Raw genomic sequence first — 130,159 nt, 5'->3', positions numbered from 1 at the left:
GATGCCTGGGCATCGGGGTGGGACGAAAGGACCCTGCGGAGAATTCACAGCCGCCTCTGTCTTCCCCAGCCCTTCTCGAAAAGCGCCACTGAGCACGTCCAGGGCCACCTGGTGAAGAAACAGGTGCCTCCGGATCTCTTCCAGGTGTGTACTGGGTCCCTGCCCCGCCGCCTCCCAGCCCAGCCAGGGTCGCCCTTGGGCAGCTGAGGTCACGGAGCCTGGTCAGCTCCTGGTCTGGCTCCGTCACCAACTCCAGCTTCCTCCCTTAGCCGTACATCGAAGAGATCCGTCAGAACCTCCGAGGGGACGTGTTCCAGAAATTCATCGAGAGGTGAGACGGCGTGCGGTGGGGGGGCAGGGGGAAGAGGCTGTTCTGAGAAGGTGTGGCTGGTGTGCGGGAGAGCAGGCGGCCTGCTTCGGCCTCGGGGCCCTGGGCAGACACCCTCAGAGGTCAGACAGGCTCCTAGCCGTCACGTCCTGCGTGCTCCCGCCCTGGCCTTCTTGGCAGCAGGTATCTCCGAGCCTGTCCCAGGCGACTCCCCAGGGAGCGAGGGACCTCCTAAATGTCTTTCCCTCTCAAGGACTGTTTAGCACCTTGCTGGGCCCATCTAGGCTGAGAAGTACCAGGGTGACAGTAGGGGTGGGCGCAAAAAGACACAGTGTCGTCCACTGTGACCCTCATGGCCGGAGCCGGCCTGGGGGGCAGGAGCTGTAAGCCGACTTCAGCCTGATGCAAAGAACAGTTTTCTGAGGTCCCGGCTGCCCAGCTGTGGAGTGGGAGCCTCGGGGGGAGTGAGTGCTGCATCGCCGGAGGCGTGCAAGCTGGGATAAGCTGAGCACCGTCAGAGCTATGGCAGCAGGAGATCTGGATCAGACGGGAGGACCTCTTCTCCAGGCTTACCTGAAACCTGACAGCAGGTGGCCAGGCCCCACCTGGGCCAGCACTATGCCTAGGCAGTCCGGGAGGGGACACTGAGGCTCGGGACTGCAGGCAGTGGCCATGATATGGGGCAGGCTTGCACCTGGCACCATTTTGCCCACTTTCTGAATCTCATCGGAGCCCTGGGTCTTTTCTTACAGTGATAAATTCACACGGTTTTGTCAGTGGAAGAACGTGGAGCTCAACATCCATGTGAGTGGGGTGGTGGCCGTGGAGGACTGTGCTCCCTCCCTCCCCGCTGTCCTCCCCAGGCCTACGGGATGCAGGGGAGTCTGTCCCTCAGCCCGCAGGGTGGTGGCTGGGGGGGTCCATGCTGGGGTCCCGGTGGGGGTGGCTCAGGGTAGGTAAGTGCATGGTGAACGGGGGGGCCCCTGCATATGCCCCCACAGCATGGGACTGGCCCCCTGCTGCCTGGGTGTCTTCGCCCCGAGGCGGGGCCCGGGCAGCCCGCAGTGACCCTTCTGTCACCACCCCCACAGCTGACCATGAACGACTTCAGTGTCCACCGCATCATCGGGCGGGGCGGCTTCGGCGAGGTGTACGGGTGCCGGAAGGCCGACACGGGCAAGATGTGAGTGCTGGCTCGAGGGCGGGCCCCTGGGGATGTCCGTGGGGCTCTCTGCAGAGGCTCCTGTCCCTCTCCATCCCGGGTGTGCTCCTCGCTGCACAGGCTCCCAGAGCCCTGACTCTCCAGCACTTTCTCCTGCCGTCGCTCTGTCTTGACTCCGATGGGTCTTAGGCTTGTCGCAGTGTCTAATCTTCACTGCGAGAGCCCCGAGGACTGCCCCCTGCCCCTGCTGACTCCCAGAGGCAGCCCTGGGCTCTGCACCGAAGGAGCGAAGGAGCATGTGGACTGACTGACTGACCGGCGCCCCCCCCTGCCCCTCCCCCCACCCCCCTCCTCCCCCACCAGGTACGCCATGAAGTGTCTGGATAAGAAGCGTATCAAGATGAAGCAGGGGGAGACCCTGGCCCTGAACGAGCGCATCATGCTGTCCCTTGTCAGCACTGGGGTGAGCCAGGAGGGCCCGGGCCTGTCACCGCAGCAGCCTTCGGTTCCGAGCCAGGCGCGGCTCCGCTCACTCCCCTCCCGTGCCCTCCTAGGACTGCCCGTTCATCGTCTGCATGTCGTACGCCTTTCACACGCCGGACAAGCTCAGCTTCATCCTCGACCTCATGAACGGTGAGTGCACGGCCTGGGCCAAGGTTCACCCGCCCCCGCCTGGGGCTGGGGGCCGGCCAGGGAGCTGAGCGCAGCCCCTGCGCCCCACGGGGCTGCCTCCCTCAGGCGGGGACCTGCACTACCACCTGTCCCAGCACGGAGTCTTCTCCGAGGCCGACATGCGCTTCTACGCAGCCGAGATCATCCTGGGCCTGGAGCACATGCACAACCGCTTCGTCGTCTACCGGGACCTGAAGGTGAGGCTTCGGCCCCCACCCCGGCCCCGCAGCGCGACTGGCACAGGGCCTGCGGGGACAGGCCCGCCGGCCGCTCCCTTCCCATCCCTGCTGCCGAGCCATTTTCCGGATTCGGGTGGTCACGGGGGGCGGAAGGAGAAGGCCTCGCCCGGGGCCTCATCCCTGGACGCCCGGATCCCTCTAGAGTGACCTGACCCTCGCGGGCGTCTTGCCTGGCCGCACTCGGTCCCGGGCCGCCCCGGAGGCTGCTCACTAGACTTCCTCCACAGCCGGCCAACATCCTTCTGGACGAGCATGGCCATGTGCGCATCTCAGACCTGGGCCTGGCCTGCGACTTCTCCAAGAAGAAGCCCCATGCCAGCGTGTGAGTGCCCGGCTCCCCACTCTCCCTCCCTGCGCCCTTGGCCCGACCCACTTACGGTCCCCTTGCTTCCACAGGGGCACCCACGGGTACATGGCCCCCGAGGTCCTGCAGAAGGGTGTGGCCTACGATAGCAGTGCTGACTGGTTCTCCCTGGGCTGCATGCTTTTCAAGTTGCTGCGGGGGTGAGTGGGCTCCTCCAGGCGGGCGGTGGGAGAGGACCTCTTCCCTAGTCCAGGTGGCGGCCTAGGGGAGGGGTGCCTCCACTGCTTGGGGGTTAGGGTGGCACCATCCCTGACGTTAGATGAGAATCATTCCTGCTGCCTGCCTCAGTTTCCCCTTTCCTGCCCTCTGACCTTGTGTCTCTTGTCCAGGCACAGTCCTTTCCGGCAGCACAAGACCAAAGATAAGCATGAGATTGACCGCATGACATTGACAATGGTGAGTACAGGGAGGCTGGGTGGAGTCCACGGGGGGCCACGGTGGGACTGGGCTCTCCTGTGCGTGTCTGGGCCGTGGACTCTCGGTTCTCACCAAACTCGGGCCACTCATCCTTCCTCTGGCCTCCTGCCCCAGAGGCTCCCCATCCCTGTGTTGTCAGAACAGACACGCCTTCTGGGGTGAGTGAGGAAGCTGGGCGCTCTCTCTCTGTGCCGGGGGCCAGGACTCTTCTTCGGCCCCTGCCAACGTCCGCTCCTCCCTGCAGGCCGTGGAGCTGCCCGACTCCTTCTCCCCCGAGCTCCGTTCCCTGCTGGAGGGGCTGCTGCAGAGGGATGTCAACCGGAGACTGGGCTGCCTGGGCCGAGGGTGCGTGTCTGGGGCCGGGGCCCCTGTCCCAGGCCTGTCTTCCCTGCCAGGGGTGTGTGGGCATGCCACTAGGCTGGCTTGAGGATGACGCCTGTGTCCCACCACCGGGGCCCCCTCCTGGGGCCAGCATCCTCTGAGTTGCTCACAGGGTCGGGGTGTGACCAGCCCCGTCCTGTGTTCTCAGGGGGCGGGGCTGTCTGGGGTCGCAGCTGCTGGAGCTGGCTGGGGCCGGCTTCCAGAAGGGGCCCCTGGAACAAAGATGGTGACAGTAATGATGATGACGAGAGCTTCTGGTGTTTATTAGACATTCACGGGACGCCTGGGTGGTTCAGTCGGTTAAGCCGTTGCCTTCGGCTTGGGTCATGATCCCAGGGTCCTGGGATCGGGTCCCACATCAGGCTCCCTGCTCAGCGGGGGCGCCGGCTTCTCTCTCTGCCTCTGCCTGCCACTCTGCCTGCTTGTGCACACTCGCTCGCTCTATCTGACAAATAAATAAATAAAATCTTAAAAAAAAAAAAAACCCATTTACTAATTGCTGGGCGTGATGTTTCAAAGTTTACAAACGTGAAAACTCCCAGCAGCCCTGTGGTGTGGGAACTGTTGCTCTCCCCATTTTAGAGTTGAGGGAACAGGCTAGAGTTTAAGGAACTTCCCCAAGGGGACAGAGCCGAAGAACAGCTGGCCGCTGGCCTGGGAGTTCACCGGGGCTACCTGCTCCAGTGCCCAGACGTGACCCCTGGCCTGATGCCCCGCATCTCTCTGCAGGGCCCAGGAGGTGAAGGAGAGCCCCTTCTTCCGCTCCCTAGACTGGCAGATGGTCTTCTTGCAGAAGGTACCGGCCTGGGTTGGGGCCGGGCGGGTCCCCAGGAGCCCCTGCCTGGTGCTGACGCCCAGTCCGTGTTCTGCTGCAGTACCCTCCCCCGCTGATCCCTCCTCGAGGGGAGGTGAATGCTGCTGACGCCTTTGACATTGGCTCCTTTGATGAGGAGGACACAAAAGGAATCAAGGTACCTGGGTCGCCCCTGCCTGGGGAGGCTGTTGGGCCCCTCCCCGCCCGCCTCCACCACCACCCCCCCGCCCGGACCTGGGAGCCTTGGGGCTGGGCAGGCCTGTGGCTGACAGCTGTCCCTGCCCTGTCTGCTCACTGAAGTTGCTGGACAGCGACCAGGAGCTCTACCGCAACTTTCCCCTCACCATCTCCGAGCGGTGGCAGCAGGAGGTGGCGGAGACGGTCTTTGACACCATCAACGCCGAGACGGACCGAATGGAGGCCCGCAAGAAAACCAAAAACAAGCAGTTGGGCCACGAGGAAGGTGAGGGTTCAGGGCCGCGGGGGGTGGGGTAGGCACCCCCTGCTCGTTGTAGAGACCAGGCGAGGCCCAGGTCGTGGTCGCAGGAAGCCACCTGCGGTGGCGGTGCCCAGCGGGGATCCCGCCCACGGCCAGCCTGGCTGAGTCCGCCTCTCGCTGTCCCGTGTCAGACTATGCCCTGGGCAAGGACTGCATCATGCACGGCTACATGTCCAAGATGGGCAACCCCTTCCTGACCCAGTGGCAACGGCGGTACTTCTACCTGTTCCCCAACCGGCTGGAGTGGCGGGGCGAGGGCGAGGCCCCGGTAAGCGGCGGGCTGGGGGGCGCCCCCCGAGAGCGCGGCGGCTGGCCCAGCCACCGGCCGCCCCCCTCACCGCCCGCCCCGCCCGGCCTGCAGCAGAGCCTGCTGACCATGGAGGAGATCCAGTCGGTGGAGGAGACGCAGATCAAGGAGCGGAAGTGCCTCCTTCTCAAGATCCGCGGTGGCAAACAGTTCGTGCTGCAGTGTGACGTGAGTGCGGCCGGGGCGGGGGGGGGGGATGCTGGGATGGGGGGAAACGGGCGGAAGGGGGGACCTGCACCCCCCACCCCTCCCCCCCGCCTGACACCCCCTCGGGCGCCCGCAGAGCGACCCCGAGCTAGTGCAGTGGAAGAAGGAGCTGCGCGACGCGTACCGCGAGGCGCAGCAGCTGGTGCAGCGCGTGCCCAAGATGAAGAACAAGCCGCGCTCGCCCGTCGTGGAGCTGAGCAAGGTGCCGCTGGTCCAGCGCGGCAGCGCCAACGGCCTCTGACCCGCCCGCCTTTTATAAACCTCTAATTTATTTTGTCGGATTTTTATTATTTGTTTTCCCGCCAAGCGGAAAAGGTTTTATTTTGTAATTATTGTGATTTCCTGTGGCCCCAGCCTGGCCCAGCCCCCGGGGGGGGCTCCCCCCCCCCGCTTGCCTTGGCTCCTGCTGCCACCAACCCAGCCACTGTCCAGCCGCCCTCAGCCCTGACCCTCCAGGGGCCTCCCCTCCCAGTGTCTTCCTGCGGGGGGGAGGGGGGGGAGAGCGGCAGCCCTGGCGGCCCTCCCAGCCCTTCCCCGGGGACGACGCCACACCAGGTTGTGCCCCCTCAGGCTCTGGGCTGTGCTCTGAGGGTGGCCCCGTGTCCCCCCACCCCGGGGGAGGCCGCAGCACAGGGGTACTACTTGAATTTTCCCACCGCAGCCCCTCCTGCGCCAGGGGCACAGTCCTGCACTGTCCTGTCCTCCACCCGGTTGGTGGAGGAGGGCCCGCGATCTCCCTGACCCCGGGGCCTCACCACAGCGACTTGAGCTCATGTGCCCTTGCCCGGGAAGAACCCCGGTGTCACTGGCTGCCTCCATCCCCACAGTCCGCGGATGCCGAGGGGCTCGGTCAGGAGGGTGGGCATTGGCAGCAGGTTCCGCTGCCCTCCCTGCGGTCCCCCCTTCCTCCCACCCCCAGCGCCCGGGCTCAGGAACCACAGAAAGGCAGCTGTGGGCTGTGGTACACTGGCCTCGCTTGGCCCCGAGGTCCCCTGCCTGCCCCCTCCTGGGTTGGGCCGGGCCTCCTCTGCCCAGGACCAGAGGGGAGCAGCATGGACGGGCCGGGCAGCACAGTGAGAGGGGCCGGGTGGGGCCAGCCCTCGCCACCCCTGGCCGGTCAGTGTGCTCCCCCCGGGCTGTCTAGCCCCATAGCCCCATGTCCCGTCAGTGCCACTGCCCACGGGGCGCCACCCCGCCCGCCGCATGCCCCCTTGTGCCAGTCGCGCTGCCGTGTGTGGTGTCGCGCCTTCTCCCCCTGGGGCTGGGTTGGCGCGCCCTCCCCTCCCATCTACTCACTCCCCGGGGCGTTCCTTTGCCGATTTTTGAATGTGATTTTAAAGAGTGGAAAATGAGACTATGCGTTTTTATAAAAAATGGTGCCTGACTTGGCTGTGTCTGATTCTTTTGTGCCTGATGACCGTTTCCAGCTACCACTGGGCCGGGGTCTGAAGGGAGAGGGTGTTGGTGGCACCGGGTCCCTTCCACGGCGGCGGCAGGCATCCGGGGCCAGTCTGCCTGGGCCCAGCCCTTTGCTCCACTGCTCTCCCACCCTAGAGGAGCAGAAGGGGTCTTCTGCCTTCTGTCCAGGGAAGCAGGAGGGTGTGCCTACGGCTCGGTCCTCGGTGTCCCCGTGTGGGCTGGTTGACTGGGCGCCCCGGCTTGCCAGGCACTGTGCTGAGGACACCTTTGGAGCAGTCAGACAAGTGCCTCTGCTCTTGGGGTCACACGGCGGCCTCTGGGCCCTTGGACCTGCCTGGCTTCCGCCTCCTCTCTTGCCTTGCTGCGCTGCCCTCTCTCGGGGTCCCTGGGGCCCAAGGGATGCCTCAGCATTGGGCCTTTACCTGGAGGTTCTGCTCAAGTTCGGTTCCCCCGTATCCTGGCCCTCCAGGCCCCTCGGGATGTCTGTTGCTGTCCACTCCATGCAGCGCTCTGCTGGGCAGGGGTGAGCGGCCTACATGCAGAGCGCAACGTGGCAGGTGGAGAAGGAAGGCTGCTGGGGGTGGGATGCTCTGGAGGTAGAGGCTGAGTCTTGGGAGGGAAAGGCCCTTGAGCTGGGCCTGCAGGTGGCATTGGGGTGGGGAGTGAGGAAGGAGCTTCCTGGTGCACGGAATGGCCAGGCAGTCAGGAGTGGCTTGGGTTAGGAGCACTGTAGAAAGGAGCTGCCTGGGAGGCCCTGAAAAGCAGGCTAAACCTCGCCCGGAGCCCGGGGCGCACATAGGGATGAAGATACAAATGGACGTGGGGTCTGAACTTGGATAGGTTCTGGGAAGTCCCTAGAGGCTCTGGACAGGCCCAGTGATGAGGACGGGCTGTAGAACAAGTGCCGACGGACACCCATGATGCAGGGAGGGAGGCACAGGATAGGAGGCAGGGAGACAGGCTAGGGGCCACTGCTTGTCCAGGGAAGAAATACAAAGAGAGGAAGAACACGGCCCACCAGGAATGGGCCCCACTTGGGGACAAGAGAGGTAGGAGTCCACAGGGAGGTCTATGGCATGTTCAGAGGACAGCCAGGGAGTGTTGCCTGGGAAAAAGAGGGCGGAGAGTTGTGTTCAAGACTGCACAAGGTAGGAGGGGCCTGACGAGAGAACGGGCTCCTAGATTTGGGTTGAAGAAACTGGGGGAGGGGAGAGCCCTTTACAAGGAAGGTAGAGGCTGGAGTGGGCTGCCGTAGGGTAGGGTGGCCTAGTGTTCAGTTCTGGACATTCAGAGGCCTTCGAGCTGCTCTAGAGCCAAGGACTTAACAGTGACCTGATGACACCACGGGGCAGAGTGGCAAAGGAATCCCAGACAGCGCGAGAGCCGCTGGCTCACAGTGAGAGGGCAGGCGGAAAATGGCAGCCAGGACCTCCCCGCACAGACGCGGCTCAAACTTCTAGATCAAAATACGTAGTTAGTTATTTTACCAATAGGGAGCCTGAGACCAGAGGGTCAGCCGTGGCTCAGCCCGGCAGCTGCCCTGCCACCCACCAACACCAGACTCCAGGCTGAGGCTGGGGCTAAGGACAGAGCTCAGGCAGCTGAGGTCTGCACCCTAGTTCCGGTGTGGGTGGAAGGCTGGCCTGATGTCGAAACTCTCCTTCCTTTCCTGACACTGGCAGCCAAGTGCAGCCTCTGCAGAAGGGATCTGTGCAGTGAGTGAAGGCAACCATTCACGGTGGGCAGTGCCCTGGGAGAGGTCTGCCTCCAGCCAGGCCCACTGCCCCCATTCCCCAGTGCTCCCATCCCTGACTCCAGTGACCTGGCGGGGCCGTCTCTCCGCACGGCTCTCCGCCCGGCTGGGCCCAGCCCGTCATGCCACCACTAGACACCGGCCCAGGGCCCTGGGGAAGGTGCTTTCTGCGAAGCTAGCCAGCATTTAGGGACATCTCGGAGGTGATGGGAAGGGGAGCCAGGGTCTCCCGCCTCAGCCGCCCTCACAAGCACAGTCGGTACCCGCGGCGCCCAGGGTTTGAAGGCCGGGGCAGGAAGGCCGGGGCATGGGCGGGTGGCCGCTGGGGAAACGCGGATAACCCAGGGACAGCAGGATCGCGGGCCGCGGCGCACGCACGCGCACACGCGCGCGCCCGCGTCCCAAGGGCCCGGGCCCCGCCCCTGGCCGAACCGCCCCGCCCCCGGACTCCCTCCCTCCTTCCTTTTTCCGGACCCGCAAACAGGGGTCTGCGCTGGGCCTGGGGCGCCCCCTGCAGGCTGCGGGGGGAGCCGTAGCCAGGCCCCGCCCGCCAGGAACTTCCCCACCCCCACCCCCGCAGACCCGGGCCCGGCTGAGACCGGGGTCCTCAAGACGCGGCCCCTGGCTGCTTCCCCGGCGCGCGTGGTTGCCAAGGCGACTGGGCAGCGCCCCCCGCCTGCCCCCGGCGGGCGCGGGCCGGGCTGCGGTTGCCATGGCTGCGGGAGGCAAGGGGGCGCGCGGCCCGACGCCCCGCCCCGCCCCGGCGAGCCCCGCCCGCCCGGCCCGCCCTCCACGCCGCCTGCGCCGCCGCCGCCACCGCCGCCCAGCGCGGGGGCTGCGGGGCGCACCTCTGCGCGGACGGAGGCGAGGGGGCCGCATCAGGCCTGGAGCCGAGGCGGGGCCGGGTCGCCCCCGCCGCGCCCGCCCTCCCTCCCGCGATGCGGCGCTGAATCCCAGCATGGCCGGCCCGGGCCCCACCTTCCCGCTGCACCGGCTCGTCTGGGCGAACCGGCACCGCGAACTGGAGGCCGCGCTGCACAGCCGCCAGGTGAGACCCACCGGGCCCCCGGGCTGTCCTCTGCGCAGCCCGCTCAAAGCCGCGGTCTCCACCCTGGAGGCCGAAGCCCGGGTCGCTGCCCCTCTCGCTTGAGCCTCTGGCCTGGGCTTCCAGCGCCGGGCCTTGCCCCGCCCGTCTTGCCCGCTTCACACTGCATCCAACCCCCGAATTCGCGCCACACCACCCCTGAGCCAGGGTGAGCACGGCCAGCCTGGTTCTGGTCCCCAGGCCTCTCCACACTCTTGACATCTGCGGCTGCACCTCTCTCTGACCAGGCTGCTTGACCAGGGCCCACCGCCTGACCCCCGGCTCTCTTCCTGGGAAGGCAGGAGAGGTGGGCAGGCCTTCCCACCTGCTCCCTCCCCGCCCCCTCCACGAGGACGGAGGCTCCCCCCAGCCATTTCCATGGCCTGTTTGCTGTCTTAATTTCCCACCATGACCCCAGCCATGTTCAGCCCGGTGGCCTCCTTGCTTCTCTTGACTTGCCCTGTGCTGAGTGTCCCGTCTTCCCCAGCACGACATCGAACAGGAGGACCCCCGGGGGCGCACTCCCCTGGAGCTGGCTGTGTCCCTGGGGAACCTGGAGTCCGTGAGAGTCCTCCTTCGACACAATGCCAATGTGGGCAAAGAGAGCTGCCAGGGCTGGGCAGGTACTGCAGAGGGCAGAGGGGCCCCCCTGAGGCTGGCAGTGGGGTTGGTGCGTGGCAGTGAGTTGCCAGGCCTGGGGCCTTCCACGGAGCTGCCCTCAGCGGCCTGGTGCCCCCAGTCCTGCAGGAGGCAGTCAGCACTGGGGACCCCGAGATGGTACAGCTGGTGCTCCAGTATCGGGACTACCAGAGGGCCACACAGAGGCTGGCTGGCATTCCAGAACTACTCAACAAACTCCGCCAGGTACGGTTGGGCACGGGGGTGTGGCCGGACAGGAGGGGCGGGGAGCCCCGTCAAGGGTCAAGGGGCTGTGACAGACTGCATGGCAGTCCGGTCCCTCTGGTCACCCGCCACTCGCCACTCGCTTGGTCTGCGCAATAGGCTTTCCCATCACTGCCGACGACGTCCCTCTCTCTCTCAACCCCAGTCCAGGGTCATGTAGGAAAGAGGAGTCCCAGCCCACACGGGTGAGATGGGTGAGATGGGGGCCCTTAAGGAGGAAAGCCGTTGCCCACGTCAGGGGTCCCTGGTGCCAGAAATCTCCACGGAGCTTTAGATGTGGGCCTCCTGGTGAATGCCTGTTTCCTGGGGGGAGAGTTTCATCTGACGCAGTGGCTGCAGCCAGGTGCCCCGGAGTGCCTGTCGGTCCTCCTCAAGCGTGGGGGGGGGGCAGGCCCAGAGAGGGTCATTGTGCCCTCTTTACAGATGCGGACTCTGGGACCCAGGGGGGAGCGAGAACATCCCCCAGGGTCCCTCCGCAGGCCAGTGGCCAGGCGGAGACTGACCTCCAGGCTCCAGATACTAATAGTCTGTTTCTTCCGAGACCTTTTTAGGGCCCCGCTTCGCCCGTTTCCTGGGTGGGGTGTGGTTGTAGCGGGGGCGTAGCTGGGACACAGCACTTTGCGACTTGCCCACGGGCTGGACTCCCAGAGCGGGGCTGCAGATCAGGGGCTGCCTGGGCCCGCGGGTCCTCCGCGCCGGGCCCCCTCAGCCGCTCTTGGTCTATCTCAGGCTCCCGATTTCTACGTGGAGATGAAGTGGGAGTTCACCAGCTGGGGTGAGTGAGGACCTCTTGGCTTCCAGGGGCCTGAGGGGCAGGTGGAAATCTACGGGAGAGAACCACGGTGATCCCCGTCCTCCCGACAGTGCCCCTCGTGTCCAAGATGTGCCCGAGTGACGTGTACCGAGTGTGGAAGCGGGGGGAGAGCCTGCGGGTGGACACCAGTCTGCTGGGCTTCGAGCACATGACCTGGCAGCGCGGCAGGAGGAGCTTTATCTTCAAGGGCCGGGGTGAGCTCCGGGGGACTCCGGGGGACTCGCTGCGGGCGTGAGGCGGGCCACCGCCCTCCTGCTCCCGGACTCTCTCGTGGCCTGTGAGGACGGTGCTGTTCTTTCCCTCTGCTCTGTGGAAACGGAGGTTGAGGGGGGGCGGGGACCCCCCGGGGGGCGGGGGCCTGGCCCACTTAGCAGCCGGTGGCCACGGGCACCACGGTGGCCCTTTCCCCGCCGTCTGGGGCCTGGCACTGACTTGCGCCCCTCACGCACCCGTGCCGGTGGGCAGAGGCAGGAGCCTTGGTGATGGAAGTGGACCACGACCGGCAGGTGGTGCACACCGAGACGCTGGGGCTCGCCCTGCACGAGCCGGAAGCGCTGCTGGCCGCCATGCGACCCAGTGAGGAGCACGTGGCCAGCCGGCTCACCTCTCCTATCGTCTCCACGCACCTGGACACGCGCAATGTGGCCTTCGAGAGGTCAGTTGGGGCCCGGCCGCACCGTGGGCCCTGGCTCAGGCCTCTGGGTGGGTGAGCCGCCCACAGAGGCTGCTCAGGTTGGGGCAGGGGTCCCTGCAGGCCCCGCGTCCCACCCAGACCGCCTGCATGTCCCTTCGGGGCCCTGCACGTCTGTCCAGGGGCAGCTGTCTTCCTGGGGAGGAGGCCAGGTCAGGGAGCCCCAGCGTCTTGACTTCTGTCCTCGTGTGTCTTCCCATCACAAGGATTTTAGGCAGCTCTTTGCCCCAATGTGGGTTTCTCAGTAGTCTGGCAGTTTCTGGGCCAGAGTCCTTTGTGGGTAGCCTAGGAATCTGACCCTACCGGCCAGGCTGTTCTCTCCCTGACAACATATGTCCCAGTTCCTGGAACAGACTTCAGAAATACCTTTTTGAAAAACAAACAAACGAAACAAGCAAACAGCTCTATCGGAATATCATTTCATATCGTCAACAGTTCACCTACTGAAAGCGCGATTCAGTGGTCTTTAGTGTTTGCAGAAATGCCCCATCGCCACAGTCAGTTTCAAAACATTGTCGTCACCCCAAAAAGAAATCCTGTAGCTACCAGCTCCCTCGCCCTCACCCCCTTCCCCAGCCCTAGGCAACCACTGACTCACTTTCTCTGGAGATTTCCTGATTCTGGACCCTCCCCCGAGCGGAATCCTGTGCTAGTGGTCTCGTGTGACTTCTTTCCCTGAGAACGTTTTCAGACTTCACCTGTACTGTGCACCTGCTTCACTCCTTGGATTGCTGTCCATTGTGTGCCTCGCTCACATTTTAATTATTCACTCACCTACTGACGGACATCAGGATCGTTTCCACGTTTCGCCTTTATGAATGTTTCTGTAAATGTTCGTATACGAGGCTTTGTGTAGACGTGGTTTTCATTTCTCTCAGGTGTATACCGGGCAGTAGAATTGCTAGGTCATCTGGAAACCAGATGTTTAATTGCTTGAAGAACTGTCAGACTGTTTACCAAGGGGGCTGCAGCATTTTCCGTCCCCTCCCCGCCAGGGGACAAGGGTTCCATTTCCTTCGTGTCCTTACTGGCACTGGTGTCCATTTACTTATTTTTGGATTATAACCACCCTAGTGGGTGTGAGAAGGGGTATTTCGTCACACTGTGATTTGCATTTCCTTCATGATGAATAATGTGGAGAACCTTTTCATGTGCTCATTGGCCAATTATAGCTGGTTTTTGGGGGATGTGTCTATTCAGATCCTTTGCGCGTTTAAAAAATTGGGTTCTCTTTTTACCGTTGAGTTGCCAGAGTTCCTTGCATGTTCTAGATCCAAGTCCCTTCTCAGGTATATGATTCGCAAGTATTTTCTCCCGTTCTGTGGGCTGACTTTTCACTCTCTTGACTGTGTCCTTTGAACACTTTTAATTTTCGTGAAATACAATTTATGCATTTTTTTTTCCTCTCGTCGCCTGTTCCTCCGGCATCCTATCTAATAATATTTTGTCAAATCTAGAGTCACAAAGATTTCTCCTATGTTTTTTTCTGAGAGCTTTATAGGTTTAGCTCTTACATTTTGGTCTTTGACCCACTTTGAATTAACGTGTGTGTATGGTGTGACGAAAGGGTCCGACTTCATTGTTTTGCGGGTGGACCCGCTTGTCCCAGCACCGTGTGTGCAAAAGACTGCTCCCTCTCATTGAATGGGCTTGGCACACTTATGGCAGATCAGGCGACCGTAGATGTGCGGGTTTATTTCTGGTCTCTAAGTTCTAGTCCGTCAACCTATATGTCGGTCCTTGTGCTAGTACCACACCATCTTAGTAAGTGTTCCTTATGGTAAGTTTGGAAATCGGAAAGTGTGAGCATTTTGACTTTGTTCTTCTTGCTCAGGATTATTTTGGGTATTCCGGGTCCCTTGCAATTTCATAGGAATTCCAGATCCATTTTGTCAGTTTCTACCAAGAAGTTGCCACGTGGGATTTTTTTTTTTTTTTAAGATTTTATTTATTTATTTGAGAGACAGAGATCACAAGTCGGTGCGGGGTTCGGGGGGCGGGAAGCAGGCTCCCTGCTGAGCAGAGACCCCCCGATGCGGGGCTCGATCCCAGGACCCTGGGATCATGACCTGAGCTGAAGGCAGAGGCTTTAACTCACTGAGCCACCCAGGCGCCCCACCAGGTGGGATCAAACCAGGGTTTGCGTTGAATCTGTGACTCAGTTTGGGGCGTGCTGTCCTCTTGGCAATGTTGAGTGTCCTCTCCCAAGACCGTGTGATCATTTCCCACTTACTTAGGTCTTTCATTTTTTTCTCAATGTTGTCATTTAGAGTTCTAAATTTCCCTCTAACCACTGCTTTCGCTGCATCCCACAAGTTTTGAGTATTGTATCTTTACTTCCACTTCTCTCAAAGCATTTTCTGATTTCTCTTTTGGTTTATTCATTGACCCTTGGGGTTTTTTTTTAGGAGTGCGTTTACTTTCTACACATTTGTGAGTTTCCCAGATCTTTATTCTTTTATTGGTTTCTTATTTCATTCTCTCGCATTTGGAGAACATACTTTGTATGACTTTTCTCCTTTCAGTTTTGTCGAGGCTTCTTTTATGGCCTAGCACGTGGTCCATCCCGAAGAACGTTCCACGTGCCCCTGAGAAGAATGTGTGTTCTGTTCTTCTTGGGTGGAGTGTTCTAAGAAAGTCTGTTAAGTCTGGTTTACAGGGTTGTTCAAGTCTTCTGTTTCCTTGTTGATCTTTTGTCTCCTTGTCCTAACCATGATCAAAAGTGGGGTATTGATGTCTCGCAACCAGTATCGTTGATTCAGACAGATTTTTATTTTTCACTTTTTATTCTGGGAAACTTCAAACACGTGTGAAAGAAGAGAGAATAGGATGTCCTCATCGCCCAACTTTAACACTTACAGATGTTCTGTCAATCTTGTTGAATCTGTCCTTCCTTGCTTTTTTCCTTTTTTTCTCTGGACTACTTTTATTTTTAGAGAGGGAGTGAGAGGTGGGGGAAGGGCAGAGAGCGAGAGAATCTTAAGCAGGCTTCGTGCCCACTGTGGAGCCCAATATGGGACTCAGTCTCATGACCCTGAGATCATGACTGCAGCCAAAATCAAGAGTTGGACGCTCAGCTGACGGAACCCCCCAGGTGCCCCTTTCCTGGACTTTTTTTTTTTTTAAGATTTTATTTATTTATTTGACAGAGATCACAAGAAGCCAGAGAGGCAGGCAGAGAGAGAGAGGAAGAAGCAGGCTCCCCACCGAGCAGAGAGCCCGATGGGGGGCTCAATCCCAGGACCCTGAGATCATGACCTGAGCTGAAGGCAGAGGCTTAACCCACTGAGCCACCCAGGCGCCCCTGGACTTTTTTTCTTTTTAAGATTTTATTTCCTTGAGAGAGAGAATGAGAGAGAGCACAGGTTGGGGGGAGGGGCAGAGGGAGAAGGACAGGCAGACCCCCAGTGAGCAGGGCTCGATCCCAGGACCTCAGGACCTTGACCTGAGCCAAAATCAGATGCTTAACCCACGGAGGCACCCCGGCGCCCCTTCCCTGGACTATTTTTAAAGCACCTCCCAGATGTCCCGTCACTTTAACAGTAAATGCTTCTGCACATGACTCTAACCGATCAGGAGGTTTATAAAGCCAGCCCCAACGCCATTATCACGCCTACCGAAGTTACTGATAATTCCTCAGTACCATTTAGTGCCCAGTCCCTGTTCGAGTGTCCCCACTGTCCAGGCATCCTCTGCAAGGCCCTTGCGTTTCACAGTGGGAAGGCGAATTGGAAGGGGTCTCTGGAAGGGAAGATGCTGGCTAGGGTCGAGGGGCACCGGCCCTCACGAGCTCCTGTTTGGTCTGTTGCAGGAACAAATGTGGTATCTGGGGCTGGCGGTCTGAGAAGATGGAAACCGTTAGCGGCTACGAGGCCAAGGCAGGAGAGGCTAGTGGTGGGGGCTGGGGTAGGAGACGAGGCCCAGGAGCTCCCCCGCTTCTCCACATCCACCCACGTGGAGGAGAGACAGCGCAGCCCGTGGGCTCTGGGAGCCCGGTGCAGCCGTGGGAACTCAGGGGGGCCCGAGTGCCCAGGCCCCACCGAGCACGTTAGGGATCACCCCAGCACGGGCCCTGACCCCGGTTTCCGAGATGACACGAGGAGTGCTTTCCCCTCACGACTGAGTCCCCACGGTTCAGAGCTGCCGCCTCCTCCGTAGTGGGGGGCGAGAGCCTGTCTGTCCCTGCAGAGAGGAGGACGTGGGTCCTGCACTGGTGAGGCTGAGTGTGGGGAACAGGCTCTGAGCCCTCAGCTTCCGCCGTGTCCCCCCTGCTCCCCAGGTATACAGTGCCACCAACGTGGAGCTGGTGACACGCACCCGCACGGAGCACCTCTCGGACCAGGACAAGTCGAGGAGCAAAGGTAAACCCAGGTGCGCCTGCCTGCTGCCTCACGCCGCATGCTGGGGTCCCTGGTCTGGGGTCGGGGCCGCAACCTCTGGGACAAGCTGGGAGGCCTCCCCGTTCCCATGTGTTCTGTCTCCCACCCGACAGGAGGCTCCCAGAGTGGATGGGGGGGTGGGGGAGGGGACAGTCTGGGGGCAGTGGCCCAAAGTCTCCTCATGGGCTCCCACCCTTTCTCCTTAGGAGGGAAGACTCCATTCCAGTCCTTCCTCGGGATGGCCCAGCAGCACTCCTCCCACAGTGGGGTGAGCCAGGCCCGGGGTGGGGGGGACACCACGGGCAGGGCGCCACTGGGCGGGGCCAGGCAGGCACCCTCCTGAACACTGAGTGTGGTCGTGGGGCCCTCCCAGGCTTCTGTGCAACAGGCCGCCAGCCCCACCAACCCCACAGCCATTTCCCCCAGTGAATACTTCGATCCCAACTTCAGCCTGGAGTCGAGAAACATCGGCCGCCCCATTGAGATGTCCAGCAAAGTGCAGAGGTGAGGCCTTGCAGCTGGCTTGGGGACTTCCCTCAGGGATGGGGACCCTGGCATGGTCCCCCTGAGCCCTTACAGACTCCTGTCACACATGGGGCCCACCAGAGTGGGGGGACCCACTCACCCAGCCGGCTTCCTGCTAGGTTCTCCTCCTTGGGGACAGGGGTCAAGTCTGCTTATCTACGGTTGTTGGCACCCAGCTCAGGGCTGGGCCCAGAGGACTGGTTACACTTCTTCGGCGAATGAATGAATGAATGGGCAGGCAGCACCACCCCCCATTTATGGTTCTCTGTTCAGTGCCAGCTTGGGGCGGAGGGAAGGGGCTCACAGCTGTACCGTCTCCTGACTCTGTGGCCCCAGGAAATGTCTTCCCCTCCAAGAGTCTGTTCGCCTCCTCAGTAGAATAACAGTCACACTTGGCCGCCACCTGCTCACCAGGGCACTGGGAGGATCTGAGGAGCCATGACGTAGAGCTTACGATGGGCCCAGCACTGTCCCAGGGGCTACGGGTGGACTCAGCCACTGAGTGGCAGAGTGGAGCTTCAGACCCTGTAGTCCTGGCCTCTGGGCTTTGCTGGACCCCAAATACGGCAGATGTGAGGTGCTGGGTGTCTGTGGGCCGAGGAGGAGGAGGATGGGGCTTTGGAGGAGGCCCTGACTGAAGCCAGTAGCCCGGCCCTGCCCGCCTCATCCAGACGAGCTGAGGCTCCCATAGGCCCCAGCCTGGGCTCAGGGTCGCACCCTGGGGGGACGGCTTGGTCAGTAGGACCAGAAGGACATAAGCTCCCGGGGGAGGCAGGTGGGGACAGCTGAGCAGACAGGAGGCCAGCTCAGGCTTGGCAGAGGTCGTGAGCAAAGCAGGTGTCCAGGGTGAGTGAGTCTTAGCAGACCGGCCACCAGAGGTTCCTTGACATCCTGTACAGGTTCAAGGCCACGCTGTGGCTGAGTGAGGAGCACCCGCTCTCCCTGGGTGACCAGGTGACACCCATCATTGACCTGATGGCCATCAGCAACGCCCACTTTGCCAAGCTGCGTGACTTCATCACCCTGCGCCTCCCCCCTGGCTTCCCGGTCAAGATTGGTGAGGCCCGGCCTGCAGCCCCAGGGGCAGGGGGCGGCCGCTGGCCCCGGTGGCTCAGTAGCTCAGGCTCACTGCCTCCTCACAGAGATTCCCCTCTTCCACGTGCTCAACGCCCGCATCACCTTCAGCAACCTGTGTGGCTGCGACGAGCCCCTGAGCTCCGTGTGGGTGCCGTCCTCCGGCTCCGGCGGCCCGGGATCAGGTACCTGCGCGGCAGGGAGGCCGCCCCGCTCCCCTGGGCCCCGAGCCCCGGGGCTGAGTGCAGCCCTCCTCCTGCACAGGGAGCCCTTTCCCGTGCGAGGTGGACCCCGCCGTGTTTGAGGTGCCCGAGGGGTACAGCGTGCTGGGCGCGGAGCGCAGCGAGCCCCTCCGCGACGAGGACGACGACCTGCTGCAGTTTGCCATCCGGCAGAGCCTGCTGGAGGCGGGCGCAGAGGCCGAGCAGGTGGGACGCGGGCAGGCCCAGCCCGCCTGGGTGCTGGCAGGGGCGGCCGGCGTGACAGCTCCGGGCTTCGTCTGCCGTAGGTGACCGTCTGGGAAGCGCTGACCAACACCCGGCCCGGTGCTCCTGCCCACGCCGCCGCTTACGAGGAGCAGCTTCAGCTGGAGCGGTGAGGCCCTCCAGGACCTACCAGGACGATGTCTCGGCCTGTCCTTCCCCGAGGAGCCTGCCATCGGGGGCGCTCCTTGGCTGGTGGCGGTGGGGAGTGGGGAGGCTCGGGTCCCGGGACCCCATGCCCTCTTCAGGGCCGCCCTCCGTGAGCAGTGCTGCCTACCACCGAAGGGAGCATGATGATGGGGGAGACCGGGCCCCTCACCCCGCGTCCCAGCCACCCTGTCCTTGCCCTTGTACAACCTCCACAGCCGTGACCCTGCCCTTAGCCTTTTTCCCCAGCCCCAGTGCTCACTCGTCTGCCCTCCCTCTCACGCCTTGTCTGGCAGGGCCCTCCAGGAAAGCCTGCGGATGTCCACAGAGCCCAGTGGCCCAGAATCCCCTCACAGGACACCCCCGGCCCCCGCCCCCCCAAGCTTTGAGGAACAGCTTCGCCTGGCCCTGGAGTTGTCCTCGAGGGAGCAGGAGGAGCGGGAACGACGGGGCCAGCAGGAGGAGGAGGACTTAGAGAGGATCCTGCAGCTCTCGCTCACCGAGCACTGAGCACTGAACACCGAGCCCCTGGGAGGGCTGTCTGGGCTGCTCCCCACCTGCTTTTGTAACTTATTTATTTATAAACTCTCTGCTGCTGAGCTTGGGGCCTGGAGCCCTGGAGGTGGGCCTGCAGTGGAGACCTAGGTGGCAATAAAGAGACTTTCAGCAGCAGACTTACTCTGCTCCACGGGGAGGCGGGGGTGGGGGGGTGGGGGGGTCACACTGAGGGGAGATGCTGTGGGCAATGGCCGCAGACCTGGGTTTGAATCCTGGCTGTGGCTCCTTTAGTGTCTCTGAGCCTCAGTTTCCTCAGCTGTAAAATGAGGCCCTACCCACTCCCCAGGGCTGTTGCGAGGGTGAAATGAACCCATGTAGGTTAAGTCCCTCCCAGAGTCGGTGCTCGATAAACCTCAATTCCCTGGAACCTGTTGCACCCCCCCCACCCCCCGTCAGAGACCCAGGTTCCTCCTCTGACTCCCCGGGTCTTTCCCAGAATCCACCTGTGCTCCTGTCCAAGATGGGGAGGGGCGGGGCCTCCAGACTAGCCCCAGCCAGCTGGGAGGAGCCCCTGCGCCCCAGGCCTGGGTTCCTGCACTGACCCCAGCATTTTCTATCCGATTGATTTCGGACAAGTCACTTCCCTCTGCTGCAGCTCAGCCCCGCTTACCTCCGAGGTGGCCCTGGGGGTCCCCCGTGAGCTGCGAGGGTTATAGCTCTCCACGCCGCCTGATTCCCCCTGAAGCTCTGCATGTCTTCCAATGATTCGTGCACAGAGTGGAAGCAGGAGGGCCAATCAGCAAGGAGAAATAATTTTGGGGTGCCCCCCCAACTTAAGACTCACTGTGTTTGATCCTCTCCAAGACCTGTGTCCCCAGCCCCGCCTCCCTGGGACCCATCTCTTCTAGGTAATAGCGCGGTTGAGGTCCAAAGCAGAACTCAGGTGACCTAAGTGGGCGGAGCCGGGAGGGCAGGGGCTGGGGCGCCTCCCGGGAGGAGGGACCAGCCCCAGAACGAAGCCGGCAAGTTGCGGGACCTCTGGACACTTCCCTCCGGCAGCCCTCCGCACCTGCGCCCCGCCCCGGGTCCGCCCCCAATGTCTCCGGGGGCGGGGGCGAGGCGACCCAACCGGAGGAGTCGGGAAGGGAGGGGCGGCGGCCGCTCCGTGCTGGCTCCGCAGGCCGGGCTGGACGAGTGTCTGGCCCTTTAAGGGCCGCCCCCGAGGAGGTGCCAGGCCCTGGTGGCTCCGGTCTCTCCTTCCTGGTCCTGCGGGGCAGGGACTGTCGGTAGAGCTGTGGGAGGGCAAAGTGCCCGGACCGGCCCAGGTGTCCCCCCACCAGGCCCCATGGCCCTGGTCACCGTGAGCCGCTCACCCCCGGCCAGCGGCCACTCCACGCCTGTGGGGCCCACGGTAAGTCTGGCTTTGCCGTGGTCCGGCCCACGCAGTTGACTGCCAGCTGGGCCTGGGGGAGCATGTCCTGCCCACTGCCAGTCTCCCCTTGAACCTGGGGCTGCAGGGAGGGGGACCCCAAGGTTCATGCTGGAGGGGACTGGGAGGGGGTCTTGAGGCTCCCAGGAACTCAGACCAAAGATCTGGAGCCCCAGAGCGCGAGCCCAGACAGCAGAGGCCCTGCCCACTGCCAGGCCCAGATCTGGGCCAACCCCTTGGACACCTCCAACACCCCCACCCACTCTCACCCCACGCTGCCCTACCTGGACCTGGGCCCAGGCTCCCCCAGTGCCTCCTGGTGGGGAGTGGACTGGAGTGGACTGGAATGGGAAGGGATCTGACACCTTCCCTGGTTCCAGTCCTTAGTTGTGGGGGGAGGTGATCCCACCCCTCCCCCCAGTAGCCCTGAGAGCAGAGAGGAGAGTCCTTGCCACTGCCTGCCTCACTCTGCCCTGGGGGCCGCTTTCTCAGCAGGACCAGGCATCCAGGCGGAGAAGCCGGCTCCAGAGAAGGTGAGCTCTTCTCCCCGACACAGACACCCACGTCCAGCTGCCAGGCTTGGCCACGGCCACCTTGGAGGACTTACAGCCAAAGCCAACTACTGACTGTGTGGGGCAGTGTTGTCAGCGGGCACGGCTGGTGGGCGCAGTCGGCTTGCAGCCCTCACCTGGCTGCTTTTGCTTCCATCTCCCCCCTGGTCACCACCATCCTGGACCCCAGCTCAGGCCTAGTCACAAACCAAAGGTCAGGTTGAGACAGCAGGGCTCGAGGACTCCTGGGTCACCACCAAGTGTGCAGCATCTCCCGAGTTAGGCAGGTGTGAAGAGAAAGGGAGCAACCCTTGCCCCGCCCCCCACCTTAGTCAAGTGGGTTGAGAGCCTCCAAGACAGTAGTTCCCCAAACGGGGTGGCCTTGGCAGTTGGGAACTAGTTAGAAATGTACGTTCTCAGGCCTCCGCTCCAGACCTACTGACTCTCCAGGGATGGGCCCCAACTCCTGTTTTAAGAAGCCTGGTGGGTGATTCGGATGCACCTGTCCTGGGGGGTACGAGGGACCCTAATGGCTTACCTGGACCCTGCCAGGCAGAGCTTTGCCGTGCTCCGCGGGGCTGTCCTGAGACTCCAGGATGGAGAGGATGAGGGAGAAGCAGCTGAGGGTGGTCCCGAGGCGGTGGAGAGACCCCCAGGCGAAGAACACCCCCACGGGGACCAGACGGACGACGGGCACGGGCCCCAGAGCCCCAGGAAGCAGGAGCAGAGCCAGCACCTACATCTCATGGTGGAGCTGCTGAGGCCGCAGGACGACATCCGCCTGGTGAGGGGCGGCCCAGAGCCCCCTGAGAAGGGAGGAGAGCCTGCCCTTGGGTGGGAGGGCGAGGAGGGTGGAAGGGAGCTCGCCCGTGTGTCTGAGTGGGGAGCAGTAACAGGAGCCCCCAAACGCTGGCGAGCCTACCATCTCAGCTGGTCGGCTTGACGGGGCACAGTCAAGTCTTGGGGTCTCTGGCAGGGTGGGAATCGGTGGGGGGAGGTCTGTCCTGCTTGAGCCCGGTAGGGCCAGATTAGGGCCAAGAGCTGGGAATCACACAGACGGGGAACCCTCGCCAGCCCTTCCTGACCCCAGGATTTGTCCGAGTACCGAAGGCCTGGCCTGGCGCTCAGGAGGGCCTGCTGAGCCAGAGGGGGGCCAGGCACCGGGGGCCCCAGATGCGAGCCCGAGGACCAGCTCCCAGATGCCTGTGGGGCACCTCACTGTCTACTGCAAGGTGGGAAAAACGAAACTGGGAAAACAAAAGCAGACAGACTTTCTACAGGTGAATTTATTCCCCGGACACACCATCCTTTGTTGGGGATTGTGTCCTCAGTATTTCTGGGGTGAGAAACCTTTCTTGAATTGAATGACAGTGATGGCAAGTGAAGAGGTTTTTTTCCCTAAGCCTCCTTCCTAGGCAGAAATTGAAAATGGACAATGTCAGGCCCTTTTCCCCCCTTTTTCCATGCATATGCCCTTTAAGAAAAAAATCTTCTTAAACGTTTTGTGGGACTGTGAAATCCAAAAGGGGGGAATCGTCAGGTTCTAGCTACCAATCTGGTATCTGAGAAGAGGGGGGCCTGTTCTAGGTCCAGGTGTATGTCAGGCAGGGGTCGGGGGGGTGCAGGGTCTCCTTGGGCCCCTGTGACCCTGGGCTTCTCGTTCCCCATCTTCCCCAGGCAGCCCAGCTGGAGGCAGCCCGGCCCCCCCGGCTCCGCTACCTGCTGGTAGTTTCCACAAGAGAACACCTGCGCCGGGATGAGACCGTCCTCCTAGGGGTGGACTTCCCAGATAGCAGGTGGGAGCAGGGAGAGGATGGGAGGGGGGCGAGGAAGTGAGATGCTGGAGGACAATGGCTTTTCTTCTGTCCCCTGCCAGTTCTCCCAGCTGCACCCTGGGCCTGGTCTTGCCTCTCTGGAGTGACACCCAGGTGTACCTAGATGGAGATGGGTAAGAGGTGGCAACTGGGGGAGGAGAAGGGGGAGGAGAAGGGGGAGGGGTGGGGCCCTCAGGGTGACATGTGTGATGGGGCAGCTGGGCACTGGGGAGCAGAGGACGAACTCCGGGCTGGACATCTGGGATCTGGGTCTACTCATCCTTACCTTGGATTTGCTGTGTGATCCTAGGCTAGTTGCCTAGCTTCTCTGGGCCTTGGCTATCCCATATCTGGCAAATGGGGCTTATCTTGAAGCCTGGTGACTTGTACAGACCCTGAGGACCAGCCTCGGGGGTGGCTCATGGGCTGGCCTCTCAGGGCTCTGTCCCAGAGCCTGGGGTTCGGTCTCACCCCACCCCCATCTCCCTCAGGGGCTTCAGTGTGACGTCCGGTGGGCAAAGTCGAATCTTCAAGCCGATCTCCATCCAGACTATGTGGTGAGGGTTAGGATGGCCCCACTCTCACGCCGGCCTCCTCTTCTCAGAGATGGCCGAGGGTCTGGGGAGGGGTGGCAGGGAGGACGGCGTGACCCCGCCTCTCCCCGGTCCCAGGGCCACCCTCCAGGTGCTGCACCAGGCATGTGAGGCGGCTCTCGGCAGCGGCCTTGTGCCGGGGGGCAGCGCCCTGACCTGGGCTGGACACTACCAGGAGAGACTGAGCTCTGACCAAAGCTGCCTCAACGAGTGGATGGCTATGGCCGACCTGGAGTCCCTGCGGCCTCCCATCGCTGAGCCCGGCCGGTCAGTGCAGGGAGGGGAGGACAGGGAGGGTGCCGTGGCGGCGGGGGGCAGGGGGCCCTGGACTGACGGGCTCGGGCCCCCAGGCCCTCAGAGCAGGAGCAGATGGAGCGGGCGATCCGGGCTGAGCTGTGGGAGGTGCTGGACGCCAGCGACCTGGAGAGTGTCACTTCCAAAGAGGTGGGCTCCGTCGGGAGAGCGTGCGACTTGAGCTCGCTCGGGGTCATGAGTTCAAGCCCCATTTTGGGCGTAGAGCTTACTTCAAGAACAAACAAACAAACAAAACCACCAAAAAACCCAAAGAAGTGGGCTGGTGCCGGGGAAGGGGGAGGAACGGGGTGAGGAGGGAGCGCCCCCCCCCCCACCGCAGGGCAGGGGGAGGAGGCGTCTGATGCAGGCGGGTGTCCTCCAACTGGGGCAGAGCTTTCCTCTCTTCCTTCCCATCTTGCTTTCCTCCTGTCCCGAGCCAGTCCCCCATACCTGGCCTAGGCTCCTCTGCCTAGACGGGAGGTCAGGCTCTCTGAGGCCCCAGAGGGCAGGGTGGGGCGTCAGGGCACTTGCAAGGGACCCCCTGAGCCTCGGTGGCGCGCTGTGGCTCTGCCCGCAGATCCGCCAGGCCCTGGAGCTGCGCCTGGGCCAGCCGCTGCAGCAGTACCGCGACTTCATCGACAACCAGATGCTGCTGCTCATGGCCCAGCAAGACCGCGCCTCCCGCATCTTCCCGCACCTCTACCTGGTGAGCAGCAGCGGGAGGGGTGAGGCGTGAGGGTGGGCACGAGGGTGCTGCAAGCTGGGGGTATGGAGGACGACGCTGCCCTCCCTCCGCAGGGCTCTGAGTGGAATGCCGCGAACCTGGAGGAGCTGCAGAGAAACAGGTAGGGCTCTGAGCCCCTCGGGACGGTCCGCCTCCCTCGGGGGCTGCTGCCCCTGCAAGGCCTCCAGCCTGGGCCCACTCGCCCTCTGCACACTGTGAAGCCAGCCCCGGCCCCGGGGCCGCAGTCCCACAGGGAAGAGGGGCAGCCGGGCGTCCTGACAGCTTTTCCCAGGCAGGAAAGCGCCTCTCCATGGACCACGTCTCAGGGGAGGAGCGCCTGCCCCTCTCCTGGGGGACCTGGCCGCCTGCTCTCCTGGGTTCCTGCCATCTGCCCTCCGATTTCCCCGGAAGGTCCATGCGGTCTCAGCTTTACTCAAAGCTGTTCTCTGACCCCCTGACACCAGAGAGCTTAGCGCTGCGGTCAGCCCGGCCGCTGGCAGGACCAGAGGGGGCAACTCCAGCCCAGCAGGGCGACGGGATTCACTCGGGGTCACGGCCACCTCCTCTCCACCTGACCCTCCCAACCAGCCAGGCTACACCGGGTCTGCGGGCCGAAGGGCCTCGCGTGCCCCCACCCCCAGCCCGGCCCCGTCGGCCCGGCCCCGTCGGCCCGGCCTCACACCCTCCACCGGCCACCGCAGGGTCAGCCACATCTTGAACATGGCCCGCGAGATCGACAACTTCTACCCTGAGCGCTTCGTCTACCACAACGTGCGCCTCTGGGACGAGGAGTCAGCCCAGCTGCTGCCCCACTGGAAGGAGACCCACCGCTTCGTGGAGGCCGCCAGGTGGGGGCTCCCCCGGCCTCCTGCGGCTCCCCCCAGCCCAGCTCCAAGTGGTCCCCAGTGCCCTCAACTCCGTCTGGCCTTGCCGCCCCCCCACCCCCCGCCCTTCCCCGACACCGACTATGCCCGCCCCCACAGAGCGCAGGGCACCCGGGTGCTCGTCCACTGCAAGATGGGGGTCAGCCGCTCGGCCGCCACGGTGGTCGCTTACGCCATGAAGCAGTACGGCTGGAGCCTGGAGCAGGCCCTGCGCCACGTGCAGGAGCTCCGGCCCATCGCTCGCCCGAACCCCGGCTTTCTGCGCCAGCTGCAGACCTACCAGGGCATCCTGACCGCCAGGTTCGAGGGGGAGGCGGAGGGTGGGGGAGAGCGAGTAGTTGGGTGTCGAGGTTGGCCTTGAGGCTCAGGTGGCCACTGGGTCACTTACGGCTGACTCAGGGCCCGCTCCTTGCAGCCGGCAGAGCCACCTCTGGGAGCAGAAAGCAGGTGGGGCCTCCCCAGAGGAGCCCCTCGGCCCCGATGTCTCTACACCGTTCCCGCCTCTTCCGCCAGAGCCGGGGGGCGGTGGGGAGGTGAAGACTATGGGCCCGGAGGAGAGCCAGGCAGCCCCGAAAGAAGAGCCTGGGCCACGGCCCCGTATCAACCTCCGAGGGGTCATGAGGTCCATCAGCCTCCTGGAGCCTTCCTCGGAGCCGGAAAGCGCCTCAGGGGCCACTGACCTGCCCGAGGTGAGGCTGGGGGCAGGGAGGGGACAAAAGTAGGGGCAGGTGGGGGGAGGAAAGAGAGAGACCAGGACTGGGGCTCGGCTTCCCATGGGGTGCGCTCCCCCCCCGGCGGCTCTGTTCCGTCCCCTCGAAGCGGCCAAGGAGACCCAGAGGGGGCCAGTGAGCACGCTGCCCTCCACGGGAGCCGGAGAGCAGTGCTGGGGCCGGGGGCATCCGCGGCGGCTTCTGGGCCGAGCCAGCCCGGGGCTGGAGGCTGTGGGCGCTCTCGGCCTGATGAAAGGCTTCGTAAGGGCAGCGCTGCCCGGCCACCCTCCGCAGGCCGGGAGCGGGACGACAACTGCTGACCCCAGACAAGGGGGACGAGGCGATCTCGGCAGCCCCTCTCTAATCTGAGGGGCAGCCGACCCATCAGAGGGTGGGGTGCGGGGGGTCATGGCACCCACACAGCCAAGTGCTAGCCTCGGCAGTGGAGCTTCACAAGTAGAACAAGTAGAAGAGCAGAGGCTGGCTTTGACCGTAGGAAGCCAGACGCTGCCCTGCCACACACACACACACACACACACACAAGCATACACACAAGCACAAGCGCACACACACACACACAAGACCAGAGGCCAAGATGGCCCACCTGGAGGAAGGAGAGCTCGTCACAGAAGGTGGGAACATTTGGGAGAGGCTTCCTGGAGGAGGTGGCACTGGGTATGGATGGTTGATGGGTGAGGGTATGTGTTCCTAAAGGCAGAGTGTCTTCACCCGGCGCCTGGCTCAGAGCCCAGCACCTGAAGACCCTCAGGACTGGCTGGACAGAGGCAGAGGGGGCAGGGGGAGGAGGAGGAGGGCGCCTCAAGGATATGGCAGGAGTGGGGACACTCAGGAAGGCTTGTGCGGCCAGGAGGTTGTAGACAGGTGAAGGCCAAGAAGCAGGGACCGTGGGGCGGGCGTGCTGGCCTCTTGCTCATGGAAATGTGACCCGCGAGTAGCCCAGTCTCTGCGTTCACTTACCGTTCCACACCTGCCCCTTTCCGGGCTCTGTGCTCAATGCCCCCGCGCTGGAAAGACTTCTCAGTGGTCCTTCTTCTACTCTGACCCTCGCAGGTGTTTTCTTCAAATGAGTCTTCAGAGGAAGACCCTCCAGAGCGCTGCCCTCAGCTCTCAAAGGCCAAGGGAGGCAGGCGGGGCCACAAGGGGCCTTGGCCGGCCCTGAAGTCCCGCCAGTCTGTGGTCGCCCTCAACAGCGCCGCCCTGGTGGCCACCCGGACCCAGGCCTTCCAGGAGCAGGGGGAGGCTGCCAGTGCCTCAGCGCCCAGGCTCCGCGGGAAGGTGGTGAGGCAGGCCAGCGTGGATGGCAGTGGGGAGGAGGGCGAGGCCTGAGGCCTCACATATGCCCATGGCCCCCATGGCCCCCAAATCAAGGGGCCCACACACAGCTCCTGGGATGAGCATCCTTCACGCCTGCCAACCTGTCCACATTCCTTTTAGCCCCCCACCCAGGTGGCGCCAAGACCCCATCGTCACTACAGTCTCGGCGGCTACGGCCTTAAGTCTCAGACATATCCTCCTCTCCAAGGGCTCAAGACCTTCTTTGTCTATAATGGGGATGTGACAGAGAGACCCAAGATATCTTTGGGGGCAAGAACACCTTGCTTCATTCTCAGTCGCTGCCTGAAACATTCACTTGCAGCCACGATATGAAAACTGAGCTCCCCAGTGCCGAAAAGCCCCTGCTTCCTCCCTCACCCACTCCCATCTGCCTCACCACTGCCCCTTTCATTCCTGGGGCCCGCTAGGCCAGAGAACCAGTGGCCCTTAAAGGCAGAGAGTCGCCTCAGTCCCCAGGCCCGGAGGCTCTGAGGAGCGGGGAGCTGGCCCGCAGGTGGGGCTGGCGGGCCGGCCTCCCTCGCACAGGCCACAACCGGGGGGGGGGTCTTTTGCTGCTGCCCCCCACCCCCCAACTCCCCCACGGCACTGCGCTGGGTCACAGGACACCAGGCCAAAGAGAGTCTTCTTTTTGTCCTTTATGGCCTCTGGCCAGTTTTTCACAGTCTTAATGGTATCTGGCTTTGTACTTAGAAATAATAAACATTTTCATATTATTTTCACTTTTATGATAAAGCTGTCTGCCCGCGAGTCTGATCCTTCTCTGGTTACACGAGGAGTCTGGTCTCTCCTAGCTCATCGGGTCTCCTCCCAGCTCCCAGGTATCTTGTGACAGGCCTGTCTGCGGGAGCGGTAGGTTTGGGACGGAGTGGGAGGAGGAATGGGAGGAGAGGGGAGACCAGGGCTATCTCCCGCCTCTCCCAGGGCAGGACCTGGGTAAATGGTAGCTGCCCACGTGCTCCTCAGGCACGTTGGTAGGGGTGGGGTGGAGGGGACAAGCCTACACTGGGCAGCAGGTGCTTGGCTCTGTTGGGACAGCTGAAGGGAGTTACCCGTGAGAAAGCGGGAGCTGCCGACGCCTATCTGGACAGGACCAAGCCTGTTCCAGAAGCTACGGCTCCTTTTGGACACTTGATTATAGTTCTTTTTTTTTTTTTTTTTTAAGTTTTAATTTACTTAGGGGCTCCTGGGTGGCTCAATGGGTTAAAACCTCTGCCTTCGGCTTGGGTCATGAACTCAGGGTCCTGGGATCGAGCCCTGCATGGGGCTCTCTGCTCAGCAGGGAGCCTGCTTCCCTTCCTCTCTCTCTGCCTGCCTCTCTGCCTACTTGTGATCTCTGTCTGTCAAATAAATAAATAAAATCTTTAAAAAAATTTTTTTTAAATAAATAAATAAATAAATAAATAAATATTTTATTTATTTATTTGGTAGAGAGCACAAGTAGGCAGAGCGGCAGACAGAGGGGTAGGCAGAGGGAGAGAAACAGGCTCCCCGCTGAGCAGGGAGACCAGTGCAGGGCTTGATCTCAGGACCCCAGGACCATGACCTGAGCCGAGGGCAGAGCCTGACCGACTAAGCCACTGAGGAGCCCTTGGTGACAGTTCTTGAGCACATTTAGGGTCCCAAGAATCTTCCTCCTGCCACAATGCAACAGAGCCCGTCACTGCCAAGGGAGAAGTCCCCTCAACCGGCCCTCCCCTTCTAGGTACAGATTCCTTTTGGTCAGGTTTAGTGTTCAAGAAGAGTAAGTGGTCCTGTCTTTGTCACTTCTGTCCCCTCTTCCCAAGCTCATATTCTCTGTCCTATAACACACTACTTTGTTTGGGGTTGGGGTGGGCATGCAACTCCTTCTTTCAGAGCCGACTCGGAGGGAGGAGGTGGCACCAAATGTTCTCATTGATGGAGAACTCATGGCCCATTTTAAGGGTATTTCTCATCCAGATCCTGGAGGGACCCCAGCACTGCTCTAGCCCCGGAGCACCAAGGGGCAGGGAACCTGGGTTCTAGCCCTGGCTTTGCCACTGAGGTCACTCCACCTCCAGTCCCTGTTTCTTTTTGTAAAACAATGGGATTAGACCAGGAAATCCCTAAGTGCCCTGTCCCCCTTCCCACTCTGATATTTTAACAATATATGTCCTCTCTCTCTCTCTCGATATATATATTTTGTCCTCTATATATTGACAGAATTCACCCTCAACCTGTTCTGTAGAAGAGGAAGCATTTGCATCTATCTGTGGGTGACATGCCTAGTGACACAGGTGGGGTCCGGAGAAGCCAGTCTGATTCTTGGTCTGCTTGGCTGGTCAACCCTTCCGAGCGAGCTGCCTGCCATCCCATGGCCAGCCACGGGTCCCACGCAGACTGCCCTTTCAGTGGTCCTAAACCAGGCTAGGGTCAGGTAGGGTGACAGTGTCAAGAGGGAAGTCAAGGCCAGGCCCTGTCCTTCTGCAGCCTCTGCAGCTGGGAACGACGGTCCTACCATGAACTCTGAGCTCCGGAGCTGACCAGAATCTATGGAGGACTCCAAGAAGTAAGAATTCAGCACCCCAGAAAGCAAAAACTGCAGGGGAAACTGCGTCAGAAATGGAGACAGGGGCACCTGGCTGGCCGAGTCAGTAGAGTATCTGACTCTTGATCTCAGGGTGGCAAGTTCAAGCCCCACACTGGGTGTAGAAATTAGTTGGAAAAAAAAGCAGACAAATGATTAAGAAATACATATGCACACACACACACACACACACACACACACAGCTCACGCACATTGCTAAAGGGGCAAAAAAAAAAAAAAAAAAGTGTGTCCCTTTGATCTTATTTTCCAGTCCATCATAGACAACCCCTGTTACAGCTTCTTCCGAGTCCCTCCAAAGACATTCCATGCTTATGTCACCAAATATATTTATCTATTCTTTTAGAAACAAATTACAGCCTATCAACATTCCGCACTTTGAAAATTTTTTGCATATCAGTTCAGGAAGCTCTGCCTAATTTCTAGAATAATCATACGTATTCTTTTTCTTTTTTTTAAGATTTTATTTATTTATTTGGCAGGGGGTGGAGGGGAGAGCACAGAGGGAGAGTGGGAGGGAGACGCAGACTCCCCATTGAGCAGAGAGCTTGACCTGGAGCCCTCACTCAGGACCCTGAGATCATGACCTGAGCCAAAGGCAGACGCTTACCAGACTAGAGCCCCAGAAGCCCCAGAACATATTCTATTCAATGGACTCCACTATTTACTTAAGCGGTCATCTACTGAAGACCATTTAGGTTGTTCATGAATTTTCATTCCAAGTAATGCTTAGATTACTCCTGTATATACTTTCTGGTGCACACAAGAACGAAACCTGTAGGGCATATTTCTAGAGCTGCTGAAGCAAAGCCTATTTGTATTTAATTTTGAAAGGAGTTGCCTCATTTCCTTCCAAGAAGTTGCACCAGTGTACAGCGAATGGGAATGTCTGTCTGTGTCCTTAAAGGACTGTCCAGCCTACAACACTCCAATGCTATTTCCATTGAACCTAGCCACGCTCCCAGGAGACAGAGCAGGCATGATTATTACCACCTTTTTGGAAACAGTTAAGTGAGGCCCAGAGAAGTCACTAAGACTCTGATAAGGCCTGCAACAGAGCCTAAGTTTCTAGATCTCGGACCGGAGGCCCAACTCAGACGCGCAGGGCGGCTCCCGGGGACGCTCACCCAGGTTCACCGATTCACCTAGATTCACCCGTTCTGACAGAGGCCAGCAGGAGGGAGGGGCGGGAGGACCCCCACCCAGGGAATCCCAAGTCGGTCCCCAGCCGGGGCAGGAGTCCCCGGCAGGCGCCGGACCGGTCGCCCAGCCCAGGCGTGAACCCTCGGGCGGACAGCAGGTGCCTCCTAGGCCAGCTCCCACCTCCATGGAGTCCTCCCTCCGCCCGGCCCGCATCGGCCCGCCTAGGACCCGCCCGAGCCGGGGCGGCCCCTCCTCAGCACCAGATTTCAAAAGGGCAAAACGGTACGCGCCGAAGAGAGCGTGCCCTCGCCGCTTCACCCTGCGCCCCAGACGCCTCAGAGCCGCGGGTGCCAAGAGAAACTACCTTTCAGGCCTCCGCGGCCTCTCCTACGCCGGCAGCGCCCGCGCCGGGATTTGGGGATCGGGTCGGGGAGAAGGACCCAGAAGCTCAGAACCCACCGCGACGCTCCGGCGCCATCTGGCGTCCGTTCTGTTGGCCGCCGGGGGTAGCAGCCCGGAAACTACATTTCCCACCGTGCCTAGCGCGTCCGCGCAGGCGTGAAGAGCCTCTCTCGTTTCCATGGGAACCTCGCCCCGAGGGTCCCAGCTGCTTGACTCTGAGGACCGCGTGGCCGTTGCTCCCCCTCAGGTGCCCTCGAGCTAGGGGTCTGCAGAGGGGCAGAGCAGGGGGCTTGAGGGGAGGAAGCCAGGCGGCTCTGCCTCCCGGGACCAGCGCTCCCGAATTCTCGGCGTCCGGCCGGCCGCGCGCTCCCGGGGCCTCGACGTCCTGAGGCGAGGTGGCCCGGGGAGGCCTGGCTCGGCGAGGCCAGTGTCCGCCTCCGGCCCGCGCGGCCCCGCTCGCCTCGTGCCAGCGCCCGGTCCCCGGCCGAGAGCCCGCGCGCCGCCGACAGGTACTCCCGGGGCGCGGGCCGGGCGCGGCAGCCCGCGGGATGGTTGGCGCCGCCGCCGGGCGAGGAGGAGCGCCAGCCGGGCAGGACAGCGAGCGCGCCCGGGGCTGGATCCGGCTCTGCCCCTCACGGATCCGGACCCGGGGCCACCGCTCGGGGCTTCGGTGCCCCCCACCCCCCCCGTCCGTGCGGCCAGGGCTGGAATTCCGGGGCACCCTGCGATCGCGTCGCCGAGCAGCCTCCGGCTCTGCGCGACCCGGGGAACGAGCCCCTTCCTCTCTCCGAGCGCGTTTCCTCCGCTGTCACGGAGGGAGGTCGGGGCGGGTGATCCTTACGGTCTCTTCCTTAGGAGGTGGGGTCTTACCCGCTCGTGCAAGAAGAGGGAAAGGGAACTGGATGGTTTGAGCGACAATCTCAGCTCACGACCTGGAGTCAGAGAAGCTTGGGTGTGTGACTCTGGGCAAAGTCACTGCATCTCTCGAGCCTCGGTTTTTTCACTTGCAAAACGGCGGGTGATGATCGTGCCCCCTCAGGTGTCCAAGACTAAATGAGATAAAGTGTGTACGTTTTTGACCCCAGGCCCTCCCCTAGTGAAATCCCAGCCGTCATTTCTGAGACTCTGTAAACATTCCTTCACTACCATGAGACCTTTCCTAAATTTTGGAGTCACTTCCTCCGTTGATGGGCAAACCCATTCTCCTAGGAGGGATGGTTAAAGGCTGATTCCGATGGGGAATCAGCTGTGGATTTCCTCCCTCCAGCTGTGGTCTGGGTTCTATCCTTACCACGCAGCCTCTAGGGAGGGGGCAAAGCCCACACCACGCAGTGCAGAAGATGCTTTCCCTTCCCGAAGATTCCTAGAGGATGTGAGCACTCGCATGCTGCCATGCAGAGACAGCTGAATATTGAATTATATTTATGTAACATTTACATAGGACTGGATACACACGCAGAAGGAATACATCAGAGTCCTATGCCACTGGCTTTGAGTCGAAACTTTGTATTAATTGGGAAAACCCTAACAAGGAATTTTAAATTAGTGATAAAATGTATCATTTATTAAGTCTGGGAATTCCCAGTGGCTTCACAAACAAGGCTTCACTCATCCAACAGGCATCTTGATGTGGAAGCTAGGTGTTCCGCACGTTGTTTTTGACCGCCTGTTATGTACCTGGTTCGGTGTAGGGTCGTCCGAAGGATACAAAGATGTATAAAATGATCTTTGCCCTCAAGAAAAGTCTGTAGGGGTGCCTGGATGGCTTAGTGGTTAGGGGTCTGAGTCTTGATCTCAGGGTGGTGAGTTCGAGTCCCTCGTTGGGCTGCACACTGGGCATGGAGCCTACTTTAAAAAAAAAATTCTATAGAGAAGATCATTTGTGCCTACCAAACACAGACTGCAGGAGGGAAGTGATGTGTCATGAGACAGTACAGGTGTCTGCTGTGCACATTCAGAGGCAGGAGACCCCACTGCTAAGTGGCTGTGTTATGAGAGCAGCAGGGAGCAGACAGCATTTCAGCCGGGCTTTGGAGGATGTGGACGAGGTGCATGTGTGCAGAAGTCGGGCAAAGTTACTGCGGGCTCCCTTCTGGCAGCCCTTGGGGGAGAAATGTCTGGGGCCCTAACTGGATGTGAGGTCTTAGAAGGCAGGGACTGGGTTTGGTCAGTGTCTGACTCCCAGCATGGCATGCAGGCGCTGTTAGTGAAGGAACAAGGGCTGTGAGTTTCCTGCAGAGATGAGCCAAGGTGTGGTCTTTGTACTGTCCTGAGACCCGTTTATTGAGCTTCTGCGCTCTCTTAGAGATGTCCTTGTCGGGGAGGAGCGTGAATAGGCAGCTGATTGTGGGGCATGGGCTGTATTGGTGGCAGGTTTCGTATAGCAACTGGGAGCCCGGTGAATAGGGTCTCGTGAATGGGTAGGAGGGCGTGGGAGCCTTCGTCCCTGGGAGTGAGCCAAAGAGCCACAAGGGAAGGACACCGAGGCATGGCCTTGTGAAGTGGTCTTGAGGCCCAGCGATGGCTACTCCTCTGGGTCTGTTCTCGGCTCTTCTTTGTCTGTGGCCCTCTCTTCCCCAGAGAAATTTCTTGCCTATTTATGACCCACCTGGGGGTGGAAACCATGTCCACCGTGCCGAGGCCTGTGGCAGCTGCCAAGGAATGAAGCTGGCTTCAGCAGTGCCATCTTCAGGCTGACTTCTGGGCCCGTCCTTCTAGTCTGGGGCTGACCCTGTGCCAGGAGCAAGCCCTGGAGCTGACCACTTGGAACAGCTGCCCAGTGACCCCGGGGAGCAGAGGACTGCCTTAGGACCGGGGATCGAGGTGTCACTTGAGGACGGCGAAGCAGAGACTACTGAGAGGAGAATGGCTTGAGGACAGGGCAGACCCTCTCAGGGCCTACTTAGACTCCCCCCTGGGACCTTCTGTTGCTCACAAAGGGTGAAGTCATCCTCAGAATGAGGAAGCTGGGGGAAGTTTAAGTGGATGCAGCAAAGAAGGGACGGGGCGCCACTGACTGCCGATTTTGTCCCCAGCTGTGGGATGGCGCAGGACTTCTGGAGGCTACCGAAGCTCCTCTTCCTGAACGGGGGACCCAAAGCGAGCTGTGACCTTGTCTCCCGGGCAGCCTGTGCTCCCAACGCTGGAGTCCTGGTCTTCCTCTCCGTCCTGTCCCTCCGGTTCGCCCCCACTCCACCGGCCACAGGTAAGTGCCTGCTGGGTGTGCCAGCATTCCTGCATTGCTAAGTGCCACGTAAAGCTTTAATAAGTCTAGAACCTGGTGCTGGAGAGGAGGTGGTGCTCAGCGCCTACCGTGGAGGCCTCCGTCAGCCTGCTTCAGGGGAACGCTGGTCCTTTACAGCAGCCGGCGAGTCTCACATTATGACTTCCCCTTTCCCACCTACGGGATCTGAGTTTTTAGGTTATAGACCAAAGAGCCAAATGGTGGTATTGAGACCAGCGATCTTTCCACTGCCTTGGCTGTCCCCGAAGGGCTGCCATCTGCCTCCTGGTAAGGTCATGGTCATAGGCTAACCTGAAAGTAGACCTGTATTCTGCTTCCTTCCCATTTCGGCCAGCGTTCCTTACCCATTTTCCTCAGTGTTCCAGCCTGGCCCAGCTGCTCTCTGTTACCAGATGTACTTGGCCCGAGTCTCTCGCTGTCCTGCCCTCTCTAGACACCGCCTTGTTCCTACGGCAGCATGTTGCAGCGGAGAGCTGGCGCTCTGCCCCCTCCTCTGCCAGATCTCCCTACTCCCGGGCGGCCGCCCCGGGTCACTGGGATGCTCTAGGGGATCCTGTGTCTGGGCCCGACACGGGATGGCATGCCTGGCCGCCGCTCCATGAGCCTCAGAGGTGAAGATAGAGAGGGAGCTGTGGCAGAAAGGGGCGCGGGGGACAAGCCAGGATGCAAGCAAGGCCCCACGTGCCGGCCTCGCTCATGTCAGACATAATTGTGGGGGTGGGCAGCAGGTTGGGGAAAGGAGGATGCTTCTCGAGGCCAGAGAGACAGAGCTGATTGTATGGACCCCACAGAGTGTATGTGGCCTGGGAAGGCGTGGAACTGGGCGAGGGTGCTCGGGGCACAGCTGATGGTCCACCCCAGCGGCTCTCACGGCCGCGCCGCTCATTTCTGGGTTTGGTGGACTGACTCCCATCTGCCGAAGGCCTCAGGAGACCTTCACAGCTGTGGCGTGAACTATATTGATAAGCTTGTGTCCCATCACCACTATCCATTTCCAGAACTTTTTCATCAAACATCCCATCCGCCCTGGTAATTTCTAGTTTGTTTTTCTTCCTTCCTTCCTTCTTTTCTTTTCTTTCTTTCTTTCCTTTTTTCTTCCTTTCTTTCTTAGATTTACTTATTATTTTAGAGAGAGCAAGAGAAACGGAGAGAACATGCTTGAGTAGGGGGAGGGGCAGAAGGAGGGAGAGAGAGAGAAACGGATTCCCTGCTGAGCCCCGAGCCGGTGTGGGGCTTGGAACCAAAGTCAAGAGTCCGACACTCAGCCAACTGAGCCACCCAGGCGCTCCTTGATTCTACTCTCTATCTCCATAGATTTGCTTATGCTGCTAGGTACCTCCTGTAAGTGGAATCATCCAGCATCTGTCATTTTGTGTCTGGCTTATATCACTTAGCATAGTATCTCCAAGATTCATCTATGCTTCTAGCATGTGCCAGAATTTCATTCCTTTTGAAGGCTGAATAATATTGCACTACATGGGGGTGCCTGGGTGGCTCAGTGGGTTAAAGCCTCTGCCTTCTGCTCAGGTCATGATCCCAGGGTCCTGGGATCGAGCCCCGCATCGGGCTCTCTGCTCAGCTGGGACCCTGCTTCCTCCTCTCTCTCTGCCTGCCTCTCTGCCTACTTGTGATCTCTGTCTGTCAAATAAATAAAAAAAATCTTTTAAAAGAAATATTGCACTACCTGGATAGACCATATTCTGTTTAGCCATTTATCTGTTGATGGACATATGGGTTGTTTCCATCTTTTGGTGACTGTGAATGATGCCGTGAACACGGGTGTACAAGTATCTGTTTGGGTCCCTGCTTCAGTCCTTTAGGGCCTGTGCCTAAAAGCAAGCCTGGGAATCAGATCGTAAGTCTATGTTTAACTTTCTGAGGAATTGCCAAACTGTTTTCATAGCGACCAAGAAACTTCACAATGATGCAATATCATTATCTAGATTGCCTGTCATAATTACATTTCTTCAAATATCCCTAAAATTTCCATTATAGCATTTTGTTTTGTTTTGTTTAAAAAAGATTCAAGACCCAGTCAGGGATCACAGACTGGTTTTAGTTGTCCTGTCTCTTGATGATTCTTCTTTTTTTTTTTTTTAAGATTTTATTTATGTATTTATTTATTTGAGAGAGAGAGAGAGAAAGCACAAGGAGGGGGAGCGGCAGAGGGAGAAGCAGACTCCCTGATGAGCAGGGAGCTCGATGCGGGGCTCGATCTCGGGACCCCAGGATCACGACCTGAGCTGAAGACAGATGCTTAGCCGACTGAGCCACCCCGGCCCTCCTGGAATATATGGTGGCCTTAATGGGGAGTCTTACCAGAATAATTAAAACTGTAAAAAAGAACCAAATGGACTGAAAAATCCATTGGAGGGGCTTAAAAGAAGATTGAAGAAGGCTTGGAAGAAGAAAAGGCCATGAGTTTAAGGACGGGTCCGGAGAAATGATGTCGTCTGAAAATCAGAGACAAAAGTATCAAATAGAAATTAGCAGTGCCCAGTGATCTGTGGGATGATATCAAATGGTCTGACATATGTGTCTGGAGGTCCAGAAGGAGAGGAGACAGAGAATGGGACAGAAAAAAATATTTGAAAGAGAACGATAAAAAAAAAAAAATCTGAAACTTGATGAGAAACATTCAGTTGCAGATTCAAAAAGTTTGGCAAGACACACATAGGATGAGCACAAAGAAAATCACACCTGGAGTGGGCACATGATAGTCAGACTGCTGAAAACCAGAAGTAAAGAAGACATTTGGAAAGCAGGTGGGTTACAGATCAGGGAACAGTGGTGTGGAAGAGAGCAGGACGGAAGACAGTGGGGTCGCACCTCTAAAGCGCTGACAAGACTTTCTTTTTATTTTTTTTTTAAGATTTTATTTATTTATTTATTTGTCAGAGAGAGAGAGAGAGAGAGAACACACACAAGCAGGCAGAGTGGCAGGCAGAGGCAGTGAGAGAAGCAGGCTCCCTGCCGGGCAAGGAGCCTGATGTGGGACTCGATCCCAGGACCCTGGGATCATGACCTGAGTCAAAGGCGGCAGCTTAACCAACTGAGCCACCCAAGCATCCCGCTGACAAGACTTTGAATCTAGAATTCTTTAGCCGATGAAAATACCTTGCAGTAGGAGGGAGAAGGAACGACATTTTAAGAAAAATAACAGAGGAGAGAATTGCCGCTGGCAGGCCTGCACTATGAGAAACGCTAAAGGGCATTCTTCAGGCTGAAAGGAAATTTGGCAACTTGGATCCATAGGAAGGAATGAAGCACCACAAAAATGATAATATCTGGGTAAATTTAAAAGCACTGCTTTTTTCTTTTCTTAATTTCCGTAACAGACAAATGTCTATTTACAGCAAAAGTAATATTATCATAAGATACAGTTTATGACATATGTAGGAACAAAATATAACAGCAAAAAGAATGGGAGAGCAAACAAAGTTATATTGTTTTAACATTCTTATATTTGCAAAATGTGAAGAAATTCATTTAGACTGTGATCAATTAGTGTTACATACTGTAATTTCTTTTTTTTTTAAGATTTTATTTTAGAGAAAGAGAGAGAGAGCATGCATGAAAGTAGGGAAAGGGACAGAGGGAGGGAGAGAATCTCAAGCAGACTCCCCACTGAGTGGACGCCGGGCTCGATCTCACAACCCTGAGATCAAGAGCCAAAACCAAGAGTCAGACACTTAACCTACTGAGCCACCCAGGCACCTCAAATACTATAGTTTCTAAGGCAACCATTAAAAAATAATAAAAAGAGGTATAGCTACAAAGCAAAGAAAGGAAGTAAAATATAAGATTAATGATACTTAATATCTTGACTATTGAATTATAATATGTAAATATAGTATTGATTATATTCAGTTCCTCAGAAGAAGGCAGAAAAAGAAGAACCGAGGAACAAAAGAACATAGGAGACAAATTTTTAAAATGTAGGAGCACCTGGGTGGCTCAGTGGGTTAAAGCCTCTGTCTTCGGCTCATGTCATGATCCCAGGGTCCTGGGGGATCGAGCCCCACGTCCTCCTCTCTGCTCAGTGGGGAGCCTGCTTCCTCCTCTCTCTCTGCCTGCTTCTCTACCTACTTGTGATCTCTGCCTGTCAAATAAATAAACAAAATCTTTAAAAAAATTTTTAAAAGGTAGCAACGTGATAGACTTTTTTACTATTGATATATTGAAATCCTCACCACCACCACTCCCAGCACCTCAGAATATGACTGTACTTGGAGATAGAGTCCTTACATAGATGCTAAGTTAAAATTAGGTCATTAGGCTGGACCCTTATCCAGTATGATTGGTGTCTTTACAAGAAGAGATTTGGGGGTGCCTGGGTGGCTCAGTTGGTTAAGCATCTGCCTTCGGCTCAGGTCATGATCTCAGGGTCCTGGCATAGAGCCCCGTGTCGGGCTCCCTGCTGGGTGGGGAGTCTGCTTCTCCCTCTCTCTCTGCCCCTCCCCTGCTTCTGCGTGCTTGCGCTCTCTCTGTCTTTCTCTCTCAAACAAATAAGTAAAATCTTGAAAAATAAATAAATCAAATAAATAAATAAAACTCAAAAGATTAAAATCTCACAGAACATGTTCTCTGATCACAATGGAATTAAGCTAGAAATAAATAATAATATATCTGGAAAAATCCCCAAATGTTTACAAATTAATGTATTTGTAGGGGCGCCTGGCTGGCTCAGTCGGTAGAGCATGCAACTCTTGATCTTGGGGTTGTAAGTTTGAGCCCCATGCTGCATGGAGAGATTATTTAAAAATAAAATCTTAAAAAAAGAGAAAATATATATCTTTCTTTTTTTTTTAAGATTTAATTTATTTATTTGGCAGGCAGAGATCACAAGTAGGCAGAGAGGCAGACAGAGAGAAAGGGGGAACCAGGCTCCCCGCTGAGCAGAGAGCCCGATGTGGGGCTCGATCCCAGGACCCTGAGATCATGACCTGAGCCGAAGGCAGAGGCTTAACCCACTGAGCCACCCAGGTGCCCCAGAAAATATATTACTCTATAACTAATGAGCCAAGGAAGAAAACAGTGAAGTTAGAAAATACTTCAAACTGGGGGTGTCTGGGTGGCTCAATCAGTTAAGCGTCCTACTCGTGATTTCGGCTCAGGTCCTGATCTCAGGGTTGTGAGATCGAGCCCCTTGTCAGGCTCTGCACTCAACAGGGAGTCTGCCTGAGATTCTCTCTTCCTCTCCTCTCTCTGCCCCTCTCCCTGCTTGCACTCTCTCTCTCAAATATATAAATTAAAAAAAAATACTTTAAACTGAACAAAAATGAAAGCCAGCATATCAAAATTTGTGTATTGCAGCTAAAGATGTGCTTAGAGGAAAATTAATAACTTTATTTTTTTATCTTTATTTTTTAAAAGATTATTTATTTATTTATTTGACAAATAGAGATCACAAGTAGGCAGAGAGGCAGGCAGAGAGAGAGGAAGGGAAGCAGGCTCCCCACAGGCTCTGACGTGGGGCTAGATCCCAGGACCCTGGGATCACAGCCTGGGCTGAAAGCAGAGGCTTTAAACCACTGAACGACCCAGGCACCCCTTATTTTTTTTTTTTTAAGATTTTATTTATTTGGGGGCACCTGGTGGCTCAGTGGGTTGGGCCTCTGCCTTCAGCTCAGGTCATGATCTCAGGGTCCTGGGATGGAGTCCTGCTTCGGGTTCTCTGCTCAGTAAGGAGCATGCTTCCCCCTCTCTCTCTGACTGCCTCTGCCTACTTGTGATCTCTGTCTGTCAAATAAATAAATAAAATCTTTAAAAAAAAAGATTTTATTTATTTGACTGAGAGAAACACAGTGAGAGAGGGAACACAAGCAGAGGGAAATGGGAGAAGGAGAAGCAAGCTTCCCACTGAGCAGAGCCCCGTGTGGGGCTCAAACCCAGGACCCTGGGGTCATGACCTGAGCTGAAGGCAGACGCTTAAGGACTGAGCCACCCAGGTGCCCCAAATTGATAACTTTAAATGCCTACATCACAAAGAAGAAAGATTTAACATTAATATTCTGTAATTGTACTCTAAGAAGCTAGGAAAAGTTTGGCAGTTTTTCAAAAAGTTAAACATTTTACCATATGACCCAGTAATTCTACTCCTAAATATATAATACCCAAGAGAACGGAAAATGTATATTCACACAAAACTGGTACACAAATGTTTGTAAAGTATTAGTCATATAGCCAAGAAGTCAAAACAATCCAGTGTCCCCCAGCTGATGGATGGATAAATGGGGCCCATCCACAGTGGGGTACTGTTCAGCCATAAAAAGAATGTAGCGGGGCGCCTGGGTGGCTCTGGGTTAAGCCTCTGCCTTCGGCTCGGGTCATGATCCCAGGGTCGTGGGATCGAGCCCCGCATCGGGCTCTCTGCTCAGCGGGGAGCCTGCTTCCCCTCTCTCTCTCTGCTTGCTGCTCTGCCTACTTGTGATCTCTGTCTGTCAAATAAATAAATAAAATCTTAAAAAAAAAAACAAAAAAGAATGTAGTTGCATGTTACAACATGGAAGAACCTTGAAAACCTTATGCTAAGTCAGAGAAGCTGGATGCAAAAGGCTACATGTTGTTTGGTTCCAGTTGTATGAAATTTTAAGAAAAGGCAAATCCGTAGAGAAGGGAAGTAGATAAGTGGCAGGGGGATTGGGACTGACTGCCAATAAGCTTCTTTCTGGAGTAACAGAAGTGTTCTGGAATTAGTGGCGATGGTTGTACAACGTAGTGAGTATACCAAAAAGCACTGATTTGTACCCTTTTCCTTTATTTTATTGTTTAAGTAATCTCTGCGCCCAGCACGGGGCTTGAACTTAGGACCCCGAGATCAAGAGTTGCATTCTCTACCGAGTGAGCCAGCCAGGTGCCTCACCACCCTGATTTGTACACTTTTTTTTTTTTTTTTAAGATTTTATTTATTTATTTGACAGACAGAGATTACAAGTCGGCAGAGAGGCAGGCAGAGAGAGAGGGGAAAGCAGGCTCCCTGCTGAGCAGAGAGCCCGATGTGGGGCTCAATCCCAGAACTCTGGGACCACGACCCGAGCCGAAGGCAGAGGCTTTAACCCACTGAGCCACCCAGGTGCCCCCTGATTTGTACACTTTTACATGATGGGTTTTATGTATTATGGTATAGCTCAAAGAGTAAAACAAGACAAGCTTAAAAAAAAAAAAAAAGTTAAACCCCAAGAAATGAAATAATGAGAGCAGAAATTAGTGAAACGGAAATACACCAGGAACAAAGAAAGCAAAACCGAAAGTTGGGTTCTTTGAATAAAATTAATAAAATTGATAGACCCCTAGCAAGACCAGTTAAGAAAAAAAGGAGGGAAATGCAAATGACCAATTATTGGGAACAAAAGAGTGAACAGGGGCAAAGGAGGAGAGTAAGGAAAATTTGGGGCAGATCGAATGTTCTAGATCTTCACTGGGTTGATGGTTACATCAATGCATACATTTACCAAGACTATATGCTTAAAATCTGTAGTTTTGTTGTAGATAAATTATATTTCAACAGGGGCACCTGGCTGGCTGGTGGTAGAGCACTCAACTCTTGATCCTCTGATTGTGAGTTCAAGCCCCGTGTTGAGACTAGAGCTTACTTAACCCCCCCACCAAAAAAAAGAAAGAAAGAAAAGAAAATCTACCATATGTTATCTCCAATTCAAATCTGACATTTGAGGATTTTTCCTCATCTTCCTTCCGTATTTTATCTCCCTTTTTCCATAGTGCAATCTCTGACTTCTAATATCTAGATATTTATTCATTTTTTGGTATCCTTCATACAAAAACAACAAGAGTTTTAGAATTCCTACACCATTCCATTATCAACAACAAACCCATTAAGTAAAGTTCAAGATTTTTTTTTTGTAGTCCTTAGGAAGCCCATGAACTATATTGAGAATTTATTTGTATTCTTGTATTATTTTTTCTGTGTGGTTATATCATCAATTTGATACACAGTTAGGTTCAGGTATTACTATTTGTAGTCAATTTTAGGATTTAAAAAAATCTCCTGAGATATTTTTAAATTTGTAAAATATTCATATGATTCAGGAGCTGAGACTATTCAAAAATACTTAGACAGATCTCCCTCCCGCCCGTCCTCTTCCAGCCTGTTCTTACCTACCCCCAACAGGACCCGTCTCACTCACCTCTAGTTTACTCTTTCTATGTTTCTTCTTTCAGATTTATACCTTATTCTCCCTTTTTCCCTTGCACAAAAGTAGCATACTATATATTTAACAAGATATCCTAGAAATCACTTTGTATCAGCTAATGGGAATCTCTCTCTCTCTCATTTTTGTTTTGTTTTGTTTTTAAAGATTTTATTTATTTATTTGACCTACAGAGATCACAAGTAGGCAGAGAGGCAGGCAGAGAGAAAGGAGGAAACAGGCTCCCTGCTGAGCAGAGAGCCCGCAACTCGCAACTCGGGGCTCGATCCCAGGACCCCGGAACCAAGACCTGGGCCCAAGGCAGAGGCTTTAACCCACTGAGCCACGCAGGCGCCCCTGTTTATTTGTTTTTTTATAGCTACACAGGATTGCATTGCTGGGTTTATTTAATTAGCTTCCATGGGTGGGAACTTACATGGTTTCCAGTGCTCTATTGCAAATAATGCCTACAGTGAATAAGCTTAGGCCTGTGTTGCTATATGTCTGTGGAAGTGAATCTTTGGGATAAGTTGCTAGAACTAGCATTGCTGGACCAGAGGGCAAATGTTCCGTCGTCTTACTAGCTTACCAAATTCCTTTGCCATTGGTGTGCTCCTACACGTTCCCCCCCAGCCTGGCCAACAGACTATACTGTCCAAGCTTTTTAGCTTTTGCCAGTCTTTTTTTTTTTTTTTTAAGATTTTATTTATTTATTTGACAGACGGAGATCACAAGTAGGCGGAGAGGCAGGCAGAGAGAGAGAGAGAGAGAGAGAGAGAGGAGGAAGCAGGCTCCCCGCTGAGCAGAGAGCCCGATGTGGGGCTCGATCCCAGGACCCTGGGAACAATGACCTGAGCTGAAGGCAGAGGCTTTAACCCATTGAGCCACCCAGGCGCCCCAAGCTTTTTGCCAGTCTTATTTGATGGTGGGTATCTCGTCATATGTTTAAGGGTGGACTGGAAACACTTTGAGGCTTGGGGACCCAAGCCGCTTCTTCCACGTGCTGCTCGTGCTTTCCGCGTTGTTCAACGAGGAAAGAGACAAACTGGCTGAATTTCTCTTGGACTCATCAGGCTTGGACTCTTGTGAAACCCGACACCATGACAGTTGACTCTTGTCCCAATGTGGGCAGAGCCGGGTGCCCTGCAGAGGTCTAGTGAAAGAGGAGATGGCCCTTCCCCCTGCCAGCACCCCCACCCCCAAGGACAGGTCGAGGACCCCTTCATCCCAGCGAAATGGAGTCAAAAGAGGGCGGCATTGAGTCCACAGGGCCTTTGCACTATATGGCACAAAGCCTCTTTTACCTTAGAATCGTCTCTAGTACTGTTAATATTTGTTAAATACGTCAGCGTGAACACAGTAAGATTGCCTTTCTTATTGGTTGATTAAATAGGTAATATAGTCACGTAGTTCAAAATTCATGTTAATAAAAAGTGTCCCTTCACTCCCTCTTTCCAACCCACTAAGTTACCTTCCTCGCAAAGGCAACTGATGGTTTGGATTTCTGGAGTGTCCTCTCAGAGATATTTGTGATTATTGTAGGTGAATGCACACATTTTTTTACCCAAATAGTGGCATATTGTATACACTCCTCTATAAATCTTTTCTTCCCCACCTCACTTTTCCCCCATATATCTGAGAGCCCGTTCTATTCTAGACCAGTCCATGCAGAGCTTGCTTGAACTTTTCCGGTGTGGTGTCCGTCGTGTGCGGTAACTTCCTTTACCACTGCCGTCCTGGTAGATGGGCCGTTGATAGTCTTTGCTATTACAAATGGAAAGATCATGAATAACCTTCCATATGTTGTTGTACAGTACAGTTGTATCCGTCGGATGCATTTCTAGCTATGGACTGGATGGGATGTGTGCATTTGTCATTGTGACAAAGGATGCCAAACTGGCATCCTCGAGCTGTGCCGGCTTACACCCCTGCATTGTAGGAGTGGCTATGGGAGGGTCCTGGGCAGCCACTCCCCACCCCTGGAGAGCCCATGGAGGAGCGGCCGGGGTGGTCCTGTGTACTTCCGACGTGATGATCCTCCCTTCTCCGCACCCGAGAGGGCCTCCGGGGAGCACGCCGAGGGCTGGCCCAGCAGAGTCATGGGCTTCAAGCAGGAAGTGTAAAGGAGCCACTTCTGCAGCTGACAGCTTCGATGCGTCCCTTGCTGAGAAGGCTCTAGGAGAAGATGGCTCCTGCCCTCAAGGCCACGCAGCCCCCAGAAGTGACTTAGGTAGAGACCAGATTTCACTCAGCTGACGCCTACCTGAGTCTCGCAGGCTGGACGGGACCAACAGACCGAGCAGGAAGCATGAAGGACGTGCCACGATTCCGTCGGCCTGGAGGGCCTGCCGTGGAGTCCCCCTGTGCTAGGCACACCCCCGCCCCCCGGATGAAACACTCAGCAGAGGGGACCGTGCAGCTCTCACAAAACGGAAACAGGCTGCATGGAGAGCAGAGGAGAAATCCTTCAGTCTTCTTAGGGAAGCCTGCACAGAGAGAAACGGCGTGTCGTCGAGGGTCGGACGAGCTGGACCAGGAGCCACAGCAAACTCTGAGTGAGGTGAAGGACGCATCTGCCCCAAGGGAGGTTCTGGGAAACGCCTTTTCCTTCAAGAGCTCAAGGACCAAAGTAGGGCTCGAGAAGGACCCAGGACCCCCTTGTGTCCACCCTGCTCGTTCTAAAATCCTTAGCCACGGGGCCGCCTTCAGGGAGTCTGAGTCCCCACAGTGTCAGGTCCACACCCGTCCTGGGGCAGTGTTTGAAATGCGCTTGCAGGGCCTTCCTGCTTCCCCCTCCGAGGAGGCTCTCGAAGCTTCCGCATGGGGTTCTGACCATCTGCACCTGCCACCGCTGGCCCAAAGTTGTTTTCTAGTTTAGGGCTCAGGTGAGTGGACTGGAGGGCCAGCGGCCGTGTTGAGGCTCGCCAAAGTCCTAGAGGTCTTGTGAACCCAAATCCACCTTAAGCCACCACTGCCGTGGCCTCGGCCTACTTCTAGACCAGTCTGGAAACCTGTGCCTTTCTTGTTTACTTGAGCTTCTTGGCGAATTAGCTCCTGAAGCCTTTGTGTTCCTAGCGCATTTGTCTGAATTTGAGGCGGATAAATACGGCCACACCTAAGTCAACAGAGAAGGAATCGCGTGACCTTCACTGGCGGGTGCGGCCCTGGTAGTCACTGTGGCAGCTGCGGGTGGCAGAGAGAGTTACAACACCGAGACAGAGGGATGCAGGAAGTGTGAGGACACTCAGAGCAAGCCGGTCCTCCTGTCCACCACCTCCTCCTCCTGAGATCTTAGGGCAGGGGCCACCAGCCACTTGCAAAGTTCTCAGAACTGCCTGCAGGCTGGCTCTGCTGTGGCTCTCCTGCCACTCGGCCATCCTCCCTTCTCCTTGGCTGGTCTTCCACCTTCTAGAGAGGATTTCCCGAGTGCCATCTTTCGTCTTGTCTTCACGCCCCCTCCCTGTCTCTCCCTCCCCTCCTCCCCCGAGAACTCGCCCATCCTCATGGGCTCGAGTGTGGGTTCCGTGCGGGCGATCCCCCTGGGCCCTGGATGCCACCCTCTCCCTGACCTTGCTGCTGGACTTGCCCTCTGGGCTGCCACTGCCTCCCGGCTGTTTCCATATGGGAGTCCTGTCATCATCTTACACTGCACATGCGTGAGATACAGCTTGCCTTCCCTCCCAGTTTCCATTTTTCTGTTCCTGGCATCAGCCTTCTCTCACCCACCCCAGCTCACATCCTGAGTCATCTTTGACGCCTCCCCCCCACTCCTCCCTTCCCAAACACAAGCCTCACCACCTGCCTTTGCAACAGCTCTGGTCGTTCTCCGTCCTTTGCATTCTGTCTGCGAATCCAGGGTCTCAGCACCCATGTCCTGAATATTTTTTTTGAAGATTTTATTCATTTGCAAGAGAGAGAGAGAGAAAGCATGAGCAGGGGGAGGGGCGGGGCAGAGGGACAAGCAGACTCCCACCAACACAGGGCTCAATCCCAGGACCTGGAGATCATGACCTGAACCAAAGTGAGACGCTTAACTGACTAAGCCACCCAGGCGCCCCCATCCTAAATACTTAATAGCCTCCCCTGTGGTCTCCCTGCCTGCAGTTCCCTCCCCATCTGGGCAGACAGATTCTCCAAAATGATTATTTTTATCCTATCTCCCTTCTGCTCAGCAGCCTTCTGGTACTGGTACCGTCATCACCATGGATAAGCGCAGACTCCAGGCCCTCTGTCTGGTCCCAGACCCTCTGGCTGGCCTTACCCCACAGGACGTGCCTGCAGGCATCAGGTTCCTACTCACTTACAGCTGTATGACCCTGGGCAAGTACTTGACCTAGGCTGCGCCTGAATCTCCTCTTTAAAATCTCTTTATAGGGGCGCCTGGGTGGCTCAGCGGGTTAAGCCTCCTCCTTCGGCTCGGGTCATGATCTCAGGGTCCTGGGATCGAGCCCCGCATAGGGCTCTCTGCTCAGCAGGGAGCCTGCTTCCTCCTCTCTCTCTGCCTGCCTCTCTGCCTGCTTGTGATCTCTGTCTGTCAAATCAGTCAATCAATCAATCTTTAGAATGCTCCTCTCTGCCCACCTACTCTTCCTCACCCTTCATGGGCCACTGACCTCCCATTTTGCTTTCGATGAGCCCCTGTTTGCCACTTCCCGCAGCGTGACTCCGCCACTGGGCTGGATTGGGGGGGGCAAGGGGGGGCATTGGGGTAGGTCAAGCCCGCCAGAGGCCACACATGGCACGGCTTCCCGAAGGGTTCATTATACTTGGTAAGTTCATCCATTCTTAACGGTACGGCAACTACTCAGACCTATCATGGAGAAGAAAACAAACCTGGCCAGGGATTTTGAAGATAAAACATACAAGTAGGAAGAATATTCAGAGAGGAAGTATCTTGGGCCCGGCTCCCACTGCCCTGGGGGGTCTGCATTCCTTCTGCAGCGCACGGAAGGGTCCGAGGAGCCGGGGTGAGCAGAAGGGGTGAGGCTCTGAAGGCAGGTGGAGGGAACCACTGCAGTGGGAGGTAACTGTCCTGGGCTCGGGGTCCCCGCAGTGAGGATCTCTAACACGCGAGCTCTCTCCCTCCTGAGGACTCGGTGTCGATACCACTCCTTGTGGCCCCGACGACATAGCCTCTGTATCACACTGTTTTTTTGTGTTTTTTTTTTAACTTTCCACACGGGTGGATCTTGTCCGTTCAGCTGGGGCACAGGTACAGGTGGGGAGCAGGTGTGGGGGCGATGCAGGCAGGTAGCCCTGGGTGTGAGTCCGGCCCTGTGTTTCCTGACTGAGCAAGTCTCAGCCTCAGTTGCCTTTATCTGTGAGCCGTGGCTAATACTCACCTAATGACGGTGTTCTGAGTCACTCTAGTCAGCCACGGAAGGAAGGCGCAGGATTCGGCCCAGCAGATGGCATGGAGGGCATTTAGGAAACATCAGACCCCACCCAGCTGCACGAGGCTCTCAGCAAACATCATATTGTCGAATGTTCCCACGGATACCACACCTTCCCACCTGCACCTACTTCCACATCCTTGCCCTCCCTCCCTTTCACGCTGAGGCCACCCTCTCCCTGGGTCCTGGTCCTGGCCCTTGTTACTTTCTCACAAAGGCCTCACTCCTGACCGCTACCTCTGTCTCCTGTGGCACCAGCACCCTCCCTCTTGGCTCACTCACTGTGTGATCATGCTGTAGCGTCACTCTATCTAAAACAAAAGACAAGGGGCACCTGAGTGGCTCCATCGGTTAAGTGTTTTCTTTGGCTCAGGTCTTGATCCTGGAGTCCCGGGTTCGAGCCCCAGCCCCCCAGCTGTCCAGCTGTCTGCTCGGCAGGGAGTCTGCTTCTGTTCTGCTGCTCACCCCGCTTGTGTTCTCTCTCTCTCTCTCTCTCTCTTTTTTAAGATTTTATTTATTTATTGGGCAGACAGAGATCACAAGTAGGCAGAGAGGCAGGCAGAGAGAAAGGAGGAAGCAGGTTCCCTGCTGAGCAGAGAGCCCGACGCGGGGCTCGATCCCGGGACCCCGGGACCACGACCCCAGCCGAAGGCAGAGGCTTTAACCCACTGAGCTACCCAGGCGCCCCTGTTTTCTCTCTCTCCTAAGTAAATAAATAAAATATTTAAAAAATACATTTAAGGGACGCCTGGGTGGCTCAGTTGGTTAAGCGGCTGCCTTCGGCTCAGGTCATGATCCCAGCGTCCTGGGATCGAGTCCCACATCGGGCTCCTTGCTCCGCAGGGAGCCTGCTTCTCCCTCTGCCTCTGCCTACCACTCTGTCTGCCTGTGCTCGCTCTCTCTCTCTCTCTAACAAATAAATAAATTAAAAAAAAAAATTTAAAAAAAAAAAATACATTTAAAACAAAAGAGAAAACGACACAGAAGAACCCCTCCCTTGAAGGGTGCCTTGGTGGCTCAGCCAATTAAGGGACCAACTCTTGGGGTGCCTGGGTGTCTCAGTGGGGTAAAGCCTCTGCCTTCGGCTCGGGTCATGATCTCAGGGTCCTGGGATCGAGCCCCGCATCGGGCTCTCTGCTTGGCAGGGAGCCTGCTTCCTCCTCTCTCCCACTGCCTGCCTCTCTGCCTACTTGTGATCTCTCTCTGTGTTGAATGAATAAAATCTTTAACAAAAAAAGGGGGGGGACCAACTCTTGATTTCAGCTCAGGTCGTGGTCTCATGAGTCTTGAGATCAAGCCCCGCATGGGGGTTCTGTGCTCAGCAGCGAGTCTGCTTGAAGATTCTCGCCCTGTCTCCTCCCCAACTTGCGCTCATGCATGTGCATGCACACTTTCTCTCTTTAATAAACAAATAAATCCTTTTTTTTAAAAACAAATAAATCCTTAAAAAAAAACCCCAAACCCTCCTTTGATCCCATGTCCCTCCGATCACCACTTTATTGCTCTGCTCCCTTTACAGTAAAAGTCCCTGAAAGAGTTGGCATGCTCCCGCTCTCCACTTCCACTGCCATTCCCTCTGAGCCCACTCCAGGCACTCATGGAAACTTCTTGTCCCCAGCGACCTCCACATTGCCAAGTCCAGCATGCTGCCCTCGGGCTTCATTTTCCAAGCCTCTCCAGAGCATCGGAGACCCTGAAATGCTTTCCGTGCAGGCCTCCCAGGCCCGCCCCTCCGGACTTTCCTCCAGCCTGCCACCCCCAGTCTCCTCCTCCCCCGCCTCTAAGCATAGAAGGTGCAGGCCTGTCCTTGGACCACTTCTCATCTCCATCTGTACCCACTCAGGTAACCTCATCCACATTCAGGGCTTTAAATGCCATCTAAAACACGCCCACATTTACATCTCAAACTCAGAGCTCCCCAGAACTCCAGACTTGCGCATCTACCACCTACTCCCCAGCTCTGCTTGGGTGTCAGGCGCAAACTCCCGATTCCCCAGCCCTCCCCACCCCTCCCAGGTCTTTCCCATCTCAGTCATGGGAACTCTGGCTTTCCAGCTGCTCGGGCCAAAGGCTTTGGAGTTCTCCCTGGCTCGTCTCTCTCAGACCCACAGCCGACTGATCTCCCCACCCTGGCCCCAGTCACCAACAGCACTCTCAGGGCCGACCCCAAAAGCCTCCCAAGCGGTGTTGCTGCCTCTTCTTCCCCCAGCCCCACAATCTGTTCTCCACCGACAGCCAGAGTGATGTTTTCAACACATAAGCTTGATTATGTCATTTATTGGCTTAAAACCCACCAGTGTCTTCCTGTCTCACTCAGATTAAAATCTAGATTCCTTATCTAAGCCTGCCTGAAAGGCCCCGTGGGAGCAACCTGCTACCTCTCTGGCCTCATTTTCCACCGTACTCCTCTTGCCCCCGTCTGCGCCCTGGTTGCGTGGCCTCCATGTTGTTCCTGGACCAGGACGCACACGCTCCTGTCTTGGACATGTGCTTGCCGTTCTTCTGTCCAGAGCGCCCCCGTAGGTGCAGGGCCCGTTTCTGCACTTCGTTCAGGTCTCCGCTGAAATGCCACCCTGTCGGAGAGCTTCCTTGATCAACCTCTTGAAGCATTCTTTGACCTCTAACCCTAATTTTGCCTACCACGTAAGATTTACCTGTGTGTCTTATCTCCTCACCGCTAACAACACCCGAGAGGACCTCTAGAGCCCGGGATCCAGCAGGTGCTCAGCCGATGAGCTGGGGCACGGGTGTAGACGGGCAGAGCCTGGCCTCTCATCCCCACGTCCCTGCTGGTGCCGCCGAGCAGCCCCACGCAGCTCCTCCGGGCTTCAGGCCCCATCCCTATAAAATCTACCTTGAGCGCCCTTCAGGGATTTTAGAGATGATTCATTTACAGTGCTTGAGGCACAGGCAGTGCCCAGGACAGTGGGGGCTGAAGAGGCCACTTCGCTGCTCTGTGGGCCTGTCCCCAAGGAGTTAACAGTGGTGCTGTCTCTGTCTGCTCGTGATGGAGGGCTGGCACAGAAACACAGGGTGAGGAGCACTGACTCTATTCTCCAAGTCAGACCATCCCAGGGTCCCCTAATCATTGTTTCGGCCCCACCCAGTCCCCACCAGAGCCCATCGGATGATGGCCATCTCGGAGCAGGACCTCCTCAATGCTGCTTCGGATCCAGGTGGCCTCGATGTGGGAAGCAGAGGTGCTTTCCGGGAATGTGTAGGTCTGGACTTTATAAGGCTTGTGTGGATCCTCCTCTGACAAAGGACCCATTTTTGTGAGGTGGACCACACTGGGCAGGCTGGGTGGTCCTGTCAGGTAGGTTTTCTGGCTGGTCCCTGCAGTTGGCTAAAGAGTAGTTTCCCTGTAGACCACCAGGAGGCGCCAGAGGCTGATCGGCTCTAATGAGGACTCGTCCCCGGGTCTAGTAAGGCGTCTTTCTTCCGTCCCGGGTGTAAGGTTGAGCCGCGGATGACGGGTGTAGGGTTGGGCCGCGGATGGAAGGCGGAGCGCTGGTTCTCTCTCACCTATCGACTTGCTGGTTGCTGCCGGCCCACGCAGGGCCACATTAAGGAACTGAAGGTCAGGCTTCCAGACTCAGCGTTCTTTATTGATAAGCGTTAGGGAACCCCTTGCCAGTTCTGCCCTCAGATTCCCAATCTTAGGCGGGGAGTGCGTCTTTGACTTCGATCCTGTCTGACCGTGTCCAGGGCTGCGCCTGTTTGCCACACTATTCCCAGGACCACAGGATTTGTGGTCGGGAGGAGGGTGGCAGACATCTGAAAGGTCATGGCCAGGCCCTTGTCCTCAAGACCACTCTCCCTGTAGGAAGGGCAAGCTTCAGCTGAGCTGGCTCTCAGAGGGGGCTCCAGGAGCCTGCTGGTTAGATGGAGGGCTGAGCCTCCAAGACCTCCAGATTCAGCCTCTTTTCTGTACGAGGCTCTTTCCTGCTAAAGGTTCTTCACAGCAGAACTGAGTCAAGGGGGCACCAACGGGCTGTCACTTGTGTCTTGAGGCTCTGGGAGAGCGGGCAGGAGGTCTTAGGTGATGCCTCAAAGGGGATACAGATGCCAGAGGCTGTACAAGGGGAGGAGGGGGGAAGAAGGGAGGGGCCAGAGAGTCAATTAAGTCCTTGGTCTGATTTCACCAGCCCCTATTCTTGGCCATGGCCTATAGTCATTGGCCAACCCCTCTGTCCTAAATAGATAGTCCCTAGGGCCCTGGGTGCACCCTGCCCCCACCATTAGCTCAGCGGTAGGGATTATTAAAGCAATCTTCGGCCTTCCTGAGCCAGGCACCTTAGAGAACCTTCTTGCCTGTTCAGCAAGGCCCCAAAAGCCTGCATCCATTTCTTCCTCAGGCCAGGCCAGCCCCCACCCCAGGGGCCAGGAGGCCCCTTGGCTCCCCTGCGAGCCCTCCCTGGCCTGTCTCTGACCTGAACTGGAAGCGGGGATCTCCAGGGTGGGTCTGTAGCACCTGACGCACTTCTGGGGGCGGCTCCAAGCCCATCTGCTCTGCCCGATGCCAGCGCTGCAGCCGTGTGATCCCTGCCAGGGTGGGAAGAAGACGACTCTGGCACCTCAGCGGGGTGGGGAAGAGTTCGGGCTAGACAGTGTGTGTGGAGGGGTGTGTCGGAACCTCCACACCCCCTAGTTTCAGGAGACAGTGGCCAAGAGGGTCAGGCAGGGGCTTGGGTTGCCTCGGGGACGTGCGGGTGACAGGACTGTCCCCAGGATGCGTTCCTGGGGCCTGAGAGGTTCTCACCTGTGCAGGGCCCGTACTGCCAGGCGAGATCGAACTGCCTCAGCAGCTCCAGCTCTGCTTCATCCACGCTCGGGGGCTGGGGCTCTTCCCCTGCAATGACATGCGGCTCCTCAGGCCAGTCCCCTGCCCCTCACCTCACAGCAGCCCCACTGCTCCCCAGCCCTCGCCACCCCTTTGCCTCTGCCGGCCACTGCCAGGCCTGGAGTAGGAAGTAGACGACATACTTCACTTCCTCTTCCATTGCCCACGTCCGCCCACGTCCTCTCATGCCCCTCGGCGCCTCCGCTGCTCCCGCCCCCCCCCACACATAAGAGACCTAGCTCTGGTGCCAGCTCCCCCTTGCTGTGCCCAACGGGGCCCTCCCTCCTCTTCACTACAGGGTAGGAGTCGGTGATGAGCCGCTTCCGGCCCATGGCGGCCACCCAGGCAGGCGGAGAAGGAGGCGACTGCGGGGAAGGAGAGAGACAGGCCAGCGGGCACGAGAGAGACAGCTGCTGAGAGAGAGAGAGAAGAGGGCTGGGGCCAGAGAGCGAGCCTGGGGCCAGCGACAGGCAGACAGGGTGACCCAGACAAGCAGAGAGGAAGTCCGCGGGTTCCAGGGAATGACGCCTGTCCCCCACCCCCACAAGCGCACAAACATCAAAGACCTAGGCCAATGGTTGGCCGCCTCTGTGGGGCGGGGCCCGACTCCAGCCAATGGCAGGCGGCGAAGGCAGAGGGGGCGGGGCAGCTGCTGCAGCTGTGTTCTGGGGAGAAGGGGTGAGGCTGGGGTGGGGGACCTGTCAAGATGCCCCAGACTGCACCACCTCCCCCTACCCCCCTCCTCCCCATTGGTCTGCAGTGGGTCCCGGGGGACTTATAGAGCGTTATCCTCAGCCTCTCACTTCCCGTTTTCCCTTCCTAGGCAAATGTTCTTTTCAGCCTCAGTAATCCCCGTGGCCGGTTGGTAACTCCCCAGAGTCCAGCTGGAGCCTCCACTCCCACCCCTTGTCCCGCAGAGCCTTGTGGGGGCAGGTCTGGAGGTCCGAAGAGCGTTTGGGCTAATCCAGCCCCCTTCCCTGCTCCCACCCCACCCCCGCCGGCCCCAGGAGACCTGGAGGGAGAAGCCCATGGGTTCCAAAGCTCCTTTCTCACAGTCCGTGCCCAAAGACCCTGCCTGCTCTTAGTCTAGGCGAGAGTTGGCCTTGTCGACTCTCTGGGGGTCCTGTAGCCTGCCCATGCCTACCCTACTAGTCAGGAAGATCCCACAGTGAGCGAAGGGCCAAAGTGTTTGCATCCCCAGGTCTTTATCAGTAAAGTCTGCCCAGTGTCACTAATGCGACAGTATGAGCAGAAAATACCAACGATAAACTAAACACTTCTGTGGCACTTACGGTGTGCCAAGTACTGTTCTCAGCACTTTCCCACATTTCACTCAACTAAAATAGATGTAAAATGCTTCTGTTTTTTTTTTAAAGTAATCTCTACCCCCAACGTGGGGCCTGAGCTCACCACCCCAAGATCAAGAGTCGCACGCTCCACGGACTGAGTCAGCCAGGCGCCTCATAAAATGGTTTTTCAAAGTAGGAAGTGCTGATGGTCCCAGGCGTTGTGGGGCCCCAGTTAAACCACAGTCCCGCTGTGCCCTCCCCACCCAGGAGCTCAGAGGCTAGTGGGGTAGGCACAGGGGACACCCAAGTTGTCAGTGCAAGGACAAAATTCCTAACAAACAGGAAAGGGGAGAAGAAGGGTGGGTCAGGGAGGAGCTGTCCAAGAAGGGTGGGTCAGCACTGGAAGGCCTCCTGGAGGAGGCGGGCTGCTGTAAACAGTGTCTCTCAATTCTCCACCCATGACCTTTGTCCCTTGGGCTCCTGTCATCGCTGAGTCACCCCTTCACCCGCCTCCCCCTCACCAACTTCCTGGCAGCAGGCAAAAGTGCTGGTCAGTGGGAGTCTGGGAATCAGCACAGGGACCAGCCCAGCTCTAACTGCCCTTCAGAGCTCCCATCCAGTTCTTCCAGGAGGACAAGGTCCTGCCCAGATGCTTCTGCCTCCCCCCCACTCCACTGCTCTGCACCCCGGGTGCTCTGCGTTAGGAGTAAAGTGGGCACGAGAGAGGAAAACGCTCTGGAGTGTAGACCACCAGAGGGGAGGCACCAGAGTGGCCGTGTCCGCAGGGGCCTGGTGCCCGGCTCTCCCCAGCCCCTTCCCTGAGGGGGGCTGAGTGGGAGTCAGAGCTCGTGACTGCACTGCACAGCCCTGGAGGGCCCTTCCCTGCTTTATTTTCTGGGCTGGGCCTGGCCTAATCCCCCGTCTGCCTCGTGGACTAAGTGGGGCCCATTACTGAGGGAGACGGGGGCCCTGCTGCACTGGGGAGGAAAGCAGGGAGGCCCTGTCCCCCCGGGCCTGGGAAGGGCTGAGGTTCGGGGGTCCTGTCAGGCCCTGGGCCCTCTACAAAGGGATGGTGCCCAGGCTCCGCGGGGCTGACCACTCTCTCCCCGGAGGGCGGTCCCAGGGTGCGTGGCACCTCACTCCTGAGCCCACAGAGCCCCGAGGGAGTAGGAAGCCATGGGTGGGGCAGACCCCTCCTCATTCCTGGTCCTTCCCACCCCTGAAAGCTGATAGCCGTGGGGCCCTGCCACCGCCCAGGGAGCGTGAAATGGGGTGTGCTGCTGGGCGGCCACCGTGGCTCCTGCTGCCGCCCGATCTCCTTCCTGCTCGCCTCTGGCACCCTGACCTGCTCTGTGGGCACTTTCTGGGCCATCCCTGCCAGCTGCCCCCGGCTCTGCCTGGGCCCAGGCCCTGCGGGCCTCTCCCACCTAGCCTGCCTTCGGCTTCCCCCAGCCCCGACAAAGAATCGGGGCAGTTAGCTCAAGCGCAGGCAGGCGGCCTAGGACTGGCTTTCTGGCCTGGAGTCGAGAGAACTCTCAACGGGCAGTGTCGCCCTCCTGTCCTAGTCAGCCGGTAGTGGGTCTAAGCTCCCCGGCTCAAAGGCGTTAGCACCCAGGAGTTCTGGAACCATCCCCGGCTAATTGGCATCCTTCCCCAATTCGTCATCTGGACCCCTCAGGTGTGCTGGCCAGACTAGAACCTCGGCCCGTCCTCGGGGCTTTTCCTTTCTCACTCCTCTCACCCCGTCTGCCCCCGATCACCTTTCTTCCTGGAACCCCTGCCCCGACTCAGGCAGCCTCCTGGCCTGTCCCCAAAACTGCTGTGGTGGGGTCTGTCACAAGTCAGTCGGGGGCGTCACGCTGGAGGGCCAGGCCAGAGGTCGGAGTCGGGAGCTAAGTTCTCCCTCCTTCAGGGAATTTCCCGAGACCCAGGAGCCTGTTTGTGTGTCAGCTCTGACCCCCAGAGGCTGGTGATGGGACTAGCAGGACTGACCTTTGCACCTCGGCCTGGGAACACGCAAGGGCCTTGTTCAGGTCAATACCAAAGTCTTGGGAGAAGCCAAGAGAAAGAGAAGAGCGAAGAACTGGAACAGGAGCCCAGCACCTTCCTGAGGGCTGAGGCCCACTGCCTACTGCTCCAAGGGGAAGGGGGATTAGGCCTGGCTTAGCTCAGACAATGTGGCAGGGTTGGGGGGCCTCAGCACTGCGCAGGCGCCCTGGGAGCCCCTTCCCCCTCCCCCTGCTCACACTGGGGCTTGTGGAGAGAGCCAGCTAGAGCTAGGAAGGTGGGGGCAGGTAGAGGAAAGGAAGCAGTTGCCTGGGGCCCAGCAGGCTGTGGGGCGTAGCCTGCTCTCCTTCCTTCTCCGGCACCCCCCTTCCTCGGGCCCTCAGGCCCTGCCACCCACCCTGAGCTGGAGATTCTGGGCAGCCAGACTCCTATCCCCAGCCCCCACATAGTCACACACCCTGGGCCCCATTCCCCACCCTCGGGGCCAAAATTCTTTCCGCTGGCTCCTCCGAGTCCATCATGACCCTCCCAGACAGCCCACCTCTTCCTGCTCCAGTGGGCTTAAGGGGCAGGAGCCTGATCGAAGGCAAAAGTTGCCCGGCATCTGGGTTTTTCTGCCACTGGCTGTCTCTTCTGCTTTGTCCCAACGACCCCTTCCAAAGTTCCCATCACCTCCCCTTTCACCTTGGCCGGCCTGGCCCTGGAGAGACTCTGGGGAGATTTGAAAGGGCTCCTTCTGGCCATTTCTCACCTTGGCCACCAGGTGTCAGACTTTGTCTAGCTGGAAGGAAGTCCCAGTTCGTTTCCACTCCATCAGCCAGGCCTTAGAGAGCTGGGCAGAGTTGGGGAGGGGCCTAGAGGTGACCTCTGAACTCGGGAGGCTGAAAGACCCTGAAGGTTGGCAGAAAGAAAGGGCTGGAACTCTGGTCCTACAGTTCACAGCTACTCCCTCGTCGTCCCCACCCCCACCTCCCTGACAAGGGCTTTGTCTGCTGCTGGGAATTGGGGAACCAGGCTGAGTCAGGGAGCTCAAGAATTACAGGGACAAAGGCAGGGACAGTTGTGGCTCCAGAGAAGAAGGGGGAGCTTCGAGGCAGCCATCCATCAGAGCACTCAGCCAGGGGCCTGGATGACTGGCCCTTGCCCTGTAGGTTAAGGGGAACAAGGGCCTCCCTTGGCCCTTCCCCGTGTGGGATGGCCCTGGCAAGATGAGCGCCTGAATGTGTCTCTTCACATGCTGAGAGGGCCCCAAGTCCTTGGGTGCAGGGCCAGTCCGTGCAAAAGCAGGAGGCTGGCAAGACGCCACCACCCCTCTGCCACCCTGTGCCTCTTCTGTAGGCACCCGCTCCTACCCCTGCCCCGGACTTTGCCTCTCCCGAGAGACAGCTCTCCAGCCCCCGCACATCCTCTCCCGCAGGTGCACTTCCAGATGCCCAAGGCAACGCTGAGATTTCCAATGGAGAGAAAGCCTGCCGACTTGTCATTTACCAAGGGCTACCCGCCTCATGGTCCACAGCTCCAAAACCCAAAGGAGGGGGACTCACACCCCGACACTATCCGGAGGGATCTATTTGGGGGAAAAGTTCAAGAACCCAAACTCTGAAATGCCCTTTCTGGCTCAGCCCTCCTCTGTGTCCAGCTCCCCCACCTCTCTGCCGGGGGTGCCCCCTCTGCACCTTCCATGGGAGTCGCCTCCAGCACTTGCCCACCTTTCCCGGTCACTCTCCTCCCTTCTTTCCCTCTGCTACCAGCCCTGTGTGCGCTGTGGCTCCCAGCCACTCCAGAGCACCATTCCTGTCCTTCTGGGGTCTAGACCAACCCTCAGTTCTCTGCCATTCATGCTTTGTCAGCCCTCGGCCTTGGGAAGCACCCTGTCTCCTCTCTGTGCTCGCCTCTGACCATCTCTGGCTTGCTAGGGGATGTCACAGCCCATGACTGAGATGCAGGTGCTGGTGCCGCTGGCGCCATGAGGCTGCCCAGCAACATTTTGATTCCCTTCCTCTGCTTGTCCCTGACTCCTTAGCCTTAGGAAATCTAAGGCTCTCTGCATTCTTCTCAGCTGCACCCCTCCCGCAGCAATTTCATGTTTAGATCTCATTGTTTGAAAACAACAGCAAACCGGCCAACCCTACAGAAAACCTTCTGTGCTCCCGCTACCCACCCAGGTATTCCTTTTGCCACGAAACTCCAGGGAAAATACACTTACCCCTTCTTCTTTCTCACCACCTCCTTTACTCTCACAATTTGGCATCTGCCTCCCAACTGCGCTTGCAAAGATCACGTGTGACTTCCTGATTTCTCAGTGGGTTTCCCCCCGAATTCTTCCCTCAGTGCTTCGGGGGCCTCTGACACTGCCGATCGGCCGCCTCCCTAAAGCTCTTAACTCTCATACCCTGTTGCCCTGACACTCTTCAAGTCAGCTTATGTTAAATCATCAAGTACTTTAGTTCGGGGCAGGCGTCATGCTAAAATGCTGTAGGGATGCAAAGACGAGTAAATCGTGGAAACCGCCCTCGAGATGCTGTGTGCTTAAAAGGGAGACAGAAGCACTGAACCGACCCTCGTTCTGCCCTTGTCCAAATGCTACCTGGAGAAGCCGTGCAGCAGCACCTGCCGTGTGTTGGGCCCTGGAACGACAGCGGTCACGGCGGACACCCTTGCTTCCCCGCGAGGCTTACAGACTGGCACCCTTGGCGGAGGAACGCCATCGTGCCTGCCTCGGACCCCCTGGGATTTCATCTGGGTCTTTCTGCAGCTAAGCACATTCTGCCTTGGATTTTAGCATTTGGGGCAAAGGACCCCTTTTCTGGGTGGTTTGGGTCCGCACACTAATTGAACACCTGCTTTGGGCTTGCGCCTGCACTGGAATTAAGAGATGGAGAAAGCAGAGTCTGCCCCCCAAGATGCTCGCGGTACAGGGCTGTGGGATATGCCTTCCTTCTCCCGGTCTCCTGGATAGCCACTTGCTTGGTGCCTTGCCTTACGGGCTGCTACTCCTTTTGCCCCAGCATGGAAACAGCCCAGATGCCCTCTCCTTCCTATCTTGTTAGGCAGGAAGTAGGCCTGTGGGGCATCTAGACAGAGCCAGGGAAGATATCCTGCCCGGAGAGCCTGGACCCCTCTGTGGGACATGTCCCCTCCCACGTGGGCCAGGTGATCGTGGGACTGTCGGCAGAAGCCAGCTCGCCCACAAACAAGTCCAGTGGCTCCTTCGTCTACACTCACACACCTGGTGGTGGTTTCAGGTAAATTGCCCTTCCCTCCCCGGATGGATCACAGGCTCCGTAAGGGCCTAAGGGCGGGAGCCAAGTTAGCTCTCAGACTTCCCTTGGAGTTCCTACTCCAGTTAGCGTAATGATGGGCAATATTTGAAAGTATTTGTTGATGGCTTGACGTCACCATCATGTTACTTCCTTTGCTTAGGACACCATCTCCTGGTAAAATACTTCTGTGTCACCTAGGAGCAATCAGCCCCATACCTCCCCTGAGGCTCTTTGCAGAGTGTCCCAGCAGGCCGATCTGTCCCAAGTCACCTGTGCTTACTAATCCCTGCCGCTGCAGCCGGGCATCTCACCTCTATCTTTCTCTCAGCCTTCAAACAGTCTTAGAAGGCTGTTTCGTCATCCCCATTTTACAGATGGGGAAATGGGAGAATAGAGAGCTTTAGGTAATTTGTCCAAAGTCACTCTAGGAGGCTACCAGGCTGGGCTTGGAGCTGAGGTCATCCCTTGATGCTAGCACCTACCCCATTTGCTTGCAGACCAATCTGAGTTTTCCTCTTTCCCCCCAACCTGCTGTCTTACACTGGGAAGAAAGGAGTAGAGTCACAGCCGAGACTTGTGACTTGGCCGCAGTCAGTCACACTCCCCAGGAGAGGAAGGGTATTGAGGCGAGGGTCACTGCTGGGGGCCCCAGTGGGCTGTCACAGGTGGGGGTACTGGCGAAGCTGAGGCTGACTACACGAGGTTGACCGGAGGGACAGGTGGACAGCATTGCCGGCAGACAGACCTCTGAGACCCTTAAAGTAATCTTGAGAGGTGAGGCGGGCTGAGCAAAGGCTGGGAGGGGGAAGACAAGATGTTGGAAGGACTGAAGGACACGCCGTGGGTGGAGGAGCAGGGAGTGCTGTGCACACACCCTCCCTATGGACCCGGGTAGAGCCTCTTCCCCAAGCTCTTTGCCTCTCCGAGCCAACCCTTGGACTGGCAGACTCCGAGCCCGGGGGCGCGCGGGAGCCCGGGAGGGGAAGGGCCAGGAGAGGCAAGGCCAAGCCGAGAGACGAAGTCCTGGGGCAAGCATTTTATTCGTTAATACAAGAATAGAAATTTTGCAATAAATATCATCTAATAAATAACATCTCCAAATAAATAAATATTAATACAACAAACTTAGAGTCATGAGTGGGTGAGGCTGGGGGCAGGGCCCGGGGGAGAGCTGCCCCCCACACCCTGCAATGCTACCGCAATGTAAACTTTCAGGGAACCCTGCGACGGTGGCTCTGGCTGCCTTCCCCAGCCTGGGCAACCCACAGCCAGCCCGGAAAGGGGGTGGGAAGGAGGCACCGTGATGCCGGCGACAAGATGCAAAGCAAGGTCCTTTTGGCTGCCATCCTGTGCCACCGACTGCCTTGGTGACCCCTGGGTCCGGTCTGTCCCTGGCCCTATGCTTTCAGCCTGACCTCCAGTGCAGACCCTGCCTCTCCCACCTTTAAAGCCCGTTTCTCCCTGTTTGGACTTGCCACCGTGTGCGTCTCCTGAATCGGGTGTAGCGAGTTATTTGGGGATAGGGGAGCAACCCCTATCGAAGAAGAGCAGGGCAGCCGAAGGGCTTCACCCCAGAAACACACGGGCTGTGGCGGCTCCCACTCCCCGACTTTGGGAAGCAGGGAGGGGACAGGCCTTACTGCATCGCACCCCCTTTCAAGTCCGGAGAGGGCCAGTGCCTCCTGGCTTCTGTCTCCCGGCTCAACAAGGGTGGGCGTACAGGTTTCTCCCTCCCCGAGCGGGAGCAGGGCTTAAAGGAGGAGGCCAGACGGTCGGTGGGAAAGGTGAGAGGTCAGAAGCCGTGGGCCTCCAGGTGCAGGGTGACCGCCGCCGCAGGAGGCTGCATCTTCTTCTTGAGCCGGTTGAAGTCCTTGGCTGAGCGCCACAGCCAGGTCTGCAGCTCCTTGAGCAGCCAGAAGTCGTCCATCTTCTGGAGGAAGTCGCTGTGGGCAGGGCCCGGGGCCCAGGTGGGCTCAGTGCCCGGCAGAGGCTGGGGCAGCGGGTAGCCCAGGGCCGCCATGACGCCCGCGATGCTGCCCAGCAGGCCCTGGAGGCTGGTGCAGAAGTGGGCCAGGCTGCGGCGCAGCTCGGCCGTGGCGGCCTGGCGGTTGAGGCCTCGCAGGTAGCACAGCAGGTGGCTGTAGGCCTCATAGTTCTGGGTCAGCCGCAGTTTGTCGTTGAGGCTCCGCCACACGTCCAGGTTGACGGTGGCCCTGGGCAGGGTCTCTGCCCCCAGCCGAGGCGGGTTGAAGTCAGGCTCGTTGAAAGGGGGGCCCAGGTAGTTCAGCTGTGAAAAGGAGAGGGCGATGGGGAAGGAGGAGGGCCGAGCAGCCAGTGGCCACCAGGAGATACCTGCCCCCAGAGCCGCTGTGTCCTGGGTCCCCAGACACCGGCCCCATCTGGACACTAGGCCCCTCTCTGCTCCGGGGCCTCCCCAGGCTTCTCCGGGGGTGTCATTTGCGTGGAGGTGACAGCTGAGGCAGTGGGGGTGATGAACTCTCCCACGAAGAGGTGTAGAAAGAGAAAACCTTGCAGGAGCTACTCAGGGAGGGGGTGCTGATGGGCTGTGTGTGCAAAGCCCCGGGAGCGGGCCCACCGCGGGGCAGGGCAGAGAGGAAGAGGAGCCAGGAGGACACAGGAGGCCAGGTTGCAGAGGTGGAAGGTGGACCAGAAGAGTGCAGAGCCAGGAAGAGTTCAGAAGGCAGCAGAGCTCGACAGCGTGGCTGCAAAACAGAGATCAAGGAGAATGAGCCCTAGAAAATTCTGTTGGGTTCGGCCAGAAGGAGGTGCCTGACGACCTTGGAGAGAGCCGCTTCAGTGGCCTGGAGGCCAGATTGCAGGGGGTTAAGGAGTGAGTGGGTGGAGAGGAAGCGGAGGCAGAGGGTGTAGACCACTCCTTCGAGAAATTTGGCAGGGAAAGCCAGGAGAGAAAAAGGGTCGGGAGCTAGAGGGGGTAGCAGAGTCAAGCAAAGGTTTTTGGCCAGGGGAGGGAAAAGCGGGTGGGAAGGCAGAGGGGCCCGTGGGAATCAGAGCTCCGTTTGCCTCCCCACATGCCTGGTCCCACCAGCGGAAGGGCCAGGGATAGACGGTACTCATGAAGCCCTGTGGCCCCCAAAAAAGGGCTCCTAGGAGCAGGGCTGCAGAGGGAAGAAACTGAGGCAGTCTCACGAGTTCGGCTGGAGGAAGGGTACAGGAGGCAGTCTAGGGAAGAGGACACAGCTTTGCCAACCCTCAAGGGAGAGGCCTGGGGCCCAGGGAAAGGGCTGAGGGGGACTTGCAGCCAGAGAGAAAGGGAGCAGAGAGGGGCGAGGCCTGGGATAGGCAAGGGCCCAGGGGGAGGTTCACACGCTGACAAGCACAGAGACAAACTAATTTCCTCGGTGTATCCTGGGGCCGGAGCCAGCTCCCCCACCACCCTCCTCCCCTTTCCTTCCCTGGCCCCAGAGTAGGGTCTGGGATGTGGAAGAGGAACACGGGAAGAGGGGGCTGGTTCCCCGTGGTCCTCGGCAACTCTGACCCTCTTCCCTTCTCTCCTGGGCTCTCGGAACACCTCTGGACTGCCCCCAAATCCTTATGGCACAACTTCCATCCACACCCCGAACCTCCTGCCACTACTGGCCTGGCTTCCCCTCAGCCCCCTTCCCCCAAGTCCCCCCTAGGAGGCCCAGCTAGGATGGGAGAGGCAGACAGAAGGGAGGCCCATGGGTCCAGAGCAGCAGGGCCCCAGGTCTGGGGCAGAGGCGAGCTGGAACACAGGCATGGGAGGTGGGGCCCCTCCATCCCCACCCAGCCCCGCCCGTGCAAGAGACACCACAACACGGTGTAAACAGAAGAGACTTCCCCGGCCCCCAGGGGGAGGCGGGCGGCTGGGCGGGCAGCCAGTGGGGCAACGGGCCAAGGCGGGTGCGAGGCCTGCCCACATGCCTAGTCCTGGGGCCAGGGATGGGGAAGAGGGGGGCACCTAAGGGGGAAGGGCAGGAGACAGGCCAGACATGGGGACCGTTTGGAACCAAAGGGCCCCCCCGTCCGCCATTCTGTCTCTCCTCCACCGACTCCCACACCTTGCAGTCACCCCGGTACTCACGTAGGTCCCAGCCAAGCTGCGGAGTTGGTGCTCCAGGTAGCGGGTGAGGTCATAGGTTTTCTGGATGGAGGGACCAGGCCCCGGGTCCCCCGTGCGATTGAGGGCCGGCACTGCGGGGAGGTGCCAGAACACAGTGCACAGGCAAGCTAGCAGCCCCCACGAGTCCCCTGTGGACGGGAGGGGCGTGAAGCGTGAGCGCAGGCCCCAGGCCCAGTGGAAGACACGGCTGGCAGGCCCTCAGGTGTGTGTCCCCACCTTGGGCTTGGAGGGGGGCGGGGAGGGTGGGCCGCCAGATGGGAGGCAGGGGGGATGGAGGAGGCGGGGCGCTCCTGGCCAGGGTGTGTGTGCACAGAGGCGTGTATGTGAACGAGGACCAGGACTTGGCCACTGTGTGTGTATCTCCCAGTATGCTGGCGTGTCAGCTAAAGGTCGCCGTATCTATGCCGACACGTGTGTATGCGTACACAGAGGGACGGGGCCAGGCCTGGGGTCTAGGAACCAGTGTTCCCGGGTTCAGCCTCCTCTCCCAGCCTCCCTGTCCCACTGGAGCTGAGGGGGTGGGGAACAGCACATGTGCCCACTGCCAGCCCGGAGCGGTCAGCCCTGGGAAGGGCCCGAGAGAGGCTGCCCCGAGACAAGTCCAAGCCGAGCCATGGGGGGCAAGGGGTAAGGTTAGATCACCAACGGCAGGTTGAAGGACACAGGGCTGGCTCCTGTAGCTGGGGGTACGTTCTAGTGGATTCCTGGGTGTGGACTGATGCAGGGCCGAGGTCTGCCCCATTCTTATCTAGGAGGTTGGATGGGGAAGAGTTTGACCTGAATGAGTTTGTTGTTTGTTTTTGAAGATTTATTTATTTATTTCAGAGAGAGAGAGAGAGAGAGAGAGAGAGAGAGATGTGTGCGCATGCGGGGTAGGGGCAGAGGGAGACAGGAAGCAGATGCCCCCACTAAGTGTGGAGCCTGACTGGGGGCTCCATCCCAGGACCCCAACATCATGACCTGAGCCAAAATCAAGAGTTGGATGCTTAACGGGCTGAGCCACCCAGGCGCCCCCTGAATGGGGTCCTTTGATCAGCCTGCAGAGAAGAGGGGAGGGGCGGGGGTTTGGAAAGGGAGAAGGAGATGGAATATGCTGTATTTGTTGGGTTTGGTTTGTCAGCCAGCCGTGCTGAAGAGTTTGGACATCTTGAGATACCACGGGTCTTGAGCCCAGGGGGTCAAGGTCTGTGAGGACAGAGGATACCCCTTGAGCCCAGGGGTCAGGTCTGTGAGGATAGACATAGGCAGCGGGAGACATGATTTTCCCAGCTTTTAGGTGAGGTCCACGGTGAAGAGAACGAGGCCAGGGTTCCGTGGGCATGGGTAGAGGCGATTAGGGTTAGACTATAATTGGCGTTGGGCTAAGTTAGGTTTAAGGACTGGGTTACTGTTAAAGTTTCAGGTTAGTTTACTGGGATTTGGCTGATTGAGTGTGGTTGAGGTTTGAGTCCGGCTGGGGGATGTGGTTAGGTTTGGACAGGCACAAGGTTCGCTGGGGCCAAGGTCTGTGAATGTGTTCATTTAGACATCGGCTGGGGTTACACATGGCGCGTCACGAAGAGAGGGCCGGTGTGGGTTTTAAGCTTGGGTAGGTGTGAGATCATGAGTAGTTTCTTCTGCTTTCTATTTTCTGCAGAATTTCACGATGACATATGTTGTTGCTGTGACAGTCAGAAATGAGTTGGATATGCGTTTGACAGTTTGACTGTACTTAGAGTTAGGGGAAGTCTGGAGTTAGCCGTGATGCTGGGTCAGAGTTTTAGAGAGGGTTTAAGACTCAGACTGTATAGAATGTCTCTGACAAGAGTGTAAGGGTCAGGTGGGGACTTCTGCAGTGGCCCTGCCTGTCAGTCTTAACTTTTTCAGACGCTTGGCTGGCGACTTCATGGATAGAGCATGGGAGTGGGCAGGATGGGGGAGAGCACCAGTGTGAGACCCTGCCCCTGGGAATGAGGCCTCTCGGTTTGAGAGCGTGCGTGTGTGGAGACAGAGAGCAGGATCAGGCACGTGACTAGCCGCCTGTCCTTGTCCCCATCTGCAGCCCGTGGCTTCCCTCCTGGTGCTCCTTCCCTCATTCTGCCTTTCCAAGCTTAGCTCCTACGGACTCTGCGTTCCTTTCCATTCATCATGCCTCACATCCCAAGAGAATCCCAGGCCTTCCTCCTCTGCACAAAGCCTGGGGCTACCCTCAGCCTGGATTATCTAGCCGAGTGACCTCCAAGATTCTAGGGGTACAATATGGGTTTCGTTTCGGAGGTTGGATACCTGCCGAGGTGGGCAGTGGCCCTTCCAGCCTTGAGTCAGCAGCGATGCCGAGGGTCCCAGCTGAAACCCGGATTGGGAGCTGGGCTCACCTCTTTCCCCCACACTGCTTGGGGCAGCCCTTCTGGCCAGAGTTCTTATGCCCCAGAGGGGATGGGGGAAGGATCACAGGGTCAGGACCCCAACGGTGGGCCTTGTTTTCCCCTCCCCTTCTGGGCCCTGTGGGGCATCCCTGGGGAGAACTGGCTCCCTGCACAGGGACAACAGGGGGAGAAGCCTTTGGATAAACAAGAGCTAAGTCATCTGGGCAGAAAAACGGCTCATGAAATTAACCAGACGAGGCCGGTGTTTCCAGGAATATTTCAGTTCTGAGGTAACTGTGTCACTGCAGGCTGGGGGGTGGGGGCAGGGGAAGGAGCAGGAGGATCGGACTGACCCATGGAGAGAGCCAGAAAGAAGGAAGGAGTCTCAGGTGTCTAGAGGGAGGAGAGGCTAGGAGAGGTGAAAGGGGACAGGGCTCTCCTCTCTAGTACAACAGCTTCTACTCTGGGCAAGATGTCCCCATATCTCAGGCAGCAAACGGATAGCCATCTGGGGCACAGAACACCTGTGGTTTCGTTGTGAGCGGTGGGACCTGGGGCAGCTTGCCTGCATCCCTGGGACGGAGAACTGGGTGGGCATCCCGGAGCCCTCTTCCGTCCTTCTCGCCAGGCTCGAGGTGTGCAGGTGGACCCGGTCACTGGGGGCTGGGTCCTGGGCCCCCTCCCCCGGTCCTGGCCCCTAGCCCAGCCCCCCCGTCCCAGCTCTGCCTCTGGCTGCTGCCCACTGATTGTTTACATCCCGTCTTCCCCTGTGTTTATAAATCCGGCAGAGCACGTGAGGGGCTAATGAGTGCAGCTCACGTTTCCTGCTGGAGCCCCCCACCCCCCATCCTGGCCCCCTCCCGGGCGGCCCCTAATTCCATCCAGATCCCTGGGCCCTGGGAACCTAGGCCCCCCTCATGAACACACACACACATACTCAGCCCACGCAAGCGCACGGCCACCCTGACACGGCTGCACAGGCAGGCAGAGCCCGGTATGCGTGTCTCTAGCCAGCTGCCCCTTGATCCCTGGCCTGTGTCCTCCAGGCTGACCTCATTCAGTGAGGGTGGGGGGCTCAGTGGGGCAGATGGGCCCCGGCGGCCAGGGTGGGTAGGACAAATCAGCCAGGAGACTCCGCACCTGGGATGGCTGCTTAAGAGCTATGAGCCGAAAATGTAGGAGCTGGGGAGGCATCACAGAGCTCCAGAGGTGCTGAAAAATGTGGAAGCCAGCCGGAAAGGCTCTGCCCTCAGGCCAGCCCTGGACCAGCTTCCGCAGTGACCTTGGAGGGATCTGTTGAGGGGAATTGGGGGAAGGAGTGGTTTAAAGGGTGTTGTGTCCAGTGCAGTGTGAGATCCAGGCACTGAACTCCAGGACATGGCCCTTGGGGGCTCCTCCTGACCAGCCTCCTCAGGGAGAGGCCCCCAGAAGCACCCCATCTTGCCTTGTCCTCTTGGGGGGGGCTGCCTTCCCCTGGCTCTTCTCCCTTCCATCCTCTCCTTGGTTCCCTCTGCCCCAGGTCACTGAGAAGTGCTTAGGGGGCGAGTCCCCATAGGCCCAGAAGTCAGGATCCCCGAGATTTGCCACCAACCCACCAGGTAACTGGGCTCTCGCGAGGGCTGCGCTGTGCACACTTAAGTCGCTCTGAACAGAGCAACGTGGGGCCCCATGTCTGCTGTCCCCTTCAGCAGCACCCTCCCTGCCCTTCTCCTCCAGCCTCAACGACAGAAGAAGAAACTGAGGCCCAGGGCAAGAAGCAGACAGGTGGGCCAGCCGCCCTGCCTTGGGAAGGCGGCATGGATACAGGAGTAGAGCTGTCGGAGTGAGAGGGTTCTGGACGGTGCTGCAAGAGGACGCCAGGTGTTCCCAGGGGGAGCAGGATCAAGCGGGGGCGGCGGGGCCCGGGTGGGGGCGTGGGGGTGGGTACAGCCAGGCAGTCCACTGAGAGCCAGACATGGGGACCAAGAGAAGGAAACGGTCCCGGGAGTGTGGGTGAGTTTGAAAGGCTGTTGTTATTCAGAGGGGTGGGAGGGGCTGGGAGAGAGCTGGCAGGAGCCGGGGTGTGAATAGGCAGGTGGGATTGGATTGTGGAGAGGAATGTGAAGTGTCACTAGCACTAGCTGGGGTGGCCCGGCAGTGTGCACAAGTGTGAACGGGGCAGGAGTGCGGGGCTCCGTGGAGGCGAGAGGGAGCCATTACATCAGTCTGGAAGAGAGGCTGGGGATGCGAGGGCTGCTAGGTGACACTTGCTGCCATCTGCCCGGTGCCAGTTCTCTCCCCCGCTTGAGAGTGTGGCTCCAGGTCAGTGAGGGCAGCAGATCCAAACTGCGGGTGCGTGTGTGTGGGGGTGCTATCTGGTCTGTCGCAGGAATGTGTCCCGAGGGAGGGGTAGCGTGTGCTCAGAGCCGGAAACGGGGTCTGTGGGGGTTGTGAAAGGCCGGAGGTGTCAGCCCCTCAGGCTCAAGGTCAGGGTCAGAGAGTGCCCGACAGAGGTGTGCGTCCAGCGCCCTCACCCACAGCCTCTGTCTCCAAGGCTGGGGACCTCCAGCTCCCCACCCCTCCTGGCAGCTCCCTCCTACCTCAGCCGGGAGGGCCTGGCCGGGCGCTGGGGGAAACTGGGACGGGGTCCCGTGGGAGTGGGGGGTCTGTGAGGGTGGGGGCTTCTGGAGCGTGGTGTGGAGTCACTGGGAAGGAAGGTGGGGAGGGTGGAGATGAGGGGACTCTGGCGAGGCCCGAGGGACCTGGGGTCTCCCTCGAGGGGCTCGGCCCGAGAACTTGGCGGCGGCGGCCGCTCGCTGGCCCTCCCCCTCGGCGGTGACCTCTCGCTCCCGGCCCCCTCCCCGCGGCGGCGGCGGCGCCTTCCCCCTGTGTGGCCTCGGCGCCCCCGGCCCCGCCCCCGGCCCGCTCCCGCCCGGTCGCTCCCTTCCCGGCGGCGGGGGCGGGGGCGGGGTCCGGGGGCGCGGGGCTCGGGGCTCTGGGCTCCGCCGGGCCGCTGCCCTTTCCCGCGCGTCAACTCCCCGCTCGGCCCGCCCGCCCTCCCGCGGGCCGCCGGGGCCGAGCGGCCGCTGCCGCCGCTCCCCGGCCGGTGACGGACTTTCTCCCGCCGGGTCCGGCCGAGCTGCGCCCGTCCCCCGCACTAATCACTCCCAGGCCACGGCGGGCGGGACCGGGGACTCGCTGCCGCTGCCGCCCGCCCCGCCGCCCGGCCCCTACCTGCCGCCGGCTCCCCGGCCGCGGGCAGCATGGTGGGCTCCGGCCGCGCGGCGCGCAGCGAGGAAGCCGCGGGTCCCGCAGCCCGGCCCGGCCCGGCCCAGCCAGGCTCGGCTCTGCCCTCCGCCCTCCCCTCCTCTCGCCCGCCCTCCTTCCCGCCCTCCCCTCCCGGCGGGCCGGGGAGGGAGCGCGGCGGGCCCGAGGTGTCGGCCTCCCCCTCGCCTCCCGCCGGCCCGGCCTCGGGCTCCCCGCCCTTCTCCTCTCTTCCTCCCCGGCCCCCTCCTCCCCGCGCGCCGCGTCCCCCGCCCGCAAGCCCGCTCCCCGCCTCGGACTCGCTCTCCCCGACTTTCGCGCGGGGCTCTTTCCGCCGGGATCCCCGGGACCCCGTCCCGCAGGGGCTCCAGGTTGCCGGCTGCCCCTGGCCAGCGGGTCGCGCGGGCTCCCCGCCGCGCTCCCGGCCACCTCCTGGCCCCGCCGAGCGGACTTGAGGAATGCCGCGTCCCCGCCCGGCCCCTCTCGAGGGCGCCCGGCCGTGCCTCCCCCGGCCCGAGCCCTGCTGGCGGGGGTGGCTCCCGGCTCCCCAGCCCGGCCCCGGCTCGGGGCTCCCGGGGGAGGCACGGGAACCGGATCTCGCGGCTCCCGGGCGGGGGCGGGGGCCGGGGCCTCGGACGCCGGGCTCCTACCTGCTCGGAGGTCCATGGGGCTGGGGGCCGGGCCGGCCGGGCGCGGCTCCTCTCCCGGAGGCTGGCGGAGTGGGAGGGCGAGCCGCGGCTCCGGCGAAGCTTTAATAATCCCATCCGCCAGGCCCACTCGCAGGTTTTTTTCGCTCGGTTTCGGATTTTTTTTTTTTTTTCGGTGTGGGACATTCTGCAAACTTTTTTTTTTTTTTTTTTCTGACGTGTAAAGCTGTAACCACAAATTGTAGCGGCCCTCCCCGGGGTGGGGGGAGGAGGGGGGAGGAGGGAAGGGAGGGCTTCTGGGGCTCCTCTCCCTCCCACAACCCCGAGGAGGGGTGAGGTGAGGCGAGGCTGCGGCGGTACCACCCTGGGCCTCCTGGGGGAGGGGGCGGGGAGGGCATCGGTCCGTCTGCAGACTCCCCGAGCTGGGGGAGTGAGTCGCCGGCTCCTTTTCTTCTCCGACGGCGTCTACCTGGGGTGCGGGGTCCCTGCGCTCACCCTACCTCCGACTCCTCATCTCTAACCTTCCCTCCCCTCCCCCTCCCCCTGAGTAAATGGAATGACACATTCTCCCAAATGCCAGCGAGCTGGCTTCGTAGCAAGTGATGGTGTTTTTCCTGCTGCCCTTTGTCTGGGCTGACCGCCCCCCTTGCCTATTGTCCCGCCGCCTGTCCCATTTCCAAAAGCCGGGGCTGAGTGAGGCGCTGGGGCTGGGGCAGGTGACTAACCGGCTCCCGAGGCCCCCTGGGGTGGGGGAGGCGGAGGGCACCGCGGGCCCACTGCCCAGCTCTAAGGAAAGTAGAGGGCACTTGGCTGAGGGTTTTTCCCTCAGGTTCACAGGGTTCTTCATTCTTCCCAGTGGCCGGGAGAGTGCACATGGGTGGGGGAATTGTAGTTCATTAATCAGCACGAGGCACCAGACCAGTTTCAACACCAGAGGCTGCACGGGTGACTCAGCGGGAATGCTCCCATTCAAGGCGATGGACTGACCAAGAGTCCCCATTTGTGAAATGCTTCCCCCTAAAGACTTTTGGTCTTCTCTCGCCTTTGGGGTTTGGGGTTGTTGGGGTTTTCCAGTGGCGGGGTAGGGGTGGTTTGGCTGCAGAGTGCTCTCCCTCCTTCCTTACCTCAGGCCTGGTTGGGGACTTGCTAGGCGGGATACCTGGGGGACCCATAAGCCCAGACCCTCCCTAAAGGGTCTCCTTCCTGCCCTCTTTCTCCCCCTCCAGAGAGCCACCAGGGGGAGTGCAGAGGAAATGGCTCACGTCTGCGACTTGCAGACATCTCCTCTGGTGACTTCTTGGGGGACAGTCCTTTGGTCTCCAAGGCCTGAGTGCTCTAGATCCAGACCACCAATTAAATCATTTGGTAATAAGTTGCTTCTGTTGCTTGTTTTTTTCAAAGTGGGTGAGGCAGTGGTGGGCCAGCCCTGGAAGGTGATTCCTCTCTCTGGAACGGCATCAGATTGTTCACTCCATGCTCCTGTCCCAGCGCCCCCAGAGAAAGGAGGGCACCCCGCCAACCCTGCCACAGCCCCCCGCCCCCAGGCTGCAGGTCAGAGCCGGCTGGTGGTTAGGACCAGTGCTGGGTTCCCAGGGCAGCTCTTCCCTTTTCTGCACTGTGCGGGACTGAGGTGGGGGGGTGGGGGGGTGGGGAAGAAGTTTGTTTTCAATTACCTCACTGGAGTGGGACAGACTTTGTTGTTGGGGTTTTTTTTCTTTCTTTCTTTCTTTCTTTCTTTCTTTCTTTTTTCTTTTTAAACAAGGAGAAAAATTGCTGGGAAAGGGGAGCTGGCCTGGGGTTGGGGGCAGGGGGCTTTCTGGGGCATCAGTAGCAGCTCTGAGGAAACCTGCTGGGGGGGTTCCTTCTGAAAAGTGCTGGGGGGGGGCCTCTTCCCCCTCATCCCTCCACCCGCGCCAGAACTCTGGGGTTTCAATGACATTCTTGGCGTGTGAGCCCTGCGATCTTTTGATGCCCATGCCAAGGTCAAGAAGGCAGATGCCCAGTGGGTGACTGGCACTGAGGCCAGCCTGCAAGGTCCTCGAGCAGCCTTCTCTTTCAGAGGGAGGGAGCCGGGAATGCCAGGGGTGGGGGGTGCAGTCCGTCCCTCTGCCCTGGTTTGCAGCCTGCTCCTTGTGGAGAGTGTGTGCACAGACAATGTGGTTTGGATTTGGCCGAGCCCCCTCGGCACCTTGTAAAGCACCTTGCTGAGTCAGGGAGAAAGCAGTCCCCACGCGGGAGAGGAGGAGGGGGCCGAGGGGGCCGGGAGGGAAAGGCAAAAGAGGGAAAGGGGAGCTGAAGGAGGGAGGTGGGGGCTGAGAGACGAGGAGGGAAAAAAGAGAAGGGAAGGGCAGGAAAGAGGAGAAGCACGGAGGCAAATAAATGGGTGGGCGTGGGAAGGAGGGGGGGAGGCAGGAGCCCAAGGAGCAAGAGGGACAGACTCTGCCGTGGAAGGGGAGAGGAGCTCACCATGCTGCCTGGCCCCCCTCCCCCCGCCAATGTTCACCTCAGGAGTCCAGAAACCATTGGTTTGCAGGAACTGAGGTCCGGGGCTCGGAAATGGGGACCCAGGCCAAGTGAGTGCAGGGACAACTGGCTTTACACCGGCATGCAGCCCTGCCCTCTCCCCAGCTTGATACAGTGACCGCCCCCCCCATGCTGGGGAAGTCACCTTCTCCCTCTGCCTCTTGTCTAGACTCGCATCCCTGCCCTCTCCCCTCACCCAGGGGGTGGCCAAGCCCCCCCCCATCTTCCCCACTGCCAAAGAGAAAATCTGCTCCATCTCCAAGCAGCCAGTGCCCCTCTGCCATGTCTGGGCAAAGGCTGCAGGCCAGGAGCTGCCAGTGGGTTGGGCTGGGGGCTGGAATAAAGACCGTGTCTTTCTGCTGCCAAATCCCAAATAGGGTGGGCTGGGGGCGGGGGGGGGGGGGTGGGCGGGAGAAGGAAGAAAGGAGAGGCTGGGCAGGAAGAGCCCTTCCCCGTGTTTCTGGGGGGTAGGGGCACAGGTGGCTGCCCTCTGGTTTCCAGCCCCGGGTCTCAGGCAGGTTCCCGCTCCCCTGTGGCTGGCGTTCTGGGACTGCTGCTGAGGGCAGGCGGAGGTTATGGGAGACTCCCGCCCCCTGAGCCCCAGAGCCATCTGTCTCGGTACAAGGTGCAGGCACTTCCCGGATCCCTGCTGGAGGCTAGCCGCAGGAGGGCAGAGGGGACAAGGAAAACCCACCCGCCTCGCCTTTCTAGAGAAATTCCCTCTAGTGGGAATTTCATGGTCTTGTGACAAGGGGCCCTCATTTAAGATCAGAAGATGGAGAGAGCAGGAGCGTCCCAGCAGAAGGCGCAGCCTCAGCCTCAGGGTGGAAATGGAGCTGGAGGGCAGGAGGGGCAGTGGCAATCGCAGGACGAGGCCCCCCACGCTGGCCCCGGGTGGTTCCCTGCACTTGGCAGAGGGCCAGGCTGGGAGTTAGGCTGAGGAACTCCCAGTTGGCCCGCTTGGCCTTGGGATAAACCCATCACCTCTCCGTGGAATGGCTTAGGACCCTCTGCGCCCTCCTCCCCCACGGGATGGTGGGAGGTCAGTAAGCTCGAGAAGGCCACTGCTTTGCTGCCCTGTGTGGCCTGTCAGACTGCAGGCCTTATCGTCCTCAGGGGGTGACAGGCCAGGCCCCAAGGGATGGGGCTGGGAGGTGGGCGGGGCTGGCGGTGGCTGATGCCCTCCCTTGCTGCCCTCCCAGGGGTGGGGGTGAGTCAGTGTTGGCTCAGGGACAGGCTAGACCCTGAGCCTTCCCTCTCCCTTCCCTCGCTATGCCCATAACCGGCATTCCCAGGAAAGACACTCCAGACACCCCCAAAACACCATGTCCCACGCAGCTGCAGGACTGGCATCGAAGGGGTTCTGGCCCAGAGGTTGGCATAGATTTCTGAATGAAGGAGGCCTCCAGTCCAGTCCCCTCCTGATGAAGGAGCAGGAGTGTGGTGGTGGAGAAGCCCACGGAGGTAAGGAAGGACACTCTCACTGACTTATGCGTGGGTTCACCAAGCAGTTCCTGTGGGGCCGTGGGGATGAGGCATAGAGGCTGACCTCTGTGCAGGCGGGGGGGGGCAGAGTCCCGCCGGGGGCAGCGATGCATCTCTTGGTGACACTTTTACTCCTTTTAAGGCTCTAAAACTTAAATACTGATAATAGTTTAAACATACTGAGCTCTCACCACCTGTTGGGTTCTGGGCTCAGGTTTTGGGGGGACGATATCATGTCATTCTTACAGTAACCCTCTAGGATGGGAACTGGAATTTACCCATTTTATATGTGAGAACACTAAAGTCACTTGCCTAAGGTTACAACAAGGACTGGAATCCAGCACTGTCTGCCCTTTTAATGACACCGCTCAGATGCTAACATTCCCTCCCTACCCTCCCTGCACAGGGGAAGAGGCTGGGTTCTGAGTGCCTGGGGTGGGGGGAGACCACAGGACTTGCCACTGAGAGGATCCTTGGGACAGAAAGGGACCCGGAGACCTGGGCTCTCACACACTCCACCCACCAGCCACTGCCGACGCGAACCGACGGTGCGCTGCTGGGCCAGGCACCTGCCCGGGGCCCTCCAGGTTTGGTGAGAGTCAGTCCCCCCGGAAGCTCTCCATTCCCCTCAGCTAGAATTACAGACTCCACGAGCAGCCAAGTGGGTCTGAACTGTGGACTGAGGACTGGACTGGGTGTTAGGTACCCACCGCCCACAGCCGGGTGGAGGGCTCTCCCAGGCTTCCAAGCCCCCCAAGCGGTCCTCCTGCAGGGTGAGGGCTAGGTAGGCTCAGAGGCCCTGCCTGGGCTGCCGGAGGCCAGAGGGGGCTCCCTGGGATCGCATCCCTGAGGTGGCCGCCTCTCCACCCCCGTGTGCACGCTCCATGGAGAGCAGGCCTTGGGGGCCGCCAAGGGCAGGAGGGGGAAGGGAGGCGGCAGGGCTGTCCACTTTCCCTTTCCCTCTAGTGGGCAGGAGCCCAGAGGGCCCTGCCTCGCCCTGAGCTGGCAGTGATGTCAGCGGAAACCCTGGGCGCCGAGGACCTCCTCCTATCTCAGCCCCGGCCCTACCCTGCCCCGGGTCCCCCACCCACACCTGGACTGGCTCAGCCTCCCCGGGGAACACCGCGCCCACCTGCCCCCTGCTTTCCCGAGGGGCTGAGAGAAACCTGGTCCTGCTGCCTGTCTCTCCCCTGACCTGCCTAGGCTCCGTCTCCCCATCTGCAAGGACGTCTGGGTGATGAGAGCATGAGGAAGGCAGGGGCAAAGGGGTACCCCCAGATGCTCAACTCCTCCCTTGCCTGCCAGGAGCTTTCCCCGCAATTCTCCCAGGATGTTCCGTTGCCCTGGCCAACCCATGCCTCGGGCTCCGTGACTCTGTCTCCCCTGGCAGAGGAGTGGGGTTACCTCTCCCTGGGCTGGAAGATCCTTATCCGGCCCTGCTGAGTCACTGCCGGCTCCTCCCGCGCTGTCCCCTCCCTCCCCACCGCCTCCCTCCTTCAGATTTCTCCGGCTTTCTCCAGAGTGTCTGGGTTCCTCAGGGGGCCCCGGGGGCTCACAGGACCGCAGCACCTCCCTGGGACCACACACAGTCCCACCCCAAGTGGCTGCCATCCCAGCACTGTGGGGACAGTGACACTGAGTGAGGGTGCCCTCGGCCTTTACTAGCTGTGTGACCTTGGGCAAGTCGCTTGGTCCTTCTACACCTCACTTGTCTCCTGTATAGAACAGGAAAGATGATAACAACACCTCCCTCAGAATAAGGGCAATTGAGTTAATTCAAGTAAATTCGCTGGCGTTCGGGGCTAGATCGTGTTGAGTCTTACTATCTGCCCCTCCTCACACCCTATCCTCCTGGCTCGGCTGGTGATGCTACCTTCCCCTTCCAAGTCTGCATCCTACCTGTTCTTTAGGTTTTGCTTTCCTCCCGAATCCAGGCCCCACAACCCCCACGCTGACCCGTCCCCACAGGGCACGGACATAGGCTGGATGGAGAGTTCTAGAGTTGGGCCGTTCCTTGTTCAGCTCTCCTCCCACTGAGGAGCTTTCACCTTTGCACCCCAGACAGCCTCCCCATCCGGGTTCTGTGAACTGACAGAGGGCTGGAGGGGGCAGGACGAGAGAGTGGTCACCGGGTCCTAGCTGTGCGGGGCGCGTCTGGGCTTCCCGGCCGCGGGTCCTTCTGTACGACAGCAGTGGTTTGGGGCTGTGAGGAGCTCCCCCCTCCCTGGCCCCCACAGGCATCTCTCAGAGGGCCCATCGTGCTGCTCCCCAGAGCCCCCCGAGTTTCCGCTGCTGGCCGCTGCAAAGTGCGTTAAGTGACACAGGGCTCAAGAATTCCAGCAGGTGTACCTGGGGCATTTGTGGGGAGGAAGGAGACGGCCAGGAGAGCTTGGCAAGGGGCCGAGGAGAGGAAGGCCACACCTGGCCTGGGACCCGCGCCTGGGGCTGGGGAGGAGCTGGCACTCAGGTCAGGGGGGGCACCACGCGCCCCAGTTTTCAGAAGCACCTCCTCTATGTACCCTGAGGAACGGTGTGGACCGATGAAGACCCGCACCCTGCCTACCAGGGGCTCGGGGCTGCTGATGGTTCCGGAGCCGCCCTGCCCTTCATCCCTGCCCTACCCCGCCGCTCCCGGCCACTGCAGGGACCCCATCCCAGCCAGGGACGTCGGCTTCTGGGCCCCCTTTCTCCCTGGGTGCATAACACAGTGTGGGGCACCGAGCTGTCACTCGGCCCCGGTGACCGGGTGTCTGGGCTGGAAGCTGGGACTGTGCGCGGTGTCTGTCTCCCTCTGCTGGTCCCTTAAGGGACAGCCCGGCCAGGACACTTTCCACAGAGCTGGTGGCCTCCCTGTGTCTCCCCAGACAGTGGCGGGTGACTACTGCAGGGCGGAGGAAAGGGCCCCGGGGCTCAGGCCTGGCTTCGGCCTGCCGGACCGCCAGCACCGCCTCCTGGGCCCGGGACGCCTGACAGGGGCCCCGAGGGGTGGCCTCCGGTCGGCCTTCCCCACAGGCCAGCAGGCCCCAGACGGCCTCCTTCCCCTTCCAGCCCGTGAATGGAACTGTCAACCGTGGATTTATCTGAACCTTTTGTGAAGCCGTTTCTATTTCCAGCCGAGACCGCATCTTGGAGTAATGAGTTCCATCGGTGTCCTCCCCTGCTGGGGCAAGCACGCTGCCTTTGATTTGTCCTAAACTTACCTCACTTGCGCTCCAAGGGGGCCCTGGAACCCCAGCATGCCAGGTTTTGGTGAACAAGCTGGAGCTTCCCCTTTCGCATCCCTGCTGTGGGCTTAAAAACTTCCATCCCTCTCCCTCCTGCCGCCTCCACCCTGCAGCCTGGAGAGAGAGACCTGGTCTCTCTCTGCTCCCCTCGGGGCTGACTTTCGCCCCCACTAGTGTCCTCCTAGCATCTTCCAGTCGCTGGCGGCCTCCGGGCCATTCTCTGGAGTGTTCCTCCAGGGAGACTTTCCTCCCAGACGCCTAGTGGGATTCCCTGGGCTTTGTCCACGCGGATTGGTTTCGTTTCTGGTCCTGACCCTGAAGAAGTACGGGGGAGGTGTACTAGGATCGTTAGGAACACCGGGGGAGCGAAGCCTCCCAGCCGCCCCCTGAGGGAAGGCCTGCTGGAACCCCTCCCGCAATGTCCAGGTGAGGCTCAAAGCAAAGGCCATGTGTCCCGTTTGCAGTCACCTGAAAGTGGTGGAACCAGACAGAGGCAGGCCCGTACCCCGAATGCCCTCCGTCCGTCTCAGCATGCAATCTGGGATCAAGTCTTGCCAACTGGCTGGATGCTCCCCCAGCGAGACCACACATAGCCCGTCTCTTGTGTGTGCACAGCCCAGACGACCTCCTGCAGAGGCTCGGCACCGGCCGGTCCCTCCACTCAGCACCCCACCACGGCGACGGGTTTTTGTCCTGTACATGCTCTCCTGCAGAGAAGTGCATCTAAAGCAGGTTGAATAAATAAATTGCTGCCCTCTGGGAATTCCCGCATTTTTCTTTAAAGATTTTATTTGCAGGTAATCTCTACGCCCCACATGGGGCCGGAGCTCACAATCTTGAGAACAGGAGTCCCATGCTCCATTGACCGGGGCGGCCAGGCGCCCCTGAATTCTGGCATTTTTATTTTATTTATTTATTTATTTTTTTAAATGTATTTATTTGTCAGAAAGAGAGAGGGAGAGTGAGCAAGCACGGGCAGAGGCAGAGGCAGAGGGAGAAGCAGGCTCCCCGCCAAGCAAGGAGCCCGATGTGGGACTCGATCCCAGGACGCTGGGATCATGACCTGAGCCGAAGGCAGATGCTTAACCAACTGAGCCACCCAGGCATCCCAATTCTGGCATTTTTAAACCTAACCAGCCGGGTAAGAAGTGGTGGTTGAAGGGAGGAAATTTCCCAGTAGATTAGTATTTTAAAAGTTTGAAATGGTGACCACTTTCCTCCATTCGGTATCTGCCTCACCACACACATATTCCCACATACTTACATACTTATGCACCTGCGGGAGGCCACCTCGAATATGGGGTGAGGCTAAGAATTTGGGGTTGAAAAAATCCTGAGAGCATCTCAGGCGAACCCCCTCATTGTATCAAGGAAGACTCTGAGGCCCAAAGAAGGGCCTTGACTTGCTTGAGACGGTGCGTAGGGCTGGAGCTATACAGGTCCTCGACTTGTGGCACAGACCCTGGATTGTCTTTGGGTTCCGATACCGATCCCTCTCAAGACACAGCCTTCCTGAGGGTCGTGAGGCCCTCCGGACCTGAAAGGCGTCACTGCTTGTGCCAGTCGCAAGCCTGGAGAGGCCGTCTGCCTTCGGTCAGGTCTTCCTTCCGGTCCCGCAGTCTGGGGGGAGCAGGACAGCCCATCACAGATCCTCTCCAGAGCTGCAGCCAGATGACGGGCCCAGGGAAGCCGAGGGCCCCTCTGAGAACACAACACAAGGTTGGAAGCAACCTCAGTGAGCATCTCACACCACCAAGCACGTTGTACAGATGAGGAAACCGCTGCAGAGACAGAGAGGGACCTGCGTAGTTACACAGCAAGTCAGCAGCCAAGCACAGACTAGAGACCCAGGACTCCTGATTCCCAGTTCTAGCTCCTTTCTGGTGTCCGAGCCCTTCGGAGGGGACAGGTGAGAACAGACCTCTGGCAGCATGTGTGTGTGTGTGTGTGTGTGTCCAAATACTCATTAAAAATCCCAAGGAGGGGCGCCTGGCTGGCTCAGTCGGTAGAGCATGCAAATCTTGATCTTGACGTTGTGAGTTTAAGCCCTACGTCTGGCACAGCGATAACTTAAAAAAAACAACAACAAAAAACTAATGAGTTCGTGTGTGTGTGTCTGAAGACTCATTAAAAATTGTGAAGAGTTTGGGGTGCCTGGGTGGCACAGTTAAGCGTCCGCCTTTTGGTTTCAGCTCAGGTCGGAGATGGAGCCCTGAGTTGGGCTCGGTGCTCAGGACGGAGTCTGCTTAAAACTCCTTCTTCCTCCACCCCGTCCCCCCCCCTTAAATAAACAAACAAAAACCAAAAGCCAAACAAACCCTGAGGACTTTGTCTTCCTCTCCCTCCCCAGGGCCGTGCCTCAAAGACCTCAAGGTCCCAGGACCCTACAGCCCCACAGGTGTCAGGGGCAGAGGCTGGGTGTGACTGTTTCCCCTCCTTGCCTTCCAGGTAAACGCGACTGGACTTCTGCCTCCGGCTCCAGCTGGGCAGCTCAGGTAAGGGTGGCGGCCAGAGCTGTGAAAGCCGTGCTGAGTTACACGGGGGTAAAGAGAGAGACGGAGAGAGGAGGAGAGGGAAGAAAGAGAATAGCTAACGCTAGGTTCTTTTGTGGGTTTTCTTTCTTTCCTTTTTGTGGGTTTATTTTTTTGACCAGGGGAGGGGGGAGGGGGAGGAAGCTACTGTCCAGGGAAGGATGGGAAGGTGCTGGAAGCTTCCTGACAGCACCCTATGTAGACACATGTGAAACACTGTTGCACCGTGATGAGCCGTGGGGGGCCGTGCATGGAAGGCGTCTCTGAGGACCAGCAAGTCAGCTGAAACTGAGCCCGAGGAAGAGAAGGAGCCGGCGTGTGAGAAGGGGGACGTTTTAGGAAGGTCGGTTTGGTGCTGTATGGAGCGTGGACTGCAGGGACGGGGGAAGGCAGGAGACCGCTCAGCTCCTATAGTCATCCGGGTGACAGAAGATGGTGGCCGGAGCCAGGATGACAGCTATGCCATGTGTTTGGAAGACGGAGCAGTGAGGGCTTGCTGAAAAGCTGTAATATGTGGGGTGACAGAGGAGGGTCCAGGACGACTCCTAGTGTACGCGACTTACATGCCTGAGTACAGGTATTACTATTTACACTGTCTTCCCCCACCCCTCAAGGCAGGAACAGTCTCCCCGAGCATTCTGGAGAAGTCTGGTGATGCCGGAGGCTGAGGGCAAGGAGAGGGAGAAGCAAAGAGGCAGGGTCCGGCACTGCAGGCCAGGAGCTGGAGGGCAGCGGGCTGGGAGAAAAACACCACTCCTCAGGGCAGACAAACCCGCCCTAAGGAATGCAGGGGTGCCCAGGGCCCTTCGAAACACTAGGGAAGCTTGGTGCTGCGGGGCTCGAGCTCAGACAGTCCCTCTGGACTTCCACTTTGCAGACCCGCAGCCCAGGGCCCAGGGCGAGGGGTTAACTTCCCCGCGGACCAACCCCCTCCTTCTGCACACTCCTGGGGGCTCTTTAAAATGGCCACATAAACGCAATTCCACCCTCGTAAAACGTTTCCAGCGCTTCTCACCGGTGTCCCTCATCGTTTGGCAGGCTCCATCCCTCTGCAAGGCTCATGGACCACTTCCCTGTGCAAGGGGCAAAGCCCACGCGCCACTGACCCTCTCCTCTCGCTTCCCCAGCTAGATTCCCCGAGAACCTTCTGGTCTTCAAGGATCAATAACGGATCCTCGAAGCCAGAATGAACGGCCACTCTCCCACTCTGGGATCCTGCAGCAAACAGCTTTAATCTCTCTAGAGCTGGTGGTTCTGTGTCCGCGAGGATGGTCCAGCTCCAACCCCGGATCCAGGGAGGCGCCCGGAAGATCGTACTAAGCTACGCAGGAGGGCTCGCCCGCACATCTCAGCGCTCCGAGCCCGGTGCTCGCAGCCTCGCACCGGGTACCTCGTGCCCTGCGGCCGCGTCCGTGCTTCTCGCGCTCGGCGGCGCAGCCTCCGACGTCCCGCCGAGCCCGCCCGGCTCCCCAAGGGCGCGAAAAGGCCGGGGCCGGGGCTCCGCGTTTGCGTGACCCCGGCCAGGCCCCCCTCCCCCACCTTGGACTCCGTCACGTGACGGCGGAGCCGGCGAGCGTTTTTCTCACGTGACGGAGGCGCCCGCGCAGGGGCCAATGAGAACGCGGGGGAGGGGCTTCCGGGGGCGGCGCGCGGGAAGGGAACCCCGGGCCCCCGCCGCGGCGGGTGAGACCCGGAGCCGAGCTGCGGGCAGGCGGGGTAGGGCCCGCCGCGGGCCAGACGCGGGTCTCAGCTCCGTTGGGAGGCCAGGCCCGGCCTCGGCGCCGGCAGCAGCATGAAGTGTCTGGTCACGGGCGGCAACGTGAAGGGTGAGTTGGGGGCGACCGGGTTTGGGGGGCGGGGGCACGTGGGACCGCCGGAGACGCCAGCCTAACCCCCGTTTCCTTTCTCCTTCCCGCAGTGCTCGGCAAGGCCGTCCATTCCCTGTCCCGCATCGGGGAGGAGCTCTACCTGGAGCCCCTGGAAGACGGGGTGAGGGGGTGGGTGGGATTACAGGCGGGAGCCCGTTTCTCCCCGCGTCAGGCCAGATGCCCTCGGGCAGAGCTGTCTGCCGAGTTTGTCCGCCGCCCGTGGTCGGGCGTCAGTCTGGGCCCCGTCCTCTCCCCAGGCCGGTGTGTGAGTCCAGAGCCACTGCCCTCCCTGAAGTGCCTGGTGGCGGGTGGGAGCAACTAGGGGGGAAAAGGCGGACGGTTGTATAGGGCCCTTGCTGTGGGAGCAGTCGCTGCCGGGGACTCGGGGAGGGAAGGCTTCAGGAGAAGGCACCCGCTGACCGGAAGGAGAGGGAGGATTTCAACAGGTGATGGTGGAGGAGGAGGACATTAGGACGACTGTGTGAGCAAAAGCCGGCCAGAGGGCAGGGCCTGTCCCCTGATCGCGTCCTTCCCCCTGCTTTTCCTGGCCCAGCTCTCTCTCCGGACCGTGAACTCCTCTCGCTCTGCCTATGCCTGCTTCCTCTTTGCCCCACTCTTCTTCCAGCAGTACCAGGCGGCCGCCCCTGGTCAGGAAGCCCTGCGCTGTAAGATTTTGATGAAGGTGAGACCTTTCCCTCACCAACGGTGCTTGGTGTCCCCTCTGCTCTCTGTCGTTGGTCCCGCCCAGTATGTCTGCCCTGGGGGCATTCAGAAGGTGCTGACTGGGGAGGGGCATGTATGCAGGAGCAAGCAGGTGTAAAATGCGGTGAGGAGCATAAGAAAGACACCACAGAGGGTGATGGGAGATATGGTGAGGGTGGTTGATTCTGCCAGGGACCTGGGCGGTGGTGACATTCACTTTGGTCCTTGAAAAGTAAGCAGATCTTTCAAGGCACGCCAGACAGGTGTGTAACATCTTGAAGAGGGGCCTGGAAGGGTGTAAACATGCATGTTGTGGGCGCTCCTTTCCTGGTACGACACTGCGGAGCCTGGGATGGCCAGGGCCTGCGTGGGATTTGAGAGCTGGTTGGTGGAGACACAGCACCGGGCTGATGTGTTCCCCCCACTCAGTCATTCCTGGCCGCCTTCCGCTCACTGGCCATGGTGGAGAAGAGTGTGGAGAAATGCTGCATCTCCCTGAACGGCAGGAGCAGCCGCCTGGTGGTCCAGCTGCACTGTCGACACGGTGAGTGGGCGGCTGGCCGGTCCAGGGGTCCCTGCGGTGGAAGGGTGGAGGGCAGGTCAGCGAGACCCCCTGAGACCCTGTCTGCCCATCCAGGGGTGAGGAAGACTCACAACCTGTCCTTCCAGGACTGCGAGTCCCTGCAGGCCATCTTCGACCCAGCCTTGTGCTCGTATGTGCTCCGTGCCCCAGCACGGTGAGTGTGTCCTCCGGCTACAAACCGAGCCGTGGGTCTTGTTTTTTCCTTTGGAGCTTCCAGGGTCGATTTAAGAGGACACCTTCTTCTTCTTCTCTGTCTCTCTCTGAACCTCTGATCCAGACCAGCCTGCTCTCACGTGTCGGTCTGGCTGTTTAAGGGCAGAGGCTGGAATGGAGGAGGGCACCGCTCCTTGCACCTCAGTGTTCGGGAACCTGTGTTCTCCACCCCAAAGGTCCAGCTTGGCTTTCTGGCCACTTCCATGGACCCCTTCCGACTCCTATTTCAGAAAGCGCGTCTTTGGCTTCCCCTTAAGTCCTCTTTCCATGGCTTGAACAGCCTTGGAGGTCCGTCTCTAGCTCTGTGACTCGGGGGCTCACAGTTCTTCTCTGGTGTGGTCATCTTTCTGGGCCTGTTCTCCACTCAAGGGTAGCCTCTTTTCCTGTCTGTCTGGGCTGTCGCTTTGAGGAGTCCACAGGCCGAGGAAGGAGGCTGGACGGGGAGGTCATGGTCCAGGAGGGCTGCCTGAATAGGGTGCTGTGGGGGCGGGGCCGTGCGGGGAGAGTCAGAGCGGGGAGGCGGTGTGCCGGCCCAGGAGATGGGGACTCGGTGGAGGCAGAGGTCCCCGCAGAAGGCCAGTGTAGAGAGGCGTGGCTCTCCTCCCACCCTACACTGTGTGCCGCTTGCATTTGAGTAGCCCAAAGTCATGTTCGTTTCTTTTTGTAGCCATGGGGTGTGATCATTTGAAGTTCCCGTTGGGTCCTGACGGTCTGTTTTTTCTGAGTTCTGTTGAGATAATGCTGCTCAGGACTCCTTCGGGGAGAGAAAGAGGGACGGATCTCCTGTGGTCTGGATTTTGATGCTTTCTTTCTTTTTTTAAATGAACAATTGTTTTTCTTTTTCTCATGGACAGTTTCAGATTTGTGTGAAAGTGGATGCCTGCCCCTGTCCCATCGGTTGTGAGACAAATTCCAGATGTTATTTTCTATGTACATATTTGTCAACATGTATCCCTTAAAGGCGAAGATTGAAGGTCTTTTCTGTGGCCGCGTTTATAGGGATGGCCCAGGTGGGCTTTCCCACCCCTGGGAGGGCAGGTGCTGCCGGCCTGGTTTGGCCCAGTGCGAACAGCCCATCCTTTCTGTTGCCTCCTCTGGGCTCTGCTCTTGTCTGCCCCGTCCCTTGCAGGGGACTTCTGTCCCCCAGCAGCCGCCAAAGAAAGCTTCGGATGGGGCAGGAGCCACGTTCTGCTCACCTTGTCCTTCCCAGGGCGTGCTAGGGCCGGCACATGGTGGATCCCTTCGGACATGGTACACGGGTCGCAGCCCTGCCTCAGCTCTTGTGAGAGCGAAGCCGCGGGGCGGGGCTGAGCCTTGGGAGTGATGCTGTACCCCCTGCACAGGGTCCTGGGGGAGGCTGTTCTGCCCTTCCCCCCCGCGCTGGCAGAAGTGACGCTGGGCATTGGCTGTGGCCGCAGGGTCATCCTACGCAGCTACCAGGAGGAGGAGGCAGGTGAGAGAGCCAGACGTGGCCTCAGACAGGGGGTTAGAGCTGGGGTGGGAGGGGGGAGGGCCCGGAAGCCCAGGCTCTCCTGTCCCTCCCTCGGCAGACAGCTCCGTCAGAGCCATGGTGACTGAGATGAGCATCGGGGAGGAGGATTTCCAGCAGCTGCAGGCCCAGGAAGGGGCGGCCATCACTTTCTGCCTCAAGGAATTCCGGGTGAGGTTCCCCGCAGCACACTCCCTCCGCCGTCCTCCCCGCCCTGCCTGGGGCCTCACGGCTCTGCTTCCCCCTCCCAGGGACTCCTGAGCTTCGCGGAGTCCGCAAACTTGGCCCTTAGCGTTCACTTCGATGCACCAGGCAGGTAATTCCCGGCCTCAGGTCAGGGAGGGGAGGCTCTGGGAAGCCGGGAGCCCAAGGGCCCTGACCTTGCCCGGGACCTGCCGTGTGCCTAGGCCAGCCATCTTTGCCGTCAAGGACTCCCTGCTGGACGGACACTTTGTCCTGGCCACGATGTCAGAGTCAGACCTGCACTCCCCAGCCCTGTGCTCCCCAGAGTCCCGCAGGCTGGTGCCTCCCCTCCAGGCTCACAGGTGAGGCTGCCCACCTGCCGGCCAGCTCCTCCCCACCCCCATCCCTCCACACCCTGGCCCCCTGGCCCCCTGGCCCCAGCCTCCTGCCTGCAGCTTGCGCACCTCCCCCAGCTCGCACACTTCCTGTCAAGCCCAGCCCCTCCGGGGCTCACAGCCCCTTCCAGCCCCTCCGGCTCAGCCTTCCTGGTCAGCTGTGCTCAGAGAGCCCTCCTCCCACCCAGGGAAGTGTCCCCAAGGTCGGGCTGGCTTCCTTCTCTGGCTGAGTCCTCCCTTCTGAGCCTCTTCCTGGGCCAAGGAGGGAACGGGCTGCCGGGAGGCAGGGGGCTGGCTGGGGCTGGGGAGAGCAGGTGGCTGGAAGGGCAGGTGGGCTGGGAGGACGACGGGCCCAGCGTAGCCGAAGCAGAGGAAGTTTGGTCTGGCCCCCCGCCCAGCACGTCCCTGGGCCCCAGTGCTCTCCAGCTCTGTCTCCGGGGAGGGCAGAGGCTTTGGCCCCAGGTGGCCTAACTCAGAGGACTCGATGCTTCTCCACCCCAGCTGAGCTAAACCGGCTCCCAGGATGCTTCCCTCAGGCCCCTATCTGAACTCCGATCAAACGGAGTTTGATCCACGCCTTGCAGGAAGCCACCACTTAACCTCAGCATCCTTCCCCCAAATGAGAAAGTAATGAAGCCCAGAGATCAGCAGTGGGTGGTCACGAGGCTTCTACTGCTCTCTCAGTCCTCTAAAGTGGGGTCCTGCCTCTGTACCCTCTTCTCTCCGTGTGGTTCACTGACGCCCTCTCCCTGCCAGCAGCACGCCCCACCTGGATGACTTCGCCAATGACGACATCGACTCTTACATGATCGCCATGGAAACGACTGTGGCCAGTGAGGGCTCCCGGGCAGGACCCTCCTTCCCCCTTTCCCCCGGCCCCCCGCCCCCCTGTAGCCCCAGCCCCTACCCTGAGGACCATGAAGCCGAGCCCAGTACAGACTCTGGGACTCCCCCACCCAAGAAGGTAGGGGTTGGAGATGGAGCCGGGGGTGGGAGGCAAGGAGGGAGCCTCCAGAACTCACTCTGCTTCCTCTGTTCCCCTTCCAGTTCCGCTCGCTGTTCTTCGGCTCCATCCTCGCCCCTGCACACTCCCCTCCGGGCCCCAGCCCTGTGCTGGCTGAAGACAGTGAGGGTGAAGGCTGAACCGAGGACAAGCCTGTGTCCGGAGGCTCCGGACTAGATGAAGCCACAGCCGCCCGCTTCCCCCGGCAGCAGCCCAGGGATAGGGCTGCTGTCCACCCCGCCGGGTGGTCAAGGTGGGCTGAGCTGAGCTGAGCTGAGCTGAGCGCCGGTCCTGCTGCCGGTCCTGCTGCCACTCCAGGCGCCTCCTGGCCACCTGGACGAGGCCGGGTCCCATCTCATCAACTTCCAACCAATCATGTCTGTTCCTAGGCTTGGCACTGAGCTGCCACCTGATGGAATGTCCCTCACCTATCACCCAGCCCCTCTGTAGGCCTTTAGGCCAGACTCCAACCATGTGGCTAGGGCTGGACACCTGCCTTCCCTAAGCGTACCTCCCTAAGACAAAAATCACAGAGGGGCTATTGGCCCCCGCCGGTCTCCCTTCTTTGCCAATCATGACCTGTCACTCCCCCAAATCCCGGGCACATCTTTGGGATCTCTTGTGGCCAGCTAACTTTTTCTTCCTTTCTCTGTGCCGTCTGGCCCTGGCTTGGGATTCTAAGTCCCTGTGGACCTGAGCCTGTGGCTGGGATTACCCTGGCTGGGGCCTCGTGCCCAGCAAGCCTGTCCTCCCAAGTGACCCTGGATAGAAGGGCTGCCAGCCCAGTACTTGGGACAAGGGAGACAGAGGCCATGGCGAGAATCCAGCTTTGACCTTTATTCAAGAGACCAGATGGGTTGCCCCAGGATCTGTCTGCTGGCCCTGAGGCCAAGCAAGGCTGGAAACCCACATCTGGCCCTGCTTTGCCCTGAGCTGCAGCCTCGGCCCCAGGATCCTGCGTGCGACCACTGCAGGTGCAGGCGGAAGGAGCCCTGGGGGATTGGACGCTGCTATTGATTCATTAAAAAAGAAAAATACACCAAGGCTCCGTGTTCCCCATGACAGGTGGGCCTGGGGGGCCAGCATGAACCACCCCCCACGGCCGCATAATTTCTGTACAATCCACCACCTGGGGCAGAGTGCGGGCACGCAGAGGCTATTTCTTGGCTTTGGCGGAGTTGCGGGGCGGGGTGATGGGCCGGCCTCCAGGGTTCAAGCCACTGAACTGCCCGTATTTCCCCTTGTTCTTGTCTGCGGGCTTGAGGATCTGAAAGAGACAGAGCTGGTCAGGCTCACGGGCTAAGCCACGGAGTCAGAGGCCACTACCTTTCCCATCCCCACCTGGAAAGAGCACATGAGCGTCTCGTCCACACTCATCATGGCGCCTGCATTGTCAAACTCGCCACAGTAGTTGGGAGCCGAGAAGAGTGTCACCAGCTGCCGCTTGGCAAAGAACTCATAGCCATCTTCCACCACCTGGATGAGGATGGGGGCAGTCGGCTCAGCAGGTGCTGGCTACCCAGCCCCCGTGCCCACCCGCCCCAGAGCTGCTGGCCCACCTGGTGTGCCCGGCAGATGAGATCCAAGTCGTGCTTGTGCAGAAACTTGGCCACCACCTCGGCCCCAAACGTAAAGGAGACACCACGGTCATTCTCGCCCCAGCCCTGCACGTCCTTGTCAGGATCCGACCACAGCAGGTCACACAGCAGGCCCTGGTCAGGCACGTCTGTGGGCCGCATGATACGCCGAATCTGTTCCATGGACTGCAAGTCTGGGGACAGGCCTGGGGGAGCATGGGAGGGGACAGGTCACTTCCTCAAGCCTCAAAGATCCCCTGCCCCACAAAGCTTCTGCTGGTCAGTCTCCCCTCCACCTGCCACCCCCTGGCGCTCTCCCAAAGTCCCAGGAGTCCAGGCAGGCAGAAATCATCCCCTTTGGCCTCGAGGACCACAGAGCTCTCTGAACAAAGGAGACAGTCCACGCACAACGCCAAGGCCAAAGCAGGGGCGAGTGGAATGGAGTACTGGGGAGGGGTGGCAGGGACTTCCTGGAAGAAGTGACATGCAAAGCCGGAGCCCTGGGAGAGCTGGCAATACATCCCCCCAGCCCCCAGCCTCCTCCCAGGGCCCCCGGGGATGTGGCCCAGGGGCTCTTCCTTCCCAGACACGCGCCCAGAGCCACCCTCACCTCCGTGGCAGCAGAAGATCTTCTCATCCACGATGGCAGCGATGGGCAGGCAGTTGAAGCAGTCGGTAAAGGTTTTCCACAGTTTAATGTTGTAGCGTCTCTTGCCTGTCGGGAGCAATGAGAGGCCTCAGGAGGCCTGTCTGCCGCACACCCAGCCCGGGTCTCTGGGCCCTCCGGGGCACTCGGCGGGCAGTCCAGACACAGCTGGGAGCAGGCAGTGGCAGACAAGAAGAGACACCCCCCTGCCCCCACCCTGCTGCCTACCAGCCTTCCTAGAATTCTAAAGCAGCTGAGTCTGCAGGAACCTGAGTTCCAATCTGGAACAACCCACCCCCAGCCGGGGAGCAGGCCAGGCCAAGACCAGGTCTGGTTTATCTCAGCTTCGGGTCGGCAGAATCCAGTCCAGAGAGGCATCCTAAGTGCTTAAGGGATATGCTGGAGGGGCGTGTCATGAGGCAGGGCCCTGCTCGAGGACACTGGGTAGTCTCCAGTCAGCAGCCATTCACCAGACCCCTCCTGAGCGCCAGACCCCAGGCCAGGAGGGCAGGGGAGCCCCCCGCATAGATCTCAGTCTGCAGGTATCTGTAGACACCGGTACCTTTACTGCCAATCCAACGTGAGGGTCTCACTGGATAGCCGAGTCACTTAAGGACTTGGGAAGTCTACTCACACTCATCATAGAAACCGTAGATGCGGTTGATGCTGGCACACTCGTGGTTCCCACGGAGCAGGAAGAAGTTCTCGGGGTACTTGATCTTATAGGCCAGCAGCAGGCAGATGGTCTCCAAAGACTGCTTGCCCCGGTCGACATAGTCCCCCAGGAAGAGGTAGTTGCTCTCTGGAGGGAAGCCACCGTACTCAAATAGCCGCAGGAGGTCGTAGTACTGGCCATGGATGTCACCTGTGACCAGGGAACTGGTTCAGCGCTAGGGGCAGGGGCCACACTTGAACCCAGGGCCAAGTCTGGGCACCAGGGAGCAGCACTGCAAGGACTTCGGGGGCAAGGGACAGGGAACGCCACTTTCAGAAAGCAAAAGGGGCCGAGGCGGGGGGCTCACCGCAGATCTTGAGGGGTGCCTCCAGCTCCAGAAGGATGGGCTGGCTCAGGAAGATCTCTCGTGATTTGAGACACAGACCACGGATCTCGTTCTCTGTGAGCTGTACATTCTTTCCAGGCCGCGAGCCCTGCACTGGGGACGGAACGGGGCGTCAAGGCTCTCGTCCCTCAGGCAGGAGGAAGGTGGGCGACACAAGTGGTCCTGTGGGCACATCTGAGGGCGCCTGGGTCTCCTGGGCCCCTCCTTGCCCATGGGCAGCTGTTGCTGCTGAGCCTCCAAGGATGGGACCCCTCGAGGGGTTCTGCTGGGCGTCGGGGGGGCCTGCCACCCAACAGCCCAACCCACAGCGCACGATCCCTGGGAGGGGTGGAGCTAGATTTCTTAGGCTTCTCCTCCACCCCCAGGAGTGCAGGCCAACCTGTGCGCCCCCGGCCCAGGAGAGGGGGTGCTCCCCGTGCCAGAGCGTCCCCGGAACGTCCCAAGCGCCCCGCGCCTTGGCGGGGGGCGGCTGTGGACGCGGGTCCTCGAGGCCCGTCCCCGCCCAGTCTAAGCTGGCCCTGGGAGGGGCAGGCCCGCCCGCGCACCACTTCCGGGCCCGGCAGGGGGCCAGGGCGCGGCGCGCACCGACGTCCCCCGCCCCGGCCAACCTTCCAGCAGGCGCCCGATGATAGAGTCCAGGTTGAGCTTCTCGCTGTCGGACATGGCGGCGCCGCCGCTCCGGCCCAGCAGCTCCGGGCCCAATCCTGCCGCCCGCCCTCCCGCTGCCTCCTTCCGGCCTGGCGCTCCTTCCGCCCGCCCCGGCCCGCCCCGGCCCGCCGCCCCGCCTCGCCCCGGCCCGCCGCCCCGCCTCCTAGGCCTGCCGCCCCGCCCCGCGCGCTGCCCCCGCGCTCTAGCGCCCCCTCTGGACGCCGGGCGCAGCGGCTGCGGCGGTCTGGGGGCGGGGCATGGGGAAGGGGCGGGTCTTGGGCTGGGTTTGGTCTGTCTAGGACGAAGCCTGGCCGGTGGGTGGAGCTTGATGGGGCGGGGTTCAGTCTGGTTCCGCCCCTAGGAGCGACCCGTTCCGAGAACAGGGCGCCGGAAGTACCGTGAAAGTTGTTTTTTTCTATCAAAGGCTAACCAGCCGTTCCCACCCTGGGCGGGAGTGTGGTGTGTGCACATTAAAAACCGAGTCTCCAAACGCTGCGGATTAAGTCCTCGCAGTGCCAAAAAGGAAACTGAGACTCAGAGATAGCAGGGGGCTGATCCAAGACCCTGGCGTCCACCTCCTGAGTCTCTGTGGCCCCCCAGGCAGCCGGCCAGACCAAGACACCTGCTGCTACACTCTGAACCCAACTTGGTCCGCACTGTGGTGCACGCTAAATTAGTATTTTTTGTAAGATCCACTGTTACCTGCTGAGTGCATAGTAATGCCGTATTATGTGCATATTCAAAGCATTACCTTGTAAAGAGCAAATATTAAATAAACCAATCTTTTGGTTTTTTAAATATTAAGTAAACCAATCTTGAAATTTTAAAAGTACTTTACTTATTTATTTGACAGAGATCACAAGGAAGCAGAGAGAGGGGGAAGTAGGCTCCCCACTGAGCCAAGAGCCCAATGTGGGGCTTGATCCCAGGGCCTGAGACCATGACCTGAGCCAAAGGCAGACACTTAACTGACTGAGCCACTCAGGTCTCCCTGGAATTCTGAATTGCTTTACATGCTGATAACCTCAAAACTGGAGGGGGCCTGGCCTCTGTACTGCGAGGGTGGGTCCTGGCCCCTTCACACCCACCGCAGGAACCCAAATCTGCAGCCATTCAGCCCATGGGGAGGAGAGGGGAGGGGAGGAGCCCACAGCCCTGGGCAGGCCGGAAGAGCCTTGGAGAGGAAGGGGTGATCACCCCCCCACACACTTGGGAGGGGAGTGTGGGAGGGGCCCCCAGCGGGTTGCTGAGGCTGCCCAGAGGAGGAAGTGAGAGGAGGAGGTGAGGTGCAGCAGGGAGGTAAGCTGGCCTGGGGGGGCAGGGGCTGAGTCTGGGGCTGGGCCTCCATCCAGAGGCCTGGCTTTTCTGCCACTTCAGGGCCCTCCCCCCACCCCAATAAAAGAGGGGCCAGAAGGGGCTTGGTGAGATGCCTTGATGCCTCTCCCCTCTGAACCCTGCAGCCAGGTCCCTGGGCTGGGGATCGGCTGGATGGGAGCCCAGGTCCCAGGCTGGCCAGAAGCAGCCTCTCACACTGGCTTTCTCCACATCCTACAGCCCGTGGTAGCTTGGGTCTGGGGCACCATGGCCCAGGCCCTGGGGGAGGACCTCGTACAAACTTCCGAGGGGCAGGATGACTCCAGCTCTTTGGGGTCCGACTCCGAGCTGAGTGGGCCCGGCCCATATCGCCAGGCTGATCGCTATGGCTTCATTGGGGGCAGCTCAGCAGAGCCAGGGTAAGAAGGGAAGGGATTGGGGGGCAGTGGGGTGCTGGGATTGAGGTTGGGGGCTGAGGGCTGAATTCTGGAGTGAGGCTCAACCTCGAGGGTCCTGGAGGGTCTGGGGACTCAGCCAGTGTCACCCCTCTTCATGCTCTGGGTGGAGTCCTAAAGCCGGCAGGGACAAGGCAGCAGTGTCCCTCATATGCCTCTTTTACCCCCAACCTCTCAGACTTTGCACCTATCCTTGGAAGCAAATAGTCTTCCCCTATTAATCTGCCCCCAAAATCCCAGAACCCAACCAAAGAACCCACACCTCTACCTCTCCCCTCTCCCATTTCCAATATACAGACAGGAAAACAATCCAGAATCGAACTTGCCCAAGGTCACACAGCAGATCAGATGGAATCAGATTAGAACTCAGGACTCCTGGCTTCTAGTCCACGGATCTGTCCACCTTGCTTCTCTTAATGAGTTGTCTGTGTTCCTATCTTAGAGGACAGCCAGCCGGTCCCTCCCCCAACACACACCTACACACCCCCTTCAGTCTCTCCTGCTTCTGCCACATCAGAGCCACATCCTTTCTTATCCCTATGACAACCACGGGCCGCTCCTGGGTGACAGGTTACCCCCCAGGGCCCCCCAGAGATCTCCAGGGCCAGGAGCTGAGCTTCCCAGGGCAGCATGGAGAATGGCAGATGTGGGCCCTGGGTAACGGCTAGCCAATGCCCCCGTGCCTGTGCCATGTGCCCGCAGGCCAGGTCATCCTCCTGCAGACCTTATCCGCCAGCGGGAGATGAAGTGGGTAGAGATGACCTCGCACTGGGAGAAAACCATGTCTCGGCGGTACAAGAAGGTGAGGGGAGCATGGGGCTCCCCGTCTCAACCCACTCTGCCTCTGCCCCTGCCCTGGTAAAATTTACCCCTCCTGTGTCCCAGCACCTCCTGCCTTTGTCCCCCCTCCCACCCAAAGCGCCCCTTGCCCCATGACAGGCTGGGGCTGGGATGTGCCAGCAGGAGCGAGGGATGCTGGTCTGGCTCATCTGACTTGGCCTTGGCCTCACCCGCAGGTAAAGATGCAGTGCCGGAAAGGCATCCCCTCGGCTCTGCGGGCCCGCTGCTGGCCCCTGTTGTGCGGGGCCCATGTGTGTCAGAAGAACAGCCCAAGCACCTATCAGGTAACTGTTGCCAGGGGTCCCTGCCTCCCCTTTCCTCGCCACTCTGAGCCCTCACACCCACCTTGCTGGCCGCCCGCAGGAACTGGCCGAAGCCCCTGGAGACCCGCAGTGGATGGAGACCATCAGCCGGGACCTGCACCGCCAGTTCCCTCTACACGAGATGTTTGTGTCGCCCCAGGGTCACGGGTAGGCGGCCAGTGACACCCAGGGACCTCCAGCCCCACAGCCTCCGGGGCCATCAGCCTGGACCCCTAACACAGCTTTATAGCCTGGGAAGAGGCCCCCTGAGGGTGGGGGAGGGGAACATGGAGGACCGGCCCTGATGGGGTCTCCTGGCACAGGCAGCAGGGGCTCCTGCAGGTACTCAAGGCCTACACCTTGCATCGGCCTGAACAGGGCTACTGTCAGGCCCAAGGCCCTGTGGCCGCCGTGCTGCTCATGCATCTGCCCCCAGAGGTGAGTGCCCTCAACCCCACTCCAGAGGCTTGGGACCCTGAAACCCAAATCTCAGGAATCCATGACCCCCAACCCTGGGGACTTGGACTTCAGGCCCCTGAGACCCTTGACCCACATCCTAGTGACCTATGGACCTAGTCATCCTGGGCTCTGGATCCATGACCGCCACCCCCCCCCCCAACCCCAGGAACTCTGGACTCAGGGACCTGGGATCCTTAACTCCCAGATCCTGTCCTAGCGACCTAGGGCTTCACGACCACCATCTTCAGTGAGCTTCAAGCCCAACGACATTGACTCCAGGAACCTGGGACCCCTGGCCCCTGCTCCCTGCCCCAGTGACCTAAGAATCTGGACATCATCACCTTGACCTCATGACTCCCAATTCTGAGCCCTGTGACTATTATCTCAATGACCCCAAGAGCTCAGGACTTGAACTTTGGGATCCTCCCAACCCTTGACCATAGAGTCCCAAATCCGTGACTATGAAATTCAACATCATGAACCCTATGACTTCCGACTCCCTAAAACCCATTGGTAGGCCTCTGGCCCGTGGGGAGACTTTCAGTAAGAGCCGGAGCTTAGGCTCTGGGCTCCAGAGTCACCCCGGAGGGTACAGAGGACCCTCCCCTGTGCTCCTGTCCTCTACCCTGCGGTTCCTTCTGTGATCCCCTGGGTGGGGGCGCTTACGGCCTGTGCCCCTACCCAGGAGGCCTTCTGGTGCCTGGTACAGATCTGCGAGGTCTACCTCCCCGGCTACTATGGGCCTCATATGGTGAGAAGCTGGGAGGGGGCCGGAGGGCGCCGGGAGGGACTGGGCAGGCGGGCAGGGGACGACGGGTGATGGAGAGGGGCAGGGCCTGGGCTCCGGGAGTGGACGTGCTGACCGACGCGGCTGCAGGAGGCCGTGCAGCTGGACGCCGAGGTGTTCATGGCTCTGCTTCGACGGCTGCTCCCGCGCGTGCACAAGCATCTGCAGCAGGTGGGCGTCGGGCCTCTGCTCTACCTGCCCGAGTGGTTCCTGTGTCTCTTCGCCCGCTCCCTGCCCTTCCCCACCGTGCTGCGTGTCTGGGATGCCTTCCTCAGCGAGGGTGAGTGGACAGCTGGAGGGGAGGCGTGGCCTGGGCTGGGAGCCTCGGGGTGCGCACAGGGACGAGAGTGCCAGCTCCGCTCTGCCCCACCTGCCACTGCCAATCCTGGTCCCGGCTGTAGGTGCCAGAGCGTGCCGAGGCTGATGGCGTCGGGTTGGCTCTGGAGGGAGCAGCCCAGCCCCCGCCTGCCGTGCGATGACTGGCCACCCCTGCCTCTGTGACGAGACTCCCGGAGGGAGGGAGGCTCTGCTGGGGGCGGGCTGGGGCCAGGGAGGGGCTCCCCGCACAGGGATGTGGAACAGAGCTGGGGAGATCCCAGCAGCGGGGCTGTTTGGGGACTGGGCTCAGTGAGCATGGCCAGTGCCAGGGACAGGGCCGGTAGGAGTGGAAGAGCACTGGGTGAGCCCTCGCTGTGCCCTGCTTGGCTGTAGGACGCCGGGACCACTGGGTGAACGACTCTTACATTCTGGTGAGGGTGGGGATGGGAGCCAACGGCAACCAAATTAACAAGATATTTATAGGGACGCCCGCCTGGCTCCTTGGTGGAGCATGTGACTCTTGATCTCGGGGTTGCGAGTTCAAGCCCCATGTTGGGCACAGAGCTTTAAAAAAAAAAGGTATTTATAGATTGTTATAAGTGCCATGAAGAAAATAAAGCAAGGGGTGTGACAGAGTGTTAAGGGAACAGTAGGAGGAGAGTGCTGTTTCCAAGATGCTTTGGGCCTCTCCATGGGGGCGGCGGACTTGCAGGGCGCCGTGGAGGCCGGGAGGCCAGGAGAGACACTGTCCACATGGTCCAGGCTGCTGCCGACTTGGGGGTGTGGGTGTGGAGAGAGAGGAAGCCAGAGAGGTCAGGCCAAGAGTGGGGGGAGTTTGGGGCAGAGCTGAGCGGGACGTTTTAGGACTTTGGGGCTCTGTCTCCGAACCCCCATCAGTAACCCACCTGCATTCTGTTCTCTATGGGTTGTCTGGCAGTTACAACCGGAAAATGGCAGAAATCAGTCAGTACGTTTATTGAGCACCTGCTATGTGCCCAGTTGGCTACAGGCCCCCTTAGAGCTCTGGTCACAGGTGTCCAAGCTGCCATCTATGTGTCACCACCCCTCCAGCCCCAGATCTCAAGGACCAGGCAGGGCAGGCGGAGCCCTTTGTCCTCTCCTCCGAGCACGGGACAGGCAATGTCACAAGCTCTGTTTCGTCATGGTGATGACCCGAGTGGTGGTGATCATTTCTTTACGAGGCACGGTCGTCACTAGGCCTCACTGGTCCCCAGACTCGAGGCTACCTGGAAGGGATTCTGAGGCTGTGGGACAGCCCAAGGTCACACCTGTGCGTGCCCGTGAGTGTGCACGCTTGGGTGTGTGCTCGCCTGCCCTACGCTCTTGGCTTAGCGGCGAAGAGCTCTGGTGAGAATCTCTCTAGAAAGAGAAGGTCATAGAACTGAGCTGGAAAGGCCTTCTTCGCAGGGACCAGCTGCCGAGGCGCAGAGAGCAGGTGTGGGGAGTTGTGTCCCCTCGCTGCCGGCACGCTGCTCTGCCCGGAAGCATCAGCCCCCACATCGCGGTCCCACTGTGCTCCTGGTCTGAGTCAGGCTGCAGAGCTGCGGGAGGGTGGAAGGCGTCTGGCGGAGGGCAGGGTCAGGTACAGAACCGAGGAGGGGCAGGGTTGGCCCTGCACTGAGTGAGCCCCCTGGCCCGCAGGCGTGAAGGTGCTGTTCCGAGTGGGGCTAACGCTCGTGCGCCTGGCACTGGGCACCACAGAACAGCGCCTGGCCTGCCCCGGGCTCCTGGAGACCCTCGGTGCCCTGCGAGCCATCCCACCCACTCAGCTGCAGGAGGAGGTCTTCATGTCCCAGGTGGGTGCCCCCCGCCGCCTTGCCTTCCACAATGGCGCAGCCCCGGCTGCTCAGGTGGGGAAACTGAGTCACACAGCCAGAAGTCAGAGTGAGCCCCGGGGCCCAGTTCCTGTCCTCTGAGCAGCAGAAAAGCTGAAAACCCCAGGCTTCAAAGTAGCTTTCTACGGTTCCCTTAGTGAGTCTGGCTGTCAGTCCCTCAGCCCTCAGCCACTTCCTGGGGCTGTGTCCTGCCCGCCCTGTGGGGACCTCACGGTTTCCTGCCCCTCCCCCTCCCCCCCCCCCCCCCCCGGTCTGGGCACACTCACTACCAGCCACTCCCCACAGGTGCACAGCGTGGCCCTCTCTGAGCAGGACCTGCAGCGGGAAATCAGGGTCCAGCTGGCCCGGCTGCCCGAGTCCGCATCCGGGCCACCCCCCAGACCTCAGGCCCGCCTGCCTGGGGCCCAAGCCATCTTCGAGGCCCAGCAGCTGGCCGGGGTGCGAGGAGGCACCAGGCCCGAGGTGCCCCAAATCGTGGTGCAGCCCCCAGAGGAGCCCAGGCCGCCACGGCGCAAGCCCCAGACCCGAGGCAAGACCTTCCACGGGCTCCTGACTCGGCCCAGGGGTCCCCCTCTCGAGGGCCCCTCCAGGTCTCATCGAGGCTCCACCTCCTTCCTGGATACCCGGTTCTGAAGGTTCGACTTCTGAGGGCATCATGGACTCGGTGTCCCCGAAGCCCGATTGCCCGATGGGCTGATGCTCGCCTCAGAAACGGGCCCTGCACTTTACCGCTGGGGTCTGGCGTCTCCCTGGCCCGGGACTGTGCGGCGCGAGGACGAAGGCAGGCCGCGGAGTGCGGTGTCGCGGGCCCGGGTCCGCCGTTCTCCCGCGGAGCCATCCTGGTGCCCCCACCCTCGCAAACATGGAAGCGGGCGCCGAAGGAGTGTGGGGTGCAGGGCACCTGGCTGGGCTAGGGGACCCCAAAGGGCTCCTGGAGAGGCCTAGAATAAAGGCTCACTGAGCAGAAGCCTGGATGGATTTGGATGGAATGCTCCCCACCCCCTCCTCCTCCCACCCTCCCCACGCCCCCCTCCCCGAGTTCCCACGGGACACACCGCAGCTGCCCATTGGCTGCTGAAAGCTGTTTACCAGCCACAGGATCCAATGGGGAGCCACCTCGCCTAGCCTCTTGCGGGCAGGTAAGGCTCTGGCACCTGCGGGAGGAAGGGACCCCAAGTGGAGGCTGGGCTCGGAAGTGGGGGTCTATCTCCTACTCTTCCCCTCCTCCCAGGTTGGTTCAGGACCCCCAGGGGCTGGGGGACTCTAACCCAAGTCTGCCCCCCACTCATGGTCCTGTCTGGCTCTCAAAGACAGCCAGGCCAGAACAAAAGCCTACTGTACCAGGACAAAGGAGAAAGGTCCCACGGGCCCTTGCCCACCCCTAAAGCCCTGGTTGCGCCCCCTCGGGACTGCCACCATGGAAACTCCCTCCCACACTTGATAATTGCCCCTGTGGGTGCCTGGGGTACCCGTGACATGAGCCATCACCAGGACAACAGGGCAACAGGGCTGGCTCCAAGGCCGGCTTGTGTCCCTACAGTGCCTGTTCCAGGGTGCTTTGCCTCCCCGGGGGCCCGCCCCAGCAGGGGGAAGGGTGGCAGGGCATGGCAGGACTTTGGAGCAGTGGGAGAAAGCACCTGGACTCCTGTTTCCACGGTGGAATATTCAACCTGCGAGTCCCAGTGGCTGGGCTGGAACACTGGCCTGGCTGCTGATCAGAGCCCTGATTCGGAATGCTCTGGCGACAGGGCACTCGCTCTTACACATGTTCATTTCGTGCTTAGCATGTGCCTGGCCAGGCCCTGGGTCTCGGGCAGACCATCCCATACCCAGGGGAGCCTACTGCCGAGAGGAGGGAACATGGAGGTCCAGACCCAGGTCTGCAGAGTTTCCTGGGGGAAACTGAGGCTCGGGAGGGGAGGGCATTTAGCCAAGATCTCGCAGCATGTGGCAGACCCCAGGTTTACCCCCGCCTCCACATCAGCAGACATGAACCTGTCCCCTACAACTGGGCGCTCACCCAGGTCTGTCCTCCTGGGGATGCTCTCTCTCCTGCTCCCACCCACACCCTTGGCCCTGCCCCAGCCTGAGTCCCAGCCCCTTGGAATGTGGGGCAGCATCTGGGCCCTTGGGAGTTAAAGAGAACCTCCAGGGCCCTCCCTCCCTCATCCCTGCCCCACTAAAGTACCTGTAGCTTAAGTATAACCCACTTGCCCACACTTCCCAGAACCTTTTCTCGGATCCCCTCCCCCTCTGCAGGCAGCACTGATAACCTCACTAGAGAAAGGGGAAATGGAGTGCCCAGCCCAAGATCACCGTTAGGGGTTAGAGCCACTAGAGTTCAGGTCTTTGTGCCTTCTGGACAATACCTTAGCTTTAGGGCATCAAATGCAGTCCAGGCTCTGCAGCAGGTAGGGTCGGGGGACCTACCCCTGGAGTCAGCTCCTAGACTCCCTGCCCTCCAAGGGCTCACTCTTCTGCTCGGAGGGTGGGGAAGCAGGAAAGCAGCAACCTCAGCCCAGGTCCGGGAATCTATCATGAGGCTGGGGGGGGGGGGGCATGGTGACAGTGGGTCCCACTGGTCATAGACCCTAGGGGCAAATGCTCTCTGGCAGGACTCCTCCAGCTAGGGCTGAATCAATGCCTTTTCTGCTCAGGGAAGCATTTTCTGGGCAGGTGCCATTATCAAACATCTATGTGGGGACCCTGAGGTGGGTAGGGTGTGGGGGTATCAGACCAGAAGAAAACTAGCTCCCTCCTCGTGTGAACACTTTTCTGTACACATTGTCCTCCTAAGGCTGTGCTAGCCCCTACAGCACCGTGTGCTAGTTGGGAAAAGACAGCTCTTCTCCAGCCACATGCAGCCCTATGTGGCAGAGGGGAAGTGACCACTTTCAGCTGGGAGCTTTTGTGCAGTGAGCAACCTGAACAACCATACTCAGCAAACCTGGCAGTCCCAGCTCCCGACAAACCTGCTTGGAAGGGGGGCTCGGGAATCTGATGGCACTCAGTCTGCTGGGACTGAAGCTGGGATGGCACCCAAAGATGTCCATTGGCCTGGGTCAGCCCCGGGGACAGGAGTGGGGGCTAAGCAAAAAAGTGGAAAGACAGGGGCTCCTGGCTGGCTCCATTGGAAGAGCATGCAACTCTTGATCTCGAGGTTGTTGAGTCTGAGTCCCACGTTAGGTGTAGAGATTACTTAAAAATAAATAAATACACTTTTTTAAAAAGCAGAAGGGCAGATGGATCCCCACCTTGTCGTGGGGAAGGGTGCGTGGTCTCTATCTTGCACTCCCACGCACCCCAGACAGTCCCCATCCCCACACTGTCCGGAAGCCAACTCAGACTCCCTGCAAAGTCCCTGTATAGGAAATGTCCTCTCGATGTCTGAGCTCAATTTTCTCCTATAGATAATGAGATAAAAGCTCCCACCCCAGCCCCAAGATCGCTCTCTGTGCGGTGTGTACACACTCTGGTGGATGGAAGACCCCGGCTCCACCTCTCACCAGCAGCGTGATCAAGACCTGAGCTGAGATCAAGAGCGGGACACATGGGGTGCCTGGTGGCTCAGCCTGTGGAACGTCTGACTCTTGACTTTAGCTCAGGGGCTGCGGGATCGAGCCCTGCATCTGGCTCCAGCTCAGCCTGGAGTCTGCTTGAGATTCTCTCTCACCCTCTGCCCCCACGCTTGTGCACACTCTCTGTCTAAAATAAAGAAGATCTTAAAACAACAACAACAAAAGAGTCAGACTCTTAATCCACTGAACCACCCGGGGGCCCCCAGAAACGGAATCTAAAACAAGGATCAGGACTCACCTGCCAGCACTAGTTAGGTCACCTGATAGACCTCTGCCATCCCCTAAAGGAAGGCGAACTTGCAAAACCCAACCTGCTGTTTTGCCCATACAACTTCCTAGTCCTTGCTCCCTTCTGCCTATAAGGCTTTCACTCTGCACGGCGCCTCAGGGCTCCTTCCTCTCTCTGCTAGATGGGCTGCTGCCCAGTATGTGAATTGTTGAGTAAAGTCAATCAAATCCCTAACATCTACTCAGTTGAATTTCGGTTTCTAACTCTTGTTAAGGGCCTAAGCTCATGCTTCTTGATGACATCTGTGTCCCCCGTTTCCACCGGTGGGATCGCGGTGGGGCTCAGGCTACCCATGCGGCAAGAGAGTGGACTTCTCTAGTGGCCACACCTCATTCCAGGGAGGGCGTCGAGCAGCCTGCCCTGGAAAGCTGTGTGGGGAATGTGGGCTGGGCTGGACGGACGCTGGATGAATCATTTCTCCCCTCTGAGTCCCTTCAGTGGTAGACAGGGGTGGGTCCTCTGTACAGCCAAAGCCGCCACCTCAGCCCCCACAGATGCCACGGGACCCCCAGCCCAGAAGGTTCTCAGGGACAACCATGGAGTCTCTAACTCGGAGACAGGCAGGGAGAAGCTGTGGGTTTAAGGCTGTAAGTTGGGGGAATTGTAATCACAGGCTACGTGTGGTGCGTGTGCAGGGGACCCTGTACTAACCCTCCCCACAGCCCTGAGAGATGGGAACTAGCCCCGTTTTAGGCAGGAGGAGACTGAGGTTCAGACCAGGAAGGGGAAGTGCCCAGGTCCCACAGTTGGCGCTAGGATTGACACCTGCCTCCCGTGACACTCAAGGAGAGGGTGTGAGTCCCTGAATTTGTGGTCGTGAGCCGGGTCTCTTGAGGTGTTTTCTGTGAGTGCTTGGGTAAGGGAACCTGGGGCAAGGTATGTGTCTTGGGGAGACTGGGTGTCACTGCAGGCACGTCCAGCAGACGTGGGTGTCAATAGGCAAGACAGACCAGGTACACACCCCTTTTCCTGGGCTCACATCCACTGGAACCCTGAAGCATGGGCACCCCCTTCCCTCTTGGCCCCCTGCAGGGCAGAGGGTCTCCCGGGAAACTGGGCCTGCCCTTGTGGGGTCCTCTTACTGACTGATCCCCACTCTGACAGGGGCCAGGAGAGGTGAGGCAGGAGCCCCACAGACGTACAGGGATCCCTGTCCCACCGGGCCTTTCTGGGAGAGTCTGGCTAAGGCACAGTGCTCATGGCTGAGGCCGGCTGCTGGGGGCTGGGTGTGCTGGGGCGCCCAGGACTCCATCCAGGGGCAGGACTCCAGATCCTGTGTCCTGACTGATCTCCTGGCCACCCCACCCCCAAAGGCCAAGGGCAGCCCTGACACCCCTCTCTGCCCTCTCGTGCTCTCCCCCTCCCCTCCTCCTCTGTACGGCTCCCTTTCTTCCATCCCTCTTCCATTCCGGACTCTGTCTCTGTCCCTCTGTCCCTCTGTCCCTCGTCGCCACAGCCTTGTGGCTGTGATCCTCTGTTTCCCTTGGTCTGCCCTCCCTCCCTGGCTCCACCCTGCAGCCCAGGTGTCGGGCTGGGTGGCGGGTGTCTCCACCGGAGCGGTGGGGCGGCCGGAGGGGGTGCCGGCCGGGCCCCGCGCCGCCCCCGCCCCGCACTGGGCATGCCCCGGTCGCTTCTATATAAAGCGGCGCCGCCCGCTCCCGCTGTGCCGCCGCCACTGCCGCCGCCAAACCCCCGCCGCTGCGCGCCGCCCGCCTGCCCCGCCGAGCCGCTGCAGCCCTCCAGGTACCCCGGCTCCAGCCCGCGCCCCCGGGAGAGCCAGGGAGGGGGGCCAGGGGCCGCGGGGACTCAGCGCGCCCCCCGCTGGAAGGGCGGGGTGCTAGGACCCCAATGGGGCCTGGCGCAACCCGCAAGGCTTGAGCTCTGGGGGCGGGGGCAGACCCCCCGGGGTCCGGGCCGCAGAAATCCCACAGCCTCCTTGGAGTGGGGGTGGGGCAGCCTTGGACACCTGCCAGGGTCAGGACACCCGGGGCCTCGGCAGTCACTTCTCTGTTCCAGAGTCTTAGGGGCTGGGCAATGGGGTGCAGACCACGCTGCCCTGACTCCCTCCTTTGTCTCTCTCTGTCTCTGCCATCAGTCTCTCAGCCACTGCACCTGTAAGATGGTGAGTCTCCTCTGCTACTTTCCCTCAAAGGGCCCAAGCCGCTTGTCAGAGGGAGGGCCCAGAGGGCAGCGTTTGGCACCCAAGAGCCTCACCCTGGGGGCTCCCCTGTGCAGACAGCTCAGACCTATGGCCCCCGGTGCGTGGGCCAGGCACTTCCGGCTCCCCCAGCAGCCCCCGGGGACAGGCACAGGTGGTCCCCTTCGGCGGTCATTCATTCCACAACACCCCTCGAGCCCCTGCTATGCACCTGACACCATTCCAGGCTTGGGGACATAGCAGTGAGAGCACGGTCTGGGCTCTCAGGGGACGCACACCTTCTTCTTTTTGGAACACACTTTCTAAGAGAAGGCACGAGGCTCAGAATTTGGAACCGGTCAGCCTGGATTTGAGCCCAGGTCTCAGGCGCAGACGTGCCCTCCCGGCCGCAGCACACTGCATCCCCGTGACTGAAGGCTAAGCCTCACCGGTCTCGTGGGGTGGGACGGGGCAGACACCAGACCCCCCCCCAAGGCCAAAGAAACCTTGTCACTTAGCCAAGGTTGCTCAGACTGTCCCCCGGAGGATAAGCCCACTACTGTCCCCACCTATGGTCACACAGAGTCTGAGTAGCCTCATTGGGAGTTAGCCTGCCTCAGAGAGGGGCAGGGGTGCAAAATGCCGTCCAAAGAAAGCATTTCGGTGACTCAGAACATCTGAAAATGGCACCGGCTTTTTCCCCTACCAGTGCCCTGCACAGGGCCAGCCACACAGTAGGTCCTCAAGGCCTACCCGGGTGGCCATGGGACAGCTTCGTCTACACATTCAGGTCTCAGCAGAGCTCCACGATGGTGATAGACAGGTTACCGAGGCCGGAGGGGAATGAGCAGCTCAAGCGATTGCTTGGTTCTTTCATATGTTTTCAATCCGTGTTTGCTGAGCAGCTATGGTGTGCTAGGACTGCTTCAGCGAACAAAACAGACCAACACGTACGTCTAGTCCTACGAACCGAGCTAGGACAGACCTCAGCGTGGGATGGGGGGCAGTGGTCCAGCCAGCGGCACATGGCTTTCTACCCTCCCCCCCAGCCCCCCTGGAGCACTGTACCTGGAGTTTACAAAGCACCCCTACCTACATGTTCCTGGTGACAGGCCTTCACCCCCTAATCCAACGCCATCCCCTCCTGGTTCCCAGGACAGTGTCTGCCCTGAACATAGCCCAAGGTTAGGGGTGTGGAGGGCTTATACCCTTGAGTGACTTAATGGGCCCTTTGCTCGATCTACCCCAGACCCACCACTTCTGCCCCTCTCAGCTCTCCCTGGATCCGCTGGGTCCCGACTGGGACTGCCCCCTGGGCTCCAAGGACCTGGAGGAAGACGAGGGTCCATGGGGAGGAGGCTCTGGCCTGCCGCCCCCAGGCTGCTTCCCTGGCTCCTGGCGCCAGGACGTGGGCCTGGACTGCAAGGGCTCCCTCGAGGGGGCGGAGGCCCGGGCCTGGACTGTCTACGGCTACAGCCTCCTGCAGAGCTGTCTGCAGCAAGCTGGCCTTCCGGAGACCCAGGACCGCAGCCAGGTGCCCCGCACAGGTGCCCAGGGGCTCCAGGGAGGGGGGCGGCCCTGGGGGGCGGGGAGGAGATGCCCTCAGCCCAGCCTGCTTCCCATCCCTGTCAAGGTCAGCCCCTTCCCCCAGGCTCTGGCTGGATCTGAAGCCAGGGAGGCAAGGCCAGTTAACCTCGGGCAGGCAAGCATTGTTTCAAAGGGCATCTGGCACCGGTAAAGTCAGAGATCAAGGCTTCCCTCCTGTCCCCAGAAGACCCAGCCGTGGGATTTGTAATGTAGGTTCTGTGGAGTTGGAGCTCCTATAGACGGGTTTTGGGAGCTGTGTGGAAGCCGCTAACAGTTGGGACCCAAAACTGCTTCCCGGCTTTATCAGTGTTATTTGTATTGATTTTTATATCTGTTCTATAGATCGGGTGGCCACAAAAGTTCTGTGGGGACACAGGGTTCCCAGCTAGAATACATGAAAATCACAGACTGGGAAACTGAGGCACAGGGACATTTCCCCCCTCTTCCCACCCCCAGCAACTGCACTGCATGGGGGCCACGGGTCACAGAGAAAGTCAATGTCAGAGCCCAGGCTAGAACCCAGGTCTCCAGTCACTCAGGCTCCAGTACCTTCCAGGCTAGCTAGAGAGAGGAGGGAGCCAGCCTCACCGGGGCAGGATGGGCAGGCAGCTTCCCTTTCCCTTTCCAGCCCTTTTCAGCCGACACAGGTCAGACGGAGGGACAGGGACGAGGGACGGGGTGGGGGGGGGGCATGGGGAGGGCAGGGCTATGGGGCAGGGAAGGGTAGGCAGAGAGATCGCAGGGGGAGCCCCTCTTGAGCTTGGCCATGTTCTCCCCGCCCCCACCCCCCCAGGCTGCCCTGGTGCGGAGGTGACCTTATGCATTCTGGGATCCCCCAGCACCTTTCTGTCTGTGCTCCTGGAGGGTGGGGTCCAGAGCCCGGGTGAGTACGTGCCCATGTTCCTCCACCCGCTCCTACAGAAAGGGCAGCCCTCGCCTGGCCCGGCCACATCCCGAAATACCCACTGACCCTGGCAAGTGCCTGCATTCCACTGGGCCAGCTGCCACGCTCTGAGTGGGGGTGGGTTCCGGGAGTAGCTGCCCCCCACTACCCAGGGCCCCGGGCTGGAGGTGGAGGGCATGGAGGCATTAAGCCTTCCCTGGCCAGCAACCCTCTTCCCTCTGCCCACAGGAAACATGCTCCTCTGCCTGTCCCCTGCTTGGCTGACGAAGGTGCCAGCACCCGGGCAGCCGGGCGAGGCGGTCCTGCTGGTCTCTAAGGCTGTGAGCTTCCACCCAGGGGGCCTGACATTCCTGGATGACTTTGTCCCCCCACGCCGAGCCACCTACTTCCTGGCGGGCCTGGGGCTGGGACCTGGCCGGGGTCGAGAGGCAGCTGAACTTGCCCGTGACCTGACCTGCCCCACGGGAGCCTCGGCTGAGCTGGCCCGGCTGCTGGAGGACAGGCTGTTGACAAGGCGACTGCTGGCTCAGCAGGGTGGTGTGGCCGTGCCAGCGACCCTGGCTTTCACCTATAAGCCACCGGCCCTGCTGCGGGGAGGGGAGGCCAGCCCGGGCCTACGGCTGGTGGAGCTGAGTGGCAAAGAGGGCCAGGAGACACTGGTGAAGGAGGAAGTGGGGGCTTTTCTGCACTCTGGTGCCCTGGGCGATGCCCTGCAGGTAACAGGCTCCCGCCTCTGAGGTCTGTGCAGATGCCAGCAGGATGGGACGCACGGATGGTTACCCAGTCCTGCTGCGAAGTTGTCCCCAACTTTGAGCCCTCCTGCTGGCATCTCTCTCTGTGGCAATCCCCTCCCTCCTTACCTCTGTTTACACACTGGATCCTCTGGTACCCCACAGGTTCATGGGGTGGTAAGGAGGCCTCCTTCCCCTCCCCGTTGCAGGTGGCCGTGAAGCTCAGTGGCTGGCGCTGGCGGGGGCGGCAGGCCCTGCGTGTGTACCCGCGAGTGGAGCTGGGCGCAGTGGCGGACACGGTGCTGGCGCTGCTGGAGAAACTGGAGGAGGAGGAGAGTGTCCTGGTGGAGGCTGTGTGCCCACCTGCCCGACTGCCCTTTCCAGGTGAGAGCCCCCTGGGCCAGCCAGCAGCGGGAGCTCGGCTCACCCTCCCAGCGGCTCTGTGCCGGGCTCAGGCCTCACCGTCTTTCTCCAGGCAGCCCCCCACCTGGCCCTGAGCTGGCTGTGCGGATCTGCGCTGTGGTCTGTCGGACACAGGGTGACAGGCCCCTGCTGAGCAAGGTGAGCCTGGCCCAAGTTTAGATCCTGACCCCGCCGCCACACCCCAGCCCAGCCCTCATGAGGGGCTGAGGGCCCCCAGGCAGAGAGAAGACATAACCTCTGGGGGGAGTCCTGGTGGTCTCTAGGAAGACTCCTGGGTCTGACACTTTTCCCCTGCCTTTCCACCCTTCCTACCTCAGGAGCCCTGCCTGGTACCAGGTACCAGGGCCCAGGGCTGAATCCTCTTTCCAGGGAGCTCTTACCCACAGAAGAGGCTGACCCAGGGTCCCTGAACTGCCCGTGTCTGGAGTCCTGTAGAAGGGGCCTCCACGCTGGGGAACTCAAGAAAGCTTGGGGACCCTCCTGGGGACACAGCTCTGAGCCAACCTGAGGCAGAGTCTCTCAACCCTGCCCTCATGGAGGTCTGGGGTGGGGGGCACATCAGGGTGGCACAGGTCCCCAGGCCTGCAGGAGCTAGGAACAAGCGTGTTTGGAACCTCCAAGGAGCAGAGAGACCCCAGCGCAGGTGGAAGCCTGGGGAGAGTCCCCTTAGGGTCTAAAGGACCAGAGGGGCAGGTGGCGGGGAAAGTGGTTTGCGCAGCGGAAGTCACAGAGGCCTGGGCCACTTGAATGTCCAATGAGAGGTCTGGCCTGGGTCTCAGCACAAGGGTAGGTGTGCAGGGGCAGGGGGTGGCGGGTGCATTAGTCCTGGGCCGGCTCCTCCTGGGCCCACACCCTCAGCCACACCCTGCCCAGGTGGTGTGCAGCGTGGGCCGTGAGGACCGGCCTCTGCGGCACCAGAGCTCCTTGCCACAGACGCTGGAGGTGGCACTGGCCCGGTGCGGCCTGGGTGAGCCGGGGCAGGTGGCGGCCGTGCGACAGCGCGTCAAGGCGGGGGCCGAGGCCGCGCTGGCCGCAGTGCTGGCCCTGGAGGCCGGCCTGAGCGCGGAGCAGCGCGGCGGGCGCCGGGCCCGCACGGACTTCCTCGGTGAGTGCGCACCGCCGGGGGCGGGGACCGGGGGGCCGTGGGGGGCCGGACGGCAGCCCGTGCTGAGCCCGCGCCCCCGGCCCGGCCCAGGCGTGGACTTCGCGCTGACGGTGGAGGGCCGCGCGCTGACCCCCGTGGCCCTGGAGCTGAACGGCGGCCCGTGTCTGGAGGCGTGCGGCGCGCTCGAGGGGCTGTGGGCCGCGCAGCGCCCGCGGTCGGCGGCGGAGGAAGCGGCGGCCGCGCCGCTCGTGGAGACCATGCTGCGGCGGTCCGCGCACTACCTCATGGAGGGCAAGCAGCTGCTGCTGATCGGCGCCGGCGGCGTCAGCAAGAAGTTCGTGTGGGAGGCCGCGCGCCGCTACGGGCTCAAGGTGGGCGGGGCGAGGGGCGGGGCCGGCGCGGAGTCCCGGCCCCAGTGGCGGAGGCCGCGCCCTGGGCGCGGGAGCGGAGAAGGCGTTGGGGCGGGGCCAGCCTCTCTTGGGGCGGAGCCTGCGCTGGGCGGGCCCAATGGGGGCTCTAGAGCCCGGAGTAGGGCCGGGGCCCGCTGCCCCGCCCAGGTTAGAAATCTAAACTTTTTTTTTTTTTTTTAAGATTTTATTTACTTATTTGACAGAGAGGGACACACCGAGAGAGGGAACACAAGCAAGGGGAGTGGGAGAGGGAGAAGCAGGCTCCCCACCAAGCGGGGAGCCTGATGCGGGGCTGGATCCCAGGAGCCTGTGATCAAGACCTGGGCGGAAGGCAGACGCTTAACGACGGAGCCACCCAGGCGTCCCAAAACTTTTTTTTTTTTAAGATTTTATTTAGTTTTTGAGAGAGAGCGAGAGTGAGAGAGCACAAGCAGCGGGTGGAGGGGAGCAGCAGAGGGAAAGGGAGAAGCCGAGCTCCATTCCAGGACTCCCAGATCACGTCCTGAGCAGAAGGCAGAGGCTTAACTGACGGAGACACCCAGAAGTTTAAACTCTTTTTGGCTTCTGGTCGAATTCTGTCCCAGCCCGGTGAAACAAGACCTCGGGGAGAGCACAGAGCCCTCCAGGGGCAAAAAGAGCCCAGCGCAGACGGGCAGGAGGGGCGGGGGGGCCGTCATTCAGGTTTCCTACCAGAACCAGGACCTTGAATGCTGGGCTAAGGAGCCTGACCCCATCCTGCAGGAAGGGCAGGCCCCTGGGGGTTGAATTCCTGAGGGCACGAGAAGGGTGCTGGGGAGCAGCTTACAGATCCTGAATCAAGTTCACAGCAGTGGCCTCACATTAAAGACTCTGAAGCCATGCCGGCAGAGTAGATGTTCTCATCCGCTATCAAACAGATAAGAAAACACAAGCCAGGTTCTTCCTGGCCCTAATCTACCACAGTGGCTTCCTCTTCCCTCTTCCACGGTACAACAGCACCCCCTTGGGAATTCACCCTTCCAGCCATTCCCATGCCTCTTCCCTCCCTGCCTTGCACATCGTGCTCTCCACTTGGAATGTCTTTCCCCTCCTCATGCTGCCAAGTGTTACGGTGCTCCCAGCCACGCTCCCGTCTCTTCAGGAGCACCCTCTGCCCTGGGAACCAGCTGCTTTCGGTCTGTGTCCCCCCAGCGGGCAGTGAGATTTGGCGTGCAGGGCCCCACTGGATTCCTCCATGGGCACCCCCAGGGTCAGAACTGTTTGGGTGAATGACAACCAAGAGGATGATGTCCCAAGACACCAGGCCACCTGTCTCAATTCCCAACCCTGGTAGTTTCCCTACAAGCTCTGGTCAGAGAATGAGCCCACGAGCCCCCCCCCCCTTTGCTCTAGCCCCCTCCTGCCCAGATCACACCCTCTTCCTCCTACCACCTTCTTTCCTCTGGCTGAATCTTACTCAGCTCCCCACCTAAGCAGCTGCCTCCTCTCCCCTCCAGGCTGGGCTGGATGTGCCAGCTCGGCACCTGCCATTTAGTCAGTCATCCATATATTTTTTGAGCCCCTAGAACTGGCAAGTCTGTCTCCCCTGCGGGCCCAAACCATGCTCTAGGCCCCATCCGATCGCCCGCAGCATGCAGCACGGGCTGAGCTGGATGTGTTGGGCCCTGGTGGTTTCCGCAGCTGCACCTGGTGGAGTCGGACCCCAACCATTTTGCGTCCCAGCTGGTGCAGACTTTCATCCACTTCGATGTGACAGAGCACCGGCGGGATGAAGAGAACGCCCGGTCGCTGGCGGAGCTGGTGCGGGCCCGTGGCCTACAGCTGGATGGCTGCTTCTCCTACTGGGACGACTGCCTCGTGCTCACGGCCTTGCTCTGCCAGGAGCTGGGGCTCCCCTGCAGCCCCCCGGCTGCCATGCGCTTGGCCAAGCAGAAGAGCCGCACCCAGCTGCACCTGCTGCGCTGCCACGGGCCCCCTTGGCCCGCGCCCTCCCTGCACGCCGTGCCCTGCTGCCCGCTGGAGAGCGAGGCCGACGTGGAGAAGGCTGTCCACCAGGTGCCTCTGCCCGGCGTCATGAAGCTGGAGTTCGGGGCGGGCGCGGTGGGTGTGCGGCTGGTGGAGGACGCGCCACAGTGCCACGAACACTTTTCCCGGATCGCCCGCGACCTGCAGGGGGAGGCCGACCACCCCGGCATTGGGCTGGGCTGGGGCAACGCCATGCTGCTGATGGAGTTCGTCGAGGGCACCGAGCACGACGTGGACCTGGTGCTGTTCGGAGGGCGCCTGCTGGCCGCCTTCGTCTCCGACAACGGCCCCACGAGGCTGCCTGGCTTCACGGAGACGGCAGCCTGCATGCCCACCGGGCTGGCCCCGGAGCAGGAGGCCCAGCTGGTGCAGGCAGCCTTCCGCTGTTGCCTGGGCTGTGGGCTGCTGGACGGGGTGTTCAATGTGGAGCTCAAGCTGACCGGGGCTGGGCCGAAACTGATCGAGATCAACCCCCGCATGGGCGGCTTCTACCTGAGAGACTGGATCCTGGAGCTCTATGGTGTGGACCTGCTGCTGGCGGCAGCGATGGTGGCCTGCGGCCTGCGGCCTGCCTTGCCCACCCACCCACGGGCCCGTGGCCACCTGGTGGGGGTCATGTGCCTGGTGTCCCAGCATCCGCAGGTGCTGAGTTCCACCGCCAGCCGCGAGACCCTGCAGGCTCTCCACGACCAGGGCCTGCTGCGCCTCAATTTGCTGGAGGAGATCCTGGTGCCGGGCCAGTACGAGGAACCCTACTGCAGCGTGGCCTGTGCTGGGGAGAGCCCGGCTGAGGCTCGCCTCCGCCTGCTGGGCCTCTGCCAGGGTCTGGGCATCGATGGGCCCCACTACCCGGTTGCCCACTTCCTGTCCCACTTCAAATAGTGCCTCTCTCTCCCCGGACCCCTGCCCCAACCCTGGCCTGGCCTTCTCCTACGCCTCATGGCTGTTCCAGAGTGTCAAAGCCATTTGACACGAAGGCCTCCCGAGCTTAAGGGTCATAAAAGAAAGTATGGCAGGGGGGCCACTGGCCCCTCTTGCTGTCAGTTCAGCCCAAATGCCCCAGTCCTGCCCCACGAGTCTAGCCACGGAGAAGCAACAACAGCTGTGCACGCGCACACACGCACACCACAGGGAGGTGGGAATGGGCCCAAACTTAGCCCCTCTTTGGCATCCCTCCATGTCTGTCTCTCTTCCTGCACCCTGCAAGAAGAGAGAAGCTGGCTGGCCTCTGGCCTTGGACAAATCCCACAAAAACCTGAGATGAAACGGCCTGTCCCCAACCCTCATTTAGCAAATCCCAAGATATTTCTAGAGCCCGCTGACAACTTTTGGCAGTGCCCTGCCTGCCTCGTTTGGCCTGAGCAGTAGAAGCTGGGGACCTGGGATCAGCAGGAACCATCTCCTCTCCAGGTAGACACCATTGTCCCATTCTACAGATGAGGAAACAGGCTCAGACAGGAACAATCACTGCCTCAAGGTCATACCACAGTAGCTGGGGCGTCAAGGGACAAGCTACAAGGTCCAGGTTTCCACTTTTACTAAGTCTTATGTGCCCGCTCCACTCCTAAACCGCACTCAGCTCCCTGCCCTCATTCATATGTGGCCTTAAGATGAGGGAACGCCCCCTCCCAAGCAGCGCCCGCCTTCTCCACCAAGCTTCGGTGCATTGGCCTCTGGCATAACTAACCAGCACTGGCAGAGGAAAGTCTGCACTCCCTTCCTGATTCAGGGGAGTCTGTCTCAATAACTCTGCCCCTGTGCAGCCCGGGAGTTGTGGCCAGCTCCGCAAGCATCCCTCTCCAAATAAAGGCTTATGAACTAATGAAAGGTCTGGCATCTGTTCTCGAGACTTGGACAACTCCCCTCAGACTCAGCTTGATGGGAATTGGGGAAGAGAGGAGGGAGAGGTGGCTAAGGGATACTTGTACCTCTGACGCTAAGGATAAACACCATACTGGCCAGGCCTCTGTGCTGACCATGAGCAGGGGCCTGCCGTGGTCACTCACAACGGTACCCAAACCTGAGGGTCTCTGGAGGGTGGAATTACAACCAGAGGGCCACATCCAATCAAATAACCCTCCTCCAGCCTGGAGACTCCTGAGTTCTGTCCAACTGAGTTCATATTTAGCCTCCCCATCCAGCTGGAATGCACATCCAGACAGCCTCCAACAACAGTCAGAACTCTATCCAAGACCTAACGCAGCCCAAATTCACCCCTGCAGAGCCCCATTCAACGAGAATCCATATTCATATCTAAAGTCACAGGCCAGGTTTGGTGTATTCATTTATTTGTTATCTTAACAAAGTTTTATTAAGTGCCTATTCTGTACCAGGTAGCAAGATGACTAAATGTACTTAAACTGGCAACGTAGCAAACTCCAGCACAAACCCATTATTTACAGGTGGGTCCGTGAGACCCAAGAACCTGGCAAAAAAGCCCAGCCGTGACCTGAACAATCACCCAGTAAATGCTCTGATACAGGGTCCTTGAGACAGGTGTCACATTAGGAAGACTGTGATGCAGTCGTCTCTCAGGGGCGAACAGAGAGACGCGACCCGCTTTTCGCCACCCAGCCGGCGCCCAGCCACTCAGCTGCCGCACTGCTTTAACAGGGGTGGGGATAAAATTTACACCCATATCTGCATGTGTTTCTGTCCCATCCAAACTCAAACTCTCCCCAGAACCAAGATGAGCGCCTTCCACGCCGCCCTTGTCCCGTGCCGCTTCCGGGAAGCCGTGCTGGGAAGAGTGAGGGTCCGGTCAACGGATGTTAAACCACCTTCAGCAGCCCGGCGCTGTGCAACTACAGTTCCCGAGAGGCCTTGCGCCGGGCGCCATCTTTCCGCCCCGCCCGACTAAGCGGCCAGCCGGGGTGGGAGGGAGGGCTCATGCGTCATCGGCGCGCGCGGCCGCGGTCGCGGAATGATAACATACGACTTCCCCCCACCCCGCCCCCCGGGCTGTCAGTCTGAGCGCGGCCAAGCACGGGCCTAAGGGCCCGCCGGGCCGGCGCCGCTATGGCGGCCGTGTTTGACCTGGACCTGGAGACGGAGGAAGGCAGCGAGGGTGAGCCAGAGTCGAGCCCCTCGGTGAGTGGTCCTCCCGGGCGCGGCTCGATCCCGGAGCCGATCCCATCCTCCAGGCGGTGGAATGGCCCTGGCTTCCCCCAGCCAGAGCGTCTCAGAGCCCGGCCCCTGTTAAGCTCTGACCCACCCTCACTCACCCCGACCTGTCTTCCAGGCCCCAGCCCTTATCCTGGTTCTCCCTTTTCTGCTCTCCGCCTCTCCTCACTAGTGCTGGTCCATCGCCCGCCAGTTCCCATTCCTGACCCCTCCTCTCCTGGGCCAAGTAGTCCAGCTTGAGGCGGGGTTGGGCGGGGGTGGGGGTGGGGGGGAATCCCGGGGCCTTCCTTGGCTCTTACCCCTCGGTTTCTCACAGGACGTGTGTCCCCTTGCCGAGTCGAGGGCGGCTGGCCTGGAGTGAGTGAGGGTTGTGTTGGGGGAGGAGGGTATGGGCTGGGGAGGGAGACACGGGGAGTCCTGGAGCCTTGCCCCCTTTAACTCTTGTGTCAGTAGGCCTGTGGGACGCTGTGAGGAGGTGGAGCTGACCGAGACCAGTGTGAACCTGGGCCCTGAGCGCATCGGGCCCCACTGCTTCGAGCTGCTGCGTGTGCTGGGCAAGGGGGGCTATGGCAAGGTACTGGCCCTCCGTCCTCCCTGGTCTCCCTGCCCCAGTCTTGCAGCAGCAAAGGGTCTCAAAACGAATTAGACTTAGAAATCAGCCGAGCCTCCATAGAACGCTGAGGTAAAAACGTAAAGGAGGGAAAGACAGATCCTCTCAGAATCAGACTTGACATCTTTACTGCCCCACCCTTGGGTGGGCCTCGGCCTCTGGGTCTCAGTCCCAGAGCGTCAGGGTGGAGCTTTTTGAAGGAAGGATGTGGAGAGGGAGGTTGATCCTGTCTCCCCTGCCCTACAGGTGTTCCAAGTGCGAAAGGTGCAAGGCACCAACTCGGGCAAAATATATGCCATGAAAGTCCTGAGGAAGGTGAGTCATGTGTTCAGCCAACACATCCTTGCTTGGTGGCCACCATTCTCCAGGCACGACTTCAGGCTTCTGGAAGATGGTAGTGAACACGGTGGAGGACCTGGCCCCTGGCTTGGGCATTGGCTGGTTTATTGTCAGTTGTGGTTATGTTGTTTTGCAGTAATTCCCAGCCGTGGGCAATTTTGCCTGTATGTTTCTGAGTCACAACTAAATAAATAGGGGCGCTACTGGCATCCAGTGGGTAGAGGCCAGGGCTGCTGTTCAACATCCTGCAATGTACGAGACAGCACCCACGGCAAAGAATTATCTGCCCGAAATGTCATTCCTGCCAAGTGAAGAGATACCCCTAGAGGATAAATCAGTCCTTGAGAAGAATGACCACTGGTAGCAGGATTACGGAGAGATAGAATGGACTGATAAATGGTGGCGGAAGGGTAATGGCAGGAGGGACTAAAGGAGCCCAAAGTGCCCGTTTTCTGATTGATCCCCGCCTCTTCAGGCCAAAATTGTGCGCAACGCCAAGGACACAGCACACACGCGGGCTGAACGGAACATTCTAGAGTCAGTGAAGCACCCCTTCATTGTGGAACTGGCCTATGCCTTCCAGACTGGTGGCAAACTCTACCTCATCCTCGAGTGCCTCAGTGGTATGAGCGGGGGCCCAGCCAGGGAACCAGGGCCAGGGAACCAGCCAGGAAGCACTGGGAGCTCTGGGGGAAGCCCAGAGAGATGTGGTGTGTAGAATGGCTAGGGGGCCCCCACACCCATCCATCCATGTGTCTATCCGTCCCTTCATTCATTCATTCAGCAAACGTCTGTCCAGCACCTATTGTGTCCCTCACCTGTATTGGGGGTGGACGGGAACGGCGGGAGTTTGTACGGGAATCCAGTGGCTTGTTTTGTCCATTTCCACTACCCGTTCATGGCCCGTTCCTCTCTCCTGCGTGCCCTGTGTCGAGTCGGGTCCCAGATCCTGCTGGTTCATTCTCGGCAGTGTCCTCCATCCTCTTCACTCTCCTGAGGGGAGGGCAGGGGTCAGGTTTCCTAACTGGGCCTGAGGCCTTCAGCTCACTTTCTTCCATGAACTCCCAGGCTCGTCGTCTCAGCACAGGAGTTGTCCCCGACGCTCCTACTCACAATCACACGGCTCCTTGTAACTGCCCCGATGAAGCCTGGCCGCCTTGGCCTGGTGCCCCCTGTTGGCCATGAAGCAGTTGGGGCCCACTTCCCTCCAGGTCCTATCTGCACAGATGAGCCCTGTGAGCTGCAGTCCCCATGTCCCTCTCAGTGCCCCCTTGATTCTCACTGTTACCGCGGACTGCGTCCCCTCACGTTGGGAGTCATTTTGCCTCCTCTGTGAGATTTTTTGCACTAAGCTCTTGGAGCCCTTGCCTTGGTCTGGCCTATTAGAGCACCTGTGTGCATGTCTGTCTCCCCATTAGACTGAGCATCCTGAGGGCAGTGGCTGGGTCTCTTCATCTCTGTGTCCCCAGCTTCGCCCAGCACAGGGCCAGACACCGAGTAGGCGTCGGTAGATGTTTGCTGAATTGAATTGAGTCCCCACGGCAGCTCTGTGAGGCAGGTAGGGCCGGAATTATGAGTCCCACTTTCCCCAAGAAGAAACCGAGACTCCGAGAGCAAAGGTGCTGGTTCCCAGCACACAGCTGCTGACGTGTTTGTGTCACAGGCGGTGAGCTCTTCACGCATCTGGAGCGAGAGGGCATCTTCCTGGAAGACACAGCCTGGTAGGTGGTACTTCCTGCCTCTCTGGAGGGGCTGCAGGGATTCCCCTCACCCCGAGCACAGCCCCACGCCTACCCTTGCCTTCACCCTGTCCTCTCTCTGCAGTTTCTACCTGGCGGAGATCACACTGGCCCTGGGCCACCTGCACTCCCAAGGCATCATCTACCGGGACCTCAAACCTGAGAACATCATGCTCAACAGCCAGGGTGCGCATGTGTGCGCCCCTCCCCCGCCCGTGCACCTGCACCTGCCGGGTCAGAACCTGCAGGGAGGGCTGAGGAGCACCACGTGGTGGGCCAGGGCCCTGACCACCCGCCCCTCCAATATCCTCCTCAGGCCACATCAAATTGACGGACTTCGGACTCTGCAAGGAGTCGATCCACGAGGATGCGGTCACCCATACTTTCTGTGGCACCATTGAGTACATGTAAGCGGCAGCTGGCTGGGACCAGGGATTGGGAGGACTGGCAGGAAGGGCCCAGCCCGACCGATGGTTTCCCCTGGCCCTCAGGGCCCCTGAGATTCTGGTGCGCAGTGGCCACAACCGGGCGGTGGACTGGTGGAGCCTGGGCGCCCTGATGTATGACATGCTCACCGGCTCGGCAAGTCCAGCCTCCTTGGGGCGGTGGGAGAGGGTGGTGGGAGGGGGTCCCCATCCCAGGGCTGGGCCAGGGCCTGGGGGGAGGCCCGCAAGTCTCCTCTCACCCCCTGCCTTCTCCAGCCACCCTTCACGGCAGAGAACCGGAAGAAGACGATGGACAAGATCCTCAAAGGGAAGCTGGCGCTGCCCCCCTACCTCACCCCGGATGCCCGGGACCTTGTCAAAAAGGTGGGTTCCCTCTGTCCGTGGTCCCTAGGCCCCAGTGTCTTCTAGGCCCCACCTGGAATCCTGAGTTTCTCTGGGCTCCCTGCCTGCACAGTATGCCTTGGGGATGAAGGAGCACTGGCTTTGGCGTCCGCAGGGCCGAGCTGGGGCACTCACTCTGTCGCACACCAGCTGCTGACCTTGTTGCACAGATCCCTAGTCCCGGGTCCTAATCAGCAGAACGTTCATTCACGATGAGCTAGTTGTTCTCCCATTGAGAAGGCACTCATTGGGGGTAAAAGTGGGCGGCTAGGCTCAGAGATCGGACCCCACGGCAGGGCCCTGGAGTGATGCCCGTGACCGGGTGCCTTTGTGAATGCTTCATGCAGAAGGGCCCATCACACCAAACCTTGGAAGGCCTAAGGTTGTCTGTAGGTGGGGACCACACTCCAGAGCCCCCGCCCCTCCCACATATCTCACCTTTCCTCACCCGGCCCGCCCCGAGGAACCCGGAGGAACACACAGTCAGTGTCTCTCCCCCAGAGCCTCACCCTCTGCCCTTGCCCTGCAGTTTCTGAAACGGAATCCCAGCCAGCGGATTGGGGGTGGCCCCGGAGATGCTGCTGATGTGCAGGTAGGTCTGGGAGCCCCAGGAAGGGGCAGGGTGGAGCCCCCAAAGGCGCCAGGGGGCAGGCAAGGCCTTAGGGCACAGGGAGTTTCTCTGTGAGCCAAGGACGTGGAAATGATGGGATGCTTGGGGGCCCTGTACCCACAGAGGCACCCTTTTTTCCGGCACATTAATTGGGACGACCTCCTGGCTCGCCGCGTTGACCCTCCTATCAGGCCGTCTCTGGTTAGTGGAGGACCCACCGGTCCGGGGGCAGGGGGAGGACCCGTCTCGGATGCCCCCTGACCCCTCCTTGCTGCCCGGGTCTGCCCCACAGCAGTCAGAGGAGGACGTGAGCCAGTTCGACACCCACTTCACGCGGCAGACGCCGGTGGACAGTCCCGACGACACGGCCCTCAGCGAGAGCGCCAACCAGGCCTTCTTGGTAAGGTCCTGGGTGACCTGAGGGTTATGGGGGCCTGGGCAGGATTGTGGTGAAGGAGTGGCGGACACTGAGTGCCATCCGTCCCCCCAGGGCTTCACATATGTGGCCCCTTCCGTCCTGGACAGCATCAAGGAGGGCTTCTCCTTTCAGCCTAAGCTGCGCTCCCCCAGGCGCCTCAACAGCAGCCCCCGGACCCCGGTCAGGTACTGCAGGGCACAGGGGAGGGTGTGCAGCTGGGGTGGGAGGCCGGTTTGGGCTTGGCTCTGCTAGCCTACCCTAGGGCTGCCTCTTGGTGCTCCTCTGTGTTTTCCCACCCACCCCCGGGGACCCCTTGTGGCAGGGGATGCTTTGCTGGGCACTTGACCTCGCAGCCTCTATGCCTAGGTGGGGCGGACTGGGCAGTGTCGGCCCTCTGACCCAAGGGGCGGTCCAGGCTGACTCAGCCTTGGTTTCCCCCGCAGCCCCCTGAAGTTCTCGCCCTTTGAGGGATTCCGGCCCAGCTCTGGCCCACTGGAGCCCACGGAGCCCCCTCTCACCCCTCTCCCGCCACCGCCACCCTCGAGCTCTGCCCCCCTCCCTATCCGACCCCCCTCAGGGACCAAGAAATCTAAGAGGGGCCGTGGGCGCCCAGGGCGCTAGGAGGATTGGGGGCTCTGAGGGCAGGTGGGACCCTGGGCCAGTTCGAGAGACCTGGAGATGGGTCTAGGGGTACAGGAGTGAGTGTATGTGAGAGTGTGTCTCTGCTGGGGGTGGCTGTCCCCCTGAACCAAGCCCACGAAAGGCCAGAGGCTCTGGCTTTCAGGGGAGTGGCCTCGCCACCCAACTGGCCTGCAGTTGAGCTGTGCCCTTGAAGAATTAAAATATTGAATCATGGCATTGACCTGGCTCTTCCTTGGACTTCTGGGGGCAGGATTGGGGGCGGGCGGCTTGTACCGGGAGGAGCCCCTGCTCAGAGACGGGGAGGGTCACTACAGGACCACAGAGCCACGGGGCTGGAGGAGTTTTATTCCAGATGGCTGCCCAGTGTCCCTTCCTGGTGGGGACAGGGCCGCAGAGCTTTGGGGACAGAACTGCTGGGGGAGCGATCGTCTGAGACTCATCATGGGGAGGGGGCGTGGGTGCTGCTGGGTCCGGGACAGCTCGGGACACAGAGGTACGGTGACAATGGTGGACCACCCCACTGGCTCTTACAGAGCGGTGACGTGGAGGCCCTGGCCCCCCGCCGCTTCGGCACTGTCGTCCCAGGCTGCGCTGCCGGCGAAGGCGTGCAGGTCGCTCAGCAGGGCCTCAGCGCTGCCCCCTGAGCCCGCCGGCCCCTGGGATCTGAGGCCCAGGCCCCCTTCGATGTTACTGTCACGTGCTTCGTCAGTTGGCTCTGGGGCCTGCTGGGGGCTGGGCCCCTCTCCTGCCTGCTGCTCCTCCTCCAGGGACTCGGCCTCCTCCAGGCCGCCGGCCGGGTGGTAGTCCTCTTCCCCATCCTGCGTGTCCTGCGGCTGCTCGGGGTCCTCATTGGGCGACTCCAGCTCGACCCGAGCCCGGAGCCAGCGGCCCGGCGGGCTGGCCCAGAGGAGGCGGCGGGTGCGGCCCCACAGCGCAGCGCCCAGGCGGGCCGGGTGGTAGTAGCCCCCCGAGTCCCGGCTGAGGCGGCGCCAGGCCAGCGCCAGGCCGGTGGCCAACAGCAGGAGCAGCAGCAGCAGCACGACGACAGTGACGGAGTTGGAACCCTCACTGTCCTCGGCACTGCCGCCCGAGCCCAGGACCCCCGGCAGGGCCAGCAGTGTCCCGAGCCCCAGGGCACAGGGCAGGTCCTGTGGGGAGACAGGCGGGGGCGCGTCACTGGGGCTGGGGGCGGTCAGGCCGCGTGACTGGGTCCTCAGCTGCCTCTTGGGCAAAATGGGGACCAGTGAGCAGAAGTGGCCGCGTTCTTACTGGGTCTACAAGGCCCTGGTCCTTTGGGCTGTGGCCCTGGAGCCTCTGACCCCTGCCTTTGCCACCCCAGCTGCCTTCCATGAGCCGGTGCCTGCTGCATCCCCGAGAGCCACGCGGCTACCGGCTCACCTTGGCCTGAAGTACCGCCCGGCCCCTCCCCTCTGCGGCCGGGCCCAGCCTGGCTCTGCTTTCCTCGCCCGGGTGCTCCTCACACAGCCTGCCTCATCTGCCCCATCAGAGCAGGCAGCAAGGGGACAGGGATCTTTCAGGCTGAAGCACTACCATTTCTGGCACACACAGTAGGTGCTCAGCAAACACTGGTCAGACGTGTCAAGACTGACAGTGGGGCGGGCGCTGGATGCGGAGGGAGGGAGGGAGGGAATCTGCTCTTCCTGAGTTGTGGGAACGGAGGGGCCAACTCTGAGACGACGGTGTACCCTCCACTTGGTCAGGTCTCAGGATGGGGGCGTCCCTGAAGCCCCTCTTCCTCTCCCACCCACGGGACTGCCCCAGCTGCAGCATTTCCGTTCAACTCCCGTCCCTGGGGGCCTCAGGCTCGCAGGGCCTGGGGCTGGGGGAGGCGGGTGCCGCTACCAGAGGAAGCCTGCGGTCGGAACAAGGCAGGTGGGAGGTGGGGGGGAGGGGGGCCGAGATTCGGGCAAGCCTCCCCTTCTCCCCGGGCTCTGTTCGCTCAGGCTTCAGGGATGCAGGTAGGTTCTGTGCCCAGGTCTCAGCTCACCAGCAGAACAGGTGAGAGAGTCTGTCAGAGGTTCCAGAAGCGGGACAGGGGCCAGGCCTGGAGAGGGGTGCTGGGGGCACACCCTGAGTCCCAGGGGGGCCTGCCTCTGAGGCAAGGGGAGAGGAAGGCCCAGCTTCTGCCCCATGCTCGCCCTGGGTCTCCCATCTCTGCCCTTGACTGACTGCTTCTGCTCCTGGGCCCCAGTGCGGGGGTCCTCCCTTAGTGCCCGGGGCCCAGACATTCCAGCTCTGAGCTCCTGTGGCCCCCACCGCAGGACCCAGCAGGCTCCCGTGCTCACCATCAGTCCGCCGGCCTCGGTGCCTGGGCGCCTGCCACCAGCTCTGGCTGCGTTGAGTGGAAGTGAGTTCTGGCGCGCTCAGCTGCAGCTGGGGCTCACTGGGCGCTTCCGCTTCCTGCCCACGTACCCCACCCAGCCCTCCCTGCCATAGGCCCCTGCTGGGGGCCGCGGGCCTCTTGGGACCACCCTAACCCGCTAACCCACGATAGAGCCTCACAGATCTCTCACCGGATGAGGCCAGGGCTGTGAAGCCTCTGGCCGGGCCTCCAAAAGGAGGACCCAGGCACCAGCTCACAGCCCATGCAGTCGTGGGCATCCACAGGTCTGGGGCCACAATTTCTCTAGCTGGCAGAATTCAGGGAAGCAATGACTTGGTGTGGGGGGGGGGATGCTCTTGGCCCCCAGCCCTTTCTCGCATCCGTGATCCCTGTGGGCTGCCCTCATCTGCCCTCAGTGTTCTAGACTTCCTTTCCCAGCCCGACCCTTTGCAAAGGGCAAACCTGGCTTTTAGAAAGAGAATTTTATTTGGAATGAAAATATAGAGCCTGTCTCTCCCATATCCTCCAGGGAGGGATCAGGGAGCTGGGGGGGGAGATGGTCCCTCAGAGTATAAGCTTGCCTTGATACAAAAATCCTCCACAGTGACAATGACAAGAGCCAGGCGGTGGCTGTGGCCCAGGCCCACAGGATGGGTCAGTGTGGACTGTCCCTGAACCTGGCCCAGAGGCCCTGGGCAGGGGGCAGGAGGCAGCCAGCTAGTGGTGTGACTTGCCAGCAGAGGCTGGGTGAGGAGGGTGTGGAGGAGGAGGAAGTGAGGGGGAGTGGCATCCCCTGGGCCTGTGTCCTATGCGTCCCCATTCTCCATGCGGCCGAGCTGCTCCTCCAGGCGACCGATGCGCTCTCCCTGCTCCTTGACCAGCGCCCGCAGGGCCCGCAGCTCCTGCATCACCTCCTCCAGCTTCCCGGCCTCCTACAGGGATGGCGGGAGCCGGAGTCAGGGGGCGCGGAGCTGCAGCCCTGCCCCGCTCAACAGAGAGCCCGGCCCACGATGGGTTCAGGCACACACACCGCAGACCGGGGCCCCTGGGGGGCACGTACCATGGCTCCGGCAAGGCTGCCGCTGGAGACGGTCGTATGGATGGACGCGGCAGAGCTGGTGGCCCCCGGGCGGGCCGAGCTGGGAGCCCCGGCAGGCCGGCTATCGGATAACACGTTGCGCCTGCTGACCTTCAGGTCCCGCTGCTTGCTGGGCACGTAGGCCTCCCGCAGGGAGATGAGGATGGGGTTGGCATCCTGCCCGCTCACCCACTCCTCTGCCTCCAGGGCCGCCTCAGGCCCGGCCGTGTCAGGGTACAGATCGTCCTGGAAGAGGTCCGACTGGGCGGGGGGCGGGGGAGGTCCGGATCAGCCGGTGGGGGGGGGGGGGGCGTGGTAGGGTCATCTTGTCTGGACCCTGGGCAGCCACCTTCTTATCGCTCTCGGCCTCCAGGCCTGCGCCCTGTCAACCCAGCCTCCCACGCCCTGGCCCCCGTGGCCTCTGTAAGGCGCAAATCTCTCGTTTCACTTCCCTTCGGGGTGAGGCCAACAACTCTCTCAGAAACCTTCCCCACGCTCCTAAGCAGGGGGCAGCCACGTGGCTTCATGGGATCCTGGAAGCCCTGTGTCCCACAGACGCTAAACCCCATCAGCCTCATTCACAGCCTTCCTCCCTGGGAGGCGCCTGGCACGCTGGAAGGTTCACTTAGTGAGCGCCGGCCGAAGAATGGGGCTCCTCCAGGGTTCAAGGCTGGGCATCCGAGGCCCGGCCACATGTGGGCTCCTCCCCGCTTCGTGGGAGTCTCCACAACAGCCAGGCTCTCGTCCCGCTCTCCACTCTTTCCTCCGCGCCGTTCGCCTGGCCTAGACCCGCCGCTGGAGGGTCACCCCTACAGCCATGTTGCTGGGTCCTGCCTTTCCGGCCACAGGGAGCGCCCCAGGCCCGCCCAGCATCTCTCTGCCTCCCGTGGCTCTTCCAGAGCAGGGCCTCACCCTGAGACAGGGCTCACCCTGTCTCACCCCTTCTTGTCCCACGCCGGGCACAGCCCAATGCCTGGCAGTGGCCCAAAGGCGTGCTGGTGTCCGTCCAGCCCACTGACCACATCCACACTCAACCACGTCCCATTCACAGGCCTCAGCCCGGTCCCCACCGCGTGGCCCGTCTGCTGGGGAACGGAGTGGGTGGGCAGGGGACCAGGTGGCCTCACCTTTCTTGGCACAGTCATGACGATGGGCTCACACTTGCGCTCATGCAGTTTGTAGAACCTGGGAAAGAGAAGGGAGGGAGGAACCGTGGGTGGTACCTGCCCCTCACGGGCTCCCCTGCACTCTCCACTTCTGGGCCTCCCCCCAAGCCCTCCATAGTCCGACCTTGACCCTGGCCCTGCTGCGGGCCGATTCCTGCTCCTCAGCCGCCTCCCAAGAGCTGACTGCTCGCCCTGGCCAGCCACCGCTGGTGGGGGACGCCTCAGCCCTGTGCAGCCAGCCACGTGGGAGGCCCCTCTTACCGGGCGATCTCGCACTTGCTGACCTCCAAGCCCCTCTTAGGCATGCTGCCCATGCCCCTCTGGGGCTCTTTGCTGGTGAAAGTGTTCAGGAAGTGGATATAGGGGGGCTCATCTGTGATCTCAAAGTACCGGATGCTGGAGTCGCCCTGTGGGGGGAAGGCGGCAGGGGTCAGCACCCAAGCGGGCCGCCTGCTTCCCACCCCCATCCGCCCTGCCTGGCCCCACCTTGCCGCAGACGTAGACCACACTGGTGTCTGGGTCGTAGAAGGGCAGCAGTGCCCCGTTGCTCGAGTCCAGCTCTTGTAGGGCCATGGGTTCCTCAAGGTTTTCCTGGTGGTGGGCAGTGAGGCCAGGCTGGAACCTTCTATTCCTCTCCTCACCGTCCCGGCCCATCAGGACTGGCCCCAGGCCGCCTCCCATGCCAGCTGGCACGGCCCCCACCAATGCCAGATGGGTTTTCTCCCACCCTCCTGGATCCCTTCCACTCCCAGGATCCCACTTTCCTGGGCCACTCCAGGCCTTTGGTCCCCACCATCAAAGGTCTTGTGAGCAAGGGGGTGCCAGGCATCACTACCCTGTCTCAGAGGGACCCACGGAGGCCACTACACAGCGGCACAGGGCTGTGGGACAGAACACTTCAGGAGAAGGGCTGGGAGGCCTCCTGGAGGGGAGGGCCTCTGCACTGGGCCCCAAAGGGCCACCAGATGGGAACAGGCAAGCCAAGGAAGGAAGGGCTTTCAACGGGCAAGAACAGTGTGGGGGAGGGCCCGGAGGATGCTGGAGGCAGTAGAGGAGGCTGGAGAGTGAAGGGCAACGACAGAAGAGGCTGGCAGGGCTCCAGGTCCCGAGAGCCTCAGGTGCCAGGCTGAGAACCGGGGACCCACACACCTCTCCAGGGTGACTCCTCCCCTCCTTGCCCAGGTGGAGGTCCAAGTCTCAACCAAGCCTGACCCTCAGGCTGACCATGGCCACTCACCGGGTCCCATAGTGCCAGCTGCCGCTCGCTCATGCGGCTGAAGCCTGTGGTGAACACCTTGCCATCCGCCAGGAAGATGGCCCGCATGGGACGGGCCCCTTCGTGAGCCTTCTCCCTCTCCTATCCAGGACAGGAGGGGGGGTGCAGAGTGGTCAGTGCGGCAGCCGACAGAGCCCCCTGGGCCGTCCACTGCCACCCCCCAGGCGTCCAGGGCCACGCACCGCCACCAGGGTGCCCCGGCGGGGGTCGATGATGCGCACGCTCTTGTCTTTGCAGGCGGAGCAGAAGAGGCTGCCGTTGCGGTTCCAGCTGACGTTGTAGATGAGGTCGGGGTGCAGACTGTCCAGGCGGTACAGCTCCTCCGCCGTGCCCACGTTCCAGATGAGCACCACGTTGTCACAGCCTGCCGGGCAGGGGCCATCAGCCCACCGGTGGGCTCGGACCACCCTCCAGGCGCCACACCCGGCCTTCTGACCTCTGTGGGCCTCGGCCGGACCCCCTGTCGGGTGGGCCTGGGAGAGGGTGTGGGTTCTGGAACTGTGCAGGGGGGGGCAAGGGGGCTGGGGCGGGCGGGTGGTGCAGACCTGCGCTGAGCAACACGTTGCGGGCCGTCGGGTGCCAGGTGACAATGCCCACTCGCTTGGTGTGTCCCTCCAGCACCACCACTGGCTCTGTGAGCGGGGCGGTGAGCCCGTTCTCCGGGATCTGCCACACCTGCGGGGCGTGGGGGTTGGGGGGGGGGAGATGCCAGTTGAGGCCTCTGCTTGGCCCTGGCTGCTGGCAGCCTTGAGCCACACCTGTGACCCGGGCCCAACCACAGCCCCGTGCCTCACCATGACTGTACAGTCCTCTGAGCCGCTGGCAATGACTTCGTCGTTGTGGGGACACCAATCGATGTCTAGGACGGGTCCCGTGTGTCCACACACAGTCGGGTAGGCCTTGTCAATGCGGCCCATCTGCGGGCATGAGAGGGGCAGTCAAGGGGGAGCAGGAAATGTTTCTTGCCTCTGACCCTGACCCGTGGTAATAAACCTCTCTCCATCTGGGCTAACACCTCTTTTAGGCAATAAATCTGAATCATGACACCTGCCCACAGCGGTGTAGGGATGGGCAAGTTACCGAAAGTGAGGTGAACAGAGAGGCCTGGCAGGTGTGGCCCGTCTCCAGTCCTTCCCCCAGCCCTCATGGAGCCCACCTTGCTCAGGGGGAGCACCAGGAAGGCACCCCCGCCGCTGGCCTCCACGATCACAGCCAGGAACTTGGGATTGACAGCGCAGAAGGTGCTGTCCCAGGTGACACGGGACACTCGAATATCTTCATAGCACTGGTCATTCTTGACTGGCTGTCCAAACACGTGCCGGAATTTGCTCTGCCGGACCACTTTGCGGAAGGACATGTCTGCAGGGCGGGGATGCTTCCATCAGCCCTCACCCATCCCAACAGCCCTCAACCCTCCCAGGGCAAGGGAGGTGGGGAGGACGCAACTGGGTCTTGGCTTTCAGTTTCCAGTTACAGAACGGGGTCACAGGTGCAGACCCTGCCACCCATCAAGGGGGCATCGAGGTGGGGGGGGGGGCAGCGCACTGACCCAAGGCCCACACTGTTGAATCCGGAGGGGCTTTGCAGGACCCTACCCAGGCGCCTCCCGGGCTCTGGTATGTGTGGGGGAGGTGGGAGGTGCGGAAGCCAGGGCAAGCTTAGCTCCTCTGTGGGTCCGAGTCAGTTCCAAACGAGCTCCTTCCTGCCCCGGATTTGGAAGCTGGGTGATGGGGAAAGGTCTCCAGTGTGGAGCCGCGCTAGGCCCCAGTTCTGAGCCCCGGGGAATGTGCAGTGGCTGCAGGAATGTGCAGGGAGCTGCAGGGAGCCCCAGGCCGGCCTCGGGGGCCTGGCAGGGACTGGGCGGGGGATCAGGATGCCGCTCCCGGCCGCAGAGCATCCCAGGGCGTCCTCGGAGCGGGGTCCAAGGTGAACCTAGAGGGGGAAACGCTGGGCGGCCACAGGGAGTTGGGGCTGAGGGTGGAGCGCCGCGGAGGGTAAGGGCTCCTCGGACTCGCGACCCCCCACCCCAGCCTCTCGCGGCTCCGCCCCCGCAGCCCCGCCCGGTCCCGCGCTCGCGCTCCCAGCTCTGGCCCGCCGCGCTCACCGGGGACACCGGGGGCTGCGGCACCGGCCTCGGGCGGCTCCGGATCCCGGCCTCTGGGAAGCAGGAAGCGGGAATCAGGAAGTGACAGAGGAGCCGGGGACGGGGGCCGGGGGGGCGGGGCGGGGGCTCGCGGGGGCGGGGCCGAGGTCACGCGCAGAGGGGAGGGGCGGGAGACTGCGAGTGGGCCCTGGAGGCCCCGATGGCTGGGGCTCAGGGAGCGCAGGGGCGGTGCCTGGGTGAGCCCCGCCCCTCGGGCGCCGGGTCCCTCCCGGGCGAAGGGGCGGAGATAGGGGTGGGGGTCGGAGGGGCCGTGGGTGCGGGTTGCGGGATGCAGCTCGTCCGCGACCCCGGCCGGTTCCCGGTCCTGCTCCTCTGGCCGTGCCCTCGGGATCGCCAGGATTGGATGGAGCCCGCCGTGCCAAGCCCCCATCCCAGCGCATACTTCCAGGTGCCCCAGTCCACCCCCGACTCGGAAATACAGTATCCGGTCTGACAGTCGATATATTCACGTGCCTCTTTTTAAAGGTTACAAAAGTACACGCTCGTGATGAACAATGTAAATACAGCAGCGGTGTTTTGAGGGGCGCGTGGAAGGCCGCAGCCAACCCACTGTTTTCGGTGAACACCCCTGGGGCCTGCCGAGCCTCCTTATTAAAAATAGAAATGGGAACATGCCCCTACCAGATCCCAGGCTAGTGGTCTGTCCGCAGATGACCCCTCTTAGCTAGCTCCTGGGACAGAAGTCCAAACTGGCCTCCTCCGATCTACCCGTCCCTGTCCCTGTCTCACCCTGGGGGTACTTCGGTGTCTCTGTAAGTCCGACAGGCAGAAACTGTCCCCTCTGCCTGGGGCTGGTGTCCCTGGTGCACGGGGACCCCTCCCTCATCTTCCTTGAGGTGATGGTCAGGGTCCCTTTCCCTGAAAAAGAGAGGTAGATGGGAAGAGGCGGGAAGAGCAAAGCCAGAAGGAGACTTATCTGGGGCTGCAGGAGGCCCCCTGTGTCTCCCGCAGGCTGGGGCTTACACCCTCTTAACCCCTTCCCACTCCCTGATGAGGAAACAGCTCAGAGGGGAGGGGTGCCTGTCCCAGCTCACCCTACCAAGATTTAGTCCCCGTCTGTTTGGCTCCAAAGTCCTTGCTTTTCCCTCTGTTCCACACACCCCGGGACAGGCTGACCCTTCCAAAAAAGGACAGGAATGAGGGTGCTTTGGAAAAGGGAATGCAGCTACTAAGCCTGTTTCTCCAATGTGCCCTCCAGGCAACAGCCAGGGGTTGTTTAAAGCCCAAACTAGACCCTCTACCCCAAACCCTCTCCACGCTCCTCACTGTCACACTTGAAATAACTTTAGTCCTTGTGCCACGCCCCCCCCCATACATTACCTTCTTCTGTCCTCTCCTGGCACGTGGCCCAGTGACACTGATCCTCCTGAAACAAACCCCCTTCTTTCCCACACCAGGGCCCGGGTACATCCTGTTCCCTCCGTCTGGAAACGCTCCCCCCAGATTGTGAAAAGGCTCCATCTCTCGCTTTCTCCAGGTCTCAGACCACCCCCCTCGCTGGTCACTCTCTGACCCTTACTTGTTCCTCCTGCATCCTCCTTAATCCTGATCTGATGTTCTACTATGTAATTATTTGTGGATTTGCTTTTTGTCTGCCCTGCCCCACTAGAATGTCAGCAAACTGTGGGTAGCACTTTGTCCCCGTTCCCACTGTATCCCCAGCACCTAGAAGGAGACCTAGCGCGCCGCGTGGGGTCAAGTCCTGTACGCTGAATGAATGAATGAACAGCAGTCCTGAATGTAGAATTGAAAATGTTCATATTCACAACTCAGAATAAACGCACCTCTCGGCTGGAGAAGGGGCGCGTCTCCTAGAGGGCAGCAGGAGCCCCCCTTCCCAGGGTGTTAGGGGTGAGGTAGATGGACTGTAGAATGTCAGGGAGGAGCCCTGCCTTCACCCTTTCTGGCCTTGGGTGTGCATATTCCTCTAACACAAAACCCTCTTCTGGGGGTCACCAGTAGAACTCCTCTTCATCCCACAAAACCCTTCATAACACCACTCTTTCTCCTGGATAGCAATTCCCTTTATGGGGGAGATTTGCCCTTGGGACCTTGGAGGTGGGGCTTCCCCATTCTCCCACAGGCTGGATTTGGAATGGGGACCAGAGTTGAAGCCAGGTGGCAGGCACTGGGGGTTTCGTGCCTGCTCTGTGTGTCCTGTTGGAAAAGCTTTGGGACCGCTCTCTGGGGGAAAGAGGGAAGGGCGCTGCAGAGTGCCCCGAAGACGACTCCATTCCAGACCCTACCTCCAGGGGCTATGCATAGTGGGGTGGGGCATTTCTTGCAGAAGTGGAAAGCAGTACAATGGAGGGGACAATGCCTAGTCAGCAGCCATGTGGGCTCTGGCCCCTGGGTGAGTGTCAGTCCCAGGCCTGGGTGAGTCTCAGGGATGCCCACCAGTATAATTAAATTAATGGCTAACAAATTATTCAGCACTTACTCTTTGCCAGGCAAGGATCCAAGTACTTCATAGAGATGAACACTCCTAGGGAATGGGGACCCTTGATCTGATCCTCATTTTACAGATGAGGAAACTGAGTCTCAAAGAAGCCAAGGGCCTTGCTGAAGATCACACGGCTGGTGAATGGTGGAGCTGGGATTCAAAGGACCCCCCAAGGGGCACTCGAGGTCTTGCCCCCCACCCCACGTGGCCATGTGTCCCTAGAATGGAGGGCTGGCCGGAAGGTCACCTAGCAAGTGCTCAATAAATGAATGAATTCAACAAATTTGTGCCCGTTCAGAAATCTCTCTCCTGCAGCCTCAGTGTCCACAGTCCCGTCGGCAGAAAATGCTAGAATTAGGGGCCCCCCCAGCATTGCCACTGTTGAGCGTGCTTCCATCCCCGGGCCCAGCCCACGCCAGGGGAACACCACCGCCCCATTCTACAGAGGAGAACGCTGAGGTGACGAGGGGGCGAGCAACCCGGATCCAGATCTCCCTGCACCTCTCCAGACCCCCCGCCCGGCCTGCTGCCTTTTTCAGACAGAGGCAGACCTGGAAGGGCTGCACAGAAATGTCTGTCGTCTGCACCAGCAGTCAGGGCAGCTCAAAGGACTGGGGGTGGCGGGGGAGGATGTTGGGGTCAGTTAAAAGGGGGAAGGGCTCATGGTTCTGGAGCACAGCGGGGGGGTGGGAAAGCTGGGTGGGGGGGGAGCAGCCAGAAGAGAGCGGTGGTGTGAAAGGGAAGTGGGGTGCCGACATGAGAACTTCAACCCTTCCTACTTTTTCTTGCAGTGTCTGCAGCTTGAGAGGGAAGAGGGGGCTCGACCTCATGGGGGCCTGTACCCTTTCTGGAGCCGCTGGTCCCCAGAGCTCTCTCTTTGGCTGTCCCCCACCCCCACCCCCCCCAGCCTGTGGGCTGAGGACAAAGAAGGAGCTCAGCTGGAGGCAGGACCAGGACACTCTGTAGACTGGGTGGCAGGTGGCTGGGGTGGGTGGACACTAGTCGCACCCTTGAGTGGAGGGAGCAGACGCTGAAGTCCTCTGGAGCCATTCGAGGCGCTGATCTGTCTCAAAGCTCCCAAGGGCCAGGCCACGAGGCATCTCCTCCCATCTGACTCCAGCCCCTGCAAGGGACCTTTCTAGACGGCCGTGAGGGTAGGACTCCTGTTTCCTGAGGCCCTACTGTGTGCCGGGCTCTAGCTGAGTGCCTCCCACGCTTTCTGACTTAACCACCACCCCCCCCCCCCCAGCCCGGCGGATGTGGCAGAAGCTGAGAGGGTAAAGTGGCTTATCCAGAGTCCCGGGAGCCTGAGTGGAATCCGGGCTTGGTAGCTCTGGCCTCGGCTCCCACCGCCTTGCTGAGGGAAGCCCGAGGAAGGTCTCACCACCTGCTGTGCGCAGGGGGCCCGGCCAGTCTGCGTGGGCTCCTCGGCCCCATGCTCCTGCAGGCTCTTGAATGCCCTCCCTCTCTGCAGGGACTTCCTCCTTTGGTGTCCTCAGGCCCCACGTTAGAGGGTCAGGGAGGGCGGAGAAGAGGCAGGGAAGGATCAACGGGAGGTCAGTGCAAGCCCGGGGAGGTCAC

General features: G+C 60.0%; 12 protein-coding genes across 24 annotated transcripts in view; 7 read left to right on the top strand and 5 right to left on the bottom strand.

The window, feature by feature from the left end:
- GRK2 (G protein-coupled receptor kinase 2) overlaps positions 1-6,769 on the top strand; it is an 18,899-nt gene extending 12,130 nt beyond the window's left edge. The window contains exons 5-21 of one of the 3 annotated variants that reach the window (XM_080816953.1): positions 70-144; positions 270-331; positions 1,081-1,132; positions 1,420-1,511; positions 1,854-1,953; positions 2,045-2,123; positions 2,229-2,359; positions 2,629-2,723; positions 2,798-2,905; positions 3,095-3,161; positions 3,427-3,527; positions 4,293-4,359; positions 4,439-4,534; positions 4,678-4,840; positions 5,008-5,144; positions 5,241-5,351; positions 5,467-6,769. In XM_080816953.1, coding sequence (XP_080673079.1) covers positions 70-144; positions 270-331; positions 1,081-1,132; positions 1,420-1,511; positions 1,854-1,953; positions 2,045-2,123; positions 2,229-2,359; positions 2,629-2,723; positions 2,798-2,905; positions 3,095-3,161; positions 3,427-3,527; positions 4,293-4,359; positions 4,439-4,534; positions 4,678-4,840; positions 5,008-5,144; positions 5,241-5,351; positions 5,467-5,631 — 1,701 coding nt within the window. In that variant the 3' untranslated portion in view covers positions 5,632-6,769. Of the gene's footprint in view, positions 1-69; positions 145-269; positions 332-1,080; positions 1,133-1,419; positions 1,512-1,853; positions 1,954-2,044; positions 2,124-2,228; positions 2,360-2,628; positions 2,724-2,797; positions 2,906-3,094; positions 3,162-3,426; positions 3,528-4,292; positions 4,360-4,438; positions 4,535-4,677; positions 4,841-5,007; positions 5,352-5,466 lie in introns of all 3 variants that reach the window. The other 2 variants (XM_080816952.1, XM_080816951.1) reach the window with 2 other exon arrangements.
- Positions 6,770-9,383: 2,614 nt separating this feature from the next.
- Positions 9,384-19,334, top strand: ANKRD13D (ankyrin repeat domain 13D). The gene is made up of 15 exons (XM_080817100.1): positions 9,384-9,610; positions 10,134-10,269; positions 10,386-10,510; positions 11,279-11,324; positions 11,414-11,557; positions 11,829-12,018; positions 15,866-15,932; positions 16,334-16,415; positions 16,640-16,701; positions 16,807-16,937; positions 17,858-18,015; positions 18,101-18,217; positions 18,297-18,460; positions 18,541-18,626; positions 18,958-19,334. Exons 1-15 carry the CDS (start codon positions 9,521-9,523, stop codon positions 19,169-19,171), a joined length of 1,812 nt encoding a protein of 603 aa, XP_080673226.1. The 5' UTR covers positions 9,384-9,520; the 3' UTR covers positions 19,172-19,334.
- A 1,099-nt stretch (positions 19,335-20,433) lies between these two features.
- On the top strand, positions 20,434-28,227 carry SSH3 (slingshot protein phosphatase 3). The gene is made up of 14 exons (XM_080817058.1): positions 20,434-20,570; positions 21,081-21,121; positions 21,692-21,923; positions 22,817-22,935; positions 23,016-23,087; positions 23,445-23,510; positions 23,625-23,813; positions 23,897-23,990; positions 24,418-24,546; positions 24,639-24,685; positions 25,266-25,412; positions 25,548-25,748; positions 25,864-26,137; positions 27,230-28,227. Exons 1-14 carry the CDS (start codon positions 20,505-20,507, stop codon positions 27,503-27,505), a joined length of 1,953 nt encoding a protein of 650 aa, XP_080673184.1. The 5' UTR covers positions 20,434-20,504; the 3' UTR covers positions 27,506-28,227.
- A 22,424-nt stretch (positions 28,228-50,651) lies between these two features.
- POLD4 (DNA polymerase delta 4, accessory subunit) lies at positions 50,652-53,783 on the bottom strand. Its single transcript, XM_080817148.1, has 4 exons — positions 53,488-53,783; positions 53,172-53,261; positions 52,843-52,954; positions 50,652-52,484 (listed from the first exon to the last, which is right to left on the bottom strand). Exons 1-4 carry the CDS (start codon positions 53,582-53,584, stop codon positions 52,460-52,462), a joined length of 324 nt encoding a protein of 107 aa, XP_080673274.1. The 5' UTR covers positions 53,585-53,783; the 3' UTR covers positions 50,652-52,459.
- Positions 53,784-60,832: 7,049 nt separating this feature from the next.
- CLCF1 (cardiotrophin like cytokine factor 1) lies at positions 60,833-70,277 on the bottom strand. 2 transcript variants are annotated; one of them, XM_080815812.1, is made up of 3 exons: positions 70,173-70,277; positions 63,896-64,062; positions 60,833-62,098 (listed from the first exon to the last, which is right to left on the bottom strand). In XM_080815812.1, exons 1-3 carry the CDS (start codon positions 70,186-70,188, stop codon positions 61,604-61,606), a joined length of 678 nt encoding a protein of 225 aa, XP_080671938.1. In that variant the 5' UTR covers positions 70,189-70,277; the 3' UTR covers positions 60,833-61,603. The 2 variants fall into 2 exon arrangements, with proteins under 2 accessions (XP_080671938.1, XP_080671937.1); XM_080815811.1 differs by lacking the exon at positions 70,173-70,277 and adding an exon at positions 69,493-69,603.
- An 11,284-nt stretch (positions 70,278-81,561) lies between these two features.
- RAD9A (RAD9 checkpoint clamp component A) lies at positions 81,562-87,391 on the top strand. 2 transcript variants are annotated; one of them, XM_080815672.1, is made up of 11 exons: positions 81,562-81,758; positions 81,851-81,921; positions 82,354-82,482; positions 82,932-83,046; positions 83,140-83,239; positions 84,642-84,751; positions 84,849-84,958; positions 85,039-85,103; positions 85,195-85,332; positions 86,125-86,329; positions 86,413-87,391. In XM_080815672.1, exons 1-11 carry the CDS (start codon positions 81,725-81,727, stop codon positions 86,506-86,508), a joined length of 1,173 nt encoding a protein of 390 aa, XP_080671798.1. In that variant the 5' UTR covers positions 81,562-81,724; the 3' UTR covers positions 86,509-87,391. The 2 variants fall into 2 exon arrangements, with proteins under 2 accessions (XP_080671798.1, XP_080671797.1); XM_080815671.1 differs by having other exon boundaries at positions 81,621-81,758; positions 84,825-84,958.
- On the bottom strand, positions 87,186-90,411 carry PPP1CA (protein phosphatase 1 catalytic subunit alpha). Its single transcript, XM_080815673.1, has 7 exons — positions 90,261-90,411; positions 89,614-89,745; positions 89,226-89,456; positions 88,556-88,660; positions 87,928-88,151; positions 87,710-87,844; positions 87,186-87,635 (listed from the first exon to the last, which is right to left on the bottom strand). Exons 1-7 carry the CDS (start codon positions 90,313-90,315, stop codon positions 87,525-87,527), a joined length of 993 nt encoding a protein of 330 aa, XP_080671799.1. The 5' UTR covers positions 90,316-90,411; the 3' UTR covers positions 87,186-87,524.
- Positions 90,412-91,558: 1,147 nt separating this feature from the next.
- TBC1D10C (TBC1 domain family member 10C) lies at positions 91,559-97,604 on the top strand. 2 transcript variants are annotated; one of them, XM_080817492.1, is made up of 10 exons: positions 91,559-91,599; positions 91,855-92,033; positions 92,772-92,871; positions 93,086-93,193; positions 93,273-93,379; positions 93,535-93,649; positions 94,356-94,421; positions 94,617-94,737; positions 96,438-96,592; positions 96,917-97,604. In XM_080817492.1, the coding sequence occupies exons 2-10, from the start codon at positions 91,882-91,884 to the stop codon at positions 97,262-97,264; spliced, it is 1,272 nt and encodes a 423-aa protein (XP_080673618.1). In that variant the 5' UTR covers positions 91,559-91,599; positions 91,855-91,881; the 3' UTR covers positions 97,265-97,604. The 2 variants fall into 2 exon arrangements, with proteins under 2 accessions (XP_080673618.1, XP_080673617.1); XM_080817491.1 differs by having other exon boundaries at positions 94,548-94,737.
- A 4,586-nt stretch (positions 97,605-102,190) lies between these two features.
- On the top strand, positions 102,191-111,616 carry CARNS1 (carnosine synthase 1). Of its 4 annotated transcripts, XM_080815259.1 has the most exons (10): positions 102,191-102,241; positions 102,594-102,620; positions 103,885-104,182; positions 105,016-105,105; positions 105,355-105,842; positions 106,067-106,241; positions 106,333-106,418; positions 107,154-107,385; positions 107,476-107,756; positions 109,455-111,616. In XM_080815259.1, exons 2-10 carry the CDS (start codon positions 102,618-102,620, stop codon positions 110,679-110,681), a joined length of 2,880 nt encoding a protein of 959 aa, XP_080671385.1. In that variant the 5' UTR covers positions 102,191-102,241; positions 102,594-102,617; the 3' UTR covers positions 110,682-111,616. The 4 variants fall into 4 exon arrangements, with proteins under 4 accessions (XP_080671385.1, XP_080671386.1, XP_080671388.1 ...); XM_080815260.1 differs by lacking the exon at positions 105,016-105,105; XM_080815262.1 differs by lacking the exons at positions 102,191-102,241; positions 102,594-102,620; positions 103,885-104,182 and adding an exon at positions 104,207-104,431.
- A 1,136-nt stretch (positions 111,617-112,752) lies between these two features.
- On the top strand, positions 112,753-118,323 carry RPS6KB2 (ribosomal protein S6 kinase B2). Of its 5 annotated transcripts, none has more exons than XM_080814967.1 (15): positions 112,753-112,889; positions 113,239-113,279; positions 113,373-113,496; positions 113,779-113,847; positions 114,347-114,494; positions 115,535-115,592; positions 115,696-115,796; positions 115,927-116,017; positions 116,102-116,192; positions 116,312-116,419; positions 116,967-117,029; positions 117,171-117,248; positions 117,340-117,447; positions 117,538-117,650; positions 117,909-118,322. In XM_080814967.1, the coding sequence occupies exons 1-15, from the start codon at positions 112,818-112,820 to the stop codon at positions 118,084-118,086; spliced, it is 1,443 nt and encodes a 480-aa protein (XP_080671093.1). In that variant the 5' UTR covers positions 112,753-112,817; the 3' UTR covers positions 118,087-118,322. The 5 variants fall into 5 exon arrangements, with proteins under 5 accessions (XP_080671093.1, XP_080671097.1, XP_080671096.1 ...); XM_080814970.1 differs by having other exon boundaries at positions 112,758-112,889; positions 113,376-113,496; positions 117,573-117,650; positions 117,909-118,323; XM_080814969.1 differs by having other exon boundaries at positions 112,763-112,889; positions 117,573-117,650; positions 117,909-118,323.
- Positions 118,324-118,432: 109 nt separating this feature from the next.
- On the bottom strand, positions 118,433-120,969 carry PTPRCAP (protein tyrosine phosphatase receptor type C associated protein). The gene is made up of 2 exons (XM_080814966.1): positions 120,414-120,969; positions 118,433-119,255 (listed from the first exon to the last, which is right to left on the bottom strand). Exons 1-2 carry the CDS (start codon positions 120,414-120,416, stop codon positions 118,635-118,637), a joined length of 624 nt encoding a protein of 207 aa, XP_080671092.1. The 5' UTR covers positions 120,417-120,969; the 3' UTR covers positions 118,433-118,634.
- CORO1B (coronin 1B) lies at positions 120,915-126,190 on the bottom strand. Its single transcript, XM_080814965.1, has 11 exons — positions 126,076-126,190; positions 125,128-125,330; positions 124,766-124,888; positions 124,517-124,646; positions 124,154-124,335; positions 123,933-124,052; positions 123,182-123,286; positions 122,957-123,102; positions 122,657-122,714; positions 121,512-121,790; positions 120,915-121,383 (listed from the first exon to the last, which is right to left on the bottom strand). The coding sequence occupies exons 2-11, from the start codon at positions 125,326-125,328 to the stop codon at positions 121,258-121,260; spliced, it is 1,470 nt and encodes a 489-aa protein (XP_080671091.1). The 5' UTR covers positions 125,329-125,330; positions 126,076-126,190; the 3' UTR covers positions 120,915-121,257.
- Positions 126,191-130,159: the final 3,969 nt, after the last annotated feature.

The sequence above is a fragment of the Martes martes genome (assembly GCF_963455335.1).
Source record: "Martes martes genome assembly, chromosome: 10".
NCBI lineage: Eukaryota > Metazoa > Chordata > Mammalia > Carnivora > Mustelidae > Martes > Martes martes.
This window is presented reverse-complemented; position numbering and strand designations above follow the sequence as displayed.

What these genes read in the sequence shown, in the direction of transcription:
- CORO1B (XM_080814965.1), bottom strand. Translation starts at nt 125,328, where the DNA reads ATGTCCTTCCGCAAAGTGGTCCGGCAGAGCAAATTCCGGCACGTGTTT. An exon ending in CAACGTGTTGCTCAGCGCAG is followed by an intron (nt 124,336 to 124,516) that starts GTCTGCACCACC and finishes CCTGCCCGGCAG; the next exon opens with GCTGTGACAACGTGGTGCTC. An exon ending in GCCGGGGCACCCTGGTGGCG is followed by an intron (nt 124,053 to 124,153) that starts GTGCGTGGCCCT and finishes TGTCCTGGATAG; the next exon opens with GAGAGGGAGAAGGCTCACGA.
- CLCF1 (XM_080815811.1), bottom strand. Translation starts at nt 69,523, where the DNA reads ATGCTGCCCGCGGCCGGGGAGCCGGCGGCAG. An exon ending in GGCCGGGGAGCCGGCGGCAG is followed by an intron (nt 64,063 to 69,492) that starts GTAGGGGCCGGG and finishes TCCCGTCCACAG; the next exon opens with GGGACTCGTGGGGGCTGCTA. An exon ending in GCAGCTTGGCTGGGACCTAC is followed by an intron (nt 62,099 to 63,895) that starts GTGAGTACCGGG and finishes TCCTTTTCACAG; the next exon opens with CTGAACTACCTGGGCCCCCC.
- SSH3 (XM_080817058.1), top strand. Translation starts at nt 20,505, where the DNA reads ATGGCCCTGGTCACCGTGAGCCGCTCACCCCCGGCCAGCGGCCACTCC. An exon ending in CGCAGGACGACATCCGCCTG is followed by an intron (nt 21,924 to 22,816) that starts GTGAGGGGCGGC and finishes CATCTTCCCCAG; the next exon opens with GCAGCCCAGCTGGAGGCAGC. An exon ending in GTGTACCTAGATGGAGATGG is followed by an intron (nt 23,088 to 23,444) that starts GTAAGAGGTGGC and finishes CATCTCCCTCAG; the next exon opens with GGGCTTCAGTGTGACGTCCG.
- PPP1CA (XM_080815673.1), bottom strand. Translation starts at nt 90,315, where the DNA reads ATGTCCGACAGCGAGAAGCTCAACCTGGACTCTATCATCGGGCGCCTG. An exon ending in CTACGGTTTCTATGATGAGT is followed by an intron (nt 88,661 to 89,225) that starts GTGAGTAGACTT and finishes TGCTCCCGACAG; the next exon opens with GCAAGAGACGCTACAACATT. An exon ending in GATCTTCTGCTGCCACGGAG is followed by an intron (nt 88,152 to 88,555) that starts GTGAGGGTGGCT and finishes ATGCTCCCCCAG; the next exon opens with GCCTGTCCCCAGACTTGCAG.
- ANKRD13D (XM_080817100.1), top strand. Translation starts at nt 9,521, where the DNA reads ATGGCCGGCCCGGGCCCCACCTTCCCGCTGCACCGGCTCGTCTGGGCG. An exon ending in AGCACTCCTCCCACAGTGGG is followed by an intron (nt 16,702 to 16,806) that starts GTGAGCCAGGCC and finishes GGGCCCTCCCAG; the next exon opens with GCTTCTGTGCAACAGGCCGC. An exon ending in CTCCGGCGGCCCGGGATCAG is followed by an intron (nt 18,218 to 18,296) that starts GTACCTGCGCGG and finishes CCTCCTGCACAG; the next exon opens with GGAGCCCTTTCCCGTGCGAG.
- RAD9A (XM_080815671.1), top strand. Translation starts at nt 81,725, where the DNA reads ATGAAGTGTCTGGTCACGGGCGGCAACGTGAAGG. An exon ending in CACGGGCGGCAACGTGAAGG is followed by an intron (nt 81,759 to 81,850) that starts GTGAGTTGGGGG and finishes TCCTTCCCGCAG; the next exon opens with TGCTCGGCAAGGCCGTCCAT. An exon ending in CCTCCCCTCCAGGCTCACAG is followed by an intron (nt 85,333 to 86,124) that starts GTGAGGCTGCCC and finishes CCCTGCCAGCAG; the next exon opens with CACGCCCCACCTGGATGACT.
- CARNS1 (XM_080815259.1), top strand. An exon ending in CCCTGGGCGATGCCCTGCAG is followed by an intron (nt 105,843 to 106,066) that starts GTAACAGGCTCC and finishes TCCCCGTTGCAG; the next exon opens with GTGGCCGTGAAGCTCAGTGG. An exon ending in ACAGGCCCCTGCTGAGCAAG is followed by an intron (nt 106,419 to 107,153) that starts GTGAGCCTGGCC and finishes CACCCTGCCCAG; the next exon opens with GTGGTGTGCAGCGTGGGCCG.
- RPS6KB2 (XM_080814967.1), top strand. Translation starts at nt 112,818, where the DNA reads ATGGCGGCCGTGTTTGACCTGGACCTGGAGACGGAGGAAGGCAGCGAG. An exon ending in GCAAGGGGGGCTATGGCAAG is followed by an intron (nt 113,497 to 113,778) that starts GTACTGGCCCTC and finishes CCTGCCCTACAG; the next exon opens with GTGTTCCAAGTGCGAAAGGT. An exon ending in CATCATGCTCAACAGCCAGG is followed by an intron (nt 115,797 to 115,926) that starts GTGCGCATGTGT and finishes TATCCTCCTCAG; the next exon opens with GCCACATCAAATTGACGGAC.
- TBC1D10C (XM_080817491.1), top strand. Translation starts at nt 91,882, where the DNA reads ATGGCCCAGGCCCTGGGGGAGGACCTCGTACAAACTTCCGAGGGGCAG. An exon ending in GCTACTATGGGCCTCATATG is followed by an intron (nt 94,422 to 94,547) that starts GTGAGAAGCTGG and finishes ACGCGGCTGCAG; the next exon opens with GAGGCCGTGCAGCTGGACGC. An exon ending in GGATGCCTTCCTCAGCGAGG is followed by an intron (nt 94,738 to 96,437) that starts GTGAGTGGACAG and finishes CCTGGCCCGCAG; the next exon opens with GCGTGAAGGTGCTGTTCCGA.
- POLD4 (XM_080817148.1), bottom strand. Translation starts at nt 53,584, where the DNA reads ATGGGCCGGAAGCGGCTCATCACCGACTCCTACCCTGTAGTGAAGAGG. An exon ending in GGAGCTGGCACCAGAGCTAG is followed by an intron (nt 53,262 to 53,487) that starts GTCTCTTATGTG and finishes ATGTCATTGCAG; the next exon opens with GGGAAGAGCCCCAGCCCCCG. An exon ending in GATCCCCGCTTCCAGTTCAG is followed by an intron (nt 52,485 to 52,842) that starts GTCAGAGACAGG and finishes CCCCTTGTACAG; the next exon opens with CCTCTGGCATCTGTATCCCC.